The sequence below is a fragment of the Lissotriton helveticus genome, chromosome 2_1 (assembly GCF_964261635.1).
Source record: "Lissotriton helveticus chromosome 2_1, aLisHel1.1, whole genome shotgun sequence".
NCBI classification, from domain to species: Eukaryota; Metazoa; Chordata; class Amphibia; order Caudata; family Salamandridae; genus Lissotriton; species Lissotriton helveticus.
The window spans coordinates 1,223,804,386-1,223,914,519 of record NC_136059.1 but is presented as its reverse complement, the minus strand read 5'-3'; the positions used below and the strand labels follow the sequence as shown (position 1 = coordinate 1,223,914,519).

Genomic DNA, 110,134 nt, shown 5'->3' with positions numbered 1-110,134 from the left:
GAGGAAGTTTTACTCCTGGTTTCCCTAGTACTCATTTTGGTACGGTTTCAGTGTCCTCGATGTGACAGGCAAAGAGACAGAGCCCGGACCGGACTCTCGCGCACTCGAACGGCCTCAAACGGCCCGCTCTTAGCCCGGTCTTTGCCCCGGGCTGCGTCCCGCGCTGCGGGGGAACAAACACTGTTTATAGTAGTTGGAAAGGGCGGGGGGGTGGAGCTACAGGGAGAGCGGACCGGAAGCTGGGCTCGGTCTCGCAGAGACACCTGGATCAGGTAGTCCCTGCACACTCGCAGCCCTGTAGCGTTGCTGGTCCCGAGGTCCAATCAGAGGTGCCCCCACAGGAAACAAGCAGAGTCAGTGCACGGTCCCACGACGAAGCGGCACCCGCGGAGCGGGTGCGGCGAGATCCAAAGTGCAGATGCGGCAGGTGAGCGCGAGTCCAGCAATGCGCTTAGCAGCAAGCAGAGTGTCCCACGGGTCCGGGGCTGGACCAGGTGATTTTAACGACCCTCTGATGGGCGGGGGGTGGAGCTACAGGGAGAGCGGACCGGAAGCTGGGCTCGGTCTCGCAGGGACACCTGGGTCAGGTAGTCCCTGCACGCTCGCAGCCCTGTAGCGTTGCTGGTCCCGAGGTCCAATCAGAGGTGCCCCCACAGGAAACAAGCAGAGTCAGTGCACGGTCCCACGATGAAGCGGCACCCGCGGAGCGGGTGCGGCGAGATCCAAAGTGCAGATGCGGCAGGTGAGCGCGAGTCCAGCAATGCGCTTAGCAGCAAGCAGAGTGTCCCAAGGGTCCGGGGCTGGACCAGGTGATTTTAACGACCCTCTGATGGGCGGGGGGTGGAGCTACAGGGAGAGTGGACCGGAAGCTGGGCTCGGTCTCGCAGGGACACCTGGGTCAGGTAGCCCCTGCACGCTCGCAGCCCTGTAGCGTTGCTGGTCCCGAGGTCCAATCAGAGGTGCCCCCACAGGAAACAAGCAGAGTCAGTGCACGGTCCCACGACGAAGCGGCACCCGCGGAGCGGGTGCGGATAGATCCAAAGTGCAGATGCGGCAGGTGAGCGCGAGTCCAGCAATGCGCTTAGCAGCAAGCAGAGTGTCCCAAGGGTCCGGGGCTGGACCAGGTGATTTTAACGACCCTCTGATGGGCGGGGGGTGGAGCTACAGGGAGAGCGGACCGGAAGCTGGGCTCGGTCTCGCAGGGACACCTGGGTCAGGTAGTTCCTGCACGCTCGCAGCCCTGTAGCGTTGCTGGTCCCGAGGTCCAATCAGTGGTGCCCCCACAGGAAACAAGCAGATTCAGTGCACGGTCCCACGACGAAGCGGCACCCGCGGAGCGGGTGCGGCGAGATCCAAAGTGCAGATGCGGCAGGTGAGCGCGAGTCCAGCAATGCGCTTAGCAGCAAGCAGAGTGTCCCAAGGGTCCGGGGCTGGACCAGGTGATTTTAACGACCCTCTGATGGGCGGGGGGTGGAGCTACAGGGAGAGCGGACCGGAAGCTGGGCTCGGTCTCGCAGGGACACCTGGGTCAGGTAGTCCCTGCACGCTCGCAGCCCTGTAGCGTTGCTGGTCCCGAGGTCCAATCAGAGGTGCCCCCACAGGAAACAAGCAGAGTCAGTGCACGGTCCCACGACGAAGCGGCACGCGCGGAGCGGGTGCGGCGAGATCCAAAGTGCAGATGCGGCAGGTGAGCGCGAGTCCAGCAATGCGCTTAGCAGCAAGCAGAGTGTCCCAAGGGTCCGGGGCTGGACCAGGTGATTTTAACGACCCTCTGATGGGCGGGGGGTGGAGCTACAGGGAGAGCGGACCGGAAGCTGGGCTCGGTCTCGCAGGGACAGGTAGTCCCTGCACGCTCGCAGCCCTGTAGCGTTGCTGGTCGCGAGGTCCAATCAGAGGTGCCCCCATAGGAAACAAGCAGAGTCAGTGCACGGTCCCACGACGAAGCGGCACCCGCGGAGCGGGTGCGGCGAGATCCAAAGTGCAGATGCGGCAGGTGAGCGCGAGTCCAGCAATGCGCTTAGCAGCAAGCAGAGTTTCACAAATAGACCCATTCCTTTATTTGATTTGTGGTATGTCAATGGTTTGGTTCTACTTGGACAGTTAGTGATTTTATTTGTTTTTGAAATTTGTATCTTCACTGTATTGTTGATGTTTTATTTTTGTATACAAATTCTTGTTTAGCTTTCCGAGAGTTATTTGGCAGGAGCCAGACAAAATCAAGCATAATAAAATAAAATAAAAAACACCAGAAAAGTTGAAACTGCAACTGGATATATAAAGTACACCCCAGGAGCTTCTCCAAGGACAGGATAACAGGCATGTGACCACCACTGTGGGCTGTATGCAAGAACCTTGAAGAACGTAAATATATTGAACACCCAGTTACCATGAACAACAAAGATGGACCCTAACCCACAACACATAAAGATGTTACTTAAAGGAACCCATTTATGAGGTACTTAATAGAGTTTATGGGGATTGTAGACTTTTTTCTCACTAGTAGTACTGGAAACATGGTTTGTGCTCCTAAACTTTCAAGTTAAGTTCCACTGAATATCAGTTTCCATTATGGTTGGACTGGCCTATAGGGATCTCAGGCAAGGCCTGAGGAGCTGGTCTGATAAGCTAGTGTGTGGTCCGTGCTCTTTTTAGGGCTCGGGCCTCGCCTACACTGCGTCAGCAGTGGGCCGAGCCACGAGTCCTTTTCTGAGGGCTTCTGAAAATGTACCTAGGGATTCCACGCTGCTCGTGCGTGTTTTTCACTAGGTGCATTCCTATTGGCGTTTGAGTGCGTGTGCTTTAGAAACAGAACACGCAATAGGCCATAGGCGGTCGCGTAGCTCCGCCTATAGCCTATTGGTGTTTGTTGTGCGCACCAGAAGGCCATATATCTTCAATTATATCGGCCGTCACGGCGGAGATAATTGAAGATATGTGCTGGTTGTTTTGGATCCATTTCACGGCGGTGAGCCTGGGAAGGGCGCCCGCCTCACCTCACACTGCCGTGCGCGCAGGGAAGAGCGTGCCATCACAGCCGTCGCTGCTGAAGCTGGCCCCCCTCCCGCTGCCTGAGAGGCCCCTCTCCGGCCGAAATGCAGGCGCGGACCACACGTGTGTCACCTTGTAATGAGACATGGCTCCTTTAAGTGAACGCAGCAGTAGTTTTGGACTCGTCACATAGGGACTGGGAGCCGATGCATCTACTTTGTTGTGTACTTGGTTTTCGGCTTCTATTCTATAGATTTCTGATTCAAAAGGGCTGCGTGGTACATACCTTTAAAGCCTCTTAGTAGGAAAAGACTTCAAGCCGCTGTAAACAACCTCAGAGAATTTCACCAGTATGCAAAGAAGTGTGACCATGGATCTAATCTGCATACATCTCTTTTGGGGGGCTCCGGGCGCTTTTTTGCAAGATAAGTTACCGGTAACAGTGTAGAAATTATACATGAAAGAACATTCAAGAGAGTTCGTGAGAGGGGAGCAAACAGCAGCTAAGTAGACAGTGGTAAGACTCTGTACTGAAAGGAGACATCAACAGCGAGTGCAGAGTGCTGTTAAGGGCAGAGTGCTGTTGAGGGAAGAGTGCTGTTGAGGGCAGAGTGCTGTTGAGTGCTGTTGAGGGCAGAGTGCTGTTGAGGGCTGTTGAGTGCAGAGTGCTGTTGAGTTAAGAGTGCTGTTGAGGGCAGCATGCTGTTGAGTGCAGAGTGCTGTTGAGTGCAGAGTGCTGTTGAGGGCAGAGTGCTGTTGAGGGCAGAGTGCTGTTGAGGGCAAAGTGCATTTGAGTGCTGAGTGCTGTGTGCTGTTGAGTGCAGAGTGCTGTTGAGGGCAGAGTGCTGTGTGCTGTTTAGTGCTCTGTGCTGTTGAGTGCAGAGTGCTGTGTTCTGTTGAGTGCAGAGTGCTGTGTGCTGTTGAGTGCAGAGTGCTGTTGAGGGCAGAGTGCTGTTGAGGGCAGAGTGCTGTTGAGGGCAGAGTGCTGTGTGCTGTTGAGTGCAGAGTGCTGTGTGCTGTTGAGTGCAGAGTGATGTGTGCTGTTGAGTGCAGAGTGCTGTTGAGTGCAGAGTGCTGTTGAGGGCAGAGTGCTGTGTGCTGTTGAGGGCAGAGTGCTGTGTGTTGTTGAGTGCAGAGTGCTGTGTGCTGTTGAGTGTAGAGTGCTGTGTGCTGTTGAGTGCAGAGTGCTGTTGAGGGCAGAGTGCTGTTGAGGGCAGAGTGCTGTTGAGGGCAGAGTGCTGTTGAGTGCAGAGTGCTGAGTGCTGTTGAAGGCAGAGTGCTGTTGAGTGCAGAGTGCTCTGTGCTGTTGAGTGCAGAGTGCTGTGTGCTGTTGAGTGCAGAGTGCTGTGTGCTGTTGAGTGCAGAGTGCTGTGTGCTGTTGAGTGCTGAGTGCTGTGTGCTGTTGAGTGCAGAGTGCTGTGTGCTGTTTAGTGCAGAGTGTTGTGTGCTGTTTAGTGCAGAGTGTTGTTGAGGGCAGAGTGCTGTTGTGTTGAGTGCAGAGTGCTGTTGAGTGCATAGTGCAGTTGAGTGCATAGTGTTGTTGAGTGCAGAGTGCTGTTGAGTGCAGAGTGCTGTTGAGTGCAGAGTGCTGTGTGCTGTTGAGTGCAGAGTGATGTGTGCTGCTGAGTGCAGAGTGCAGAGTGCTGTTGAGTGCAGAGTGCTGTTGAGTGCAGAGTGCTGTTGAGGGCAGAGTGCTGAGTGCTGTTGAGTGCAGAGTGCTGAGTGCTGTTGAGGGCAGAGTGCTGTGTGCTGTTGGGTGAGAGTGCTGTGTGCTGTTGAGTGCAGAGTGCTGTGTGCTGTAGAGTGCTGTGTGCTGTAGAGTGCTGTTGAGTGCAGAGTGCTGTTGAGTGCAGAGTGCTGTTGAGTGCAGAGTGCTGTTTAGGGCAGAGTGCTGTTGGGTGCAGGGTGCTGTTGAGTGCAGGGTGCTGTTGAGTGCAGGGTGCTGTTAAGTGCAGAGTGCTGTTGAGTGCAGAGTGCTGTGTGCTGTTGAGTGCAGAGTGTTGTGTGCTGTTGAGTGCAGGGTGCTGTTGAGTGCAGGGTGCTGTTAAGTGCAGAGTGCTGTTGAGTGCAGAGTGCTGTGTGCTGTTGAGTGCAGAGTGATGTGTGCTGTTGAGTGCAGAGTGCAGAGTGCTGTTGAGTGCAGAGTGCTGTGTGCTGTTGAGTGCAGAGTGCTGTGTTCTGTTGAGTGCAGAGTGCTGTGTGCTGTTGAGTGCAGAGTGCTGTGTGCTGTTGAGGGCAGAGTGCTGTTGATTGCAGAGTGCTGTTGAGTGCAGAGTGCTGTGTGCTGTTGAGTGCAGAGTGCTGTGTACTGTTGAGTGCAGAGTGCTGTGTGCTGCAGAGTGCTGTGTGCTGTTGAGTGCAGAGTGCTGTTGAGTGCAGAGTGCTGTTGAGTGCAGAGTGTTGTTGAGGGCAGAGTGCTGTTGAGGGCAGAGTGCAGAGTGCTGTTGAGGGCAGAGTGCTGTGTGTTGTTGAGTGCAGAGTGCAGAGTGCTGTTGAGGGCAGAGTGCTGTTGAGGGCAGAGTGTTGTTGAGGGCAGAGTGCTGTTGAGGGCAGAGTGCTGTTGAGGGCAGAGTGTTGAGGGCAGAGTGTTGAGTGCAGAGTGCTGTTGAGGGCAGAGTGCTGTGTGTTGTTGAGTGCAGAGTGCAGAGTGCTGTTGAGGGCAGAGTGATGTTGAGGGCAGAGTGTTGTTGAGGGCAGAGTGCTGTTGAGGGCAGAGTGCTGTTGAGGGCAGAGTGTTGAGGGCAGAGGGCAGAGTGACTGTTCCAGAGAGAGCAGGGTATGCTTGTGCGCTTACACGGTGCACTGACACACAGGAGCTAAAACAAAGAACAGCTGAACACGTGTCTTGGGAGCTTCATTGAGGCAGCAGGCCCTCTGTGAGGGGAGCAGCAAGGAGGGGACGCCTCAACCAATCAAGCGCAACTACTCACAACCTACTGTACGATTAAAACACAGGCCAAAGGGCAGAGGTAGGTCTTTTCGCATTACGTAGGGTGAGCAGTGTGTGAGTGTGTAGTGTGAGCAGTGTGTGAGAGTGCAGGGTGAGCAGTGTGTGAGTATGCAGGGTTAACAGTGTGTGAGCGTGCAGGGTGAACATTGTGTGAGCGTGCAAGGTGAGCAGTGTGCGACCGTGTAGGGTGAGCAGTGTGTGAGTGTGTAGGGTGAGCAGTGTGTGAGTGTGTAGTGTGAGCAGTGTGTGAGTGTGTAGGGTGAGCAGTGTGAGTGTGTAGGGTGAGCAGTGTGTGAGTGTGCAGGGTGAGCAGTGTGTGAGTGTGCAGGGTGAGCAGTGTGAGAGTGTGTAGGGTGAGCAGTGTGTGTGTGTAGGATGAACAGTGTGTGTGTGCAGGGTGAACAGTGTGTGTGCAGGGTGAACAGTGTGTGTGTGCAGGGTGAACAGTGTGTGTGTGCAGGGTGAACAGTGTGTGAGTGTGCAGGGTAAACCGTGTGTGATTGTGCAGGGTGAACAATTCCAATCCAAACCACATAGTTCCACTACACACCACATGCATACACTCCATAACACATGGCTAAAAGACATTGCCATTTACAATGCCATTCGCTCTAACTCAAATAAATCCGAGACCTATTACCTTTCCAATGCTTGTTAGGTTTGTGAGGTAGTGGGAACTTTTATGGCCATTTCCAATAAAAATGTACTGTCTGTAAATGACAGTGCACTCCCATCTCATTCTTTAGTAATATATTTATTAAAAGTGAATCTTTAAAGATGAACTGAGAAACATTCCTGCCCTGCCCTGATGGCAATTCTATTAGTGAACTAAGAGGTAAGTCAGAGATCATGTGTACCCTACACGTGGGCTATATTCATGTTATGCATCGAGCAAACGGTTAGTCTCTTAAATCAAACCAAATAGATTTGTTTGTACGGCAGGAATGCTGAACTCAGAAGGTGCTGTCATATGTGATAATGAAGAAAAAGGTGGCTCTGCAAAATAATAAAATATAGGATGGCCTTATTGCGGAGTTTATGGGTCAAGTACATTACAGTTTAGATTATTCAAGGTACCAGACCTGCAGGTCTAGTAAAAAATGTATGATTTTGTTCAAGGACTGTCGCTGATGGTCAAAGTACATGGAAGACCACAAAAAGTTGAAAAGGGCCATAATGAAACAGCTTTTCTTGCTACATACGCAGCTTTGTCCCTGGGCTAACTCCATATGTAATCAAATTAGTTGAGGAAAATCTTCATTGCTTAGCCAAACAGTCATTGACAAAGCGAGTAGGTTTGGCTCTTGTATAAAACATTCATGAAGAGGTACACAACAAACAGGTACAAACAAACAGATAGCTCATATCACTTGCACAGAGACCAACACCACCCAAGAGCAAAAAGGACCAGTGATGCATCTTAGGGGAGCATTCGGTGTAGGGGGCCACTGAGAAATGTTCCTTGGATTTCCAAGACCTCAAAATGCGAATTTCTAATGGCAAAAAAATAGAAGTATCTAAAGTTGTCACAAATGGCGTGTCAAATAAAAACATGTCCAAAAAGCATGTGGCATGTGCCTCTTCACAGCTACACACATGGACGAATGGGTGAAAATGAAAAAAGGTGTATTTTCTCTTTATAATAATTTAAAATATGTGTTTTTCTGAAAATATATATTCTTGTCTGAACAAATAAATAACATTTTAAAGTTTTTTTTTATTTACGCTGTTCGTCTGTAGCATCTTCAGTCCAGGCCTAAGTCCTTTGTAAGAAACAGCTGTAATGAGGCAGGTAAAACTTTACAACGGTTCGCTGATTTATTTGACACCAGCACCACCAACTAAAAACAGATAAAACAGCAAGTGTTGTTTAAAAAATACTGGGAAGAAAGCAAAATCCATTCTGAAGCTTTTATCGAACAACTCAGCCAACCTCAAAGACAGCAATTCCACTTCTTACACGTCATTATTAAAATCAGACCTAAAAATGTTTTGACGTCGTCAGGCTTTTGTTGCAATGTGCATTTAATATTTGTACTGCTAAGGCCTTACATTTGTACCTGCAATCATTTAAGCAACCCAGTTATAATATTTTGTGGGGCGCTGATAAAATCTTACTCATATATTCCTTTTGGCATTGAGACTGTGGCCATAAGTAGCCCAAATCAATTTTTCTCCACCCACACATCGCAACTTTATGTTTTTTCACACTGAAGTCCTAGCCTCTCTGTTCATGTGTTCCTGAGAAGGTTGTGTGGTGCAACTGCTTTTAATTTCCCTGTCAACCTGAGCTAAACAGCATATGGCATCCATCCAATGAGGGTGGCAGAGAATAGCTTCACCTCCAACCCCCACCACTCACACATTTATCCCTAGTTACACATATCCAATTGGCAGTGAGAGCTGTACAAGTGAAATAAGAGGTGACGCCACCCCTGCTTTCCATCATTATATCTTTTGAGCCAAGTATTCAAATTATTATCTTCCCATTAGAGAGACAATTGAGTAATGTAGCAATCAACGACCATTTATGTGCAATTAACCTCTTTATTTTTTAAATATGTGATCGAACAATGGGTGTTATGCTCTTTCTTAAGAATTTTACTCAGCGATTGTTTTCTGTGCACCAAACAGCACCATAGTCAGACTCCTTTGTCCTGTGAGGCGCGTGCAGCTCCCGGATCCACGTGCCAGAGAATGCAAGCTCTGAATGTGATGCCCAGCAGGGCCCACAAAAATGATCGCAAATTCGCTTTTGTTGTTCATAATGGTCCAGGAGGACTCTGGGGATGACCCCTGTGCTCTGCGTATAGTTGGCCATCCTCCCCGCATGTGTCTGGCCTGTAGGACAGCCCCCTTCTGCAATTCCAGTACAGAGATACTCAGTGTTGCACATGTGCCCAATCATTTCTGATCTGCAGCTAGCACTTCTGGCCCAGTACTGGGGCACCTCACTCACTGATGGACCTCTTCCCAAAATGTGCAGTGGCATAGAGTAGAGTGGCGTAGAGTTCGTGCCATAAGCGCAGTCGTTGTAGCGCGCAGCTGCAGCATGGGTGCACCAGTTGCCTCATATCAGTACTGCGGCCAGGCGGCCTGCCTCATAAATTAAATGATGAGCTTCTGAGCCTCTCAATAGTGAAGATGGGTTGGCTGTCTCTCCTGTTTACCAGCCCAGCATCATCGTCTTTGTTATAGCACATTCTGATGACCAAGTTATAGATAGAGCTACACAACTATTGGGGCAGCAATTACATGTTATAGTAAGTTATTTATGTTTATATAATGCAGCCTACAGAAAATATGGCCCATGGCCCAAATGCCATGTATGTGCTTAGTTAAATGGAAGCAAAATGTTCTATTAAATGTGTTGTGTTGGAAGTTTGTGTGTGTTCCATGCTATTGAAAAGTGCTCTTCGGGGCCACATTGCAGCCAGCTGTAAAGCATATCTGCGCTATGTGGGGTGTATGCAAGGTCTGTCCAGAGCGTTCAGTTCGATACTTGCATGTGTTTTAAACTACTTACAATGCTCTTGGATCTGCATGCCATCCATCTATATAGTATTTCTGAGCTATGTGCTATATAAGCTCTACCCAGTGAGTGCTATGAAATGTCTGTGTTTGATGTACATTATTGAAAAGTGTTGTTGGGTGCTACAGTGCACCTCAACAGTCAGCTATACGCTCTATCTGAGGCGCACAGTCAACATCCCTTTGTAAATTGTTTACCGAGGCTTCGTTTTTTTCTGGTTCCAGTACCCCCTTGGCCCCCACTCTGACTATTCCTTGTATTTGAAATTCACATTTACTGCTGTAGTGTGAGAATCCATTTCATGAAAAGGAATATAAAGTAGGGTTGCAAAAAGAAAAATGCAGCCATATGTTTAAAGAGCCTGGAAAGACCTCGTCTTGGCACTAAATTGGGTTATAAATAAAAAAATATGTATTCATTTATAATGGGACTTTTCTGTCTTTGTTCCCTTTAATTATCAGTCATGGATCTCATCGTTCAGGCAGCCCTAGAACACAATTAAAGTGTATTCTATTTATATTTGCTGTTCGAATTATGCACAGATAAGTGCTGAAAATACGTCTTTAGGTGACTGCTTATTTTTGTCGGTGGGGCAAAGTGGTAGGTGGTGCCCCAGGCCGCTGGGGAGGCCCTCATTGTGCATTGCAGGGGGGCCCCCTCAAGTTTTGTTACGCCACTGGGAGGAAGCAGCTACTATGGGTATACGGTGGCATGAAGTGATGTGCATACATCCAATAAGAAGTCACAATTTTTTTGCTGTCAGACCTTTTTTTACAGCCATAATGGTAACAATTGCATTCATCGCTCCCTTCTTTTGCTGATTTTGAGATTATTTCACGAAATCGCAAAACCTGGAGGGTTTGAAAATTGGGTGGGACTGAGTTTGAGATTCAATGATCAAATGCAGGGCCAGCTTTAGTTTGCGTGGCTCCCAGTGCAACAATCTTTGTTAATAATAATAATAATCCACATTTCAAAGCGCACAATCACCCGTAAGGGTCTCTAGGCGCTGGGGGCCGTCGGGAAGATTAAGCGAGCTATTGCCCAGAGTCACATGGTGCTGGGCTAACCTGCCGCCGGAGCCGGGGATCGAACCCTGATCCCCAGATTCCAGCGTCAGTCGCCCTGGCCGCGGCGCCACACCCAAAAAGGCTCCTTATTCATGAAATCCCTCCCTATCACCCGCCACTGCTGCCCCTCATCTGTCCGTGGCCCCTCGCTCACATGCATTTCATTTGTTTTATAGCGCTATATTGTAGTTTGGCTCGAGGGAGCAGCCAGAAAATTAAAATAGCCCCCACTTTAAATCTGTTCACCTTTTGGCACCAAGGAAGCAAAGCAAATAATTGTGACCCTCTCCAGAAGCTCTTGCTGGTCTCTTCCATCCAAGCATCTGTCCATTCATCTTTCCATCCACCATCTTATATCCACCATTACACCTTTACATTCATTCAATCTTTCATCCATCATTCAGTCAGTCACCAATCCTTACATCCATCCATATCAACACCTATCCATCCACCATAAAGCCTAGCCAGCCATCCACCCTTTCACTCAGTCTTCCACTCTTTCACTTGACACTTATTCATCCGTCCTTTCATTCATCCATTCATCCACCCATCCTTTCAATCATCCATTCATCCCTTCACACCTCCATCCACCCTTTCACTCATTCATCCACCCTTTCACTCATCCATCCACACTTCGACCCATCCATCCATACAACCACTCTTCTATCCACCCTTTCCTTTAACTCATTCATCCTCCCACTCACTCACCCATCCACCCTTTCAAACAAACAAAATATTTGATTTCTGACAAGATATCCGGTAAATGAAAAATGTTTTAAAATTTTACAAGCCAGATAGCATGTGGTAATGAAAACGGTCTTGTTTACTTAAAAGACGTTTGCGCGCAAGATTCACTGCGTATTTCAGAAGTAGCGCAGTCACTCCAATATGGCCGCTTCTTCAACCGATCTCAGAGAGAAGTTTAAGTGCGTCTTCTATGTTGATTTCCTCTTACATCATCCCTGCGCGACTGTATTCAGCCTTACCCACCACGTGTCAGCTGCTGGACTGGAAGTGATCAGTTCCTTTCTGAAGGTGTGAGTGCAGCGTAGAAGGTGAGTAGTGCCGATGAAAGGTGATCGGGGCTTAGCGAATGTTTGGGGGCAGCAAGGAAGAACCAGGTTGTGTTGTGTTCTTGTATAAGGCGTGCGGGCTGTTCTATTCGGTCAACAGTTTCTTGTCCCTGTCGCGGCCCTGTGTCTGCACCTCCACTGAAAAATGTAGTTGATGCAACCTACGTGGTGTCAGTTAGCAAACATGTTTATATTTCTGGACTTGGACAACCGAAAGCGGTTGTGGCAGTTGTATTTTTTTTTTAATGTAACTAAGTGCACGTTGATTATTATTTGAAAACTGAAAAAAATGGCAACCTTGCAGTTTCACCCCTGATTTCTACAGCACTACACTCTTGCTGATAGATCTTTGGGAAATATAGCCACGACATCATCTTCCACTTTTTTTTTTTTTGCTCACCAGTTACCTTTACTTAATGACTACAATGGAAGTCGATGAAATGAAGGTGCTTTGCCACACGAGTGGTAACAAGACATTGATCAATTTTCTCATGTGTACAAGGGGGTTGGAAACCTCGTTGTCCTGTTCAAACCTGAAAACTCTAGTATAAAGTGGATGTTGTGAACTCGTATGGGGAGAAGGGGTTGGACCTTAGAGAGTGGGGCTTCGGTTAGCATACACTGCCTAGTGCCTAATAAGTCACATCCTGTCTCCTTCGCAGCAAGAACGAAATCATGTGTTGATGCTTCCTGTGTCTCAAGAGGTATTAAATGAAAGCCCAGCTGTGCAGAGCATTTACTTAGCCAGGTATGCACTGCACAAACGCCTTTGCATCTTTAAAGTCTTTGCATACATGGCAATTCTGCTTTCCGTCATTGCAATCTTTGCAATGATGGGCAGCAGAGTTGCCATGTATGCTAACACCTTCAAAAATGCAAAGACGTTTATGACTCTCAGGACCAGATTCATAAAGGTAAGTTGAAGTTTTGACTAAGTTAACACTCTGTAGTAAGTTTACTACTTTAGTTAAGTATTCACAAATTCAGAGTGTAAACTAACTACAACAGTGCAACTTACATGAATCAGCCCCTGAATAATCTAGTTCTACTCCTCTTGTGTACGTGGGTGACGTCCATCCCTAAACATCTCCTTAATACGCCATAAACAACTTTTACTCTTCCATAATCCCATTTCCCTTAGTAGTAATTCTGCCACTTTTGCCACATACTCCTTCTAGTTCCTCCCACATTTACTACTAAAACGTGTATTCGCATGTTCCGAGAGTCCACAGTCGGGGTGGAGAACTCAGAACATATAAGCATAGACAGTGCGGAGTTGTAAAACTCTGCATGTAGTTTGTGAATTGCTGTTTGTAATATGTTTTGTAGTACTACAAGACAAACTGCAGAGTGCAATTTGCGAATCGGGTCATCGGTGTCTATCATATACTTTTGGAGTTTCCTTCCAAAGCTTGCCACTTTTGGCAGGGCAGACTTTGCAAAGTGACTATACATTTCTGCAAAAAACTGTTTTAACTTTATCCATAAACAACATTTTCTGATTCCTCTTTGAACTCGGTGAAAGTGATATTCGTAGCCAACGTGAAAATTACAGGGTAAAGTCCAGTTTTGATTGGGGTTCACCAAAGAAATATGATGATTTTGTATTTGTTAGTCCCACAAACCTAAAGATAATTTTCTGTTGATCCATTAAGTTAACATTTTAATTTTATTAGGTTTTGCACTTCCCGAAGTGCATGATACGCAAGGTTGAAAACAGTAAAATTATATTTGATCCAGACCTCAACTGAGATCAACAAATACAGAATTAAAATAATTTTAGATACTCATAAAATGCTTAGCTAAAAGACTTTTGCTTTTTAGACTCACTTACAAAATGGTACACTAGCAATATTCAACCACCTACTCAAACAGCATTAGATAGTTAGATAAGGTAAAATCTTTGGATTGTACTTATGATTTAAAACAGCTTTAGAAAGCTTTTTAAGAACTTAAACAGATTATGGCAAACATACTCATTAACCGGAGAGTTACACAATGTAATTAAATCTTGTGCAGAGAATGCTTTATACTTTAATTGAATTGGGGTTACAAAATGTTGTTGGACCATAACTATGCTCACATTAGGACATATTAGTAAAACGTGGATCAAATCTTGTTGGCCACCTTTACAAAATTCACATAAACATTTAGGGTTATTAGTACCATCCCAACTAGCTACAAAAGTGGCTAAAGGGAGTATACCCAAGCGTAAGAGTAGAATACAACGCCTTACGCCGTGCTTTAATTGAAAACGCAATTAAGGAGCAGAAGTTTTGAATTCTTTTTGCTCTGCAACCCGTTTATAATGCTTCAATTGACAACAGTGATCTTTATCCGCTTCAAAACTGATTCTAGGGGCCAAATGTTTTAAAAACAATTTCAGGTGTGCTGGGGACCACTCCTGTAAAACTACAACCGTGCATTGAGAGACCTCAAAGGCTTTCACCATATTCTTATTAAAAGTATACCCAGACTCTTCCTCTCTAAAAGTCTCCAATTTTAACAAATGTCTTAAGGTGTCTGGGGCTGCATGTAGTAAATTATACGCCCACCTAATAATAGAAATGACTCTGGCTGAGATACCCGTTACCGATAGCTCAAGACGTAGAGCTTGAACTGGGACCGACTGTGCCACTTTTATCAGTTTTCGGAGTATGGTCCCTTCCTTTACTTTTAAAGATTGCCATATGATTAGATCGAGGGGATTTTCATACTGTAGACTTCCAGCATTGATGTAAAGTGTCTGTTTCCCGTGGAAAGGTATAATCTATGTAAAGCCCCAACGTGGAGTCCTGCCTTCCGGTTCAGGTGACGGAGGTGGGCTGTATCTAGCAGATTGGAAGTAAAGATATGACCCAAATACACATACTCTCTTACAGTCTCTATCAGTTTGCCTCCTAAAGACCAGGTATAGGGTAAAGACTTCCTTCTGCCATTAAAGGGGAGTGCTTTAGTTTTATTAATATTTGGCATCAGAAAGTTTTCGGTTGCGTAAAGATTCAATTCATTCAAAGATCTTTGTAAACCTATCGGGGACTGGTCAAGAATAGCGATATCATCTGCATACTTTAAGCAAAGTATATCTACTTGAGCTAATTTTGGAGGAAAATTTTTACTTTGAGAGAGACGCCCTGGGAGATCGCTAATATAGATGGAAAATAATAGGGGAGCTAGTAAGCATCCCTGTTTTAGCCCATTCCGCAAAGGAATGGGTTTAGTTAGGCCTTTTTCGCCCCCATTTGGACTCTGCACCATGTTGATGTATGAAGGTTATTATTAAGAGGTCTTTTGGAATCCCCATTTTAGCCAATTTTTCCCATAGTGTAGATTGATCTACACTATCGAACGCCGTCAAAGTCAATAAAAGCACAATATAAAATTTGGTTGTTTAACTTCACAAACTTATCAAGCACTGTTTGGAACACAGCAATATTGTCCAATGTAGAATGCTTTGGGTGAAACCCAGCCTGATACATGGGGATTACTTTTCTAGAAAAAGCCCAGTCTTTTAAGTGTTCCAAAATACAAGCAGCAAAGATCTTGCCGGAGGCGTCAAGGAGAGCTATTTGTCTATAGTTTGCAGGTTTCGTTCTGATGCCTTTTTTTTAAGAGGGGAACCACCACACTCCCTCGCCAAGATTCAGGAATTTCTCCACTTTTCAGGCATTATTGGAAAAGAGGGGCTAAAAATTTTCCCCAGATGTCAGCGTTTTTTTGTAAAACTTTGATAGGTATCTTGTCTGGGCCCATTGCTGCTGAAGACCTGGCAGAGGAAACCAGAATAGAAATTTGAACAGCTGAAATTTTCATTGTATTCTGTTTGGGTAGTTTCTTCAGTGCCTGATCCAGTCCGGGGAATAAATGGTCATGATGATTAGATTTATAGAGCCTTAGAATATACTTTTCCCAGTCAGATGATGATGATATGGGAGTCGCTTGAGGAGATTTTCTAATCCCCATCTGTGCTGAGATTATTTTCCAGAATGCTTTATTTTTGTTGATTTACTGCTTGTTGGATGTTGACCCAGACACGATCTCTCAGTGCTTGTCTTTCTTTCTCCTTTTTCCGTTGGTGGAGTTTTTTCAGTTTCCGTATTTCTTCTTGTCTCAACGCACAAAATGCGGAATTGCATTCAGGTCAATTTATTTAATTGTCGAGAATCATTCTCCTAAGAATTTCCCATCTGGCATGTTTTAATAAATTCTCGTCTCTGGAAGCTTCCTTGAAGAGAGGCAACTACCGTTTGTATAGTTTCCTCAAATCTGTTTATTGGATTGCCGATATTACTCACTGATGTTAGCGGATCTTGAGAAATCGTATGATTTATCTTTCTAATTGCTTTGGAATTCCAATGGATCCTTCCTGTTTTCTGATCTACGACTGCCTGGCCTTTGTAGCATCGGAGTGACCACGGGGAGGAGTGCTGGGTATAGACTTCAACTTCCACAGTAAGTAGTGCATGGTCGCTTTCATGAGAATGTCTAGTAGAGAGCGATTGAACCTTTGGGAATAAGTCTAAACTGCAGGTAAAATAGTCTATGATTGAAGACTTACTTGGGCCCAATCTGGTAAATGCCGCTGTAATACCACCGTCTTTTCTCCCATTTATTATTATGCCATTAATTGCTTCGATGGATGACAAAAGCATTTTTCCCCTTTTATCTGCTTTTAATTCGTCAGGCAGGACGGGAATTGGAATTTGGCGGGCTTCTTTCTGTGGAGATTTCCCCCTATTATAGATTAGTGAATTTGAGATCTTTCCATTGAAGTCCCCAGCCATTATCGTCATAGGGTATCCCCTTACTTCTCAGATTAATTCATTTTCCTTAAATGCTTTGATCAGGATTTGATCTTCTGAGGTTCCTGGTGGAAGATGTATATTAAAAAGTAAGAGGTCAAATGAAGGCTCCATTCTTTCTTTCTGGCACTTAATGCGGATGCATTGAACATTTGGGAGCGATAGCTCAATTTCCTTCGGGTCCCAATCTATCTCTTCTCTCAATAGGATTGCTAGGCCTCCTTTTGCATGACTTCTTCTGGATTCCTCTGCTGCTTTAGCGAACACCAAGTAATCTTTTTGTGCAAAAGTTGCCATGGACCATGTTTCTTGCAGTAATATGATTGACGGTGGATGTTCCAGAATAAAGAGTAATTTATCAGTTGTCTTTCCCGCAATGTTCCATGACATTATAACATGCCTACCGCTAAAAAGGCAATTTCATATCTTTGCCCAGCTTATTCCTGTTTAGAGAACCCGCTATCCAAGCCCAGGAATTTTCATCCGGATACAGCTTTTGCCATGAGTCCAATCCGTCCCAAAATTGCCGAACCCCATCTTTTATGTTGATCTGCAAAGGAATGTCTTGCGCATGTTTCCTTTCTTTATCTTCCGAACTCTGTTGTTCAAAGTTATTTATGGAGATGCCTTTTATTCCTTTGACTTCCCTTATCTGTTTACGAACGGAGCTGGCCTTTTTAACCACAGTAATATCGAAACCACTTTTATGAAGAGTGCCTTGTTCTTGGATTATGATAGCTGGGACAACATTAGACCAAAACTCTACGCGGGCTACCCAGCAGGTTGTTTTGTCTGGAAAAGAGACTAATTTGATTTCACCTGCAGTTAACGATTGAAGCAGTCCAATCTTATGTAACAATTCAACTATTCTTCCTTAATGGACATTTACCACTAGGGAATATATCTGTAAAATCTAGCACGTTTGAAAATGAGATTTCGGAATCATCTTTGTCGTCTTGAATGTTACCTTTTACCCTCTAGATTTTGGGCAATTTGAAGAGAAATTTGAGCTAGCAGATTTAAGACTTTACTGCCTTTTTGTTTCCATTTGAGGGCTTTTTGGAGGGGTCCGCTGACACATATTGTGTAATCCATTGCTCTTGGGGAGGTTGGTTTCTTCCTCGTCTTTTTCAACTTGGCTTACTTGGACACATTTTATTTTTCGCGAAGTTCTTTCGATAGTCTCAGTTTTGCTCTTTTGTTTGACAGCTTTGACTTATTCTTTTTCCCGGACTTATGTTTCTCCTTTTTATGGGTCATTCTCGGGCGTTTGAGAGAGGTGGGTTTAGGAGGCACGGCTCGGTCTTGGCTTGAGAGCTTTCTCTCAGGTCGTCTGCAAGGTGTCAGACTGGGCTCCCACTACTCCACCTCAAGGGAGTTCCACAGGGCTCATGCCTAAGCCCGACACTATTTAATGTGTGTGTGGCCCCCTCGGCAGACATCGTAAGAGCATATGGGTTCACCCCGATCTCGTACGCCGATGACACCCAGCTCCTGTTCCCTTTTCAGACCCTCACCCCCACACTACAAAAATCTTTTGCAGATGGCATGAGGGCAGTGGCAAACTGGATGGCTTCAAATTGCCTCCAGTGCAGTGTTAGCAAGACTGAGGTCATACTGTTTGGAGAGGCCACTTTTCTATGGTCTCCAGAATGGTGGCCTTCAGATCTTGGACCTGCACCAAAACCAAAACAGTCAGTAAAAAATCTCGGAGTACGGTTAGACCAGGCACTACTGTTGAAAGAGCACACTAATCAAGTTGCTGGATCCTGTTTCCGGGTCATTGGACTCTTACGTCGAGTCTTTCCATTCCTGCCTGACAACTTCAGGAAGACACTGGTTCAGACCTTAGTGATCAGTAGACTTGATTATTGCAATGGCTTGTACATCTCAGCCAATGAGGAGCAACTAAATACACTACAAGTGGTGCAAAATACTGCGGCGAGACTTGTTCTCAATGCCCAACCTAGGACCCCATCACGTCCACTTCTGACCAAACTCCACTGGCTGCCGATTAGAAAACGTGTTCAATTCAAAATCTACTGCACTATACATAGGTGTCTGTTTGGCACAGGTCCCAAATATTTGACCGAAAAATTCAACCTCTATTGCCCAGGGCGCTCTCTGCGTTCCAGTAGCCAGCAGCTACTAGAGGTTCCCAGAATTAAGAGAGCTAGACAAGGAGGTCGAGCCCTCTCTTATAAAGGCCCCATTCTTTGGAATTCACTCCCTCTCACTCTGAAACAAATCACCAACCACCTGTCCTTTAGGAAATTTTTAAAAACCCATCTATTCTCTACATCCTAAAAGAAAAGATTAGCTATATCACAGCGTAAACATCTTGACTAGGCTCTATCTGGTAGAAGCGCAAGCGCGGAGATACCCCTACGGGGGTCGAGTCTGGCGCTATACAAGAACACAAATAAAATAAATAAATAAATTCTTACAGGTTCCAGTGGAATTGATTTGTTCCAAGGAGATACTTCCCCCCTAAGCCACTCCTTTCAGTTGGTCGAGAAGGGGAGAGAACAGTTTTTTGATTTTTTTGCTAAGAAAATTGGGAAGAAAGATATGGAGTTATGAATAGCATTCCCTTTATCTCTTCCTGGACCAAATTCTTTGAATAATTTTCGAAGAGAATACATTTCATCACCATTTGGGGAATTTTTTTTGGATTTTTTTTTGGGGTATTTGGTACTTTTCCTTCTGATTTCCCTTCTGCTTGTCCCCCTTTTCTTGCAATGGCGAAATACAGGGGACCGAGGCATTTACATGACCTTTCTCTTTTCTGCCTACATCATACTGTGGGCTAAGAGATTGCATGTGTAACGATTGAACAGGTAGATTTGGTTGATCAATTGTTCTTTCCTTTTTTGTCTACGAGATATTGAAGGATTCCGGTTTGAGTTTCCAAGACCTGATCCGAGTTTTCCAAATTCTTTTCCAAGAGTGTTAATAGCGAATCCATAATTCTCTATAGAGGCAGAATGTTATTAGATACGGGATCTTGACTGAGTGCTAATTGCGGCATAATAAACAACGGGAACTCAGAAGACTGAGAGAAATTTTGATCTGGCTCTATCAAATTGCTTGGAGTGCTAGATAATATGCGGACTGATTGTTTTTGAGCATTTTTAGAGACCAGATGAGTGGGTGAGATAAAATTAAGATCTAGAAGAGTGAAATCTGTTGATGCGACTTGACCAGGGTCCTCCTTTATTTTCGTTTTGGAGAATATCCCTGGGGGGTCTTTCATAGGTGAGAGATTCTCAAGCTCTTTAGGCTCATGGGGCGTTGAGGTCGTACATTTTCAAAGGATCTGACGATTGAGCATTTTGGAGATCTACATCCTTGAATGGACGGGCTTTGTAGACTATTTCCTCACTTATAACTTTAGCTTTTCCTTTAGCTGTAATTGCAAATCGCTTTGCCTGATCCTCTTGAGAAGACTTGTTTACAATATCTGTAGTTATTGTAGTTGTCAATGTCGTTATAGGCAAGAAATTTGTTATTAAGGATTTCTCTATCGGAACAGAAGCTCCAGCTTAAGACATTGTACAGGTACTCTTGTAGTTAACTGATGCTCGCGCTGTACCCATTTTTAGGTCTCGGCAACGAGAACTATTGTCGCCTAGTAAGCTAGCAAGGGACTACAGAGAGGTGGACGAGCCGACCAGGGTCTGTGGACGCGCACAAAGGCAGGCAGGCAGGCAGGCAGGCAGGCACGCGCCAGACACACACACAGACAGACACACGCATGCATGCATGCACACACACACACACACACACACACACACACTCTCTCTCTCTCTCTCTGCCGCCCCCCCCCCCCACTCACCGGGCTCTTTCCCTCCACATCGGGTCAGTCACGGCAGAAGGCAGACTCTGTGTCTTCTCCGGCGATCTTCAGCTGATGTGCACGCCCACGCTGCCTCTCGTGCGCGCCCACCACGCTGTTTCGCGCCCGTTGATCCTCAGCTTGTTTACAATAGCGATCGTTTCTTCCGCTAGCACTCCGTGGCATCTCAGACGCACAGCAGGTAGCATTAGCACCTCTTGTTTTAAAATGCGTTTGTTTATCTAGGACGGACACGTTTACTGGTTGCTTGTTTAAAGCATAGTGTACCGAGCATCATTCGCGGGCCATGCTTGATTTTATCATCAGCAGTGCCTTGTGAAATGTTATTATGCACACTGGCCAGCCGTTGGAGAGGAGACCGGTCAGCAGAGACGGGCCTGTCAGCAGTGTGAGAACAGTACATCGGGCACTCAAAGACCGCCGAGGTCACCTTCGCCTGTGGAAGGTACCGCCTCTTTGGCTGAAACATTTTCTCTACCTTTCCGTGAGGGCAGGCAAACAAAACAAGCAGATAAACAGGTCCAACTGCCTGCGCCGGTACTTTTCTGTCACTCAGACGCCCTTTTTGAAGCGGACTAGTGACGTCAGAGGGTAACCGCGGCACCGTCGCTACGTCACCCCCCCCGAACACTTTTAAAATCGTAAAGGAATTCTGGGGACCACCACCGCTGTAGACGGCGCCCAAAAAAATGTGTATGAAAAAAGATGGAGGGCGGGTTTAGGGCGTCACGTGACTGCACTGCTGCCGCCTGCGTCAGGCTGCCTGCGAGCGAGAGCTGGAGAAACGGCTGGGCATCAGTGGTGCTGCGAAACGTGGTACATACAGGCTGCTGGATACCTGTGTTCAAAGGCAAAAGAAAAACGTGGTAGCGGGACACCCAAGAGTCCCGGGAGCCAATGCTAGGAGGACGTGAACCCAGAGGGAGCACGCGCGAGGTAAGACGCGGCTGTGCACTCACGGTGCGTGCTGGATCACTCCAACGTGGTATGTGCGGAAACCCTTCAGCCCTTTTGTGACTGGAGCGCTGCCGGCTTCAAGGGGGTGGGGGAAGGACTTCTCCCGTTTTTGTCTGCAGCCTGTTTCGGAGCCTACTCGTTTCTGTAGAGGGCTTGGATCCATATATTTTTATTTCATTTATTTTTATTTATTTAGTGCATTTTTATAAAGCGCGGACATTACCCGAAGGTTTCAGAGCGCTGTACAATAGATCTAGTTACGTTACAAGAGAAAAGTGGTACAAAATAGAACATTGCAAAGACTAAAAAAAAATGAATGAAGGATACACAAACACAACACTTAAGAATACCCATTAGTAATACTTGTAGTCCCATTTTCTATTGACATAATAGGCATTTTATTGTCTTGAAGCAAAATAAAGTAAAAACATGTTAACTTAGTTCTCACATAAATCATTTTTCCTAACAGATGTGGTCGCATCGAGACATAAAGTCCACCTTAATCTTGCTTTCTCTCTCGTGACTTTTGATGAGACGAAGTGTTCATTTTTAAACCTACAACTGCTAGTTGTTTGTGTCAATTTCTGGTTTCTTAATCATTTGTGATTTGGCGTTTCCACGTATACAGAGGCAGGACCGATTGAGATAATTAAATCTGTCAGATTTTCAAGCCAAAAGTCGCTGTCTTTAATTTCATAAATGTGCTCAAACTAGCCTCGCGAAAATCAATCATCTGCCTACTTTTTTAGGTCTCGGCAACGAGAACTATTGTCGCCTAGTAAGCTAGCAAGGGACTACAGAGAGGTGGACGAGCCGACCAGGGTCTGTGGACGCGCACAAAGGCAGGCAGGCAGGCATGCGCCAGACACACAGACAGACAGACGCACGCACGCATGCATGCATGCACACACACACACACACTCTCACACTCTCTCTCTCTCTGCCCCCCCCCCCCCCCCCACTCACCGGGCTCTTTCCCTCCGCATCGGGTCAGTCACGGCAGAAGGCAGACTCGTGTCTTCTCCGGCGATCTTCAGCTGATGTGCACGCCCACGCTGCGTCGTGCGCGCCCACCACGCTGTATCGCGCCCGTTGATCCTCAGCTTGTTTACAATAGCGATCGTTTCTTCCGCTAGCACTCCGTGGCATCTCAGACGCACAGCAGGTAGCATTAGCACCTCTTGTTTTAAAATGCGTTTGTTTATCTAGGACGGACACGTTTACTGGTTGCTTGTTTTTTTACCCTCCTCCTGCTTTAATTCAGCCGCTTCAAAGCCGAGCCAGTGACAGTCTGGTGTCTGGCAGCAGCGAGGATTGGATGCAGCAGGCAAGCCGGGGCTGGATACTTTCTTGGTTGTTTGGTTTTGTTTCCTCTGCTGGGAGTTTGGAGAGCAGTGAGCACGTTAGGGATTGTTTCTGCAGCAGGAGTAGCCCCAGAGAGGTAAGCTGCGCCCGCCTGCCTTCTCTGCACACACTCACTGAGACAGCGCCTGCACTGCCTTTTACTCCCTTCCAGGATGGTTGGGAATCATCTCTCCTGATCTTTTACAAGCACCAGTATATCTTCTTTCAGAGGCGTGTGGCGAAGCACCTCTCGATCCACATAGGCTTCAACTTGGCATCCAAATGTCTATATGTACATATATATTCCGCACACTTCTTGTTTTGATGTCTATTCCAATGAAGATTCCTCAAGTCATTATGGAGCTGTGTAGCAATAAATATAAATGTCCATGCAAGAGTGTTAAGCTTGTATAATGATTTGTGAATTAAGATGTTTTACTACAGCTGTGCTTACTGCAATGATCCGCGATGTCAGTGCAGGTCTGCGCTGTACTATGTACCCAGACTGCATATGCATATATGCAGCATTTTTGTGCATATGCTGTAAACGTGTGGTCAATGTTTAATGCAGTAGTTGCATACATTCTGTATTTTCGCAATGTGTATGCTGCATGAAGTAGCAGATGTTATTTGCAGCAGTGTCTGCATACCATGTTATTTGTCTGATGCTGCGTGCACTGACTGGACGCTTCTTCAGGTCAGTGAGTATTTTCCTGATCTGAGGTTGAGTGCTCGCTGTGGGTTTACTAGTCAGCTGTTGCATTCCATTTTAGCGTTTGAGATTGTGTAGTGGTTTTGCATTTGCTCTTTACGAAGATCTGACATGCAGTCGGTACTTTTTTGAAAGAGCACGCCGAAAATGCCTCTAAATATCAGATATTCAATCTAATAAAATATTGGTTTGACACATCTAAAAGCATACCCATATTTCTATGTTTACACCATGCGTTCTATAAGCAGTCTGTTATTGCAATCGGCTGTTGTATGCGTTAGGTATGATGAAGAGGATGCTATTTATTTATTGTAAATTGGATAATTCTTCCCGTAGTTACTGCACGCTGCTGAATGTATAGGTGCTCCCAGTCAGATGTTATGCATTTTATTTTTTTGTTTCAGATGTTCCATGCACTGGGCGATTTTATTTCTATTTTGAATGCTATTTTCTTTTCTGGTCGTGCATTTATTTTGTGCTGTGGGCGTTTTCTAGCGCGAGCAATGCTTGCACTGGCTGTGGTTAGAGCGGACATGGCATGCATTTCTAGTTTGAGTAGTGAGTGCAGAGTAGTGAGTGCAGAGTAGTGAGTGCAGAGTAGTGAGTGCAGAGTAGTGAGTGCAGAGTAGTGAGTGCAGAGTAGTGAGTGCAGAGTAGTGAGTGCAGAGTAGTGAGTGCAGAGTAGTGAGTGCAGAGTAGTGAGTGCAGAGTAGTGAGTGCAGAGTAGTGAGTGCAGAGTAGTGAGTGCAGAGTAGTGAGTGCAGAGTAGTGAGTGCAGAGTAGTGAGTGCAGAGTAGTGAGTGCAGAGTAGTGAGTGCAGAGTAGTGAGTGCAGAGTAGTGAGTGCAGAGTAGTGAGTGCAGAGTAGTGAGTGCAGAGTAGTGAGTGCAGAGTAGTGAGTGCAGAGTAGTGAGTGCAGAGTAGTGAGTGCAGAGTAGTGAGTGCAGAGTAGTGAGTGCAGAGTAGTGAGTGCAGAGTAGTGAGTGCAGAGTAGTGAGTGCAGAGTAGTGAGTGCAGAGTAGTGAGTGCAGAGTAGTGAGTGCAGAGTAGTGAGTGCAGAGTAGTGAGTGCAGAGTAGTGAGTGCAGAGTAGTGAGTGCAGAGTAGTGAGTGCAGAGTAGTGAGTGCAGAGTAGTGAGTGCAGAGTAGTGAGTGCAGAGTAGTGAGTGCAGAGTAGTGAGTGCAGAGTAGTGAGTGCAGAGTAGTGAGTGCAGAGTAGTGAGTGCAGAGTAGTGAGTGCAGAGTAGTGAGTGCAGAGTAGTGAGTGCAGAGTAGTGAGTGCGCAGAGTAGTGAGTGCGCAGAGTAGTGAGTGCGCAGAGTAGTGAGTGCGCAGAGTAGTGAGTGCGCAGAGTAGTGAGTGCGCAGAGTAGTGAGTGCGCAGAGTAGTGAGTGCGCAGAGTAGTGAGTGCGCAGAGTAGTGAGTGCGCAGAGTAGTGAGTGCGCAGAGTAGTGAGTGCGCAGAGTAGTGAGTGCGCAGAGTAGTGAGTGCGCAGAGTAGTGAGTGCGCAGAGTAGTGAGTGCGCAGAGTAGTGAGTGCGCAGAGTAGTGAGTGCGCAGAGTAGTGAGTGCGCAGAGTAGTGAGTGCGCAGAGTAGTGAGTGCGCAGAGTAGTGAGTGCGCAGAGTAGTGAGTGCGCAGAGTAGTGAGTGCGCAGAGTAGTGAGTGCGCAGAGTAGTGAGTGCGCAGAGTAGTGAGTGCGCAGAGTAGTGAGTGCGCAGAGTAGTGAGTGCGCAGAGTAGTGAGTGCGCAGAGTAGTGAGTGCGCAGAGTAGTGAGTGCGCAGAGTGAGCAGTGTGTGAGCGTGCAGGGTGAGCAGTGTGTGAGCGTGCAGGGTGAGCAGTGTGTGAGTGTGCAGGCTGAACAATTCCAATCCAAACCACATTACACACCACATGCATACACTCCATAATACATGGCTAAAGACATTGCCATTTACAATGCCATTAGCTCTAACCCAAATAAATCCGAGACCTATTGCATTTCCAATGCTTGTTTTCATATGTATAGTGCGGGACTGTAGCCTTTTGTAGACCATACTGCCTTGCTGTTGAGGGGGGACCGAAATTGGATCAGCGAATAATTTTTCCCCCTAACTGCCCTCTAAGTGCTTGTACACCCAGCCTCTAACAACTTTCTCCTGCTTTCAAGCATTCATGTCTTCGAGCCCACCTGCTGACAGTCTGTCGCCCATAGACTTTTCAAATCACCATATCACCACCTCACCCCTCTATCACCAGGCTACTCGGTGCACTCTAGGCAATTCTCCGAGCTTAGATAGACACAGCACCCAGACACGACAGGATGGCTCACCTTTAGCTGTGTTCGCCGGGGCTGTCAACTCGTTGACTTAAAATGCCAAAGTACCGCCAAATTCTGGCAATTCCGTGGAATACTGCCAGTAACTGAATTGAAAAACTGGCTTGCAGCAATTCTACCAGTATCTCTCATCGCGGCACCCGTCACTCGATGCCAGGAGGTGAGAAACAGAGTCAGCAGAAAACTCCAGACGATGGATGAGAAAACAGTCGCAGCTGTGGCCGCGGCCGCTGACAATTTGCTGCAATATTAAGGTTTCTCAAACTACAGGGGAGGTACGGAAATACGGGATATGTGGAGGTGATTAACCGCTGTCTACTGACCAGCCAGCGTGCGCCGGCCGCTAGCGTTTCTTCGCGTCCTCCGCTCCTTCTCCCTGCTCTTCTCTGCTGCTGCGTCAGAGGCCTGAGCGGAAACACGGACTGGCATCTGCACTCTGAGGCGAAGATAGTTCGTAGTTTCTCCTCGAACTCGCAGTACTCCGCAACACACCACGGCACTTGGAGCAGCCCTTGACTTTTCGGCGGTCTGCTGTGTAGATGCTGAGCGGGGACCCCCCCTGCCCCTCATTGTCCGAGGCGGCAGGCTCCGAACCAGGAGGCTCGGAGCTGGGTGTCAGCAAAATCGGCGTCTTCCTTGCGCGTCTACAACCGACTGCGGGCTGTAAATATTTGTGTAGGATTTGTTTATGAAATATAAGGACCACAATTCTATCTGACAAGTCACTGAAATAGTATATCCTCACATTTTCTTTTTTTTTTCTTTTCTTTTTTACTTCAAAGAAGTTTGTAAAAGTGTGTGCTTCTGTCTTTTTTTTTTTTTTTCTTTTTTTTTTTTAAGGTCTGGCTTAGCCCGTGGCTTTTGTTATGTATACATACGCAAAAACTAGTTGGACTTTAGATCAGCCCGATTTATCCATTGACTTGGTTGTCAGGCCCTCTGAGCCTTTGCTTATCTGAAGTATTAATCCAGTTTTGGGCCAGTTCACAGTATTTTTCATGATTGCATTTTCCATTAATAAATGGTCAGTAAAGGTGCATTTTCCATTAATATATGGTTAGTAAAGGAGTCTATCTCTAGCATTGAAGCGCCTGAGCCTCGATCTATAGATTTGCCCGCATGTGCAAAGTTACTGTATTCAGCTGCTGCACTCAAGGCTGTTGCGATCTTTGTACTATGTCTTCCATTAGATGTCGGTGAGCTTTTTAGCGCACACTTCAATATGACCAAATGTTTCCCAAAATGTGGACTAACTTGCCAACTTCAGGGGTCTCTGTGTCCAAAAATAGTCATGGCAAAAGCCGAAGGGCAGGTGATGACCATGTCAAATACATTATAAAGTCATGCGCAGGCAGGAACTTTTGTCCACATTCTTGACCCTCATCCCCTCTGCTCCCCCCAACTGGCCTAGCACCGTACCGTCTGAAGCTTTCTGGGCAATACAGGACCTCTGCATGGAAAGAGAACTATCTTGCACAGAGGCTGTCTGCTGAATACTAGCAGATAAGAATTAAAGGTAGCCTTCAGTGCTAGACAACCAGGCCATAAGACTGTTGCCTCTCTTTCCTCGTCCTACCTTTGTTAGTTGGGAGCTTTTCTTACAGCATGTGGAAAGTTTGTTGTATTGTTATGCCACTCGCCTCTCTTTTTCAAAGTCACTTAAATGACATTAATCCATATTTGAAGAGGTTGTCCAAAAAAGCAGTTCCCAGCATGGATTTCAAGGGATTCGGTATAATTAGACATAATCAAGAATTTTTGTGGCTTTTTTTATTTTGTCATAGTGGCACCCATATGGACATCAAATCAACTTGGAGGTTGTGAGGGAGCTGTGGAAACTCTTCGAGTAAACTGAAATGTGAGTCTGTGCTGGTCCAGGGGTGGGTTAACGGAGTGAGGGTGTGATGTGCAGCAGCAAAGAAATGCCCTTCTGTGGGGAAATGTAGCATGGCAGTATCTTTAGATCTAACTGTAAATCATTAACCCTTCAATTGCTCAATGACGTGGTAATGTGAACAGCTTACGTAATTCCATGTATATAGCGCTTACTACCCCTGATGAGGCACTGAAGCTCTTTGCTATAGGCAGTGCACTGCCACAGAACACAAGGTTAGTTGTCAGTCTAGTGTTATTGGGATTAGTTTTGTGCGCTCAAGCAAACCGTTCCATGCTGTCATTCCAGTTTTTTTTATGGTGGCCTAAATAAACGAAAAGGGTTATTTGCGATCTTTAGTGGAGGTGTATATTGGATCATGCACATGCTTGGTGTGATTAATAGATGAGTAAGAGGCGATTAGGTGTTAGCAGAGTATGACTTGGAGAGGTTGTGATACTGCAAATGAGTTGTGGGCAATTTGCAGAAATACAATAATCGAGAATAATGCCAACATGCATGTGTCCGAGTAGGCTGTGCTCGGAGAGAGGAGGCATGCGGAGGATGGAAGGAGAGCAGAGGGACATTTGAAAGAGATTGGGGGGTGAGAGGGGGGGGCAACAATCAGAGGTTTTAATTAAAGGTCAGTATTTCTTGTCCGATTTAAAGATTGTAGTGAATATTATTGGCACAGCATGCAGTTTAAGAATGCAAGAATGGACCTACCAAAGATGGCGACCGAGATGGTTGTATAGACGCTCGGCTCCGTGAGCCTTCTCACCCCGCACCTACATCCTGGCAATTATCCTGAGCCGTAACGGCATATTTACGTAGGCGAAGGACAGCTTTCACTTACCGTTTGCTCCTGAGGCTCCTACGTGCGGCAGTCCCGTGGAAATGTCCCCAACTGTTTTGCGGCCTTCGAGGAGCTGGGACCGGGGTGTCGAGTGAGGAGGGTGGCCGGCCGCGACTGCGCCAACAGCGGCCTCTGGTGGAGGTGCGGAGTCGGCCGGAGAGGTCCGGAATCTGATGGGCCGATGGCGAGAGTGCCGACACAGTTCATCTAGCGGAGTGCCTTGTGGGTCGTGCGGTGGGCCAGTGTCGAGGGGAGTGCACGATACTTGGCCCCCTTTCCAGTGTTGTGTCCGGGCATGATTATCGGCCTCTCCTGGAATCGGCGGGCGGCTCCCGGGGAGCGGCGGAGATTTTGTTTAGCCTTTTGGTGACCCTCCGTTGTGAAGCCTGCCTTGACTTTCGGGGTCCCCGTGGTGAATCCTGTTGCCCCCTGGTGTGGGACCCGGTCCCGAGATGAGGTGTAGAACGGACGAGGCCGGATCAGCTAAGATGGCGGATGGCGCCTTCTTGCGCACACCACACCCGGGTAGAGAAGCCGCTGTGCGAGAGAATCCTGGGGTCTGGCGACACGAGAAAGAACCCACGACCAGAGATATCCTGGCTGCATTAACAACCCTGCACACGACCTTACTCCGGGACGCCCTGGATCTGGGACGGAGGATGGCCGCCATTGTTGTCCCGCCGTTCCACACGGGCATGGCTCGGTCTCAAATAAGCGCCGATGTGCCCGCCTCTGCGTCAGTGATGAGTGCTCCAGCAACGCCTGTGTTTGTGGAGACGCTGGAAGACCCGGTTTATGAGATCCCTTTGGACAGATCTGTTGTGCATTTGAGTGACTTGTCTGCACCCTTCTTTGTTCGGCGGTTGGGGGAACAACATCGATCTCTGGTTTGGACTGCCCCGGCGGAGTTTCGGCGCTTGCCGGAAGATGTGCCTCTCTTTCCCTGGCTGATGAGATTGTGTTCGAACTGGAGGATGACTTCGGAGTCGATACTGGCACAGACGGATTTCCGCCCTACATGTTCGGCTGGGTTTTGGTGGCTGAGGTCTCATGGAGTAACAATTCTGCCCGGTCCGCCCGGATCCCTTGGACCCCCCACACTGCTCTTTAAGCTGCTTGATAGGTGGACATATGTTGGTGCTACTGATAGAAAAGGCCAGGGGTGAGACCGTATAGGACATGGTGGACCTTCTTTGTTGGCTGATGGTGATTTGGGGGACACTCAGCGGGGAAGTAATTGATTGTGCTGTCGGTGATTGCTATTTTCCGTGGCTATCCTGATTTTGCTTTTAGGACGTTTACTGTACGCGGTGGTAGAGAGTGGGCCGGGTGGCTAGATCGATGGCCCTTCCCCACATTTTTCTTCTTCTTTTTCTTCCCTTTTCTTTCTCTATATTTAGGGTCTCTTATTTAGGGTGACAGGCACGCTGCTGGGGGGGATAGGCCGTAGCCTTCTGCAGGGATGCAGGGTAGGAGGATGGGGATTGTTTACATGTCCTTTCTTTGTTTCTATGGCCCTTTGTCTGTCTTCTTTTTGGTGTCGTCGTTTTTCATGTTTCCTACAGTATGTTTCGTTTTGAGGGGTGGGGTACAGTTCGCTACGAAACGTGTTTGTTTTTACATTTATCCTGACTCGTATGCCTTACCCCCAATACTTCAACCGTATTTGCTCTATTTGCGGATTTCTTGCTTCATGCTTGCTACTGTGGGGCCATGTATGAATGTATGGCATCGACTTTGAGTTTTCTCTATTGTAAAATGAACCTTCTTGAATCCTGATTCTTACACAGTACGCTTGAATGCAAATTCTATCCTGGACACTTATTAGACCCCAATTTTCGGGCTGCTGTATTTTTCTATATTGACTTGATGTACTTACGACTTGACTAGCGCCCGGCCAGGGTGGTTGTAGGCCCATGCTTGTATTTATTTGCAGTAACAATAAAGGTTCTTTAAAAAAAAAATAAAAAAAAATGCAAGAATGTTGTAAGAAACATTATTTACTTAAGATTTTGCTATCTGTACTTTCGATAGCCACTAGATTCAAGTAACTCACCTGTTGCTAGGCTACTGTTAAACCACCGCTCAAGCCAGGTCAGTTAATAAGCTCACAGGTTTAAAGTGAAAAATGACTGAAGGCACATGTCAAGAAATCAAAAGCTATAGGCTGCACCCAGAGGAAGCAGTACCTTCAACAGACCCCCCCCCCCCCCAGGATATAGCGGCATGGATTCGCAAATTTAGCGGCACAAAAATGGAAATTTAGGTTAGATAGGAAGAAAGACGGACAAAGAGCCATTTTACAGCTGAAAGATGGCGCGGGTGTATTACAAACACACCCATCTCTAATAGTCGAGCTTCTGGCTGATCACTTCCAGACAGTGTACACCCCCGACACCGTGGTTACCCAGGAGATGGCGGAGACATCTCTCGTGGGGATACCCACCCGCACTCTGTCACAGGCCAACAAAGATAACTTGGAGATGGACTTGACCACTGAGGAGATTAAGGTAGCTATAACTGCCCTGCACTCGGGGAAGGCTTTGGGTCGCAACGGGATTCCGATAGAATGGTTCAAGACAATGTCAGACACGCTCTCCACACCTCTACTTAATATGTTTCAGGACAGTTTAGGACAGGGACAGTTGCCGCCCGACCAACGAGCGGCAACTATAGTGACAATACCAAAACCAGGCAAGCCTCCTGAGGATTGCGGTTCATACCGCCCGATTTCGTTATTAAACGCCGAGAATAAAATATTGGCAAAATTACTGGCCAATCGGCTATTGCCACATCTGGAGCATTTAATACACCCTGACCAGGCAGGATTTATGCCACATAGAAGCACAGCGATGAACCTAAGGCGGTTGCATGGGGTGATGGCGCGAGCATCACTGTTGACGAAACCGGCGGCGATCCTCTCGCTGGATGCCAAGATGGCATTTGATCTGGTAGAATGGAGATACCTGTTTGCGGTACTGGAACACATGGGCTTTGGCCCGAAATTTGTAGCATGGATCAAACTACTATACCAAGACCCGGTGGCACGAGTGCTAGCAAACGGCCGTCTCTCCAGAGAAATATCACTGAAGAGGGGTACGAGACAAGGCTGTCCGCTCTCGCCGTTACTATTTGCCCTGGTCCTGGAGCCGCTGGCTGCTGTCATTCGGACCACCGGGTTGCTAAGAGGAGTGCAATGGGGAGACGGATGGGAAGACAGGGTGTCATTGTAGGCGGATGACATGCTAATATACTTGATGGACTTACAAGAGAGTATACCGGCGTTACTAGCGCTGTGCGAAAGGCATGGGACGACGTCGGGTTATAAAATAAACTGGACGAAATCAGTACTTTATATGTTACGTGGCGCACCGCCGGACCTGAACACTAACTGTCCATTGCTACTGGAGGAAGTATCCTTCAGATATCTAGGGATCCATATTACACGAGCACATGAGACTTTCAGGACCCTGAATCTTCGACCACTGCTCGAACGATTAAAATCAGACGTGCGACATTGGAGCACCCTCCCCCTGACGTTATTGGGCAGGGCAGCGCTGTTCAAGATGATGGCACTGCCCCGTTTTCTCTATGTCCTAGAAAACACACCGGCGATAGTCCCACCACAGTTTTTCAAACAAGTCTCTACTCAACTGTCGAGCCTGCTGTGGGGGAACAAGCCAGCGAGAGTGGCGCATTTAAAATTGATCAGGGATTCGTACAGTGGAGGGATAGCCCTCCCAAACCTGGAACTGTATTATTGGGCAGCACACCTCAAGATAATTAACCGATGGGTACATGGCCCGCAGGAGGACCCGGCGTTGACGGCGGATAGGAGACAGCTGGGCGTTGCCACCCTACTGGCCCCTCTCTACAACACTGGACTACTTAAAAAACTGATAGGACCCACCAAGCACACAGTGACACTGTGGCATAAAGCCCAGAAACGATTGAAATGGGAGGGTGTGATCACACGTATGACACCGTTATGGGACTCCAGGGCGTTGGGTAGTCTGAGACACAGCAAGGGGTTTGACCAATGGGACACCATAGGGATCTCAACAGTTGGGGACCTGTGGGCGGGAGGAGAAGTGATGCCATTTGAAGCACTCAGGGACCAGTACGACATGAGGGTGACTGAAACGTACCGTTACATACAGATACGGCACGCGTTGATGACAGCTTTAGATCCTGATACCACGGTCCCAGAGTCAGCTCCCCTGGAAGACCGACTGTTGACAGACTACATGGAGAATAGGGCTACCTCCCTCACTTACCGTAAATTAATAAACAACTTGCCAGACCCACTACAGAAACTGAAGGACACCTGGGAGGAAGAGCTTGGGGAACTAGATGACGATTGTTGGAATGCCGCACTGGCATCCCCCAGGGAGGCCGGAATATCGGCAAGATTTAGATTGGTGCAGTTTAAGATACTGCACCGAGTTTACTATACACGTACTATGCTGCATAAAATACATAGAGCGGAACATCCACACTGCCTGCGCCTGTGCGGAGCACAAGGCACCCTGTTTCATACTCTTTGGGAGTGCCCTAAAATCATGATATACTGGCGAAGAATAACACGCACTATGGCCCAAACCTTACAATTGACCGTTACACCTGACCCGAGGCTGTGCCTACTCAATATTTGGGGCCCAAATGATTTGACGACATATGGGAGGCGATGGGTGGGGATCGGCATGATGTTGGCGAAACGTGACATAGCGCAAAAGTGGGGAGCAGAGGAAACACCTACCTTGGGCCAATGGTGTAAGCACATGGACTTACTTATGGTGACGGAGAGGGCGGTGTATAAACAAAGGTCGAACCCACGCAAATGGAATAAATTATGGCTATCCTGGAATACCTATAGGGGGGATATATGCACGCCGCTGACAGAAGAAACAGATATTGATAGCTCAGGGGAGGAGGGGGATGAGGACGAAGGGTGAAGAGAGGGGAATAGGATCGAGACAATGGGTAAACTATGACAATAGGTGTTCACAGAGCGGAGATACAGTTCACGAAACACATAGAATGCTCGGGCGATAGTACTGCTTAGATCGTTAATAATGTACTGATGATTGCAAGAATTGATGCCAGAAATCCAATCAGTGATGTTTTTAGTTGATAGTTATAAACTAGAAAATGTACGTTGCTATATTGATGGAGTGTGGCTGAATGTTGAAGCCACACTACTAAATGTCAATACGCACGATAATGTCCAATACAATGCAACAATAAAAATATATTTTTTTAAAAAATGGAAATTTAGCGGCACAAATATGGAAATTTTGCGGCATTTTATTTGGCCATTTTTCCTACAACATACACAGATATCTTATTTTTTTTTTTAGTTCTTTACCAACATAAAGCTATGTATATATCTATATCTATATTGTAAATATATCTATCTATATTGTAAATAAAGGAACTATACATAGCTTCATGTTGTTAAATAACAAAAAAAACGAATGTGTTTGTTGTAGGAAAAATGGCCAAGTAAAATGCCGCAAAATTGCCGCTAAACTTCCATTTTTGTGCCGCTAAATTTGCTAATCCATGCCGCTATATCCTGGGGGGGTCTGATTGCCTCCATATGTTGCATCATTGTAGAAATGCTGGTTGCATGTATTAGCACATGAAATTGTCAACCATTGGCTTTGCCAAATCTTGGCAATCTTGTGCAGTGATTTTTAGGTCTCAGCTTGATTGTGCATGTGCTGTCTCTTCTAGACATGTTGTTACACCCACAGTGGGCTTACAGCCCTGCCATATCTTTTCATTTGTTTGCTTCTGCATAGCTCTAATTTCTGTTGTTCCTGCTTGTCAAGCCGTGCCTGGGTCACATCCTCTTGTGTGTGTGGCCCTCGCCCAGAGCATGGACCATGTACCGGTTTCCATCCGCTGCTCCTGTTTTTAGAGCTACTGGTTTTGTGTTCTAGCACTTCACATGAGTGCTTATGTTTTCCCCTCGGCCCCAGTCTTTCTTGACCACCCGTCCCGCCCACTCTCTGTTTTATAAACAACCATCTCAGTCCCCACATGCCCCCACCCTGAGACCTCACCAGCCAACACTTCCTACCCACCATTGTTCATGTTTCTATGTGTGCATGTGCAGCAGACACTGATTTCTTGAGAGCACTTTGTGGTTCTGAATGAAGACAACAGACACAGTGGCATTCAGAGATGGGGACAGACAGTCCAACATGCGGTTTCAGTGCTCTTTCTTGTTTTGTGACCCATTGAAGCCTGATTAATAAACTTCCATTACTTATTTATTTTGCGCTCTGGCTATCTCTTAATTATAGTTTAAGGACTCCCTCACCCTGTAAGCTGCACATCTGTTCCTGTGGCTATTTTGTGTTAGTTCTAAATTCCTTTTAGTTTCAGTTATAACTTTGTTGTCAGGGCTACATGTTTCTGCCCTATACACACATTTTGTCCAGGAGAAGAATGGGGGTGGGGGTGTGCTGGTCACATGATGGCTCCTTTGTTTACAACAGGGAGCTGCCCTTAAATTGCTTTTGTTTTTTTGACCCGCTGCCTCCCTCTACCCAGGTTGTGCCATTGTGATAAGATCTTTCAACATGGAACCAGGTTCGAGTCCTGGCGTAGGATCAACATCCTGTGATTCTGAGCACATCACTTAATCTTCCTAGGCCTGTAAACCATGCAAGTGAGCTTGTCATGTAACTACTGCTCATGTAAAGCGCTCAGCTTTTAGTCAAAAGACAAATAGATTATTTATTTCCTGTCTGATTTCTACAAAGTGAGACAAGAAAACATGGATAAATTGTTGCTTTCCCGATTAAATTATGTACTCTTTGGCTACATGGCTAAAATACGTTAACATTTACAAAGCCAATAGCTCTTGCCTTGCAGAGACCAGTTGGGGTTGCCAGTGTGTGTTGGTTGTAGCTCACATTAATCAATGCTTATGTGTTTGTTTGTTTTTTGTGATTTTAAAAAAATATTTTTTTTCCTTCAATAATAATTATTTTGTTCTCTCTTTTTAGCCAAAAATGTCTTACCGTGGAGGCGGTGGTGGCTTCAATCGAGGCGGTGGTGGATATCGAGGAGGAGGTGATGGATATCGAGGAGGAGGTGATCGGGGTGGTGGACGTGGCGGCGGTTTCAGAGGTGGTGGACGTGGTGGTTTCAGAGGTGGTGGACGTGGTGGTGGTGGCGGTTTTGGGCGTGGAGGTTTTAATAGAGGTTATGACCAAGGACCACCAGAGAGCGTTGTTGGTAAGCTATTTATCTGTTTGAGTAGCTTCCAGTTCATCATGTGCCCTTTTATGTGCATGCAGCCTAAGAGTTAAATATAGTGAAATGGTTTGCATCATTTAATGTTATAAATGATTGAATTGTCATGGATGGACAGTATTATTTTAACTGCATTGTACGTGGAGCCTACCATTAAGAGGGATCTTTAGCATTCATTGAAAAATAGTAGGAGATTCTACTAAACATCAGACCCGTGGACATCCGCTTTGTGTGTGGGGTTCAAACAGTTTAGGGCTTGGTGTAATGAAGAGTTCTAGTAAGTAATCTAGCATTGCCCACTTGTTCACTTCTACCAGTCGTCACTGAGGATGTAACAAATTGAAAGAGGGGGGTCCTTACTAAATACGCTCCATACTCAAACTTTGTGACGTGCACTGTACGAATTTAAGACCTTTCAGAGAACAAGCCTAAATTCAAACTGACAAAATGCATAAATCGTTTAGTAATCCGAGATGGAAGCCATCTTAGTGGACTCACCCGCCTGTACGAGACTTAACTGTTCATCCTTCAAGCTGAGGGGTGGTACCGGACCCTGCACTCTTGGTGGGGGTGAGGGGATGTTCTCAGTTGTGGCCAGAATGGGTGCCTTGAGAAGGCATGTGAACACATGCGTCCCGATCTTGAGGAGAGCCCAGATGAACAGACAGTGTAGGGGAAAAGGCAAACCACAAATGTCCCAACACATTCCCTTTCATACAAAATGTTGGCAGCAAAATCTACTGACTAGATATAAGCATGGCTGTTCATAGAGTCCCCAAATGTTTCTTGATCACCTGAAAGACCTCCAGGCTGAGTGGGAAGCCAATTGAAGAAGGACCTATATGTCTGGGAGTCAACTTAGACGGTCCCCAGCTGTGGCAGGAACAAGGCCCAGATTAAAGCTAAGAGATGAAGTCACCAGTGTGCTGAAGTGCCTAGTAGGGAGATCTGGAACCCCGTGCCTGTGTATGAAACATTCTGTGACCTATTTGCTATCATGATTCAGGGACAAGGCCTTGTTGCTTTTGTGGCCTTTAAGTAGACAAAAGACTATCCCCCTGTCCAAGCTGCTCTCTGTTCCTTCCACTTGGAAGTCTATTGGACTACTGGTCTGACCACAACCCAAGAGGTGACTCAATCCGCAGGGCAACACCCATTATCTGTGAGTGGCAGCTGTTGTCGTGACCCGAGGTATAGGAAGCTTTAGCCTGTGTTTTCTCTCTCTAACCCTCTCTTCCTTGCGTCCTGGTCTTAATACGGAGTCTGGAAAGCATGCTGCACTAGATGTGGGGGCTGAAACCAGTGCTAGGGAACCAAAGTGGTAGGGCACCACAAACACAATCTGCTGTGCCTCCCTGTGAATGTAGTGACTGGCAGGAGGCCATTACCACCTGATAAGAGCTGTTAGCCAGGAGGTAGAAGCAGTACTTGCCCTACAATAGGCATCCATTGGGGAATGTAGGAACCCTCTCTCTGATGGAATGGTACAACATTCAGTTTGTTTTTGTTGAGAATCTTACAAGATTTCTAGAGACCTTCCACATCAGATCAGTGTGTGTCAGTTTGGGGGGGGGGGGGAGAGAGTCTTAATTCACCATCCTATCGGGATGGGTGCACATTACCCCCCCCCCTTCAGAAGCTGCAGTGCTAAAACCCATTATGCATACTCTTGTGCTGACTTCAGTCCAAAGGTTATGGACTATATCTGGCCAGAGAGAATAAAAAATCTCAGGTCCCTTTGATGCCCTGGTTGGATTGGCATATGCAAATATACATCCTTCCAGATCTATACAAGTAAGAAAAGTACCTTGACAGACTCTAGGTATGATCACCTGCAGTTGTTTAATCTAAAATGTCACATCCCTGATTTACATAAAAATAAAAAAAAGGTTCACCATTTGAGACTGCAGTCCAGGAAGTGTTTCTTGTAATCATCAGACTAGGAGTAGATAGGAGTAAACCACCAGGCCCAACTGCTCCATTATATTATATGGCAAATGTAATGTAACACATCCTGTGTAAGGCTTCCCTCTTTGGAGGGTTTGCCATTGATGATGATGTACATCCAGGGGACCAATCAGTCTAAGGAGAATCCTTTACTGATCACTTGCTGCACCCCTATGTCTGATCCAAACTTGTCCCGAATCCGAGGGAATGGCAAGACAGCCATCTCTTCAAGGAAGGAGAATGAGAGTAGGGATTTGTTGAGTAGTGTTAATCTATTCATGCTGACTTGTACTTTGATATGGCTGAAGAGTAACAACCCTCCTTACTATGGTCTTGGATACTTATGGTGGACATGCTCCTACTGTGCAGATTGACTTTTTGAATTGTAAAGCCTCCAGAACACTGCCGTAGGCTTGAGATAAAAGGGACTTTTCTGCCACTTAACTATCTCTCCAAACTTTTACTAAAAAGTTTTAACTCTAATTAGGAAGTCTGACAAGCAGAGATTTTTTTATTTTTTTAGAACCCTCCTCTTTTTCAGGTTTTCATTAAGTGCTTTGTGTTGCCCTGCCATCGCTGAAACAGTTGTTTGAGCTACTTCTTTCTCATGATCTGAAGCCATGTCTAAGGGTACCTGCGGCGGTTTCCCTATGCCTTCGGAAAAAGAGGGGGGGCAGTTGTTGTCCTTCTGCAGAAACACATTTTCCGTGACAGTCTGCAAGGAGACTTGTGCAAGGAAAGTGCATGTTTCACAGGTACCAGTGATCAGCGAGAACCTGGTAGAGGAATAAACCATCTTTAAGGTACACTCACCTTTCTTATCAATAGTAGCAGAGGGGGTAGCATCTTCAGTTTCTACAGTCATGCTTCTCATGTTGCTAAACATTATAATCTGTCTTCAAAGTACTTGGAATTGCTTTGCTTAATCGCGACGCGGATACACTTTTTGGTAGAATCAATGAAGAACCAATTTCTCTGGCTGTGCCCCCTCATTTAGAATCCTGGAACAAATGCTAGATGAAAGAAGGAGACCAGAATCATAAATGGACTTGTAGCAACTAAAATTGCCAGCGAGGTGGTTATCTTCCTTCTGATGTTGTTCTGATCTGCAGTGCCAAAATAGAAATGGAAAAACAGAACTAAACCTATCTGCTTGAATCCTCCTTGAGTACCCAGAAAAAAAGAGAGAGCACTATGGTTAAAGCCTTGTTGGTATGGTCAATGACTCATTAGTAAAGATCTGATTTGAGTAAAGTAAGCAAGTGGCAAGCAATCTATTTAAGCATGCTCTTACCATCCTCTGCAGCTGGGATCTTGAATCGCATGTGGCAGTGCATTTGGGACAGTTACTCACAATATAGCCTTTATCAGTAATCCGTGTGGGATGCTTATTATGTTGTTTAACATATTTGAGTGTAATGTCGGTGGAAGCTAGCAGCTAATTAAGTAATGGCTATACTATATTTCCCGCCCTACAGAAATTTGGTAGAGATTCAGAATATCATTCAAGTTTGTCATCCGATCCCTTGGCTAGTTTTTATGAGTTGGAGAGGAACCCTGTCCCCAGTGTTACGCCACCTGTCCTTTCGCAACCAGTAGCACCAATGCTGCAAGCTTCAGTCACACCTAGCTGTACCGCCCTGAAACTGCCCAGCAAGCAGACCATGGGGTTCAGTGCAATCTGGTAGGCTATTGTTTTTGTTTGTGATTGTTGCCATTAACTTGTGGGGCCAAACCATGCAGAGTGTAGTAAGTCCGCATTCGCTGTCCTGTACCTAATGAGGGGAGGGAGGGAGGGCAGTCGTGAGACCTTTTCTCATTAATGTAAGGGTATTGTAAACTCTATGGAGGAATTTAAAGTGTATAATCCTTACTCTATTGTTGGGTGACATTACCAGTTTGCTTGCGGCAGTATGTCTGGTCCGACTCAGTCCACTAACGCTGTAATTCGCAGTTTTATTTGTCAAGTGATAAATGTCTGATTATCAGGGCGTCAGCCTGCATGGAGTTATGCAAAAGTGTGATGAGGCACCTGGTAGTTTTAGCAGGTTGTAGTAGCAATGGTGTCTTAAGTAGAGGGGGTTGCAGTGAGGAGGGCTGCTTTAGCACACTGTGCGTAAGCGATAACATTGAAACTTCAGAAGTGCCTTTCGGCCTCCTCCAAATGTTATGTCATCAAGTTGTGTACATTTGCCCTCCGAGAACAGATCACCAAACTTAATCAGACCTGCTGAGTGTAGGAGATCTGGTGATTGCTTTTCACATGTTGGAGTAAGTTTCGGGTAATGGAGTAGTATTCACATTAGCTCTAGTGCACATAGACTCCCATGCCAGTACTGTGCAGGCAATAGAGCCAACCTTTGCTCATTCATGTGTTATGTTGATAGATTGCAGCCTGGAGACTAGTGGGTGATGCATGGTCTTTTTCATCAATATATATGTGGACGATTTGGCGGCAGATAATAGCAATGGTTAGTATATTATGCCTGTGCGCAATGGTTAGTATATTATGCCTGTGCGCAAAGATGAAAGGGCTCTAAATCGAGTGCTGTAAATCCACTGTTTGTAGAATCTCCTATCAAAGTCTGAGGTGTTCACTGATCCAGACCAGTTTTTATCACTAAGGATCACACTCTGTTGAAAGTCTGTTAATGTTATAGATCTGTTATTTAATGAATAAATAAACCTGGGGAGGACAGTCATTTACACCAGGACTGTCCCGCCTGCAAAGGAGAGAGTGGAGGCACACCAGCACTTTTTTTTGTGTCTAAAGTTTAGAAATCGCTACACCGTACTCTTTGAGCGTAGTATCTGTATCTCGGCCAAACCACATTCCTATCTATCTTTCTGAATCCACACACCACTTAAAAGCGCCAATCAAAGGAGCGCTTTTCCGTTATTGGGGGTGATGGAAAAGACTAGTGATTTACTGCAATTTATATTTAGGCTGGAGAGAAACCCAATTTTTCTATATTCTCTTATAATGGGGGATACACTGTTGTGGGGATTTTGCGGATTACCACCATATTGCCTGCATATACTATATAAGCAATAAGTGGTCTGTGAAGCGTAGTACACATTGAGAGATACAATTCGGCAGGTGGCGTGCAAGTGGCTCTAGTGCTAGGGCAGACAGTTTTGAGTGAGGGGCGTCTGGTGTCTGTGGTTGTTGGTATTGGGTTAGATATTGCACCATTGACCTGAATTCATGCCACCAGGTTAGTGTAGCACTGAAGTATGCAGAAAAGTAATGGATGGAATCCTTGAATTAATCTCAGCCACAGGTAAAGGCTGCATCCCAGTCGTTATTTTGCACACCATGGCAATTCAGTTTGGACTCTGCCATATGCAAATCCGCCTTGACCCTGCTCCAGTGGGAACAGTCTCACCCGAAGTCCTAGGCTGGGTTCCCTGACCTGGAACACAAGCAACCCTTTACCCACGTGATGTGGGCATATATGTCCCACTTACTGCGACACACTGAAGTATAAAAAACGTGATGGATGGAATGCTTGAATTAATCTCAGCCACTGGTAATTATGCGTGCTGCATCCCAGTCTGCTGTTATTTTGCACAAAATACCACGAGAGTGTACTGTACTCACTCTACCACTGGAGCCTAGCTATACATGTCTAATGAGCCACACATCAGTGTGAAACTTGTTGTGCATGACAAATTGGGGCTCTGCTATTCATAGACTTGTTAATCATGTGTATCCATTGTCAATGATGCAGGGGAGCCACTGACTGTTTGAACTTGGATGCTGTTTATTAACAAAACGAACTATGGATTTGGTACCATGTCAGTCTTCAATGTAGGCATGCAGACCCAGGGTCAGCCAGATTCACAATGGCTGGCTGCAAAAAAGTCAGACATCTAGTGTCCTGTTTTTGGAATAAAGTTGACACTTTGAGATTCACAAAGAACCCAAAGAATACTGTTGATTTCACAGAATTCAGTTAATGTCAAATTCTCACTAATTGGAAAAGCCACAAATCAATGGAAAAGCTCTGCAGCTGCACATCTACCTTTTTTGCCCAAGGACATAAATACTTTTTGGGAACTCATTCCTTTACATTTGCTTGAAATAGGCGTTCACTTCCATTACCTGGAAAGACAATTACTCTAGACTTTCACAATAGCATGTTTGCCTGTTTTTCAGTGGTGGGAGACCCCTATCAAAATGCTTGCCAAACACAAACTTGTAAGTTTCTTTGAACAAAAAGAACTTCTATGTTGAAATCAGATGACATCCGGTTTTAGGCTAACCGTGAAAATTATTTTTAGCTTCAAGTAAGTTTTTTAATGGAGTGTCATTTGCTCTTCCATCACTTGGTTTCCGGATCCAACGGAAAGGATATCCATGTATCTGCTTTATTTGATCTTATTGGGGCAAAATTACCAAATATTTTTTTTTTTTTATCATTTTTTTTTCAGAGTTTTATATAGCGCGAACTTGAACCGAACCGAATCAGTTATCACAGCGCTTTACATAGCACCAGTTACGTTACACGAGGACACACTTTCATTTTTTAGGCACGGGGAGATTAAGTGATTTGCCCAGAATCACGTTTTTTGGGTTTCGCCTGCCGAAAGGCTGCGCTCTGCGCAGCTTTTCAGCGCAGGTGAAATCCTATGTCGACACTAAGCACTTCGGGAACGTCCCCCGGCTCTCATTGGCTAGCTCCATAAATGGAGGCTAGCCATTGAGTGCCGGATCTGTCCGTCAAGGCCGGACCAGATTCGGGGGCGTTCCCGAGATTTTTTCCCAGGGCGGAGTTACGTTTTTTCCGTTCCCTCCCCTCCCGTCCCCTCCGTGTGCCTCCCCGCCCCCTCGCTGTCCTGTGCACGTTTTCCGCCTCCCTCCCGCCGTCCGTGTCCTCTCCCGCCCTCCTCCCGCCGTCCGTGTCCTCTCCCGCCCTCCGTGTCCTCTCCCGCCCTCCTCCCGCCGACCGTGTCCTCTCCCGCCCTCCGTGTCCTCTCCCGCCCTCCTCCCGCCGACCGTGTCCTCTCCCGCCCTCCGTGTCCTCTCCCGCCCTCCTCCCGCCGACCGTGTCCTCTCCCGCCCTCCTCCCGCCGACCGTGTCCTCTCCCGCCCTCCTCCCGCCGACCGTGTCCTCTCCCGCCCTCCTCCCTGCATGAACCGCTCGTAGGCTATTTAACAAACTATATAAGCGCATTTTGTTTACTCCCTACAAAAGTGTATTTATACCTGCTTTGACACATTTGAAGAATCACTACAAAAACTTTTGACTAAATAAACATAGAGACGACAATCAGCGCTGGAGGAAACCATCTCACCTTGCAATGCCTGCCGTCTCCTTGTGCTGACGTCATAGAAGACCCGCCTATTCAGAGTCTACGTTTCACACCGATGCGTGTTATGAAAGTCGATCCCTGACTTTGCTAGACTAAACCACTGTCTGCAAACCAAGCATATCCACCCGTGCATATCTTCTGACCCCCGAAAATGTGCATTCTGTAGAGGGGACAGCGAGGCTGGCGACTCTGGTTTGTTTGTTACTACCGCATCTCCCTCTGCCCTGCATACTACCGCATCTCCCTCTGCCCTGCATGAAGTGGACTCGCCGGGTCTTGTGAGGTGTGCGCTTGCGCGACCGTGTGCAGTCAGTGTGGACGTTGGGAGGACGAGCATTTGGAGAGGGAAAGATGGCGTCTACCGGTAAGTAACGGAAGGGCTCCCTTGGCCTGTTTGTTTGCTTTCTAACTTGTGCCTATGCACCTCTTAGTGTCCCTTGATTGTGCTCCTGCCGGCTTGAGCCGCTCCTAAAGTATCAAACTCTACTATTATCGAGGCGTGTTTCCCCAGAAGACGGTGCTCTATCAATCTGCTTTTTAGGCCCAAGTGCCTGATTTCTGGCAGTGGGTACGGGCGTGTTTCCGCCGTACAAGTGATTGGGGTGATATCCCTTTGCCTGTTGATGTTGGGAACTGGCCCCCAACACGTGGAAACACAAAATGGCGGCTGGGGTAGCAGCCGATCTGCAGGTATTTGGGGAGCACCAGGAGGTATTGATAGGAAAGGACTACAGAGTTCCAGGGCGTCGGAGAGCTTCCCCCCCCCCCCAGCCCCCTATACGAACACCCTTTTGCTATGGAACTTTCCATGCGAGATTCAACTTGTTTGGGATCTGGGAACGGGGTAGTGTTTTAGCTAGTGTGTCCCACGGAAAAGAGACATTCGCATTACCCCCACCCCTTTCCTGGTTCACACAGCTATGGTTGCCAAATTGTTTTTAGTTTGCGTGGTCCTTATTTTTCCAACTCTACATAATCAGTTACTCAACGTTAATGGCCCACTTTTAGTACTTGTACTACTTTGGATATTTAGTATTTCAACAAGCCAGGATTTCTTTTGTGAACAGCTGTCGCTCCGCGTTATTGTTCATGCAAGTGCAAATAAAACACTTCATGTTAGTAGTGCACTACTAATAGATCTTTAGTAAAGCTCAACTCCTAACTATTGTCTGAGCTTTTCTTCCTTGTTTTGTAACGCAGACTCAAGGTTAGACCGAGTTGAACTCGCAGGGGATCGTCTAACATCACCACGTTTTTGTTGACCCCGCTAAATCTTGCCTTGTTCTGCATTTATTATCATTAGTCACTCGCGCTTGGTGTCGCGGTACAACGAGGGGTTTGTTATGTCGCCGTCTCGCAGTGTTCACGTACGAGGAATTTGTAACATACTCATAGCCGGAAAACTACGTTGTTGTTGCAGAACGTAATCAACTCTGCAGTTCGTCCTGTATGTGTTAATTTAATTTTGGAAAATATATTTAGCGAACCGATCGTAGTTGTGTTAAGGGTACGAATTGGCTTTTAATATCTCCTATCCTTCTGCCAGTGCAACAGATTACAATCCTTCATGCACAGGTGTTAAATTCCTGTTCGTCTTTTGGGACCGACTACCTTGCAGGAACTGGAAGCTGTTGCTCCTGGAGACTTCACAGAAGGAGCAACTGTTACTAGGCTAGCCATACAGGCTAGCAGCTCTTCATATTTATATAAACTATTTAGGAAGTTCTCAATGATGTGTTGCGCGTTGGTGGATACAAAAGTGTCGTCCTGTGGACGCACGCAGTAGGGGCATGTGTGTATAGTAGCGCCCAGCGAGGTCCCTTTAGCCTCGAACGCTGTTTCCCAGACTACCTTTCCAAGATGGAAGCTGCAGTCCTGGGAGGGGGAGGGGCTCCGTGCCGTCGTTTCCTGTGGGGGCTGTTCTCGCTCTGAGCGGAGAGGGTTTATTTATCGTAGTTAATGGCCGTAGGCACTGCGCCTTGAAGCTACCTCAGAGCGCTGAAAGAGACGGGCGGCGCAGAGGAGAAGGGGTGAGTAGGGAGTGGGGGCTTGTGAAAATAAGTCTGAAGGGGTGGGCAAAGCAGGGGTTGCATGGACAAATATGGAATGAGGGCGTCAAGGGTTTGAGGAACGGGAACGAGAGGTGAGTTCTATGGCTGGGGCTATGGACAAGCCGGGAGCAACTACAGGATATAAACGATATGGAGATGTGCAAAAGAAATGGGCTGACCAGGAAGGACGCAAGGTAATGTGTTGAAAGACCAGTGTGTGTTATTAAAGAAGGCGGGGCGAGTTCATGTTTTTTATTATTTGACAGCACCATCTCCATGGGTGTTTTCGGTGCGCGGTCTCCGCAACCTCACACAGGAAGCCTCATCTACAAACATCTGAGGACAGAGCAGAAATATTTCAGAGCTCCGCTCAGATGGGGGCGAAGGAGTGAGCACCAACCACACGCCGAGCCTGGGAGAGCCGATAAGCGCGCACAGCTGCATGTTTCCTGTCAGCTCTTTAGTCACAGACACTGTATGGTCTCCACTTTTACCCTCCTCTCATTACAACAGTTCCTCTGTGTCTGCCGTGTTTCACTTCACTATTGTCGCCTTAACTTCAGCTAGAAAAGTGTTCATTGCAGCCAATTCTTGCAGCTTCTGTTCACCTAAAGGGTCTGTTTGCTGATGTTCACGTGTTAGGGTGTTCTCTGCATGGCACAATACACGTTCACCCTTCCATTTAAATTGTCCGTCTCATTATGCTAATTTATTCTCTAAACTGTGAAATGTACGATCAACACCCCGCCTTATGCTTGCATGGCTTGTTTCATTTTTTCAGAGGTTAGCTAAATTGTGCAAGGCGGTAAGCACCCCCATGCTTCCATTTTAAAGATGTCAGGAGACCTCCATGTGTTTTCAACAAGCACTGCCATCTGTGATGTACCTTCATTGTTCCTTTTAAAGAGTATGTCTTGAAATGTGTTCGTGTGCTTCAGCTAAACGCTGCAATAGAAACATCACTTCGCCCCCCTGTCCTGTCCAGTGATGTATGTTAATAAATGAAAGTGTGCCCTTCATGAACCATAGTAGGGCCTGTTTAGGAGCCATGCTGCCCATGCATCGAGCATAGACAATCACCCCTTAAAGGGCCTTTATCATGATGTGTAGCTAAATTATGCAACGCAGCAGCCAAGACTCGCCTTCTCTTTAAATGAATTCTCCAGTGTTGTTGAAGTTTTTATTTAAACCGTAGACTGCGGAAGCCACACTACCTGAAAGTCTATCAAGTGATGTTTGTCTTTGTGGCAAAATTCAGCTAACTCCTTGCTTCCAATTCAAAGAGCCTTGACTGATGTATATGTTTATCTAACTGAGATTCAGGAAACGGCTCCAGCATTCCCTGTTTGGCGATGCTAATGTATTTCAAACGTACGGAGAAGTGTTTTACAATAGGACATAGAAAGAGCCACAAATAAGGCAAACGGTGCACGATAGTTACTTTACTGTTCATTTTTTGGATTAAACTGGAATAGCGTGGATACAGAGGTGCAAATGTAGTACATGAAGGATAAATGTAAATGTATTTGTCATTTGTGATCGAGCGGGATTGGTGTCGGGTACCGGTATGACGTTGCCATCATGTTAGCTGTACTTTTAAAATAACAAGCGATAAAGTTTCTAAAAACAGGATATCGGTGCTGCTTCAAACGTCTTGTTCTGTGGCTCTGGGTGTGTGGGTGTGTGTGGCTCTGGGTGTGTGGGTGTGTGGCTGAGTGTGTGTGTGTGGATCTGGGTGTGTGGGTTTGTGTGTGGCTCTGGGTGTGTGGGTGTGTGTAGCTCTGGGTGTGTGGGTGTGTGTGTGGCTCTGGGTGTGGGTGTGTGGCTCTTAGTGTGTGGGTGTGTGTGTGGCTCTGAGACAATGCCAATAGCTCTAACATTTCCAAAGGCGAAACCATTGCATTGTAAATGCTTGTTTTTTTGCGTCGTTACTGAGACTCGAACCAAGTTCCCCAGGTCCGAGGTCGAGCGCCTTAGCCGTTAAGCCAACCCCTCTCCCTCTCTCAACCATGTTAGGCAGCCATACTGGTATTCAAGGAATGCAAAGTCTTTACTGTTTGGAGAAGTGCAGAGAGAGGCCTTAAGTTCTTGAACTTTGTGGAGACTTTTGTTGTTGTCCGTTTCCTTTAGTTTATAATCGTGTTAACCTTAAAGACTGACTTTAGATTGTAAGGTAACAGCTTTAGGAAAGAGATGGGAACTTGCATATCGTAAGCCCATCAAAGTTTGGCTTGGACGTTCATGCTGAATTCTAAACACCATGCGGACAAGGCCTAGTTATGGCTTTTGATGGAAGTTCCGTTTGCAGTGATCTGAGGCTTGGCTCATTGAGCCCCGTGGGGAAATTTCTGCCTATCCCCTTTTGTGAAGTTGGTTAATAGGAAGATTGAAGTTGCGTAAGATTCGATTGTTGGGAAATTCTTAAAGGTGCAGGTGTTGAACATTGGTAAAGAGGGTTTTATTCCTTCTTTTGTGTACTTTGTTTGGCATCGAGGTTGTTTTTATTTTTATTGTACCATATTTCATTAAACAAGCATTGCCAAAGCCAGTAGGTCAGTCATTGGCTGCAATGATTTTGACTATTTCAGTGCTGGTTTTGTCATAGTTTTTAAAAAGCAATGTCGAGGTAGCTGCTACGGTGACCTCAATCTTAATTTTTTTTAACTAAAAGCAAATCTATTTTGGTCTCCAAACCCACCAACTGCTTTGTTATGTGGATGTGTCCTTTTGAAAGGCCAGAATGGCGTCCTTCACAGCAAAGTTCGCCAGCAGCTGAAGCAGCCTAACCCCATGACCCATGCAGTATGCTGTAGTGGGTAGAAGAAAAATGTAAATGACACAATAACAGACCAATGAATTAACAGTGCAGGCTGAAAGCCTCTTCAAATAATTATAATATACATGTTACAGTAGTAAAATCAGATTTCTTAACTAATGCCAGACACAAAAACAAGCATTTACAATGCAACGGGTCTCGCCTTTGCAAATGTTAGAGCTATTGGCATTGTAAATGTCCAACTTTTATATATGTCTTAGTTTTGAAAACATATAAATAAATGGCATTGTCATCTATAATGGCAATAGCTTAATCTTTCGTCAATGCAAGACTTATTGCATTGCATTTCGCTGTCTGTGTAAGAAAAGTGTGGGGTGCAGGACGAGATACAACAGAATGCATGCATATTCCTCTATCAAGAAAAGCAATAGTGCTGGGCTATGACTGTTTTAAGTGTGATGGGGTAGAGGAAGAGGTGCGGGTATCCTCCACGGGAGTGAGTAGTGGGGTTGGGGGGTAATTGTGCAATTATCCGTTTCTGGACTCTCTGAGATATATGCTATTCTAAAGGCGGCCCAGATGCTTAAATGTGACCACTATGTGCGCTCCTAGAGATATTGGAGATCCACAAACTGTTCTATTCTTTGGTTGTCTGTAAAACATGCACTTTGACTAGAATATATGACCGTAAAATTGATCCTTAGTTCAAAAATGTTTCAGTGTCCTAACGGGTAAGTAAAGTGTACTAGAGAGTAGTAGAGAGTGAGTAATAGAGAGTATTAGAGTGAGTAGTGGAGAGTGAGTAGTGGGGAAGTAGAGTGAGTAGTGGGGAAGTAGAGTGAGTAGTGGGGAAAGTAGAGTGAGTAGTGGGGAAAGTAGAGTGAGTAGTGGGGAAAGTAGAGTGAGTAGTGGGGAAAGTAGAGTGAGTAGTGGGGAAAGTAGAGTGAGTAGTGGGGAAAGTAGAGTGAGTAGTGGGGAAAGTAGAGTGAGTAGTGGGGAAAGTAGAGTGAGTAGTGGGGAAGTAGAGTGAGTAGAGTGAGTAGTGGGGAAGTAGAGTGAGTAGAGTGAGTAGTGGGGAAGTAGAGTGAGTAGAGTGAGTAGTGGGGAAGTAGAGTGAGTAGAGTGAGTAGTGGGGAAGTAGAGTGAGTAGTGGGGAAGTAGAGTGAGTAGTGGGGAAGTAGAGTGTAAGAGGTGTAGAGAGTGAGTAGTAGAGAATGAGTAGTAGAGTGAGTGTGCACAACTCTACAGTATGGTAGTAAAGCGTGGTATACGCAGCTCTGAGGCTATCCATTAAAACGTACAAACTCGCACACTGTTCTGTCATGGGTAGGTCAAAAGCACATGCACACAAACACTTGAAACACAGTTCTGAGGTGCGTTTTGTAAGCAGGCACACCAGCCAGGTAGGCAGTTCTAAAATGAACCATTAAAGGCTTCACACACATGCCCTTTTAGCACATTTCTAACCTGCGACTTTAAAAATGAAAAGCACAGTTTCTGAGTACACAACTCTTAAGGAGTAGTGCTAAAAGAAAAGACACCCTGTGCCTATAACTGCATAATTTAATGGTGAGCATACAAACACACGCCCAGTGCACAGAGCTAAAGTATACAGTGCAGTCATTGACACATACACAGTGTGACGTGGCGGTGCGTTCTATACACACATACAACTCTCCTATGCAATGGTGAATGCACAACTACACACACACAGGCGCACAGAGGCAATACTTGAACTACAAATACAGAACTGTATGTTTTCTTTATCCCCGAATATCTGCTTGGTACTGAAAAGTGCGGCGCTCTCCCTTTTGAAGTGCCCCACAAAAATGAACGTGTCCTTGTGTATCGTAACTGATGCCCATGTAAAGCGCTCTGATACCTTCGGATCAAGTTCGGGCTATAGAGAGAAAAAAAAGCACTGCACCCCTCCTCAGAAGTGAAGGTACTCTCCCTCCCAAACGAAAGAAGTGCAGACACTCAATACATGGGAGTACCTGTACATTTAAGCACTGCGCATGTCTACTGTGTGGCCTGAAAGCACAGTCACACACAGCCCTTTAGTATGATGTGAACAGCGTGGTCACTTAAGCGAAGACACTAGCCACGTGCATACACATTCAACCTGAGTAATAACGAGTGACCACAAAGACGTGCGGGTCCTACTGATGACAAGGGGCCTTAATTTACCGATAAGCCGGTGACTTTGAAGTCTTGACTGGAAAGTCTGGTACGAGTGGCACTACACCCCTCGCGTGCTGTGCCGTATGTACCGCAAGGCCTCCCTTGGATGCTGGAGAGGATGTGGGGCGCTGCGAACACCCTTCACATCTGCTGGGAACGCCGGACATTCCGTCCTTCCCTCTGTGTTTCCTTTCTGATTCCGTTTGTCCCAGAGGTGATGCTTTTAAGCCTTAAGCCCTTTCACCCGCCACCTCTCACTAGCGATGAATGGCAAATGTGTCTCCAGGGCTTGGGGGAAACAGAACTGATAGCGCACAGCTGGAAGACGATGGACTAACCGATTTGCTGAGGATCACAGCTTGTTATGCTACCCCTGGAACTTGTACCTGGTTTCTCGGTGTCAAAGTCGCGAGGGCCACAACCTCTCCCTGTTGTATGTAGTAACTGATATCAGCTGGCGAAGGAGAACAGAAGAGACAAACCTCTGCCTGCTCCATGGAGGTGAAAGGGAAGGGGGAATAACTGAGAAGCTCCCTGGCTGGCCCTCGTCCACCTCCGGTCCTCTGCACTGCCACAATCCTCTTCACAGCAAGTGCTAATTACTTCCCATTTGCAGCTCCTTGAGGCATCTGCCACATGCTGTGAAGACCAGGAGCAGCCCTTGTTGTTCTGCCTCTTAAAATTGCCATCCTCACTTAATGCGCACCCTTCAAGTTCAGTGTCTGTCGGGCATTGTATGCTTGAAGTGGAGAGGGAGACGGCCCAGGCAGGCGGGCAGCTTTTCCCACTTAAAATCCGTCCCATCAACTGTTCTCAGCCTCAGGCCGATTGCCCGCCCTGCCAACCTAAGGACGTCACACAGTGTTGCACACTTTACTGAGACTTTGTCTGAAAATTAGTGCCCTCTACCAGAATGTCCCAATACTGAGTTAGCAAAAATCTTTCTACCTGCATTTACAACACCCAGTGCCTCCCAAGCACAGTGCTTTATATACCTTGCCACCTCTCATGCACACATACTGCAAAGTCTACCGACCCTGTACTATAATTTTCGTGCACCATCTTGCTTCTGTGTCTACATGCTGTGCTCCCACCCTGACCCAGCATCCTATGCTCCGTGTGCTATGCATACACGCAGTACTGTATCTAATAACCCCACACCATGTGCTACCTGTGCTATGCACTCACTCCGATATGTCTATTGACTCCATATTTGTGTTCCCTGTGCCATGCAACCACTCACTCCTGTGTTTACTGACCCAGCACCGTATGCTCTATGTACTGCAAACCACTTTTTTGGTGTGTCTACGGACCCTGCACCCTAAGCTTCATTTGCCATGCACAGCGCATACGCGATGTGGTTAAAAAATGCTAACAAGCAAACCCAGACACATAGTAAACTGATAGGGTGGAATGGCACCGACGCATTGAATTAATGTCGTACCAACTTTGCATGCTTCACTATTTTCAGGTGCGATGCATGCAGGTTCGCGCGTATGTGCAATCAAATAGCACAACCTGACAAACAGACCCAGACAGGCAGCAAAGACATGCAGTACGCACCCTGCCTGGTGACAAAGCTGCCAGGCATCAGGATACACCCATCATGTTCACAAACACCTCAAAGAGGCACTAGAGAAGAAAACAAAGTGCTCTTTTTCCACCGGCATCTACCACTCCCACTGCGTGCTGAGCACAGTGCCACACACAGCCCACCACTCTTCGTGCACTCATTCACTGCAGTCTACTGACCGGATACTCCATGTATCATGCACCATCTCACTGCTGCATTTACACCCTGTGCTACTGCCGTGCACACATTCACTGCCGCGTCTACTCGCCCTGCACCCTATGTTACATGTGCCCTGCACACTCTCACTACTATATATCTACAGTTCTACCACACGTAACAGTAGTGAACACGTTCCCAACGGAATCAGTCCCCAACTCCACAGGGACAGAGCACTGGCAACGCGTAGTCACTTTCGCGGAGGAGAACAGGGGAGTTATATCTTTCCTTGGCCCCTATGCACACTGGTGTAGATGCGAGACAGACATCCCCCCTCCGACAGAAAAGCAGTCCTACGTCCAGCAGGCAGCTGAAAATAAAAGTTACGGAATACACAAACATACGACGTGGCCGGGCCAAATGCAACCTGCTAAAGATATCACAGGGGAGAATCAAAGCGGGAGCTGTGACATTTGCGTGGGAACATGAAGCTAACAAGTGCACTCCTGGTATTTTGCTGCCACCGCACGCACCCCCAATAACAATGTAGTGAGTACTGAGATCTCATCAGCCAAAAGAGGCGTGGCGTGGTGGGTCTGTTACTATTCCCCCAATTGTAGTTTAATGTTATACGGCAGCTGTTTGATGGAAGACCTGAAGCTTCCCTCCTCCCCCCCCACCCCCAACCTTACCAACCAATCTGAGCCCCTGCCAGCCTCAGCGCCGCAGCATCATTCCACAGGTGTCTGCGCGCACAGTTGTGCCGCGAGGCGCTGTAGCACGGGGAGAGTGGGGGTGCTACAAAGGGGCGACTGTAACGTTCTCCTTCCAGCGCCCACGTTCGGGTGTCTTAGGGAGCCCTGGGTCACAGCGGACGCCCCTGTGACCCCCTTGCCCTCGAAGGAATCCCCCGCCAAAACCATGTACGTAATATTGCGATGGGAAACGCGCTGCCGCCGCTGGTAGCAGCCCTCGCCAGCTGTTGCTTCATTTACAACAGGACTCAGAGGTGGCCATCCCACGCCCCCGTCACTTCTTCGCCGCAGGGGGGGCGTCTTACTCCCCCCCCCCCCCCCCCCTGCCCGCTCACAAAAATGCACGGTTTGCCTGAAAACGCAAACCGAGCGCATCCACATTGTTTATAACAAGGTTCAAACCCGAGTCTCCCTCTCCACGGGGCTCACGTGCGGGCGACGCTCACTCACAGCACCTTAGCCCCACGCACAAACAATACCGCACACCAGAGTCACTGCGCTGCGAAGCCGCAAACACTGCGCTGCGAAGCCGCAAATCGCTTCATTGTTCTGATGCTGGATTTTCACGGTCCGTCTACTGAATGATTCAGGCGCAGCAGGACGGAAAACACAGCGCCGTCCAAGTCCACCCACTCCTGCAAAACACATGTCCAAAATGGCCAAAACATGCAGAGAAAAAAAAAAACATCCGCCCACCGCCGCATGACGTTCTAAAAGGGGCGGAATGAGCAAAAATCTACGGAACGCCCACGAATCTGCTCGGAGATTAACGGACAGATCTCTCTTCAATGGCTAGCCTCCATTTATGGAGCTAGCCAATGGAAGAAACAGGCGGGACAAAGCCCCGTACTGCTAAACAAAAGATTTCGCCTGTGCGAACACTGCTGCGCAGTGGACGCCAGGCGAAACCTAATGAAAGTAAACCTGTTGGTACACCACAAGACGACTCCTTCCAGATATGAAAATGGATGTTGAGAGATTGCAAATATGCTGACAATCTTATTTGTGTTATGAGACTTTTCCTCATGGCTACTAATGAACGTAAATACTAAATTGTATTTTTAGGTTGTTGGGTCCATTGTCAAGCACACTCCAGATTGTCTGTAGGGTGCTGCTGTATGTTCTATTGAGTCCAACAAGTTGAGTACTGTAAGTGACAGAGGACAGAGCTCTGTTGTATTAGTGAATTACCATCTCAACCCTGAGGTCCTATTTGGCTGTTAAGCCGGCTCATTTCCGGAGTTCCATCCCATTGGATCAAACATTCTATACCTTGTTTATGTAAGGGCAGATGGAATGTAGCAGGAAAGTTAATGTGTTGATCAGAATTGCATTTTTTACACCTTATTTTGCAGTTGGATCCATTCTTATGCTTCACTGCAGGACTATACTTGAATATGCGCTTGTTGTTTTCAACTAAATGTACTCCGTTATCAATTTGTTCCGAACTGTTAAACTGCAAGTTTTTTTTTCTTTCTCTTTCAGTGGTAGGAGAGTTTATGCATCCATGCGAAGATGATGCTGTAGTTAAATGTACAGCAGAAGAGAACAGGGTTCCCTACTTCAACGCACCCATCTATTTAGAAAACAAAGAGCAAATTGGGAAAGTGGATGAAATTTTTGGACAGCTTAGAGACTTTGTATCCTTTTACTACAAGTGTTAAGTGATTTAAAGCAGGAGACATCCAGATGGGGTCCTGCATGTGCGTGAACTGCAAGTTGAAGGTTTGCATGCAATCCTCTTCTCTTTGTTGTTTAATCTAAGCATTTCAACTGGTACCAATATGCAGGCAGGTTTACTGTGCTCTTGCTTAGAGGAGGTGTTTCTTGCTGTGGCTCCTGGTCACATCTTTCACTTTCTTGTATGATTCCAACTGATACATCCTCTTTGTTTGCAACTGGTTTGCTCTGTCATCTCCCACATCCTGGCAGGTAAGTATTTTTCTATTTAGTAGCAAACTTCTTTCAATATCCCTCTTTCCTCTCATGGGCCAAGGATAGTTTACCAAATAGTTGATGATTTTTAATGCCACAGAGGTCCCACCATTTAAGATTTCTAGAATTGTTTATCGACCACAAGCGTAACCAAGCACTCTGGCATAAATACTTTAATTTCCTGCCCACTACATCCAATTTTAAAGTTTTTTTTTATTTCTCTCCATTTTATTTCCATTATTTTTCTGTTGACCGAGGTTTTCTACAGTATTTTGATGCAGTTGTGAGACACTTTTCACAAAGTGCTGCTCTGTCACTTCATATTTTCGTTGAAAGTACAAATTATTGTTGCAGTCATACTTTGAAATGTTTGCCTTGCATAGCTTCATCATTGCTTAAATCCTTTCTGCATACATATGTAAGTGTGAACTGCTTGGTTGCAGCAGGTGAGTGGTTAATGTATGCAGATCAGTCAATGTTATGAATGAATGACTTTTCTACCATAGCACTGCGAACTTAGCCTCCTTCAGATGATCTCTGGTTGGAGGAATAAAAATTTTGTTACCCAGTCCAAAGATCAGAGCTTGATCCATCACCGTTTTTTTGCTCACTGCACCATCCCAGCTCAGAACTTGGCTATATGCAAATTAGTCTGTTCCTGTCCCAGTGCATGATGGGAACAGGGCAAACCAAACTACCAAGCCAATTCTTGTACTGGGAAGGAAACAAGCTTCCGGGGACCGGTTTCTGCCATTTCAGGCGTCTTCGGCCCGGCTTGCTTGAATCCTGATGGTGCAATGAGCAAGGGACTCACATCTGAGTATACCCTTCCACGCTTATGGTGGACAAAATGATTCAGAAAAGGGGGTGGTGATGAACAGAGTGCCTGAATTAAGCAGACCACTCTTACCCAGTCCAAAGATCAGAGCTTGATCCATCACCGTTTTTTAGTCTGCCCTGTTCCCATGATGCACTGGGCCAGGGACAGACTAATTTGCATATAGCCAGGTTCTGAGCTGGGATGGGGCAGTGAGCTAAATAACGGTGATGGATCAAGCCCTGATCTTTGGACTGGGTAAGAGTGGTCTGCTTAATTCAGACACTCTGTTCATCACCACCCCCTTTTCTGAGACATTTTACATTTCAGCAGCCTTTGGAGGAGCAGTGGTGTCCAGGAGAATCCATATTTTCTCAATCCTATGTTACCTTGTAAGAAGGCATTTTTTATGGTGCGGCCCTTGGTATTAAGATTTGTTGTTGGCACAATATAAACAAAAACCTAATGTGAATGAAGTTGACTTGGGTGTATCTTGTGCTCAGCTGTCTCAGATGTCACTCCAATGCCTAGTCGAACTTCTTAACATGTCTTGCCGCTGCCATAGAGGGGGGTGGGGGGGAGGGGGGATTTGCAAAATTGCACTTACATTTTCCATCAACTCGGAGGTAATGTGCTAATGGCTCAATAACCATGGCTAAGAACAAGGATGAAAGTGGCATCCCTGCTTGTTCCCTTGCCCAATTGTGAAAGGGCCCAACAGGGAACTCCTCACTTGAAGTGTAGCCGTCCAAGCCCTTTACAATATATGGATGTGTGCTATGAAATTCAGACCACACTCCACGTGTGAAGTGACCAAATAATTCCATCAATGTTTATTAAGCCCCTTCTCGAAATGTATAAATATGAGGGCTAGTGGTTCCTGCAATCTATTTCCCAAGGGTAGGGCATTTAGGAACATCTGCTGTTAAGGGGGGTTAATCTGCTTTGCTTCATACCACACTGTTCCAAGTGATTCAAGTCTCCAGTCTTTGTAGACCATTGTGTAGAGTTTTTCCAGGATTTGGGCCTCCATTTATAAGGGATATTGGCCTAGAGGAGATACCTTCCTCCTCTGGTTTCTCTGACTGTATGGATGTATTTCAGTGCGGAGCAGCAACAGAAATCTATCCATCTACAAAATGTAAATGTTGCTTTGTGGTAATTAAGTACTCCTTGTTCCTGGTTAACTCTTCTTAGAGCTCTCTAGAACACCCACATTGTTGCAGCACTATTACTCCAAATTATCTTTTTTGTTGGAGACTGCCTTCTGTTTTCAGATCTTTTGGAGTCCAAAAAGTCTATTCTGCCCAGCATTACCCTCATTCTGGGTTTCCTTCCAATAAAACGACCAGTGACCCCCACGCACCCAAATGTGTACTGCACTGTTAATTTTGATAATGAGTATTTTGGGCGAGTAATATCCTTTTTGTCACATCTGGTTTTTGAATCCCTGTTTTGTGTCCAGGCATTTTGCTGTGGAGGTCATGCAGATCAGCAGGAGCTGCATTTTGAAGTTTAAATCCTCCAGTTAGTGTACTGCTTCTTAATCAGAGAAGGAGAAGCTGCGGAGATCACATCTTATTTTCAGCTCTGCATCTGTTGACTGAATGGAAAATCTATATGTGCCATTGCGATTGTCATAAGAGTTTTGTCAATGTTGCTAGAAGTGTTTTCCATGGTTTTTCTTGCTTTGGTCAGGACCTGTCGTCCATCTTTGTTTAGTTTTTGCTTTATGGTGTTTGATTCCATCAGCTTTTTAAAGGGCAAGTTCCCAAAGCTTTGTTAGGTTGTAGCTGCCTTACTCAGATGAAAGGTTTGAATTATTCAGGAGTTCCAGACCTGATTAATTGTTTTCATCGAAGTTGTTTCTTGCTTCTTACATAGGTGTACGTTTTTAATGAAAGAAGCTGACACTCCTGTTAATCTTCCCTTTTCTCCTTAAGATAACACTTTCCCTTTGTTTTCTTTACTACTTTCTTTCAACCAATAAGTTCCAAAACAGAGGACTATCCTGTTAGATACTAACTGTTTCTTGCTAAAATGTTAACATTTTCGTGAACAAATGCCTGTATTTTCCTATAATATTGCCCTACAATGTCTATTTAACTGAAATACAGATGGGTTGATCTGTCTTCTCAAGCCCAAAGACATGTGGCCATTCTGTCCTTAGTCAACTAAATGATTGACAAAAATGTGTTTAATGTTCTAAATTCTTCCCTGGAATTAGATTTTTTTAATATGTTTTCTACAGGTAGTACCGTGCACTTTAACATTTGTTGTGCTTATTGATGGCTTTACACACCTTTGCCTTTTTTGGAACTAAACTTTAATGAATGCACTTAGTTTTTAATGTGTACAGAGAGGCATTATAACAGTGCTGAAGATCTGTGTTTGCTGTCAGAAGATAGAATATGTTTTATGAGAATTGCAGACTGCACTTTTGAACCACATTCTATAACTTGCCTTAAACACTTCAGTTTTTGCATTACCCAGTGTTCCCAGTAGTTGAATGGTCTTGGGTCTAATATGCTAGCAATAATTATCTAGCCTGCAGCTATTGCACTTTATCAGCATAATTTGCCACTTTTTTTTTTTTTTTACAACTTTGCATGCCAATCTGCTTCTTAATTACTTATGACATTTCTGAGATAGCTGTGTGGCGTCTGCTAGCTGATTGTTATTGCTCACTGTCGGAACAACCAGTGGTTGTTATCTTTCCCATGAATCTAGTAGGTAAGGGTCATATGCAGTGCAGTGTCTTTTAAAAAAGTCCATCAAATTTTCCCAACAACAATTATAATCACCTTCTGACCAGGCTGATATTGTTTTAAGACCGAGATGTAGATGCTGTATTTGCACTCTAATTTGAGTCAGAAAGCATAGTTTCTCCTGTGGATGGGTGCAAATGATATTGAATTGCTTGTTCTATGGGCCACTTTCTTTGAGCCCTATGGTTGGCCTGGTGGCTCGATTACCAGAACGGATGAACATTTCAATGTGGAGGACAAGGACCAAACCAGAATAATCAGTGGAACTTAATAATTTAGAAATGAGAGAGTATAGAAAAGGTGCAGAAGCTAATGCACTAGAAAAAAAAGTAAAGCAACTTTGTTCAGGATAGGCTAAAAACAGGAAGTCCGTTTAGGATAGTGGTTGTGGGCAAAGAAACATGTAAGCCATTTGTCAGTGAAACAATAGACGGACTGTAGTGTTCTAATGTGGTAGAAAGGGGCAGAATGTCCAATACCGTAGACCGATAAATTGAACAGCCTGATCAGAGATCATTAAAAAAGGATCTTCAAACAGAAGGAATATTTTACTTTTAATAAATTTTTTTGTATGTCAATTCCACTCATAATTGTCTACATAATTTTGATGTTTTTTTCTGTGTATAGTATTTCAGTACTGTTTGGTACCACAGCTATGTAATAATAATTTAAGTATGTTTTCTTGCCACAAAGAAGTAAGGGCAGCACCTTCGGGAATCTATTGATTTCCTAGTACTCCTCCCTTGGTGCAAGCATATTATATTGTCCAGCAAGAGGCCTAACCTTGGTGACTGCTCTTTTAAAACAAGGCACTCTCTAGTGGCTATGATCGCACTGAAGAGAGGGATACTGAAACCGATGGTACTGTTCCCCCACCCCCAATTTCTTCTGATATGCAACTACTTTTCCAGAGCAAAGCATATTAAATGGACTTTTTGTGGACCTGATGATTGTATTTCAAGAGAAGTTAGTGTTTCCAGATACCTTAAACTCTTTAAGTTCATTGTCTGCTTGAAAGAAAACATCCATGCCCCCAGTGTGACATTTACTTTTGGTATTCGTGAGTTGATGTTTAAATACCCTTGTGAACTGATGGATATGCATGTCTGGGAGTCATTGTTATTGAAACTCTTGCAATAACTTCAATTTAGGGGAAACTAGTTAATCTTTTCTGGTTGACAAAACTGATACTGCAAAGCTTTTAATTTTTTTTAATTAGAAACTGACCTCGTTAACTTAAGCACATTTTTTGTATTGAGAATGTACCAAGCCGCCAACCAACTCGAAATTGTGACACTTGGTACACAGGTTCTTACTTGGGCAAATCCAAGGCTTTATACATCCTTATTTCTTAACCGCTACCCCCATTTTATACGATTGATTTGACTTCAACTTGAAATAAAAGCTTAAAATTAGGTTTGTTACTTACTTTATATGTGTGGGGGTAGGAAGCCAGTCTGAAATTTTTCCTGTCCCAATTTTAAGTTAAAACATTCATGTTCTATTCCTTAAGCCATACAAAAGTATTTTTCAGTAAAGCTGTCAGAAAATATGAAGCCCTCTTCTTTCAAGAAGCTACAAAAGGTAAGCCCAACACACACAATGATCCTCCTATTTCTAGCTGTAATCTCCAGTGTCCTCTGTGGTTAACATAATTTTCCATCAATGGGTCGCTATGATTGTAACCCTTCTGGGGTTGTCTAATTTTGTGGTTGCTCGTTCAGGTTTCGTCATTACTCTCCCCGTTGGCTGCTTTTGCGCTCCCACTCTCAATTCATCTGGTAGGCTCCAGATCAGTCCTCATGATTGCACTCCCTAGAAATGAGAACCACCTAATCCTTGAGTTTTGGTGCATGTGGTAGGAGTGTTTGTGTGTGCTGCTGCGTAAAGTAAGCTAATATTGAAAAATCTATTTGCTTGGCTCCTAAACCAATGCAGATTTGCTTCTGTCAAAGCCAGGAGTACCTTTCCAAGGTAGAAGTGTGTAAATGTGAATGGGGGGGTCTCCAAATGCTATGATAGATGGGTGAACTGATCTGGATCCCAGCCGACGTGTATATTTTCTCCAGCAAAAATATGTATTTACTTAAAAAAACGAAGTTTAAAGTGATGTTATAGTTAAGTTAGGTGCAAAGACCTTTAACTTGTGTAAAAAAAAAGCCCAGAAATTCAATTAAAAAAGCAACACTTAAAGTTGTTATATTTAAGGATTGGAATGGGGCCTGAACTAGTGTTAAAGAAAGAAACCACTAAAAGCCATTCAAATACTTAAGTACTAGTTTAGTGAAACAGCTATAATTTGCAACCTATCATACACTGATTAGGACCACACATATTACATCACTGATATGTTAAATGATATAATTAAGGACATCACTCATGACATCTCAGATCTGAAGAAGCCCAATTTGGACCAGAGCAACCTGGCGAACTACCGCCCTATATCCTTGCTCCCTTGGCTGAGTAAATTACTTGAGAGGCACGTGAATAACACCTTGACGAGCCATTTGGAATCAAATGGTCTCCTGCGTGCCTCCCAAACAGGGTTCCGCCCTCGACATGGAACGGAAACCGCTCTTTTAGCGGTAACGGAGGAAGCTAGAACCGTGTTGGACCAGGGTGGAAAGGTCGCCATTATCCTACTCGACCTAAGCGCTGCGTTCGACACAGTTAACCATGTCACGCTTTTACAACGTCTGGCGGACTTGGGTGTGTCGGACGCAGCCCTGGAATGGCTAACATCCTTCCTGGCTGACCGTTTCTTCCAGGTCTTCGAGGGCGAGGTGGTATCTCTTAAACATCCTCTCAGATGTGGGGTTCCTCAGGGCTCCTCCCTGAGCCCCACTCTGTTTAATGTCTACATGGAGCCTCTAGACAGGATAGTCCATCCCTTCGGTGTGCGTATTGTCACCTACGCAGACGATACCCAACTGGTGGTCTCCTTAGACCACCAGGAGGGATCGTCTAGCACCTTAGGCTCCTGTTTGGAGGCGGTCTCCAGATGGATGCAATCCTCATGTCTAAAACTGAACGGGGAGAAGACAGATGTCATCCTGTTGGGCAATCCTTCCCCCTCGGTCTTTGCATCCTCCTGGCCTCCATGTTTAGGCCCACCCCCCACGCCTAAACCCCAAATAAAAAGCTTGGGGATTTGGTTTGACACCGACCTTAACTTCTCGGTTCAAGCTACAAAGACTTCGGCTACCTGTTTTGGGCTGATGAGGCTGCTTCGGAGGGTGCTCCCTCTGCTCCCTTTCCAGGCAAGGAGGATCCTGGTCCAGGCCCTTGTACTATCCCGCCTGGACTATGGGAATGTCCTCTACATGGGAGCTCCTGCCTATACCATCCAGAGGCTCCAAGTCACCCAGAACAGTGCAGCCCGCCTACTTTATAACCTCCCCCGTTGGCAGTCAGCGAGGAATGCTTTAAGGGAACTTCACTGGCTCCCTATAGCCGGAAGAATACAGTTTAAGGCCATGTGTATTTTACACAAGGCCTTCCATCGTACCGGCCCTGCAATTCTTCAGTCACTGGTCACCCCCTATGCCCCACCTCGTTCCCTTCGTTCCAGCTCCGCCCAGCTGGCTACTCCCTTCAGAGTCAAGAAGGCTCGTTGGGGTGGCCGCTCCTTCTCACACACTGCGGCAAAATTCTGGAACACCCTTCCTCTGCCTCTGCGAGAAACTGTAAACCATTTCTCTTTTAGGAAAACTCTAAAAACTCACTTGTATGCTACACTCTGCTGACCTACCTTGAGCCCTCGCTAACTAAGTTCCTGTCATAAGCGCTACGAGGCCTCCGGGTAGTTAGCGCTATACAAGTGCTGTTTCAATTCAATTCAATCTGGGTTTAATCCATCACCGTTCTTTAGACCACTCTGCCACCCCAGTTCAGACATGGCCATATGCAAATCAGTCTGACCCTGTGCCTCATGGGAACAGTCCAGCCCGAACTGCTAAGCCATGCCTTCCCTGGACCGGAAACAAGCTTCCGAGGACCGGTTTCTGGCATTACAGCCGTCTTCAGCCAGGCTTGCTTGAATCCAGTGGCAAAGTGAGCAATTCATTACTGTGCGCATAAAAAGTATTCTTTGCTACAGTGTTGTTGCTATGTATTTTTTTAATGGGTAATACGCCTTTGGCTTATAAAATATTAATTTGGCCAGTAAGAGGTACCATATTTGTTGACGGACCGATGCCCGTGTGAATTGAAAAGCACAGAATAGCTCTGCTCTACATAATCACTGTACATCTGAGGTCTCACTGCGGCGCCTATTTGCAACACGTACCACATATTGACCAGATCATATCGAACGCTGCCTTGTCTATCCTCACACTGAGACCCCTTCTTTTAGTACTTAGATTACCCAGGTCTCAGTGACTTTTCTGGGTCTACCCCCATATATATTCCGCCTTGTCTATCCTGGCACGGGGACTTGAAAAGTGCTTAAAGGACCAGCAGGGGAAAAAACATTTTAGGACTTTTTCAAGGTAAAGAGGAACAACGTCGTTTGTCAGACAAAGGAAGAAAATAAATGTTTTAATTTTTTCCTTTTTCCTCACGATTTCCTTAAAAAATGTCTTGAGGTGTTTACTCTCCTAGTTGCACGGGTGCCTGCGTGAGTGATTGCTGTAGCTTTTTGAGCTGATCTCCGAGTCCTAACAGAGCACACAGAACTTGATAGGGAGAGTCACCTACCCCCCTGCACAGAAGGAGGAGAGGAGCAAAGGTAAAACCAGCCCGGGAATGCCGGCCGCCTCCTCCACCTCATCTGAACCGCCCGGTTAATGCTAACTCCCTGGCAGGTGGTCGTGGCCATTGAAAAGGTCCGGCCTGGAAGGACCCCAGCCACTCGAGGGGCAAACATCTGCATATGAAGGAGTCGAGTTAATGGCTCCTGAGCGTGGGGTGTCAGAGTTCTGGGGGCAGAGGGACTGGGAAAGGATAACAATAACACGGGCCTTTGAGAGTGGAGCGCAACGCCATGGGCTTTAATTAAGGACCACAGCACTGGAAGAGGACCCGGGGATTGAGGGTGGAGGCTGATGGGAGGGGGGGGGGGGGCAAGGCCGAGCGTTTCTCACATCCCTAGGCCGGGACTTTGCTGGGCGGATTACAAGGGCCTGCATTAAGGTCAAGAGCATTTAGAAGTGTTTCACACAAGAGGCAATTGTGTACAGTGGAAAAACAATAATAAACACAAGCGCTTAATATCAGTTTTGCAGTTTAAGCACTGCAAACAGGTGGGACTACTGCCAAGGCTAAGGCGCTCAGTTTATCGACTCTGACGGCTGAAGTGCGGAGTTAGCCTAGGTGGTATTCAAACTTCTGTCACGTTGGTCACAGCTTGTCAACCTCGTACTGATTCCTTGCCGAAAAAACTGGTGGAAACAAAGAAAGTTCTAATACACTTAAAACAACACCTGCAAGCAGCCACTGAACATTACTCGCGTCATAACCGCTCAAGATGCAAAAGAATCTACTGGAAATGATCTCATTTCCGAAGAGCAATTTTCTGTCCACCGCATCCAGGTAAATGCCTCGATCTAGGTAGAAGCCCTTACACCTAGCTACATTCAGCATTTATAGAATAGGGATGGACAACCTAGAGTTATTCATATTACATATAACTCACTACTGTAGTACAATGAAGGCAACATCAAAGTAGTATGGTGAGATGCAAATAAAACTTTATGTAGTGTTTTTTTCACTGTTGATAAACAGTGCTCTTCTCGTATACAAATCCAGTTACAAACATGTGCTTTGCCACTCAAGCCTACGGATTCAAAGGCTGTAAATCAAGATAGACCACAAGCAAGAGGGGCGAGAACAAGGACCAACAAGCTTTAAAAATGCAATAGGTATCGCCTTTGATTAAGTTAAAGCCATTTGCTTTGCTAATTGTTTTGTATAGGAAAGCAAATGGCTTTAACTTCATAAAAGACGAGACCTATTGCATTTTTAATGCTTGTTTATTATTTGTGAAGGAGAAAAGAATAAATCACCACCTAGCCAAAAGCTCAAATTGCAGATGGCTATAGTGTTACAAAATCCCTTATGAGAGCAACTTTAAAAAGATGGAAAATAAATCCTCATCTAAATGGGCACCTGAAGTGCAGACAAAATTTAAAAAAAAACATATTTAAAGTTAAAATAAAATAGCACACTGAGTCAACTTTGTTATTGAGGAGAAAGAAACTACTTTTAGGTAGATGTGAAGACTTTGCCCAGGTTTTGCGCAGTCACGCAAAGTGAAGGGATCCAATGGGTAAAGTGGGCTGCACCTTTTCCCATGCTGTACTTGGGAGAAGCTGAATGTGAATAGCAGTTTAACAGATCAGTGGATGAGGCCTGCTGATCTGAAGCCTTTCTGTGTATGTATATTATGGATGAATGTCTTACAAAACATCTGATGCTGTCTCAAAGGTAAATACCTCAAAGGGAGCAGGGCCTGGACCCTGAGCGCAGGCAACTTCTTGCAAACACTGATATTTTTCTGTCGGGTGCATGACTAAGTTCCTTTGTCCTTAAACAAAAAAAATCTTCAGTTGTAGTGTCATTTGTCGGTACTGTTAAGTTTCTTGTTTGCGCCTTTGTGCTGTGTGTTCTAAGTGTGTGAATCTGGAGACTATTCCATGCTTCAGAAGATGATTATTCACCTTTAATGTTGCAGACTTTTTTTTTTTTTATTTTATTTTAGAATTGTATGCACTTCATCTGTCCTTAAGAAAAAGGCCCTTACAGAATTATTTCTGCTTCAGCTGGTGGTTAAATTGGCAGTAGTGTTTTGGGGACACGGTTGTGGCTCTTTGATAGATAGCATAATGTAGTAAGCCTCAAACGAACAGCTCCACTAATGATACTGAACCATTAGATCTATTCGCTCTTTAATCCTTGCAGTTCTACATAGACCCAATGAAGTTGCTGCCCTTGCAAAGATTCCTACCTCAGCCCCCAGGACAAAGAGGTGGTCGTGGAGGAGGCAGAGGAGGCAGGGGAGGCGGACGAGGTGGAGGAAGGGGTGGTGGAAGAGGATTTGGTAGAGGTAAGTTGTTTCATGGTCTGTGTTCTGTATGGTTGTATCAAAGATACATCTTTTATGCGCTAAATATAATGCCTATAATGTGGTCAGTGATCTTGGGGTGTAATTCTGAATTCTTTACTGTTGCATTCTAAAGACTGTAAATTCTCCACCACAGACCCTTTTATTTATACTCTAGCTTAGTCTCTCCCTTTATTTCAAATCTTGTTCAATTCTTCACTCTTCGTTGCAGTTTACGGTCAGGGTTGCAGTAGAAAACAGGATCAAGTTATAAAACTTCTTGTTGGACAATACCACTTGCAAAATTAACTTGTCCTATTAATATGATATAGGAAATCTGGTTAGAAAGAAAGTGTGCAAAAGTTTGCATGCCTGTGAAACTGTTTGCATTGAACTCATTCTATAAACTGAATAGTGTACACAGAAGCCATCTTCAAAGAAAAGCATTTAGCTGGGACATTATCATGTACCCTAAATCTGTTAGAGTCCCTCACTGTAGGAAGCTGTCTCTTTATATAGTGCACAAAAAGAGTTACACTGTATAAAACAAGGAGGCAAACTCCAGTTGTCATACAGAGCAACAAATGATAACCCAAATGTTCTCTTTTTTGGTAGTATGGGCGAGCAGTTTGGCATATCCGTGGGTAATGTTAAGCATTTATTGCACACACAAAGACCCTAAGTGAGACACACACTCAATAAAGAATCTCTACACCAATTCTAAAAATAACACATACTTTCATATCAATTTAGATACTAAGATCATCAGACTCTGGGGCGGGAGGCGAGTACTTTTTAAGTTATGAAGTTTTACAATTTTCGATAATATAGTCGATAATGTTATCCTATGGGGAAACCCATGTTCTGCATTCAGGCATGTGTCGGCGAGGTGCAGAGATGGTTTGAAATGTCAAGTGGAGGCGGTTGAGGCTCACTCTTTGTCTTGGGTTTCTGCAGAAGGGGGCCAACAGGCCAGCTCGGTCATTCTCTGTGCAGCTCATTGTTTCTGAAGTCCCTTGACGTGCAGGGCGGTCTTCTTTGACGTTTGTGTCTGGTCTGGACACAACAAGCCTTGGCAGCTGCAAGGGGTCCACTACCCCAGGTATTGGTGTTGTGTGGCTACAGTCTGTCCTGGCATCCCCACACTTGGAGGAAGGACGGATCTAACTTGTAGGAACACAGCTGCCGCTCCTAGGACGGCTGTTAAGTCTGTAGTCTCTGTAAGCGACAGGATGGTGAACCGAGCCCTGGTTCTTTGGTGCCTGTGGCTGCTGGGAGTAGCTCCTCTACTCCAAGTGAGTTTCTTTGGTAATTGGCGAAGCACGAGCAGCCCTCTGAGTTTCTTGGAGTCTGAACAGCAGCAGGATGAGTCAGTTGCTCCACGAGGGTCGAGTGCAGCAGGCCCGCTGGCAGGGTTGGCGCTAAGTCAGTCGAGCTCCACATTTCTTGGGTCAGCAGTCCTCTTTGTTGACTTCTTTGTGTGTCGAAATCTGACGTACTGCCATCAGGGATTCCACCTAAATAGTGTATTTAGGGGCATTACAGGGAGTGTCTGGTAATAGCCCTCCATATTATCACTTCCTGTGGGAAGTGGGCATAACCCTTACCTAGAGGAGGAGTTTGATGCCAAACACCATAGATTTCAGTAATGCCATTATGTAGCTGGAAAACTCGTTTTGACCAGTACCCAGTACATAAATCGCTTGTACTGTCAGTAATTGAACTGACCAGCACTGGGGCATGTCTGCTTATGCAGATATGCCCTCGCATTTTATATAATGCACCCTGCCTTAGGGCTGTAAGGCTGACTTACAAATATTACAGGCAGTGTTAGGGAACATGGCACACAGGTGTGTGCAGTGTTTTTTAATTTTTTCAAGTACCTTTTCACACAACCTGCAGTGGCAGTCTGTATGAGTTTGGTGCTGGTTCCCTTAGAGTGGCACAAGATATGCTGCAGCTCTTAGGACCCCTCTTTTTAGTACCTATGCCCTAGGCACCAGAGGTACCACTACTAGTGACTTATAGAGGTGCCAAAGGCCTGGTCACTTGGGTATCGAGTGACACGTTTTTTTTGTTTTGGGGAAAGAACACAGGCCCTGGGTTCCTGGTTAGCAGGAACCCAGTACATTTCAGTCAAAGCTGCATCAAATACCAGGCTAAGTGTGTGGGTGGGGGAGGAACGACTGCAACAAAAACAGTTTGCCACTTTCACCATCCTACTTGACATAAGTAATACCAGTAGTTCCAGAGTTTTGTCAAATTGTACTCAGAAAGCTGCGAGTCTACTTGAAAATGTAAATCTTGCTTTCTCATTGGATGGTAAGGTAGTGTTCCAAAACGTAGGCGAGAGGAGCCTGGGAAGCAGCTATAGAAAGAGTCCTATGGAGGCCCTCTCTTCCAGGTTACTTAAATTGTGGGCTCTTGAAACTATTTAAACAAGCAAGCTGAGACATGCCTGTTGCCCACTGGAGATCTGGGGGCTTTCTCACTTTAGGCAATCTTTACCCAGAAGTCTTTGCCTTCCCAGAGACACTAAAGGAGTTTCAGGTTGGACCAGGGCAGTTCCTGCAGTATGCTAATTTGGCTAGGCGAGATCTGGACAGACTTCCCAAACGCACCCAGTTCCTCCTGCTTAATGGAGGTAACACTGAATATGGAACCAGGACACAGGCAGGTTTTCTAATGGTATAGTGCCCTGGAAGCAGACAAGAAAAGATCACCTCAGAAAATTTGGCACATACGGAATAGGTTCAAGAATTGACGATGAGGAATGGTGCCTAGCATGCACAAGTGAAGGGAGTGTTGTAAAGTGGAAGGTTTAAGCTAATAGTTTAATTCCCTCCGCTGTACATGCATAACTCCCTTAAAACATAAAGTATGTACGGGGGGCGTGGCTTGCGCGCCGCTGGAACATGGCGGGTCGCGCTTGAGCTCTTCAGCGAGCGGGGGATGTCGGAGTTTACCAGCCGCTTCTTCAATGCCCCTCTTCATTGAAATGACATCTCCTGGTGCCGGAAGGTGACGACAGCTGACTGATACCATTTTCGGCGATTTCTGCCGGCCGGTTGCATGTTTTTCCCCGGTCAGCTGCCCTGACGCTGGATCTCCTCACGGCTGGCCGCCATCTTACCGCTTGTGACTGAGCCGGCGCCCTGACATCAAATGGCCTGTTTGGATACAATATTGCAGGTGTAGGGTAATTCTGGCAACTATTCCTCACAGTGCTGATTTGGTAACGTTCTTTTTTTCCTTTTTTATGCTTTTTGTGCTCAGTGGCTAGATACTGTGTTGCAGGCTCTCTCTTACTTCACCACTGCTCTCTGTGGCTGGAACTGCTTTTTTCTCACAATGTTCTTGCTGTGTCCTCTCGATTTATAAGAGGCTCTGCCATTCATTTTGATGCCTGCTCGCCATATAAGTCCGCCATTGTCATTGATTTAGCGCTCCTTAAGTCTGGCGTGTTGTATTTCTTTTTGGGGGTGCAACTACGCAGTTTTTTTTTTTTTCTCAAGTGGCTGTGTATTTTTTTGTTCATAGGGTCTGTCTCTCATGGCTGCAAGTATGGGTCGGTCCACAACTCATAAAGACCCAAAGGATGCTGGCGCTTCGCTTAAACGCCTTAAGTCATTGTCTCCTACACCTGAGACTGTTCAGTCAGACACCACAACTCTTGACGCGATATTAGCGCGCCTTAATGAGGTGCATGATATTGCCCAATCTACAAAGACTAATACGGACTTACTGCAAGTAGAGGTGTCCGCCATTAGGAATGACTTCAAAGCCCTTTCGTTTCGGGTATCGGCCACTGAGTCACGTATAAGTTCCTCTGAGGATACTATACAGAAGCAAACCAGGTCTCTCAGCCACTTGGAGCGTTCAATGGCAGCTTTGCGTAAAGATCTCACTGAGCAGGAGGACCGTAATCGTAGATCTAACCTACGCATTTTTGGCCTGCCGGAAGATGCAGAGAAATCATCTTCCTCTATGATTGAGTTTTTGTACCATTGGCTTCCTGATACTTTACAAATCTCATTTCAGAGAGACTTTGAGATAGAAAGAGCACATCGTGTTTAAACTTTTCGTTCTAAGTCTGCCACCCAGCCGAGAGCAATCATTTTTAAGCCACTGCGTCACCAGCATACGGAACAAATTCTTTCTCACATGCGCAAGATTAAAAATGTCGTTTGGGAAGGTCATCGGATTTCAATCTCTCAAGACTTTGCCAGGGACACAGTCATACGGAGGAAGGGCTTCCTTAATCTGAGAAAACGTCTCTCTGAGATGAACATTCCCTTTTCCTTTGCTGGTCCCTCCAAATTCCGCATCTCCTACAAGGGACGTTCCAGAATCTTCGATGAGCCGACGGACTTAGCTACCTTCCTGGATAATCAGATGGAGATACAGATGGAGATTCAGAGGGCGACTTCACAGGATCCTGGTGCCTCGGGCACTTGAACTGTCTTCTTCGGTTTCCTTTAGGGTGGTTTTCTGCATTCTTATGTTTTTCTCTTTCTGTTCTTGCTGGTAGTCTCATGCTACATTGACTTTTATCTTCAGTATTGGAGTTTATCTGTTTTGTTTCGTAATTTTTCCTTTCCTCATAGACATGTCGTATACTCCGTGATGTTTCTCTCACTTCTCTATCTTGCTTTCTTTTATCACTATATATTCATTGTTTGCTTCTCAGTCAATCATTATTTTTCATCTCTCTTTCTCAGATTCCCCCTTGGGGTGTATATTTCACGCTACCTTCTTTTCAGGACAGCTTTCTTTGGTTGCTTATTTTTTACTATAGTTGTCTTTTTATATTCTACCCTTATCCTGCGTATTCTTATCTCTGTACTCTCTCCTTCTTTCTGAGTCTTGTTGGTTACGCTTTTGATTTTATCTCTCTTCTTCGTATGTTTTTCTTTTTCTGTGTGAACGCTTTTTGTCTCTCCACTGTTTTCTTCTTTTGTATTATACTCATTTCCACATCCTCACTTTGTTAGTTCTTAGCTGTTGTCCTTTTCTGTCCCTCCTAATTCACTTCTCTAACATTTCATTCCTTTTTCTAGTCCGGGTCTTTTTCTCTTTTTTATCTACCATTTCTTCTCTCTTTCTCCATATCTGCTCCCCTACATTCCTACTTTCTTCCTTATTTATTCTGACTTGCTTATTCTTATCCTCTACAGTTATGCCTTTTCCTCATTTATGATGTTATCTTTTACAATGAGTATATTATATGCCTTGCATTTATCTACGGTTTAGGATGTACCTTATATATTTACTGTGTTATTACTTATTTTACTAATCTTATTCATTATACATATATCTACTGCTAAGATATTGGTATATTATATTTGGTGTAGTTCTCTGCAATATTAGGTTTGATTTCTATTTCTCTTGTTCCTTTACTTCTCTTCTCTCTCTCTTTTATTCATTTACGGTGCTGTTTTTTGACTGTTCCTTTCTCATGCATATCTATTCTCTTACTTCTATAATTCAACTTCATAGTACTGACATATGCTGTTAGAGTTTGTTCTTTAAATATGTGGTTAGCTTTTACGATATATATTTTATTCACTTCAATTTTATATACTATTCAGGCTTTTTCTCATTTGAGTTTTTGTTGATATTTATTCTATTATTGTGACATATCCTACACTGAAATGTGGCACTCTTTCATTATTAATTTTGTTCTTTACATGGTAATGATGTCTTCCGATAGCACTTGTTCCTTGTTACCAGTTCTGTTTTTCCTGCTTTCAGCTGTTCTATTTTAGAATTGGGCTAGTGTTTTTACCCACTGTTGCTCCTTGTACGGGTCCCTTGCTCGCTTTTTCCACGTTCTCCCTTGCATTATGTGGGTCTTTTTTAGACCTTCCCTCCTACTTCTTTTCTCTCTCCTTTCTATTCTCTTGTCATCTCTTCTTTCTCTTTTTTTCTCCTGGTTCTCCCACAGGCACGCTCCCACTGTATTTCTTTTGTTCCATGGTTGGTCCTTTGTCTTTATGACGTATTTTCTATTTCTACTATCAGTGTCGTCTTCTGTTTACCCCTCTCCTTCTACATGCCAGGCTTAAATGTGTTATCCCTCAATGTTAAGGGGTTGAATCATCCGGTGAAGAGGTCGAAAATTTTGGATTATTGTAAGTCTCTCTCTGCAGATTTGGTTCTTTTTCAAGAGTCCAAGATCACTAATAGAGAAGCCTTGTTTTTGAAGAAGGATTGGGTTTCGGATGTTTCTTGTTCTGATGCCTCTGGCAAACGGAATGGGGTTGTTACTTTAATCTCGAGGAACTCTGGTTTATCAATAACTTCTTCTACTCACGATTCTGAGGGTCGGTGGCTGTTATCTAAATTGTCGGATGGTCAGCACGATTTATATGTTATGAATATCTATGCTTCGAACGCTGATGATCCCACTTTTTGGAAATCCATTACCAACACATTGAATAACACCCCACATGCTGGTAGTCTCATTGTTGGGGGCGACTTTAATTTACCAATGGACCCTCTCTTAGATAGGAATTCTTCATTTCAGTTTCGTCTTCCAAAATCCCACAAACAAATGCTTAACATGTGTTCCATCTCTCATCTTCAGGATATCTGGCGTCTTCATAATCCCACTGGTAGTGATTTTTCTTTCTTCTCTTCGCCTCACTCTTCCTTCTCTCGTATTGACTATCTCCTAGTTCACTCTTCTCTTGTCTCATCTTCTTCCACTCCGCTTATACACCCTATTGTGATCTCTGATCATGCTGCGGTCAGTTTCACGCTATCATCCTTTGCCCCTAAACCACGTTCTCGTTCATGGAGATTAAATACTGAAGTGCTACATGACTCTTCCCAGGTTGCTGAATTTTCTACAGCTATAGATGCTTTTTTCCGTGAAAATGAGGGTTCTGTTTCTTCCCCGATCGTTTTATGGGACTCTTTTAAATGCACGTTCCGGGGTCAGGTTATCAACTGTATGTCCAAGCGTAACTCATCATTAAAAAAGAACTTACAGATTTATCTTCTGAAATCAAAGCTCTTGAAGTCTCCTTCCGGCATACTAAAGATCCGTCTTGCTTACAACGATTAAAATTCCTAAAGTACAAATATAATACAATTGTTACTAAAAGGGCTCATATTGGTGTCCAAGCACAAAAGTCCAAGAAGCTACTATTAAAGAATAGGGCTGGGAAACTTCTGGCTGCTACCTTAAAATTTCAAGATTGTTCTTTTAAGTCCTCGCAAATCTCTTCTATTACGGATCACACCGGATCTAAAAAATTCCAAACAGAAGAAATCCTTGAAGTTTTTCGCGACTTCTATAATAAATTATATACTCCTTCTAACCAATCCTCTTTTGACCAATGTCAAGATTTTTTAAAATCAATTCCGATTCAGTCAGTCTCTGAGGAAGATCGCTCTATTCTAAATGACCCTATCTCTTCTGAAGAAATAGTGACTGCGATTAAGGCCACCCGTTCTGGTAAAGCCCCTGGTCCTGATGGCTATCCAATATTATTTTATGAAACATTTCTTCCTTCGATTGTCCCTAAGTTACAATCGGTCTTTAATTCTTTTGTCCAGGATGGATCTGTTTCTGGTTCGGCTGCTGAAGCCACCATTGTTGTGATTCCGAAGGAGGGGAAAGATCATTCGGATCCTAAAAACTTCCGTCCTATTTCCCTCCTAAACATGGAAGCAAAGATTTTTGCTAAAATCCTAGCTAAACGGTTAGAATCTTTTATTCCCCATCTGGTGCATCCTTCCCAAACTGGTTTTGTAAAAGGTCGTCTTGCAAGGGATAATATACGCACTTTCTGTCATATTATCGGGGCTGCCAAGCGATCGCATCTCCCTGCTGCGGCCTTGGCCCTTGATGCGGAAAAGGCCTTCGACAAGGTTTCTTGGCCATTCCTTCGAGCTGTCTTATGCGCGCATAACCTCGGAGACTCTTTCATTAATATGGTAATGTCCCTATATTCCCAACCTAAAGCTAATATTAGAGTTAATGGTGCTACGTCTTCGTTTTTTAATCTTCGTCAGGGCACGAGACAGGGATGTCCCTTGTCCCCTCTCTTATTTTTATTATCTATTGATCCTCTTCTTCGGATGATTGACTTGCACCCAGACATAAAAGGTTTTTCTTTTGGCCCTCATTGTCTTAAAACTGCCGCTTACGCGGACGATGTTCTTATTTTCTCGGACAATATCGCCTTGGCCATCCCTGCTATCTCTGACACCATCTCCTTGTTTTCAACGGTCTCGGGTTACACCCTAAATAAGGATAAGACGGAGATGTTCCCTTTAAATGCCTATTGTTTTCCTGCTCATATGGGTTTGGCTGGTTTTAAGTGGCAATCTAAACATCTCAAGTATCTGGGAATTTATTTCTGTTCTACTCTTCATGCCACTGTGGCTTATAATTAGGGCTCCCGGTTTTATGGTATTTATTTTTCTGCCAGTTCCGTCTGTATTTATCCATATTTATTTTTCGGGCATTTTTTCTGTATTTATCCACATTTATTTTTGCCGCAAGCAAAAGACGACGCTACAGCTAGTATTTTTCCACATTTATTTAAATTGACAATGCACACATGCGCTCAGTTGTTATTGGTCAACACTATACATTCATCTGAAAACAAACTTTGCCATTTGCAAAATGTCCCAAATATGCTTAAAAGTGCTACCACAAGCCGTTTGTCTCAGAGCCTTGCAGTTTCTGTCATTGGCAGAGTGCCACATCCTCTCCCCCAGTGAACACCATACAGCCCCACTGAGAGAAACTCACACTGCCTTCAGCTGCCTGAACAAAGTGAAAAGATGCCTCTCTTAAGTATGTGTGAAGTGATAACAGGTGTGAGCCTTTGTTTCCCATCTGTGGCATTTGCTTCTAGGTGTGAGGCTCCTGGCTGCTCACACCCAGTCAGGAGACTCAAACAGATGACCCCTCAGAATAGCCCATTGTTATGGGCCGAGCATGAGTCAGAATAAGAAAGCCCCGTCTGCCTGCATGTGTTTGCTTGTTGAGATAAAGCAGATAACATGCTGCTCAATTTCAATTTTTATGGCAAGCTCCCCATACTGGAGCGTTGGTTTTGCACTTTTTCCCTGTGCTTAGGGCAACATTGTGGCTCCGTAAATAAAGCCCTCTGTGCCTGAGCCCTGTATTTGCCCACACAGGTTCAAAATTAGTTCAATGTCAAAGTTTGAAAAATCACTCGGTTTTTTTTCCAAGGATGTGGTGTCCCCTTGCCTGACACTCCTTTTGGAGCAGAAGAGAGCCGAGGGGTTGTCGAGGAGCGCTCTGGAGGAATGTGGGCGCGTGGACTTGATTAAAACAAAGAAACTCGAGTGTAAAAAGTGGGGAAGCAGGTCCGTGTCTAATGAGGGTATGGGTCTCTGTGCCTTAATGCGGGGGTGCATTCGAGTAAGGGTGCTGGCCCCCACTGATGTTAAAAGGTGGATTTGCGGGAGGAAAGAAAGAGGGCTCCCTGCCCTGTGATTTAAAAGGGAGAATCCTTGCTCTTTAGCGTCTGCCAGCAGCCGCCGTTTTGAGCACAACCAGGACGCAGACTCACCTTGCAGTTGATTCCCGGCTCGGCGCTCTCGGGACAGAAGAAGGTACTGCGGGCTGGGTTCACAGGTGGCACGTCTCAGGGTTTAGGGGCAAGGGGCGACGTCACGAATCCCTTGTGGCTGGCTATTCTGGTCTTTCAAAGACCTGTGAAGTACTCGGGTGCGTCTCAGCCCGGGCTGACGCCTCTTAACCCTCTAAGGTGGGGGAGACACCAGACAGCAGCACAGCAAAATGTACTCGTATTTTCCCGTTTATATATATAAATACAGACAAAGGAAAACTTGTTTTCCGTCTGTATTTATATGTATAAATCCGTAAAAACGGAAAACCGGGAGCCCTACTTATAATGAATCTCAGACTCTCCTCAAACTGCGTAGTCTTTTAGATACATGGTCTCCAAAACATATCTCATGGTGGGGTCGCCTACAAACTCTAAAAATGATGATCACGCCGATTATTAATTTTGTTTCCTCCATGCTCCCGCTTAAATTGTCTGATTCCTTCTTTCGAGAAATTGATACTCTAACATCTAAATTCCTATGGAATGGCAAACGAGCTCGTATAGCGTACAAATATTTGCGTCGACCCTGTGATATGGGAGGTTGTAACTTTCCTGATTGGGAGAAGTACCAAACCGCTTTCTTGGCCTCTCAGGGTGCGTTGTGGTTCGCTCCTCCAACTCGTCATGTTCCCTCTTGGTTGCTCATAGAACAAGATTTGGCATCACCTTTACCTATTGCCTCTTTTTGTACTACATCGTCCTTGCATATTCTGTTTTCCCGTTCTATTATTCTTGATACAATTGCTGCGGTCAAGAAATTAGATAGGAGGGCGGCCATTCCTCTGCATAAAACTAGATGGTCTTCTATTTGGAGAAACTCCAAAATCAAGCTTAATATTTCTCCCACCCTCATGGCATATTGGGCAGCAAAGGGTATCTCTCTTGTTCAGCATCTGTATAGTGATTCTGGGGACCCCTTACCGTTCTCTTCCTTGGCTCACAAACACTCTTTGACAAATCTCGACTTTTATACCTTTCTTAAAATCAAGGTTGCCGTCTCTAAAGTTCGTCTTCACCCCTCCTCCTCCACAGTTTCGCTTTTCCACATCTGGATCAAATCTGGTCATGTTGCCTCTAAAATATATAAATTGCTGTCCTCTACTTCGCTTCCTGATCAGACGGTTGTACAACAAAAATGGTCACGTCATTTTGATCATAACATCACGGACCATATCTCATCCGAAGCTTGGCAATCCATTGGTAAATTAGCTCTCCGTAATAAAATAGCTCCCTCCCTTATGCAATCCAAGTTTTTCTTGATTAATCTCCTCCATTGGACGCCTGTACGTCTTCATTCGCTCAACATTAAAGACGATGATCTCTGCTGGAGTTGCGGTTTGGAAGCTGGTGATTTTCCCCATATGTTTTTTCATTGCTCCTTACTTAAACCTTTTTGGGACCTCATTCAGAAACATTTATCTCTTATTTTTCACATTGAGCTCCATCTCTCCTTTCCCTTAGTCTTATTAGGTCCCTTGGCTGCTCCTACCCCTCTCCCTTTGGACCCTTTGGAATTACAGTTACTAGATCTTCTCTTGACTGTGGCGGTTAAAATCATTCTTATGGAATGGAAATCCTTTTCGTCTGTCTCTTATCATACGTGGTGGGCGTGGATCTCCTTTTTACGCAGTGCCCACACCTTGGTCGATCTAGCACACCTTACGCCTTCCATTTCTAAAGGGGTTTGGACAGCCTTGGATGATTATATGGAACTCTCCTCGAAAGGGTTAGTCCCTCAGTTCCCTGTTGATTTGTCTGTCTAATTATTATCTGTTCTTTGTTCTAGATTGGGTTAGTCCTGTGGGACTCTTTCTTTTTCTTATTTCTGCTTTCCTGTCCTCTCTCGCCTTTCATCTTTTCTGCTACTATCTTCTTTGCTTTTCTACTTTCTTTCTCTTCTTCTGTTTCATCCCTTGTCCCCATTCCCAAATCAGAAAGTGATACGGTTTGCCTTCGCTTGCGGAAGGCCTATATTGGATCAGATCCTCTATTTCTCATCGATTTCTTTTTAATCTTATTCACGGATATTTTACTAACTTCCCAAGTTGAGCTCATGTTTGTATTTTTTCAGCTTATGGCCGAATGTATCACTTATATTGTATTTGGTTTTTACTATTTGCATAATTTTCTTTCTCAATAAAATCTTCTTGAAATCAAAAAAAAAAAAAACATAAAGTATGTACTGAGGGATCCCCCTGCCTGCGGGTAAAGTGACATACAGAATGGCTTATGCTCTAATATTACCTGGTACAATGCAACAGTAGCTAGATTTTGACAGGCTGTGGTGATAAAAATGTGGTGGTTCATCATTCACATTAAAGGTGATAGGAGGAGTGCTTGCAAATAGTCTAAACGCTGGCATTCGCTCGGGGTATAATTCCAACCCATTGTTTTTCACCCAGTGTCATCCCAGACGAAGGCCCACCATTTGCAGCTAAGTACTGACCCTGCTCTTTTTGGGAATAGTCCATTCAAATGTGGCTACTGAGAGGCATCTATTTACAGATCAAAATGGAACACTGTTGGGGATGCTGCAGAGTCCCAAGAAGGGCAAGATCCAATATGAATCTGCAGTATTAGGACTAGTCCAAGGAAGAGCTGAATAGCTATGTATTGCCTCTGCCCTCGGTCTCCCACGTTTAGATTGTGGGAAATAGATATGATGGCATGGGGATTAGTAGAGGAATCTTATACGAGGGTAGCCAGAAAAGATAAGAGGTAGTCACAGGACGTGGCAGATCAGGCTAATACATTGCAGTCTTGGTCAAAACTACCTGAGGGCACTTTCCACCAAGGATTGATTCTGCTGCTGTGTGTGAATGTGGGGAGAATATGGATGATGAATTTCTCCAGCGTTAGAAGTAATTTGAAAAAAGTGGCGAACGATGTGGGAAGAATTGGGGCGTTTTGATAGCGTTTGCATAAATACTGATATTCACAATGTAGTAAATGACTTTTAACAGTAGCAAGATTATTTTGGCAACTATTCTCTCTTCCAAGGATGCTCTCTTTGTGTGCTACTGATTGTATTACGTTAGCAAATGTATAAGTAAAGTTGGTAACATAATCCAAATATAACTATTTTATTAACAAAACATTTTTTTATCCATTTATTGACAGACAAAATCACTTCTCTGTGCTGTGAGCAACAAGAACAGGTCTTGTTGTTTGTAGTTGGAACCTATGGAATAGTTATTTTTTATCATCAAATACCCCTCTTTGGAATGGCAGGGAAGTGTATAATATAGTACTTTTTTGTGCTATCTCATGAGCCACGTCTTGCCATAAAATGAACCTTGTGCCACATTTATGTTTTCCCACTATGTCAGAAAGGTAAGCAGGGTATTTTGAACACGTTGTCCCTCACACCATGTAGCCCTCACAAATTAACATTAAGTTTGCTATTCTCCAATATGGTTGCCCCCTTGGTTTTAGATTTGGCCAAGAGACTGTTTTAGTTTCCACCAGCTTCTTCTAATTACGAAAAAATATTTGATGATAACCGGAAGTGGCTTGGCTCAGTCTCCGAGTGACAGCCTAGCAATGGATTGGAAAGGAATTGGGGACTATTTTTCTTATCCTCTTTTAAGGGGTGTTTAGGAATGTTTTGCCAGAGAGACCTATCTACAGGTTTAAGATCAGTTGCCTTCCTTAGACCAGCAGAATGTATCTCCTTCTAAAGCCAATACTGATGGCTTCTTTTTTTGCCGCTCTGTGCTTCAGTCTCCACACACAAGTGGCTTGATTTCGGAATACTTTCTACTTTGCGTGTCTCTACTAATAGTTGCTTTTTTCAAGTGTGTGGGTATGGCAAATCCTCAATGATCACAGTATGCCTCCCCTCGCTTACCTCGACAGTGCTAATAACTATTTTACGGTCTGCACATCTTAATATATAGTTGATGCTTTAGAAGGTTTTGTGTTCAATTCGGTAAATCAAGTTTAGGAGACCTCATGACTATCTGGAGAGTTGTTTCCTTGTGTAAAGTCTTTGAAACAGACAGAGTTTTTCTTGTGTCAGTTCTGCTGAAATGTGTTAATAACATACTGTTTAACTTAGTCCAGTAGTACTAAATGCGTGAATGTGCGCGTTTTAGTACAGTTGTTATAAATAAAATGTTATTATGCCTCATTTATTTGTATTGGCATGGCATACTTAGTATATGTACAGAGTGTATTTTTCTTTTATCACCGTTGACTGTGGCGAGGAGCTATGACTTCAGAATGTCTCATGATAACCCTCCCTTCCCTCAATATTAGTTACAAGCACCGTCTCACTGTCAAACCATAAAATGAACCGTGAAGATCAAGAAGCATGATCCATACAATCTTCTCTTCATTGTGTTAAGAGTATTGGATTTAACCTTTGCAGTTGTAGAACTGTATAAATCTGCCTTTATTAATACAGTTGTTCGAGATCACATCATTTATTGGACCACATTAACTAAATGTATATGTGTATAATAATAATAATAATAATAATCCACATCTGTAAAGCGCACAATCACCCGTAAGGGTCTCTAGGCGCTGGGGACCGTCGGGAAGATTAAGCAAGCTATTGCCCAGAGTCACATGGTGCTGGGCTAACCTGCCGCCGGAGCCGGGGATCGAACCCTGATCCCCAGATTCCAGCGTCAGTCGCCCTGGCCGCGGCGCCACACCTCTCCCACAGTATAGCGCCACACACACTGTTATTTCCGTAGTAAATTTGGATGCAAGAGCTCCCCACTCATTACAAGTCCGAGGCTCAATGGCATGTCCTAGAAATACGTAAAAAATCAAGACATGCTTGTGAGGATGCAAAAGCACACATGCCTGCCCAAAGTGGGATATTAATTCATGTATTGGTCCAGTTTCGATATGTGATCAAGAACCACTTCCTGGGTCATAATGAGTCTATCTGTTGTTTGCCTCTGCCAAGTGGATAAATAAATTAAGAAATATCCTACTTTGGCGAGATGTGTATGCTTTTGTATCAGAGTATTTTTCTTTTGATCAGTTGTATATCTATATCGATCTATTACCTAGTAGCTTTTGCAGCGGAGTAGTTAGGTCCGTGTTTCCATATCGAATGCTTATTTTGTTTTGCGACTATCTTTGGTGTAATTTGTCAAATCCTCGCAAAACTTTATAAAAAAAAGTGCTCTTTTTTTGTGTGTCTAGTTTGTGCATGGAAAGTTTCGGGGTGATCATCAGCCGGGGGTTGAGGTAAAAGGGGGTGGCCATAGCACTGGGGAGTGAAAATGACAGTTCCGACTCCACCTTTAAGATAAGCAGTGTTGAGGGTGCAGTACCCCAGGCTGTCACTAGGTGTCACCTGGGACATTTTTTGGCCACTATTGCACTGCACTCTGCAACATGACTAAGCAAAGGATATGGTGCAGCGGTGAGAGTTGCGGATGTGTGAGCTAGAGATCCCGGTTCAAGTCTGGTGTCCGGCTCAACATCCTGTGATAATGGGCAGATTGTTTAATTTCGAAGAGCCTATGGCTATATAAATAATGTTTGTAAAGTTACCAAGAAACAAGCAAAATAGCAGTGGCCTTGGAGGGGTCTGCAAGCAGTGTTTTGGGAGGGGTGAGTGGGAGGCACGGGAGATAAAGTGACGGAAAGCAAATGATGCCACAGACGTTTTGCTGCACAAGTAAAAACGCAAGAACTAGTAAAGATGGGTGTTTCTTCAGGCCCATATCCTAGATGCGACATGTCTCTGAGAGACAGCGCAAGCGTTGCCTAGGCGAGGCCTAAAAAATAATGTATATGGGGACAGGGATACCATGTAAACCCTTCACCTCCACCCCCATCCCCTCCCCCACAACTTCAACTTGCACCCTCCTCCCCTTGTTCCTGGCTAGGCCCTGGGGCCAAAATTATTATTATTATAATGTTGCTTTAACCAGTTTTGTGTGTGTATTTTTTTTTCTTCAGTGACAATGTAACGTTTTAAACTAATGGAAAAAACACTAAAATTCATCGGTTATATAGTTATCTCTAGTAACTATAACTTGTGCTCTAAAGTAACTAACTTGCACTCCCAACACTCAGTCTTGTCATCAATGATGCCATTTCAGATGTTGCAGTGATGTCATCAGTGGTGTCATAGAACATATCATGAGTGATGTAATAAGAAGTGCATGGCAAGAGCTCACGTTTTAGTTACCTGAGATAACTAGAACTGGTGAATTTCAGTGGTTCTTTTGAGTTTCAAATGGTATGTTACTGAAATGGTCACCTAACTATAACGTTGCTTTAACCTTTGGGCTTTTTCAGGAAATGTCTAAGTTTTTTTTTAATGTAAAGTAAGATAGAATTGCAATTCCTAACTATAAAGTCACTTTAACCCTAGTTTTTTTCAGTGCATATATATTCATATGTAATGCTTTTTATTACTTTTTGTTATATTCACAAATTATACAACAAACCAAAATAATTGTTTTACTAACGTTACAGTGCATTATTTCCATATATAATACAGTCAAGGCTGGCATATTAACTTTGCCAGTGCTGGTTTTGATTGGTGATCGGCAGTAGCCTAGAAGGTGCTTAAACTAAATGCAAATCAACTTTAAATTACTTGCTGCAAATGGTAGTCTCTGTACTCGATTCATGGTTGATTTTGGAGGCACTGTCAGTTGACTATGACGGCCCCTGCATTGATTTACTTTTATCGCACAGCAGTATTGCATTCATGATTCAGACTCTACATTCTAGGTTAAGCAGCACAGGCCTTGGCCATCCTCTCAGTCTTCTTCGATCAGCTGTTATCTGATATTAAAAAAAATCAATACGCTAGAATGTATCTTCCATGTTGTTGGCCTGAGACTTTAAAAGTTTACTTCACTCTTAAAAGCATTTTACATGTTGCTGTTCCAAGAGAGGCTTTCTGCTTAATAGAGTATTGTCATATCCTCAGAGCTGTACCAACTTTTACCTATTTGTTTTAAACATTATCTGCTGTCTTTTAATATTCTAATGTTTGTTATTTTTCCAGGTGGCTTCAGAGGTGGAAGAGGAGGCGGTGGTGGTTTCAGAGGCAGAGGTGGAGGTGGTGGTCGTGGATTCAGGGGTATGTATGACAACATAGCACTGATTATTCATTTGTTGGCTATTGGAATAGTATGCTCCTCTAACCACTGTTATTGTAAGACTATCAGGCCCTTCCCTGACATGATCCCTGTTGCCTCCCGCTGGCCCATGGGATTACACATCAGTGGACTGATCCGAGACTCGTGCTACTTAGGCCATCTGAATCCTAGATAGCAATTTTAGAATCTATCCACAGACGTTTTGTGTGGAAGATTATCAAGTGCTATTTTAAAATCAATACAGCACCCATCTCTCCTCAATCTATGGCGGCAGAATCATTACAATTTGACATTTCCTCCTTTTGATAAATTTATGATTAAATTTTTCCTATAAATAAATGCGTTTCGGTATAGAACAATCTTCTCTTAATGTAAATCGGACAACTTTTGTTCTGCCATGAACTACTACGCTTCTATTCTGGACAATTCAGAAGTAACATGATTAGCTCACTGATCACCCACTTCTAGTGTTAACGAACCCTGGCCTAGGAGTAGCTGGACTTGCACACTGTTGGATAGAATCAGAATATTCATTCAGCCTGTAAGTCTACAGAAATAAGAATGCACTGAACTTTAATTTCAGCTAATAGCATAAAATATTCAAGCCAACTACAAAGTCAAATATTGAAAGCAATACAAGGGGTAAGCACTGGCAAAGCCGTTGATCTCACTTTGCCAATGCTTTGTGGCAACCGCTTTTGACTTGGCCAATGATGGATGCTTTTATAATGTCTTGGCAATCACAGCGCCGTGCTAAGAGAAAGACAAACCAGACAAGAAATCCAGCCAAGAGAGACTGAGAGGGGGGGGTGGTGAAGCAACTGGCGCGCACAGGGTCCGCTCCGGTGGTGTGAAGGGAGAAGCAATAACACAAGAGTACTCCCATTGAGTGTCAAAAGCAAAATAAAAAAAGTGCTTTGAATGTAAGCAGTGGAAGGATACAAGCTATCAAATCAAAAGGACAGTAAAAAAGCTATGCACCGAGGTAGGCTGAAACACAGGAAGAGGAAGGAAATCCATTGAATAAGAAGAAAGCAAATGAGAGAGACGAGAAAACTAACCAAAGATAGGCAGCAGGCTGATCCCAAAGCACACCACGTATTTGTATTGTTTACAAAAGGTATTTCTACAATAGACCGCTAAAATGCCTGTAGGGGAGACCTAAAAAGCCAAATAGCCGAGGGGCTCGGTCAGATGCTGCAGTGATCTTATAAGTCTGATAAGTTTATATGTCTTGTCTGAAATCTGCAGGCACTATGGTCAAAGTTTTCTGTTTAGAAGTCTACGTAAAATAAAATCGCATTGGCAATGCTAATAAATTTGACTTTAAAGGAATGTTGCATGATCATGTTAAGCATTGCAAGTAAATAGCATGGGAATAGATATGAATTTGTGTGGAAGCAAAGAACCGTAGAATAATATTGGTGCAGGTTAAAAGGTCAGGTTAGAGTTACACTGTTAAGCCAGACCTAAAAATCCATGTTGGTTAATGACTGCCTTCCTTCCATCAGTCTTGCTATCAGAGAAAAATAACCTAAATGATCTAGTTATCTAAGACACTTTAATATCATTCTAATGGCGTGTGTACCCCTGGAAGTACAAGCTCAGGCAGCTGGAAACATAAACAAAATGATCACAGCTGTGTGAAGGGCAAGTACTTTTTTGTTGAGGCACACAACTTCTGCCTAATCCAAACATGTACTCCTGGCTCCCAATGTGTGGGCGTGGCCACAGCCCCTCTTTATTGATGCTCACATAATTGGCAACAGCTGCGTTGTCAAGCCATACCATGAACAAGTGTGCATCTTTTCAATAAACAATGAGCGCCGTTCGGGAGCTTGTCATCAGCGGATCACAGAGACTGTGAGGTAATCGACGTGGGAACTGCAGAGTGTCAGGGACTGCGAGGACCAGCGGGCGCTGCGGAAACAAACTCGCCTCAGCTGGCCCTCTTCCCGCCCCCTCCCGCCGGACTAAAAAGCGGAGGTCTGAATTAATTCTGTGTGCCTGCCTAAAGCGAGACTGCTGCTCACTTGCTATCGGGTGCTTCTTTTGCCGTTTTCATCCCACGCCTCACGGCCCCCGCTTCGCGGGCGCCGTTCGGGAGCTTGTCATCAGCGGATCACAGAGACTGTGAGGTAATCGACGTGGGAACTGCAGAGTGTCAGGGACTGCGAGGACCAGCGGGCGCTGCGGAAACAAACTCGCCTCAGCTGGCCCTCTTCCCGCCCCCTTGCAGTATAATAAGGCACTCAAAGACGCGCTAGCAAAGCAAAGCGCGGAGCTAAGCCCGGGCAAAGGGCGGGCCCTCAGTGGCCGAGGTAGGCTGGGCTGGGCCCGGTTACTTACTTTGACTGAGATATCTGGACTGTTTGTACTCGAGTCGCATTGTGTGTCTCATACGATCTCAGGATTATTAATTTGCAGATACTGTTGTGTTATCCTCCTGAACAGTTTTGTTTTGTTTTGCGGTCATCATTGGATCTTCTGGACTATAAATTTAAAAAAAAAAAAAAAAAATATTTTAAATATTTTATATCACTTCTTCTGGAGGTCGGTTCCTTTGTGTTATTATTTTTTTTTTTTTTTTTTTCTTTTTTTTTTTTCTTTTTTTCTCTTCTTGTGTAAAAAATGGCTAAAACATTGCGTTCAGGGAGAGAAGTTGGAGGCACTTTGGCCTCACAAAAAGAGCCTGTTCGCATAAGAAACAAATCTGTGAACAATCCTCCACTGAAGGGTCAATCCCAACTATTGGATCTCTGGGTTCTGCCGAATCTTAAGAACACTAATGTGTCAATGAATAAAGCTACCGGTGCTAAGGGCCAGGAGATCCATACCTCTGCTCTCATGTCTCCCCCATCCAACTTGGTGCGTTCTCTTGCACCACATTCGGTATTGGCAGTGTCCTCGCCTCTTGTTAATTTTGAAGGGAAGGGAGAAGGCACGGTTGAACTAGTGGGACTTGAAGGAGTTCATCCGATGCTTCCATTGCTCTCCTATGCTGCACAGGCTGAGGGGTCGAGTGGCGGTTTGTTGTCATCATCCACCGGCCCAGAATCCCGCGGCCATTGCGCAAACATTGTTGAAGTGGAGACTAAGGCTCCTTGTAGATCTATGGCCGATGTGACCCCTTCTAAGCGTATGATGCATAGTAGTACCCCCTCTTTAAATGATCAGGGCACATCTAATTTGTTAGACGCTTCTGGGTCATTGGGGTTTAACTTATCTGGTATATGTCATCCTCATGAGGCATGTGAAAAACCTATCTCTGAGTCCATGATTGCTTTGGAACAATTGTTATCCTCGATATTAGCCTTATTGGGGAAATTTGTTGGCAGCTCAGATTGCATTTTGGACTCAGTTACCCAAATCCTGAAGGCTCTATTACAAAAATCTACTGGTTTAAAAGGTGACCCTGGTCCCACGATGGAGCATTGCTTACAAGTGGGCGAAATAAATGATGATATCCAAATTGTTAAGACGAAGGATATGTCGACATCTCCTCAATTACACACTGTAGTGTGCCCTTTAACGGCAGCGTCGAACTGCATTAAGAATTCGGTTCTAGAGATTGAGGAGGAAAATGTTTCTACTGTTGGACGGAATGGGGTTTTAGATCTTTTTCCCATCTTTACATCTGAGAATAGAAAAGATGAGTATGAAGCAAATCCTGTTGTAAAGAAAAAAACCGGTAAACATGGTAACAATAAAGGGAATAAAAAGAAACCTATCCGTAAACATAAGAAGAAAAGGCAGCGCCGAATAAAATTCCAAAATTGTTCGATTGTAGGGGAGAATGAAGTAGTTGACTCGGCATTCCGCTCACTATCCGTAATGGCGGATGCTGAAGCAAACTCCTTCTCTCCCGTACCCTCAAATGGAGAATGTGAACTGGGGCCCCTATCACCTCAGGAGGTGCTGTTGCGAATGGGGGGTCCCTTGTCAAATAAGTCTCTACCGCTTGTGAATGGAGACCCATATAATTTTCCACCCGGATTTCTTAATCCATTGGCCCCCCCCTTTTCCTCGGCTAGAGACACTGTTGATGACCCTACCATGGAGGTCCCCCAATTTACATCTAAAGGTCCAGTGGACACTCTAGTCCTGGACTTTTTACCTTTATTTGATGTGGACCTTCCCTTAAATAGAGCCTGGTTATTAAAGCGCTTTAGTGAGAGCGAAAGCCTCCGCCATATCCAGACTAGAGATATTGAGTTGGTCACCCTGTTTGGTGAAGTTAAGGTTTTGAGTATAAGGGTTAAATTCTTCTCACCAATTATTGTAAACCTTGTACTACAGCATGCAGAGATTTTCCAACGGACGGGTATTGATATTCTCCCGATCTTTAATTTGGGCAACATTAAGTATGCATTCGGAGAGCCTTTTGGAGGAGATAAAACTAAGGGGGTGTCCCTTTCCCTTGGGGATCTGAAGATTCGGGTCTCCAAGGGAAAACGTTTGGTCTCACAAGCGAATCCGCAGCCGCCAATACAGACTTCCTCATGTTTAGAGGATAAGGATCGGTGGAACTGGTTACATGGAGCTTTGACTACAAAAACTAAAGACAACCCCAGACTGTTTCAGCATCTTTAACAGCTTGCTGAATATTATTTCTTGGAATGCATCAGGGATTCATAGTAGCCCAGAGAAATTTGATTTTCTTTTTTCACTGGGAGCGAATGTGATTTGTTTGCAGGAAACCTGGTGTGTCAATATGTTGAATGTGTCCAAAGATTTTTATGTCTTGGAAGTGCCCGCTGTCCCTTCCAAGAAAGGTCACGCCAGGGGGGGGATTGCCTGTTTACTATCCAATAAAGTGCAATGGGGATTCTCTCATTATGTTGACTCCAGCAAACTTTTCCATGCCGTAACTATTGAAAACCTGTTTAATGCTGGTATTAAGGCCCCTATTGTGATTTTAAATGTTTATATACCTCCAGACGAATGTTTTAATGTGGTAATGAAGCGGGTATTTCGCTATGTAGATCAAATTAAAAATGTTCCCGCTCCTCCAGCAGTTATGATCATGGGTGATTTGAATTGTAAGATTTCCAATGTTAGTCTGGAGCTCTTCAGTAATAAGTGTAAAGAAGAAGCTCACTTTGTCCCCCAGGCTCTCTTCCCGGAAAAGTCAGTAACAAATAAAAGAGGGAAGATTCTGTTAGAAGAGTTGATGGCCGTTGATGGGCTTATAATAAATGGGAGATTTCCGTCGGACGTCCCGGCAAAATTTACCCATAAGTCTCCCTTTGGGTCTTCCATCTTGGATTATGTCATCGTCGACTATGGCCTGTTTCCATCTATTCTCGATCTCAAGACAATACCTACCCCCCTGAGTGACCATACTCCATTACTGGTAACTATTTCCTTAAAAAGCCTGCCCACTGCACCCTGGTCCCTTAATGGCAGTGATACTGCCTTCCATGTTTCTACGGGAAGGTGCTATTGGAATTCCTTTGCCATTAAAGGGGTGAAGGAATTGTTACTTAATACCATTTTAGTTCTTAATGAGTGGCATGGTAACGAAATAGTATATTTTGAAGAATTTTTGTGTAAGGTCATTTCTTGTGCTAAAAAATCTTCACGAGCGAAAAGAGGGGTTGAAGTTCCCTGGGCATTGTGTATTTTAAACAAGGAAATTAATAACCTTGTCCGGGAACAATATCTAGAAAGAGGCATTGAACGTGGAAGAGAGATTTCCAGGTTAAAAAGAAAGAGAAATAGACTTAAGTTAAAAAATAAAAAAGGCGAAGGAAGATATTACCTGGATTGATCTGCGGGAATCTGTGGTACATGGCAGGATTAGAGATTTTTGGGCAATAATAGGTAAGGGGTGTGGATCTAGATTAAGCCCCTCCCCTATCCCTATCGGGGAAGAGATATGGGCCAATTATATACGGGACCTGTATGCAGGGAACTGCATGTTTGACACTTCCGCCCTTGAAGATACCCTATGTGATGTTAGTAGCATGGGTTCGGATGCGGTTGGCCTAATGAATTATCCTTCAGTAGAGGAAATTGAGACGGCCATAAAAAATATGCGTGTCTCTGGGGCAATGGGTCCAGACGAACTCCCTATGACGGTCCTTAAACAGGACCCGCTCGGGTGGAGCACAATTTTGTACCCTTTGTTCAAAGTATGTTTTATGACTAAAAAGGTACCCGCCTCGTGGAGGGGGAGTATTCTGGTCCCTATTTTTAAGAAGGGAATGAGGAATTGCCCGAGTAACTATCGCTTGATCGCGCTCCTTGACTCAATTGGGAAGGTGTTCGCGAAATGCCTCCTAGGATACCTATCCGTGTGGGTCGAGGAGAACAATATTCTGCCGTTTGCTCAGACTGGGTTCCGTAGGAATCACGGAACCCTGGATAATCTTACCGCTCTGCATGTGGTTACGGACAAATATGTACAGGTGCGAAGGGGGACGGTGTATGCAGCATTTATTGATTTCTCCACCGCGTTCGATAAAGTGGACCGTGGAACGTTGTGGAGAAAATTGGCTGCTCTAGGTCTCCCGCCCTACCTGTTGGAGCTGGTGCGGGCCCTCCATACAGAGACCTGGTGTAGGGTCCTGCTGGGGGGTGAAGGGGGCCTCTCTGACCCTATTCCATCGGGTAACGGCCTTAAACAAGGCTGTCTATTGGCTCCCCTTTTATTCTCGTTATATACGGCTGATTTGCCCGCTACCATGTCTAACACCGAGGGTATTGCCCCTCTGGTGGGGGGGACCCCTCTACCTTGTCTGATGTATGCAGACGACGTTCTCATCCTTGATCTAACTCCCAAAGGACTTTCAAATAGGCTACATGCTCTTTATAGTTATGCTGTGGCTCATTGCATGAAGATTAACATATCCAAGAGTAAGGTTATGTGTATAGTAGGTAAAAGGAGGGGTCGAGTAGCAGATTTTGGTTGGTATATTGGGGGGCAAAAGTTAGAGGTTGTCAAGTCATATACTTTTTTGGGGAAAATTGTTACGGCTAATCTGAGTGAGAAACCACACATAGAGCACTGTTCCCGCAAAGCTATTGCACACGGCAAAGGTCTAAACTCGCTATATCAAGCAACGGGGAAACGTCACTTCCCGATTTTATTGGAGGTGTACAGAGCCAAAATCCCGGCAACAATTCTCTATGGTATAGAGTTAATAGAGGTAAAAAAGTGGGACTTTTGCAATCGGATTGAGGGGAAACTCTTAAGATCTCTCTCCTCATTAAACACTGCATGCTCTTTGGCCGCCTGTAGGATCGAATTTGGTCTAAGGAGCAGTTGGGTTCAGGGACTCTGTGCCCTTGTAAGATGGGTGTCTTGTCTTGCAAGAGCGGAAGCTGGGACACTGAGAGCTTTGCTCAAAAAGGAACTTTTAGGTAGTTTCAATGAGTTTTCCCAACTCGTTCGTAATTTCAGAATAGCCGTAAAGTTTCTAAAATTAGAAGAAACTACCCTTTTTCTGTATTCACCTATACAGTTAAAACTTGTTTTAAAAACAGCCTCTTGGGACCTCTGCTTCCAATCAGATAAAAAATCAATTCAGGGAAAGAAGAACATAGATATCCTCCTTGATACTTACACGATGAAGCAGTCACAACCTTATGTGCGATGGTCCCTCCCACATGGCATACGAAGATTTTGGTTTTTGTTACGCTATGACTTAATACCCTTAAATCTTCTGCTATCTAAATGGTATGGCTCCTCCTCTTTGTGCAACCTATGTAAATTAAATATTCAGGATTGCATGCATGTCCTACTGATCTGTCCGGCGTTATGTAAATGGCGCACTAGATGGATAAAAGCAATTTGTTTTCGTCTTGGTATCTTAACTTTGAATGATTTTCGTCATGCATTGTATTTTCCTCCTAGCGAAATGTTCTGCTTCTACATTTTTAATTTTTTTAAAGGTTTTTTAGCTATTTACTGATATTTTATGGAGATGCTTTTTGACTTGTCAATCATTTACTGTTCCGGTGGGTAAATTAATTAGTATCTAGGTTAGATATTTTTTGGGAGGCTAACCCTTTGCATTTGTACTGCTTTGTATTGTATTTTTGTAAATTTTTTGGTGTGAATATTAATCAGTATCTATGCTAGATATTTCTTGGGTGGCTAACCCCCTGCATTTGTATCATTTTGTATTTGTGTTTCTTGTATATTTTATGTGGCCCTCTGCGGAGAGCCAAAATCATAATAAAATAAATTGAAATTGAAATTGAAAATTGAATGAAATCAGAATTTGTGGGTTTTAACCAGAGACCAAAAAATTAACTTTTAGAATTTTCTTTACAAGTGAGCAAAAGCAGTAACATCTGGACAATACATCAACCAAAGCCAATATTTTTAGCATTTTTAAACTAATATACTCTTAAAGGTTTGCAGATGCAGTGCCCAAGAATATCATATTCCACACTTAATACTGAGTCTGATTTACATTACCGTACAACCTTTACTTTCCCACACTCACTTGGGGGTTCAGTAACTTTTTGCCCCCAGCAGAAATCCCAGGTATTTGCTATATCAACCTAATGGAGAAGCCAGCAACCTTGCGCACATATGTGGTGTACTAACATCTATCATTAATCATATAATCAAAGATATGAGCAGGAGTGCAAATCAACATTTTTGTATTGGATAAGACCGGTCATACCCTATTGCGTCATTTAAATAAATATTGATTTATTAAATACATATTTTTGTTTCATTTGTGCTGGTGGTTGAAGGTGATGGACACCAGCACTTATTTTTGAAGACCTGGATTTATTTTTCATCATCAGACTTTGACCAAGAATGAGTGAAGTGCAAGAAAGGGAGAAGTGAATGATAGGAAATCAGTGACCAAGAAAGAAATAGATGCGTAAAAACCTGCAAGAGTACGATAAGGAGAATGGAAATGTAGTGTAGTAGAAGAAAGAGACAAGAGGTGGAATAAAAACTAGGCAGACTTGATATTCCTCAATCCTGGCATTTAATAGCAGAGCTCCGAAGAGAAATTTGGACCCTACCTTCTTTTTTTATTTTTTAAACAATTTCAGCTGTGGAAAGCATTTGGGATTACTGATCTTCACTAATGAAGAGAACCTGTAGGATATGAAACAAATGCAAAGTTGAGTCTTTTATGGGGCATGCCAACTGGGATAATACAGAGAAATGTCAAAACATGAGTTTGCTGGTTGCCACCCGGGTGCTGCATAAAATGTCGGATATGTTTAGTATGGCAGTTGTCCATGGAAGCATTTGACAAATGTGCACTTGGATCACAAAAGTAGGAGTCTCTCCCAGCAATACTAGGGTTTAAGGTGTATCCTCAAGAAGGTAAAGTATAAAAGAGGCCCAAGAGAACCTGCAGAATGCTGCCGGGCATAGTAAAAGGTATTGCCATCATCCACATATGTTAAAATCGGTGTAACCTATCAATGAGCGCTACTGAGATACAAGTCTTTTATGACTTATTGGAGGGATATTGTAGAAAATCCAAATGTCTACCCAAGGAATTTGTATAATATAAACTGTGTGGATATCCACTTATTTGTTTTTCTATGTGGCATGCACACGCACCCAGACTGCCTTTACTGCAAAAAAAGCAGTTGCATAAAAATCTATTTTAACAGAGAACTGTGAAGTTTTTTTCCAACTTGCAGAGAGGAACTTCAGCAGTCTTTCCTTACTACATGCACCTTTCTACGTGAAGCTCTCGGATCACAGGTGCAGCTAACACCTGAACAGGCTCTTGCTCCCAGACAGAATGTTGGAGCACATTCAGTCAAATTAATGACTGAACAGCCTCAAAGCACATTTGGTGCTGGTAGAAACCGCACCAAGATGGAATGCAACAGACAATCCTTAGTGTTTGTGAACTGTGATAAATGGGAAGGGTCTGCTGCACTGCTGTATAAGTGAATAAGGGGCTACTGCTATGATATCAGGCGATCATGCTCTGTTTTAGGCTATGGCTGTGGTGTTTTATTAATGTATGATTTGTAGAGTTAGACTCCTGTGGGCAGCAAGTTTCAGCCTCCTCTCGACAACACTCCTCTCTTGCTGCTCATTATTGAGTCATATAACGCTGTGCGTAGGAGCTAGATTAATAATTATTGTCAAAGTTGTAAACCTGCACAAAGCCTTATTGATTGCATCATTATCTTACTAATTGTTCTTTATTTTTTTTATCGTTTTTACAGCCATTTTACTTTTTTCGTGTACAAGTATAACCAATACATTGTAATTAGTATAGTGCCATACAATCTGTATGCAAAACATAATTTCAAGAGGATCGAATGAAAAGGCCAGTACAGTATCATGAAAGTACGCAGTCTATGCATATGGGCCACCTGTACATGGATAACTGTACATGAAACTTGTGACTGCAACAATGTGGGTGGCAAGGAACATTGCAGCGTTTAGGTCTTGTGCAGTGAATTAAGTCAATATAACCATAACAGTGGATGCACTCCTCCGTAGCGCTGAGGTAACCTAATCCAAATGTCGCGAAGCCAGCAAGAGATAGTTTGGGCTAATAGAGGAGAGGGGGGTGGGGGGGGGCAGAACGGGGAAAGGAGAAAGAGAAAAGATACAGTCCAAAGATATCTTTAAGGGGTGGGTGGAGTGGTCAGGCTCCCTTTGCAGAACTGTTCCAGCAGGAGCTTCCTTAGTAATTGTTCTTCATTCTAGTAGGATTGGTTTGGTATGTTTTTCTAAGGGTCTTATACATTACTTAATATTTTGTTATTGTTTTTTGAACAGGTGGACGTTGAAACATTTATGGACCTCTCTGGTGTAAATCTGGACCTATTTTGAATCGCTCCGCAGGAGTAACTTGTGCGACTGCCATATTCTGATGGCTCTGGACTGATAAAGCCACTGTTTGCATGACGTTACATGCCAGAGAATTGTGCAGTTGCAGCTGCACATCATATAAGCAAAGGCATTTCCTGAAAGTGAGCAGTGAGAACAAGTGATGTTCTACTCTTGAATTTCGCAAATTTTCTTTTTAAATGGACTTATTTTATTCTGAATCCTTTTATGGAGGCCGATCATCATCTATGTTGTTTTTTATTTTTATATCTTCTCCATTAGCCCATGAAAAAAACTCTTCGAACAATTGAAATGAGTTGACAGGACTAATTGTTGTCCTTGGTAGGATGCTTAACACCCATCTCATCCCCAGTAAACAATTTCACTTTACAGTACTTTGGGACTTGGTGTATTTTTTTAACATTCTATGCAATCTAGTTGGTTTTACATAAAATTGGTGTTTGGTGAAGGCGATTGAACTTGGTTGTACTCCTTTCTGACCAGCCGTTTTCAACCTGTCAGCGTTGGAGGTGCAGCTGCTTATTCTGCCCCAATTATTTCCAAGGTTCCTGATGGATTTAAACTGACCCATTGCTTTTAAGTCAGCTGGACTGCAGGGGTGTTTTGTGCCTCTTGGTGTGTTTGCAGTGCCTAAGGGGTTCATGGATAGGAGCCATTTTTCTTGAGTAACCTGGGAGAGAAACTGAAGCATGGATTGAAGCTTGTAACATTTTGTAACATTTTTAAACTTTTTTTTTTTAAACTTTCTTTTTCTGTTTAAATTGTACAATTACAAAAACAAATTGGCACCAACACAGCGTATGTAGGCATACCGTTGACATTAATAATGGCACGTAGTACAGATGGTTGCATCGGGGGAAGAAAGGCACAATGGGGTAATATATTCATTCATAAGCTTATTACAGTGAGGAAGGAGCATGGTGCATGCTACTGACTTCCAGTATGTATATTAACGTGATCGGTCCTCTTGCTCCTCGTTAAGGGTAGGCCCACTGTCTACATCTAACCCACTCTCCTCGCTGTCAGTTGTATTCTGCGAGGAGGGCTCCCTCTCCACCAACCCATAGTTACACATTTCACGCCAAACCAGTAGGTCCTCTTTTAGGTTCTCTTCTCTTCGGGTGAACATTTTGAAACTTAATCCAGACAGTCAAGTTTCTTCTTTCTAACTGCGTGGTTAAACAAATAAGCTTACAAGTGGTGACTGAAAAGAACTTGCTAAGCTCTCTGAACATCTTTGGTAACTGATAGATTATAAAATGCTGTGTCACAGGGTCTCAAAACATGATTGGTATCTTTAGGACCTCTGAGAACTTTCTTCACGCTACAGTTTTCTTGTACTAGCACATATCCTAGAGCAGTGATTCTTAACCTTTCGATTTCTGTGGATTCCCAATGAATTACAGGTACAACTGGAAGTTGGGGACCACCGCCTTACCAATTAGTGTGATGTAAACCGCAAAACAATACAAACAATACAGTGAAGTATACCAAACAAATACATAAATGATGAAATCTTTGATTTTAATTCCTGGAAGAAAAAAAATATCAAAAATGTTGTTGTAATGGGAAGCTGGGAGCTTTTCAAAATCTTTTTTTTTTTCTTTTAAAAGATGAAGCTATATACTACACTCTAGATTGTCATTTTGCCTTTTTTGCTACTAGTGCATGCTCTTTTGGTCGGTCATAGCTATGCTTTAATTGAAGTTACCAGTCCATAATAGATTCAGTTTGCTGCGCTTTTCTAGTTCTACAAATCAAAATAAGTATACCAGCTTAATTTTTAGCCTTGATTTTAAATTTCTTTGCATTTACAGAGTTTTAAAATGAAAAAAATTTGCATTTTTATGAATATATACTTTATTAATCTGCTGTTATTTAATTTTCTAAACAGTCACCGACTCCTTGAGTAGACGTTGCGGACACCAGGCAAAGAACCGTGGGCATGGAGCATATCCTCCAAGCTCAAAGTAAATTATTAAAATTCTCATTGATTGTAACCAGTCATCTGAACATCATATTAATGCACATATTGCCTCTAGTAACTTCTCATCTAAATGTGTCTGCATGGAAAGCAGCCTTCCCGAGCAGACGTTCATTAATTAGGAACCACTTACACTCCTTGTCAGCATGGCAGTTGTGTACACAGTACACGCACACGCAAGTACACGCAAATATTTAGCGAAAAGAATACCTACTCCTTTAGGGTTGGACTTAAGCACTTGTCTTAAGCTTCCACCCATCATGTGTTAGTAGATGCATCTTCACAAGGAAGCAAATGCTCCTCAGTTGTTTCAGTGCACTTGCTTTGTTGTGTGTCTCGTGGTGGGCGAGTTCCAACCCCCAGCCTTAAATTGAAAGTTTAAACCTTTTTGCCCCCATTCTCCCAGTTTACTTGTATGTCTCAGCTTGTGGCTATGCAGAGTCTGCGGGGTAATGCGTGGGATGTTGGTCTACTCTATTGGAAGTTCTAGAGTAAAACTGAATGGTAGCCTGTGCCCCCCCTTCCTGCTTCTCTCCCAAACAATAACATAATGAACATAATGAAAGAGGAATGAAAGACGTCGCGGAATGGATGAAGCTCAGCCGTCTGAAACTGAATTCAGACAAGATGGAAGTCCTCATCCTGGGACCATCCCCCTCTGCCTGGGACGACTCCTGGTGGCCCCCTGCCCTGGGCACCGCCCCCAAGCCAACGGACCAGGCACACAACCTGGGCTTCATCCTGGACTCCTCCCTCACGATGACCAAGCAAGTGAACGCCGTCTCGTCATCCTGCTTCAACATCCTGCGCATGCTCCGAAAGATCTTCCGGTGGATCCCCACCGTAACCAGGAAGACGGTCACCCTGGCCCTCGTCACCAGCCGACTGGACTACGGGAACACCCTCTACGCTGGTACCACTGCCAAACTCCAGAAAAGACTCCAACGGAAACAGAACGCCTCTGCACGACTCATCCTGGACATCTGCCATTACGGCCACATCTCTGCCCATCTGAGAGACCTGCACTGGCTCCCCATCAGCAAGAGGATCATGTTCAGACTCCTCAGCCACGCACACAAGGCTCTCCACGACATGGGCCCCAAATACCTCAACAGCCGCCTCACATTCTACACACCCACCCGCCAGCTCCGATCCTCCAGCCTCGCCCTTGCCACCGTCCCACGAATTCGCAGAACCACCGCCGGAGGAAGATCCTTCTCCTACCTGGCGGCCAAGACCTGGAACTCCCTCCCCACCCACCTACGGCTGACCCAGGACCATCTCACCTTCAGGAAACAACTGAAGACCTGGCTGGTCGGGCAATAGCGACTCCCCCTCCCCCCAGCGCCTTGAGACCCTAACGGGTGAGTAGCGCGCTATACAAATTCGCTGATTGATTGATAATTCAACTTGTGAAGCAACTTAAAGAATGCCCCTTTGTGATCCTCCAGATAGATGTCCCTACTTTGAATAGGAAGGTTATTCACTTAGATGGCCTGGTGGGTCAACCCCATCTTCTTTTACTAAGTGGTGCTAATGGCCCCCTGTATTTGCTGGTAGTCGCTCACTTCAGTCACCATCATCCGTCAAGGGGAGGGAAGGGGTGCCATTTGGAGATGTTCCTGGCAAGGACACACCTTAACCCCTTGGCGAAACTGGTAAAAGACCACTTGTTTTCCCTTCTCTGTGTTCCATGCTCTTTCACTCCACCTTTCTTTCTGGGCACACTTTTCCATCTTTCAGGTCTCCTGTCTGTGTGGCTACCCATGTTTATTTATTTGGATCCTTTGGCTGTCTCTCATGGATGTTCTGAGAGACTGCGGATGGATTTCTTTCCACCAGCGATTTTGTATGGATGGTATGCCTTTCGCATTAGACGATGAGATGGAATGGTGCACCAAGCAAGGCAGTTGGTTACTGCCCAGAGAAACCTCCACTTTTGTATGGCCATCACTGACAGACCCCTGAAACACTTGATTGGTGCCCCTAAAAGATGAAGTACGAAGTCTGCCACACCACTGTCATGATTCTCTGCTAAAAAATAGTGGACCCATGTTACGGGAATTTGGCTGTCTGCTATTATACATGATTGGCTCTGCAGATCTATGCATTTTATATCTGATTCTATATATGTTGCATCATCTGTCTGAAGGGACGCTCTGCATAACCTCTGCACAAAGTCTTCAGTGTTTTTTCTGTCCTTACCAGGGGAGATAATGTTTTTCCTGTCTTCATTTCTCTGCATCCAGATTCTCATTGCCTGCAGAATTAAATTTTGCTCTTGCTGTACATTATCTCCTGTCTTCAGAATTCAGCTTCTGTAGTAGGGGATCTCTGTGTATAGTCATAATCTAGTGAATAGTCCCGCCCATGTGCGTTGACCCCGGCAATCAAAAATAATCTCTTAAATTGTCAAAAAATTGCAGAACTGCAAAGACACTTAAGAGAAAATTTAAAGACAAATAATGCAGCCTATATCCACAGGCTACACTGTCCAGTACTTCAACTAGAAATTCCACCAAAAATCCACTAACAGCAAAGCCTGTCCAGATTTCCCTTGCTTTTACTGCAAACCCCTCAGAAATGATAGAGAGGAAGGCCTGGACAGACAAGCCCCATAGGCTGCCATTATGTGGCTTAAACAGGATACTGTGCCTTTAAGGAAACCTTCTAGAACCTTCTCCCAGTATCCCAGAATGCATAGCAGGTCCAACTGACTTCAGTTCTTTTTTCCGGCTCCTGCTTGCAGGACCCTGGCATTGAGCTCTCCCTTGTTTCAAGGGTTTATTGCATGTTTTGGCACTTTTGTGTTTTAAAAGTGTTGAAGTTTACTCTCTTGGTGTTCTCTTTCTCTTCTGTGTGCTGCTTCAGGTATTTTAGGGCTCTAAAATGCCTGGACTCTTTGTGAAGTGTCCAGCATGTATGAGGAAGAAGGCCAGAGGTGATCCACATGATGTCTGCATCGTCTGCCTCCCTGAAGATCATGTCCCTGAGGAGTGTGTCATCTGCCAGCAGTTTACAACTCGTACTCTGAAGGAAAGGGCGAAGATCAGGCTGTCTGGCCTTGAGGAGAGGCGCCTGCAGGCTGCAGGTGGGTCTGGGCAGTCCGGGAAGGTTCCCTCTGCCTCTGCTGAGGCCTCTGGGGGGCTCCCCAGAGGCAGGAAGCCCAGCAAGCGGTCCCGGTCTCCGTCGACGTCGATGGCATCGACGACGACGTCGAGAGGGATGACGGCGGTGTGCTCCCCTTCTCCCCGGGGCTCCGGGTCGAGACATCGGGACGACTCGACGTCGAAGGCACCGCTGACGAAGCCGCCGTCGACGTCATCTTCATCGTCGACGTCGAGGGCTTCATACCGACGTCATGGACATCGGCGCTCGCCGTCGCGGCGACACCGCCGGTCGACGTCAAGGGGATCCTCGACGTCGAGAGCATCTAGACGGCGGCATCGACGCTCGTCGTCGAGGAAGGGCCGTTCGACGTCGCGGAGGAAGAGGTCGACGTCGAGGGATCGGCGTTCGACGCCGAGGAAGAAGAGGTCGACGTCGCGGAGGCGGCGTTCGACGCCGGAGTCACGGAAACGTCCTTCGACGCCGGAAAAGCGACGCTCGACGTCGAGCAGACGGAGGTCGACGTCTGGGAGTCGGTCAGGCTCTCCAAAGCGTCGCAAGAGGGATTCTAGTCCCAGAAGTTACGCTGCTTCCAGTGGGGGACGCAAGAGGAAGCGATCACCAGCTGAAGGGGCGGGCTCTCAGCCCTCTTCGCCTAAGGGGTCACCGGGCACGGTGTACTCTGCGGTGTACACTCCTTCTCAGCCTCGGTCGACGCATACTCCTGTTCCTAAGGCGGTCACTCCTCCTCCTCCTCTTCCTAAAGAGGATCCTCCGCCACTGCCTCCACTTCCAACGGGCGACCCGCCGCCACCGGTCCCTCCGCGTCGGCCGGCCCCGCAGCCGAAGGTTCCTCCGCCGAGGTCCACTTCGCTGCCGTATTTGCCTGTACCTCCTAAGGGGACCCCTAAACCTGCACCCAAGGAGGCTCCGAGGGGGACCCCCCCACGGAGACCGGTGGGGCGGCCACGGACTGGCAGGTGTCGCTCTCGCTCTGGGAGGCGGGACAGGTCGCGGCACAGATCGTCCACGCGGTCGAGACGCCGCCATAGGAGGCGCGAGTCTCGATCCCGTACGGGATCCTCTGGTTCCAGGGAGCATTCCCCTGCCTTGTCGGGATCTCTGGACACGAGGGTGTCCCCGATTGATGACCTGGTGGCGTTCCAGGATGTCCTCTTGAGGGGCGCTGCTAAGCTGGGCATACCCCTGACGGTGCCCACGCCTAAGACGTCAGTGATATTTGAGACATTGCACCAAAGACACTCGTCTCGCCCTCTCCTGCCTCTGGTGCCGGGCCTGGAGGAGCCAGCTATGGACCTTTTCCTCACCCCCGCGGTGACAAAGGCGGCGCCTTCTAGGTTGCTGAGGAAGTACCGGGCCCCGGATTCGGATCCGGCTTTTCTGAGAGCGGAACCCCCTCCGGACTCAGTCATTGTGACGGCGGCACGCAAACAACATGCCGCCACACCGTCATCCACGGTTCCCCCGGATAAGGAGTCCAGGTGGATGGATTCGGCAGGGAGAACGGCCGCCACCTCCATGAAGGCTGCGAGTGCCACGGCGCTGTTGGGTCGGTACGCCCGCGCCCTCTGGGACTCCCTTGAGCGTTTTGCGGAGCACTTGCCTCGTGAGCAACGTGAGGACTTTCAGGAAGTGCTGAGTGAAGGGATGCTGGTGGCCAACCAGATCATCAGCGCGGCAGCGGACTCTTCCCTGTTGGCTGCTCACGGGTTTTGCCATGGAAGCAACCAAAGACGTCACGCCTGGCTCCGTCTTACGTCCCTGAAACCGGACGCACAGCAGAGGGTGGCCAACCTACCGTTCTCTGGCAAGTCTCTTTTTGGGAAGCATGCGGACGACGAGATGGCCCGCATGAAGGCGGAGGCCGAGACGCTCATGGCGGTGGGCCTCGAGAAGCCTAAGGAGGCAAAGAAGCCGTACCGCCCTTTCCAACGGCGGTCCGGTGGGCAAGGCCGCGGACGTGGCCAGGCTTCGGGACATTCGCAACAGCAGTTCCGTAAGCCGTTCCAGAAGCGCCAGAGGGGCAGGGGAGGCCAGCAGTCGGCTCCGGCGCCCAAGGGCCAAGCTGGGTCTAGGCCCTAGGTACTTACTTCCCCCGGATCCGTTACCCACTCCGGTAGGGGGAAGCATTCAATCTTTTCTGGCAGAGTGGAGAAAAATTACTCAGGACAAGTGGGTGCTGAATATTGTTTGCAATGGATACAGTATTCGGTTCACCGGACCGCCTCCATCGATTCCTCCGGTCAGCTCGCGGTTTCAACTGCTAGAGCTCCAGGTGGAGGCCGATACCCTGTTAAGGAAAAGGGCGATAGATGACGTGCCTCTGTCCCAGAGAGGAAGAGGTCTGTACTCCCGGTTCTTCCTGGTTCGCAAGAAGGACAAGAACGAGTTCAGGCCCATTCTGGACTTGCGACAGGCAAACAAATGGATTCGCAGGGAAAAGTTTCGCATGCTGTCGTTGCATCAGATTTATCCTCAGTTGCAACAGGGAGACTGGCTCTGTGCTATAGACCTACAGGATGCTTACTTCCATGTGCCCATTGCACACAAACACAGGAAGTTCCTGCGGTTCCAAGTCGGCACCAATCATTATCAATACACAGTACTCCCATTCGGACTGAAGTCTGCGCCGAGAACATTCTCGAAGTGCATGGCGGTGGTAGCAGCGCACCTGCGGAGGAACAAGGTGTTTGTCTACCCGTACCTGGACGATTGGTTGATCAAGGCATCCTCCTTCTCGGAAGCGCGAGCACACTTCCAGAAGACGTGCGTTCTCTTGAACAAGCTGGGGTTGCACATCAACATGGCCAAGTCTGTCCCGACTCCGGTCCAATGCATTCAGTACTTGGGAGCCTCCATCGATACGCTGTCAGCAAGCGTGTCTCCTTCGGAAGAGCGACGATTATCTCTCCTTTGGAAGGCTCAGGCTCTTATGACGGCTCCATCTAAAACAGTGAGGACGGTGTCTTCTCTACTGGGTTCGATGGCCTCTTGTATCTTCTTGACGCCGCACGCACGACTGCACATGAGACCGCTGCAGGAGTGCTTGGAAGACCAGTGGGATCAGAGGACGGGATCCTGGGACGACAGGATACGACTGTCTCTGCATGCTCTTCAGTCTCTGAAGTGGTGGTGTTCGGCGGGGAATCTCCTCAGAGGGGTTCCTTTTCACAAGGACATTCCCACGCAGACTGTCGTGACGGATGCTTCTCTCCTGGGATGGGGAGTGCACTCCGGGACTTTACAGATTCAGGGAACGTGGTCTCCGGTGGAGGCCACTTATCACATCAACTTCCTGGAACTCAGAGCTGTTCACTTGGCACTGAAGGCCTTTCTTCCGTCCTTCCAGACCAGCTCCCTGCTTGTGCAAACGGACAACACTACCACGATGTACTACCTCAACAAGCAGGGGGGCTCGAGATCTCGCACTCTGTCACAGGAGGCGCAGGCGATCTGGCACTGGCTCCTGGCCAGAGGACTGACGATAACGGCTACCCATCTGCCGGGTGTGCAGAATGTTCAGGCAGACGCACTGAGCAGACTGATTCAGGAAAACCACGAATGGGTCATCAACGACAAAGTACTAGGAGACGTCTTCGCAAGGTGGGGGACCCCAGACATAGATCTGTTCGCCACCGCCGAAAACAGCAAATGCCGAGACTTCGCCTCCAGGTACTACCAGCAGGGGACGCTGGGGAATGCGCTATGGATCAACTGGTCGAACAGCTTTCTGTACGCTTTTCCACCCATTCCCCTGATTCCGGCGGTACTCATCAAGCTGGCCCGGTCCAGGGCTCGGATGATACTCATTGCCCCGGAGTGGCCCAGGCAGTGGTGGTTCACGGACCTGCTTCACCGATCTCTCCTTCCTCACATTCGGTTGCCGTGCAGGCCGGACCTTCTCACGAAGTACGGGGGGCGGATGTTACACCCCAGCCTCTCGTCTTTGAGTTTGGCGGCATGGCTCCTGAGATAGTGCAATATGGCCATCTGAATCTGCCCGAAGATTGCATGGACATACTGAAGGAGTCTAAGAGGCCTTCCACTAGGACTTCATATGCTTACAAGTGGAAGAGGTTTTGTATCTGGTGCCAGTCTAAGAACCATGACCCTACAACCTGCAAGGAAGATGTCATCCTTCCTTACCTTTTGCATTTGGCGCAGTCTGGCCTTAATGTTCATTCCATTAGGGTTCATCTTGCTGCATTGACTGCCTACAGGAAATGCCCTTCGCAGACTTCTTTTTTCCAGATCCCTGTGATCAAAGACTTTCTGGAAGGGTTGAAGAAGGTGTTCCCTCCTGTCAGGCTTCCTTCGCCTTCATGGGAATTGAATGTGGACTGTCCAGATTGATGAAGGAGCCTTTTGATCCCATTCACAAGGCTTCGTTGCAGCACCTGTCCTGGAAGGCGGCGTTCCTCGTGGCCATTACATCGGCCCGCAGGGTGAGTGAAATTCAGGCGTTGTGTTGTACTGAACCTTATACTGTATTTCATGCTGCTAAGGTTGTGATGCGTACTCACCCTAAATTTCTTCCCAAGGTTATTTCTGATTTTCATGTCAACCAGACCATAACTTTGCCTACGTTTTTTCAGAATCCTTCCTCTCCGGCGGAACGATCTTTGCATTCCCTGGATGTGAGGAGGGTGTTGAAATTTTATCTGGATAAGACCAAAGATATTCGTAGGTCAGACCAATTGTTTATCAATTATGGATCGGTCAGGACGGGTCTTGCTACCTCTAAGCAGTCCATTTCTAGGTGGATTGTGTCCTGCATACAATTGTGTTACCAAAAAGCTAATAAGACCTTAGGAGGTAAGCCTAAGGCTCATTCCACCAGGGGCAAGGCTGCCACGACAGCCTTGCTCCGTAATGTGCCGATTGCAGAAATCTGCAAGGCCGCCACTTGGAAGTCGGTTCATACCTTTGCTAAGCATTACTGCCTGGACTCTGATGCCAGGGCAGACGCTCAGGTTGGGCAGGCTTCGCTGCGGAATTTGTTCGCACAGTAGTGGCGTTATGTTCTTTCTCCACCGCCGTTTTTGTGTGGGGATGGGCTTGCCATTCTATTCACTAGATTATGACTATACACAGAGATCCCCTACTACAGAAGGAGTAGTTTCTGTCCTGTAACTCCAGTTCTGTAGTAGGGGTATCTCTGTTATAGTCATAAGCGCCCGCCCTCCTCCCCGGTGGAGAATTGTTCATGTAAGTAATGCTACAGGTCTGGCGTTTTACGCCTTCAAAAAGAACTGAAGTCAGTTGGACCTGCTATGCATTCTGGGATACTGGGAGAAGGTTCTAGAAGGTTTCCTTAAAGGCACAGTATCCTGTTTAAGCCACATAATGGCAGCCTATGGGGCTTGTCTGTCCAGGCCTTCCTCTCTATCATTTCTGAGGGGTTTGCAGTAAAAGCAAGGGAAATCTGGACAGGCTTTGCTGTTAGTGGATTTTTGGTGGAATTTCTAGTTGAAGTACTGGACAGTGTAGCCTGTGGATATAGGCTGCATTATTTGTCTTTAAATTTTCTCTTAAGTGTCTTTGCAGTTCTGCAATTTTTTGACAATTTAAGAGATTATTTTTGATTGCCGGGGTCAACGCACATGGGCGGGACTATTCACTAGATTATGACTATAACAGAGATACCCCTACTACAAAACTGGAGTTACAGGACAGAAACTACTCCTTCCTCATTGGGTTTGTTGCTGGAACCATCCCAGGGAGAAGATGTCCTTGCTTGATTTCTTGAATATCTTCTTTCATTATTGTGATGTCCTGGTTTAAACCTTGAAAGAGATGCTCCATGAATTTGTTTGAGATGTGCATGTCAGTATAACTCCTGGGGGGAGGCAGGGTCCGTGAGCGATTGGTCCTTCCTTCTTTGATTTCTTTGCCTTTTGCACCAAGGACATCAAGAGCAGCTGCTTCACGGATTGATCCTCCGTCTACTTTATTTTTAATTTACCTGTTCTTTGCCTGTATCTCCTTCCCTCCACAGGAGGCTGCTGAGCCCCGGCATTCCTGTCTTCGACTGCGGCAAAATTCTCCACTCTATTCACGTCCCTCATGGTCCTGCAAGCAGTGGGTAGAGATGATTGGCTGAAGGGGCTCTGATCGAGATCCGCACTTGACGGTGCTCAGGTGGAGCAAGGCCAAGATTTTACTTTAGTCCAATCAGGGATCCCAGTCCTTTCTGTTCTTAGCACTGCTGTGACTTGTAAGTATTTCTTGAGTGCAGGTCTATTGCGTTGCTGTGTTACAGTATTCATCCTTCTTGACTTCGGATGCAACTGGCCCGGGACTGCGTCTCCACCCCCATGCCTGTTACATGTAGTTTTCCGATCAAGGTGGAATAAGAGCCTGTGTTGAAGGCTGCAGAGAGGTCGTGCACTATGAGGGTTGCTGTATCTCCGCTGTCTAGAATCGTCCTGATGTTGTCTGTGGCTGTGATGAGGGCTGTATCTGCTGTGATTGGGCCAGAGCGATACAAAAGGGGATGATGGACGGAGCGTTTGAGCAAATCAAACACTCACCCCCAGTCAAATGATCTGGGTTTAATCCATCACCATTCTTTAGCTCACTCCGCCACCCCAGTTCAGACATGGCTATATGCAAATCAGTCTGACCCTGTGCCTCATGGGAACAGTCCAGCCCGAACTGCCAAGCCATATTTTCCCTGGACCGGAAACAAGCATCCTGGGACCGGTTTCGGATTCATAATCCTCATCAGTTCTGGCTGGACTGTTCCCATGAGGCACAGGGTCAGACTGATTTGCATTTAGCCATGTCTGAAATGGGGTGGCTGAGTGGGCTAAAGAATGGTGATGGATTAAACCCAGATCAGTTGACTGGGGGTGAGTGTTTGATTTGCTCAAACGCTCCGTCCATCATCCCCTTTTGTATCGCTTTGTTCGCCCTAAGTGTGGCAGGGTATGCTCAGACGTGAGTCCCTTGCTCACTTGGCCACTGGATTCAAGATAGCCTGGCTGATGAGGATTATGAATCCGAAACCGGTCCCAGGATGCTTGTTTCCGGTCCATGGAAGACATGGCTTGGCAGTTCGGGCTGGACTGTTCCCATGAGGCACAGGGTCAGACTGATTTGCATATAGCCATGTCTGAAATGGGGTGGCTGAGTGGGCTAAAGAATGGTGATGGATTAAACCCAGATCAGTTGACTGGGGGCGAGTGTTTGATTTGCTCAAACGCTCCGTCCATCATGCCCTTTTGTATCACTTTGTGATTGGGCCAGAAGCGTGGTGTCTAGGAGCTGGTGTGCATTGAGGTAGTGAGCGAGTTGTATGATAATGGTTTTCTCCTTGATAGTGTAGAAGGTAAATCGGAAAGTAGCTTGCTAGTTGAGTGGAGTCTGTCACTTGTTTTTTAGCAGTGCATTAATCATTGTTTACAGGCATTAGGGAATGCCTAAATGGTGATTAGTTGTTCAGGATTTGAGTGAGAGCTTCGCTGATTGAGAGGTGCCCATATTGTAGATGTGGGGGCAGGGGTCAGTTGGAGACCCATAGTGGATGGTCTCATGATGTTGGTTGCTTCTTCTGCTGTGAATGTTTCCCAAGAAGTCAAAGTCTTTCTGTGAATGTTTGAGGGTAGGCTAGTTGTGAGCGTGCAGCGCTTTGGTGGTGGGCATCGTAGTTATAGGTGGTGTTGATTTTATTGGGGAATAAGTCCGATGTTGTCTCCTAGTTCTTGTGAGGCAGTGATGCTGTTAGTGGTGGTAGCAGATTAGATGAAGTCTTGATGTCTGCGCAGATTTCTGTGCTGCTATTTGAGCTCATGTGTATGGGCTCTGCTAGATTGCTAGAATTAGCATCTAAGGGCTGTTCTGCAAGTCTGCTGTTTTCACTGTGGCTCGTTCTCCATCTTCTTTCCAGTTGTTTGCAGTGTTTGTTTATTGTGCAGAGATCCTCGGTGTTGCCGCGGTCCTGCTTCTGATTCCTCTCTGTGGTGTTGTGTTTGAGGTCCAGGAGGAGTTTTGTCACTAGGGTTTGGCCGATTGCTTTGCACTGTGTCAAGTCCATCCAGATGCTTCTTGGTTGCTTCGATTCCAATGTCCTTGAGGGTAGTAAAGACAGAATCAGTGGTGTGTCTGGCGAAGTGTCTCTGTCTGATGATGTGTTGTCAGATCCGGGTTGTGGTGTTGGTGTTCCGGTCTTCCACGTGGAAGTTGAAGTCTCCTTTTAGGAGCTAGTTGTTGGAATTGATGGCAAGGGGAAGACAAAGTCAGCAATGTCTGAGAAAGTAGCTCATGCCCCAGTGGTTTTTAGACTAGGGTTCCGCTCGGGTTGTAGGTTGCTGAGGGTCGTAGCTTGATATATAGGCGCTCCATGTAGCGGGTTGCATTCTCTGTGGTTGCAGTGTATTTGAAGGATTCTTTGAATACTGTTACGATTCCTCTGACGGGTTTGTGTTGGTGGTCGTGACATAGCTGGGATAGCTGTCTGGTGCCATCTCGGTGAGCAGTCATATTTATGAAAAGAGGATGTCCTGGATGTTCCAGATTTCTGTGAAGTGTTTGCTGAGTGAGCAGGGGTTGATCATGCATGATGGTCATGGGGCTTGTTTTAGCTGTGTGTGGTAGGGGTGCTGTGTGTGGGTGTGCTGTGTGCTGTGTTGCACGTGAAGCAGAAATAGGTGCAAGCAAAAGCTCCCTTTGTGTTGCGTGCTGCGGTACGGGAGCATTCAGTGGATGGATGCCCTTGGTTTAGTGACAGAAGTAATACCGCAGAGTAAAGGAGGTGGATGGACCAGTGTTCATTAGACTGGGCGTGGGAAAAATCAGGTAAGGAGCATCCGGAGGGTGGGGACGAGCGCAAAGCGATGGTGGCGCAACCGGGGGTCAAGGCGAAAGAAGCAAAGAAGTGCAAAAAGTCAAAGTACAGTAAAAGTACAGAAATGCGGCAAAGAGTACAATGCGAGGACAAGCGGCAAAATAAAGTGAGAGAGCACAGATCAAAGATTGCAAAATACGCTAAATGTGGAAGTGAGAGCACAGTGAGCAATTGTGGCGAATTGTAAGGAAGGGTACTAAAAACGAGCAAAGGGTGAGAAAAAGAGAAGACTGTGAGCGAAATTTACAAAAGAGCTGGAGAGGCCGGGGCGCAGCCAGGAGCCGCAGGGGCTGGGTTTGTGAGGGCCTTTAGGGCAGGGCCTTCAGCTCTTTCCTAATTTGGAACAGGTTTATGGCAGTCCTGATGGAGATGAAAATGTTGTTCAGATCCTTGAAGGCCTGTTGCCCTGTAGATTTTCTTGTTTTTCACTTCTTTGTTTACAGTCTGATGGTGTCCTGGCCGCAAGTGTGCTGAGAGCTACAGAAGATGGGGAGCTTGTCAGCCAAATCGGAGGGAAGACCTGTTAAGCTTTTCAAATTGCGGGTGGTTTTGATGAAGGGTGGCTTGCACTGGGATCACTGGGAGTTCAACATTGGCGGCTATTCCGTTAAACTGTTTAATTTAATTTTTCCACAGATCTTGCCTTTTATGTCATTATAGCCATCCTATATGGTAACAATACTGTAGAAATAGTTCAGAAGGAAACAATTGTATACCATGTTGTTTGCAATCCCTCCATTCAAAGGAAAGTTTTGACCTGCGAAACAAATTACTCTTTTGTCCTGTCAGTCCTATGCATGTTTGTGGACTTATGTAGCAGCTCATAACGAATTCCACAATATACTTCATGAAAACGAAATTGTTCTCACCTCGTAGTAGTGGATTAGCATAATCAGTTGAACCTATTAAAAATACAAACTTATCCTTGGATGTTAGCCTTAAGGGAGTGAAGAGAAGTTGGTTTCTAATTTGCCGTGCTTCAGTTTCAATCACAACCCATATATTCAAGCCAACAGAAGTTGTCAGTCAAGGTGCTCTGGAGTTTGGTTCTTATTGCTCGAAGTTTTGGTGATCTAGATGGGTAAAACTGTCACTCGAAATGTCTTCTCAGTCTGAAGCAAGACCTTTGAACTTCTACCTGTGCGCTATTAACAGTGCAGTAGATTTAACTAACTGGGCCAATATTTGAACATTGTCCAATGACATTATTAATATCAATGCTTAATTTGAGCCGATGGTTTCCGGTGCTCTTCACATATTTGTCAGCACCGGCACCTATGATAGCTGCCACATGGTGGTGCTGTTTGTGTAATTTAGAGATGAGCAGAACAACAGTTGTTTATTCATTCAATATGCATTAAAAACACATATTACATATTGCCCAAACCATTCTTATAGCTTTTGGGGGGGGGGGGGGGCCTCAAACAGTGTGAATTGTCACACTTATAGCAGTGGGATGGTTAGTAGTTGTGCTGTCATTGTCAGCGCTGGTAATGGCAATGGGTGGTGCAAGCTGCAGTGACCTTCTGACAAGAATGCTGGCACTTATTGTTTTAAAAACTTTTTACAAATTCCGCACCAACTAAGATAAGCTTATTCCCTTGTCCTCAGAACTGCTTCCACACTTATTCAGAACTTTGTAAACTACCAAAGGAGCAGGCACAATGGGGCATATAAACTGAATTGTTCTGCCTGCTAATTCAAACTGAGGAAACCTCGAAATTGAGGAAACATAGGTATCGTGTTAGTTTAGCTAACTAATAAGGAGGAGACAACGTGTGCCCCTTAGGCAAACCTCAAAGCAGCCCTGGCAAATTTTGTCAGACCAACCCCCGTATGGTGCATTACAATTGCAGTGAGCAAGCCTGACCACTACAAAGGGTGGCTGTGGGTGGGGGTGTCTCACCCCCAAGAAAATGTGGGAAAAAATGGTGCATTCTACAACACATTATGTTGTATCACTTCTAAAGCATAGTACATGATGAGCTTACTGTTCACCAGGATGCAACAATCTTTGTTAGTGAGGGAATCATAGAAGAGCCCTATCACCCTCAAACAGTACCTCTCATCTCTCTTTAGTCCCTACACAAAGTCTGTGGCCAACTGGCGTTAGCTACACCGTCCCCTCACCTTTTCTGTACCTGGAGTGGGCTCACGACCCTATAATATCTTGGAGAGGGGTCCACATGGCCTCCCTCACCTTTAAAAAACAAATTGGAAACTAGCATTGGCATGGCCAAAAGGTCTCGCATTTGGGACCTTCTAAGTGTTTAGCCATACAACAGTTGGTGTTGTTGCACCAAGGATATTCTGCTGCATAACTAAATACTTATAGGGTCCAAAAAGCTAGACCTATTGGCTATGACAATGTTTGTTTGTTTTTTGTTGCTGTTTTGTTTAAGTTGCCAGATCTACAATAGCTGGACATGGTTTTTGTTAACAGTTCTTTGCATCAAATGAACTTGTTTTCTTTGCTCTGAATGTTGTTTCCATTCTAGTTGTAGGAAGCTGTCATTCCCAGGGGTGTGGGGGCTGCCTAGCTGTGCGCATGCGCCAAACTTTGCAAATAAGAAAAAGCCTGGTGCAGGCGCAATTTACAAGTGTGGGGTGAGTGAGCCCCAGGCAGCATGACTCACTCACACAGGAGTTCATGCACTGCACGTGCATACTCCGCATGGTTTAAGGAAACTTGATCCACTCCCTCCCAGGCATCAAACACCTATTTACCAAGAAAATCTGAGAAGAGCCTGCCTGCTGCACTGACGGCTGGTGGTGTGTGTGCCTGGTGGAATCGTGCACTGTGTGTGTGTGCACGTGCACACGCCTGGTGGAAGAGTGCACTGACGGCTGGTGTTGTGTATTCCTGGTGGAATGGTGCACTGACGGCTGGTGTTGTGTATTCCTGGTGGAATGGTGCACTGACGGCTGGTGTTGTGTATGCCCGGTGGAATGGTGCCCTGACGGCTGGTGGTATGTGTGTATCTGGTGGAAGCGTGCACTGACGGCTGGTGTGTGTACCTGGTGGAAGCGTGCACTGACGGCTGGTGGTGTGTGTGACTTGTGGAAGCGTGCACTGACGGCTGGTGGTGTGTGTACCTGGTGGAAGCGTGCACTGACGGCTGGTGGTGTGTGTGCATGGTGTGTGTATGCCGGGTGGAAGCGTGCACTGACGGCTGGTGGTGTGTGTGACTTGTGGAAGCGTGCACTGACGGCTGGTGGTGTGTGTGCCTGGTGAAAGCGTGCACTGACGGCTGGTGGTGTGTGTGTGCCTGGTGAAAGCGTGCACTGACGGCTGGTGGTGTGTGTGTGCCTGGTGGAAGCGTGCACTGACGGCTGGTGGTGTGTGTGTGCCTGGTGGAAGCGTGCACTGACTGTTGGTGGTGTGTGCGCGCCTGGTGAAAGAGTGCACTGACTGATGGTGTGTGTCTCTGGTGGACCAGGAGCCTTCACAGTGATAAAAGACACAAATGAAACTGACGAATAGGGAGGGGGTGTGTGAGCAAAGGAGCATGATTCACAGCTAGAAGACACAAATGAAGCTAGCCAGGAGGGAGGGAGAAAAGGGAGGGGGTAGTGCAAGCGGAGGAGCCTGATTACAGCAATAAAAACACAGGTGGCAGCTGTGCACGAGCTTGTGAACACAAGCTGGAGGCCAGCAAAAGTCTCTGGTGGCCCTTTTAAAGGCCACTTACTAAATGTCTCGCTGCGCTGTCTCAGGCGAGACTTCTTAAAACAAG

The 110,134-nt window shown here is 45.5% G+C and overlaps 1 protein-coding gene across 1 annotated transcript; it reads left to right on the top strand.

Annotated features, from left to right (window-relative positions):
- Positions 1-11,506: 11,506 nt before the first annotated feature.
- Positions 11,507-92,810, top strand: GAR1 (GAR1 ribonucleoprotein). The gene is made up of 7 exons (XM_078676097.1): positions 11,507-11,595; positions 35,352-35,583; positions 53,848-54,002; positions 59,407-59,466; positions 64,783-64,927; positions 81,536-81,610; positions 92,365-92,810. The coding sequence occupies exons 2-7, from the start codon at positions 35,358-35,360 to the stop codon at positions 92,373-92,375; spliced, it is 672 nt and encodes a 223-aa protein (XP_078532223.1). The 5' UTR covers positions 11,507-11,595; positions 35,352-35,357; the 3' UTR covers positions 92,376-92,810.
- Positions 92,811-110,134: the final 17,324 nt, after the last annotated feature.

What these genes read in the sequence shown, in the direction of transcription:
- GAR1 (XM_078676097.1), top strand. Translation starts at nt 35,358, where the DNA reads ATGTCTTACCGTGGAGGCGGTGGTGGCTTCAATCGAGGCGGTGGTGGA. An exon ending in ACCACCAGAGAGCGTTGTTG is followed by an intron (nt 35,584 to 53,847) that starts GTAAGCTATTTA and finishes TTTCTCTTTCAG; the next exon opens with TGGTAGGAGAGTTTATGCAT. An exon ending in TGGAAGAGGATTTGGTAGAG is followed by an intron (nt 64,928 to 81,535) that starts GTAAGTTGTTTC and finishes TTATTTTTCCAG; the next exon opens with GTGGCTTCAGAGGTGGAAGA.